This window comes from Arachis hypogaea, chromosome 15 (assembly GCF_003086295.3).
Source record: "Arachis hypogaea cultivar Tifrunner chromosome 15, arahy.Tifrunner.gnm2.J5K5, whole genome shotgun sequence".
NCBI lineage: Eukaryota > Viridiplantae > Streptophyta > Magnoliopsida > Fabales > Fabaceae > Arachis > Arachis hypogaea.
Window position 1 is genome coordinate 2,561,339 of NC_092050.1, and position 120,929 is coordinate 2,682,267.

At 30.9% G+C, this 120,929-nt stretch overlaps 13 protein-coding genes and 2 long non-coding RNA genes across 48 annotated transcripts; 6 read left to right on the forward strand and 9 right to left on the reverse strand.

Annotated features, from left to right (window-relative positions):
- Window positions 1–613: 613 nt before the first annotated feature.
- LOC112747555 (pectin acetylesterase 8-like) lies at window positions 614–7,691 on the reverse strand. 24 transcript variants are annotated; one of them, XM_072217471.1, is made up of 20 exons: window positions 7,354–7,657; window positions 6,292–6,407; window positions 6,094–6,176; window positions 5,542–5,671; window positions 5,368–5,447; window positions 5,154–5,240; window positions 4,943–5,067; window positions 4,784–4,844; window positions 4,577–4,630; window positions 4,417–4,494; window positions 4,040–4,145; window positions 3,776–3,921; window positions 3,343–3,465; window positions 2,753–2,830; window positions 2,033–2,101; window positions 1,855–1,920; window positions 1,544–1,598; window positions 1,218–1,293; window positions 796–1,100; window positions 614–694 (listed from the first exon to the last, which is right to left on the reverse strand). In XM_072217471.1, exons 2-16 carry the CDS (start codon window positions 6,404–6,406, stop codon window positions 1,897–1,899), a joined length of 1,359 nt encoding a protein of 452 aa, XP_072073572.1. In that variant the 5' UTR covers window position 6,407; window positions 7,354–7,657; the 3' UTR covers window positions 614–694; window positions 796–1,100; window positions 1,218–1,293; window positions 1,544–1,598; window positions 1,855–1,896. The 24 variants fall into 24 exon arrangements, with proteins under 24 accessions (XP_072073572.1, XP_072073570.1, XP_072073582.1 ...); XM_072217469.1 differs by having other exon boundaries at window positions 1,218–1,298; XM_072217481.1 differs by having other exon boundaries at window positions 1,218–1,298; window positions 6,092–6,176; window positions 6,292–6,349; window positions 7,354–7,604.
- A 13,588-nt stretch (window positions 7,692–21,279) lies between these two features.
- LOC112747557 (carbon catabolite repressor protein 4 homolog 4-like) lies at window positions 21,280–24,497 on the forward strand. 2 transcript variants are annotated; one of them, XM_025795629.3, is made up of 9 exons: window positions 21,280–21,583; window positions 21,675–21,715; window positions 21,812–21,861; window positions 21,971–22,040; window positions 22,175–22,296; window positions 22,859–22,992; window positions 23,227–23,371; window positions 23,511–23,658; window positions 23,793–24,497. In XM_025795629.3, exons 1-9 carry the CDS (start codon window positions 21,355–21,357, stop codon window positions 24,099–24,101), a joined length of 1,248 nt encoding a protein of 415 aa, XP_025651414.1. In that variant the 5' UTR covers window positions 21,280–21,354; the 3' UTR covers window positions 24,102–24,497. The 2 variants fall into 2 exon arrangements, with proteins under 2 accessions (XP_025651414.1, XP_025651415.1); XM_025795630.3 differs by having other exon boundaries at window positions 21,282–21,583; window positions 22,178–22,296.
- Window positions 24,498–26,270: 1,773 nt separating this feature from the next.
- Window positions 26,271–28,094, reverse strand: LOC112747558 (uncharacterized). The gene is made up of 2 exons (XR_011872688.1): window positions 27,781–28,094; window positions 26,271–27,305 (listed from the first exon to the last, which is right to left on the reverse strand). It is a non-coding gene; the product is annotated as an uncharacterized lncRNA (long non-coding RNA).
- Window positions 28,095–35,621: 7,527 nt separating this feature from the next.
- LOC112747559 (uncharacterized) lies at window positions 35,622–43,210 on the reverse strand. Of its 4 annotated transcripts, none has more exons than XM_072217484.1 (4): window positions 40,082–43,210; window positions 38,898–38,992; window positions 38,249–38,510; window positions 35,622–37,319 (listed from the first exon to the last, which is right to left on the reverse strand). In XM_072217484.1, the coding sequence occupies exon 1, from the start codon at window positions 42,927–42,929 to the stop codon at window positions 40,254–40,256; it is 2,676 nt and encodes an 891-aa protein (XP_072073585.1). In that variant the 5' UTR covers window positions 42,930–43,210; the 3' UTR covers window positions 35,622–37,319; window positions 38,249–38,510; window positions 38,898–38,992; window positions 40,082–40,253. The 4 variants fall into 4 exon arrangements, with proteins under 4 accessions (XP_072073585.1, XP_025651421.1, XP_025651420.1 ...); XM_025795635.3 differs by lacking the exon at window positions 35,622–37,319 and adding an exon at window positions 39,107–39,225 and having other exon boundaries at window positions 38,006–38,510; XM_025795636.3 differs by lacking the exon at window positions 38,249–38,510.
- On the forward strand, window positions 35,850–37,559 carry LOC112747561 (coniferyl alcohol acyltransferase-like). Its single transcript, XM_025795640.3, has one exon. The coding sequence runs from the start codon at window positions 35,850–35,852 to the stop codon at window positions 37,203–37,205; it is 1,356 nt and encodes a 451-aa protein (XP_025651425.1). The 3' UTR covers window positions 37,206–37,559.
- A 10,911-nt stretch (window positions 43,211–54,121) lies between the features above and the next one.
- LOC112747562 (protein NUCLEAR FUSION DEFECTIVE 4-like) lies at window positions 54,122–59,825 on the forward strand. The gene is made up of 3 exons (XM_025795641.3): window positions 54,122–54,950; window positions 57,796–58,724; window positions 58,918–59,825. Exons 1-3 carry the CDS (start codon window positions 54,642–54,644, stop codon window positions 59,396–59,398), a joined length of 1,719 nt encoding a protein of 572 aa, XP_025651426.1. The 5' UTR covers window positions 54,122–54,641; the 3' UTR covers window positions 59,399–59,825.
- A 41-nt stretch (window positions 59,826–59,866) lies between these two features.
- Window positions 59,867–62,019, reverse strand: LOC112747563 (uncharacterized). The gene has a single exon (XM_025795642.3). The coding sequence runs from the start codon at window positions 61,570–61,572 to the stop codon at window positions 60,112–60,114; it is 1,461 nt and encodes a 486-aa protein (XP_025651427.1). The 5' UTR covers window positions 61,573–62,019; the 3' UTR covers window positions 59,867–60,111.
- A 1,367-nt stretch (window positions 62,020–63,386) lies between these two features.
- Window positions 63,387–68,350, reverse strand: LOC112747564 (probable serine/threonine-protein kinase PBL15). Its single transcript, XM_025795643.3, has 5 exons — window positions 67,795–68,350; window positions 64,913–65,048; window positions 64,684–64,817; window positions 64,482–64,605; window positions 63,387–64,039 (listed from the first exon to the last, which is right to left on the reverse strand). The coding sequence occupies exons 1-5, from the start codon at window positions 68,206–68,208 to the stop codon at window positions 63,588–63,590; spliced, it is 1,260 nt and encodes a 419-aa protein (XP_025651428.1). The 5' UTR covers window positions 68,209–68,350; the 3' UTR covers window positions 63,387–63,587.
- A 7,419-nt stretch (window positions 68,351–75,769) lies between these two features.
- On the reverse strand, window positions 75,770–82,117 carry LOC112747565 (SH3 domain-containing protein 1-like). 6 transcript variants are annotated; one of them, XR_011872689.1, is made up of 12 exons: window positions 81,656–82,117; window positions 81,257–81,370; window positions 80,936–81,005; window positions 80,700–80,848; window positions 80,385–80,486; window positions 80,106–80,306; window positions 79,481–79,543; window positions 79,222–79,365; window positions 78,988–79,062; window positions 78,299–78,450; window positions 77,455–77,519; window positions 75,770–76,908 (listed from the first exon to the last, which is right to left on the reverse strand). XR_011872689.1 is itself a non-coding variant. In XM_072217487.1 (11 exons), exons 1-10 carry the CDS (start codon window positions 81,713–81,715, stop codon window positions 78,334–78,336), a joined length of 1,095 nt encoding a protein of 364 aa, XP_072073588.1. In that variant the 5' UTR covers window positions 81,716–82,117; the 3' UTR covers window positions 75,770–76,908; window positions 78,299–78,333. The 6 variants fall into 6 exon arrangements, 5 of the variants coding, with proteins under 5 accessions (XP_072073588.1, XP_072073590.1, XP_025651431.1 ...); XM_072217487.1 differs by lacking the exon at window positions 77,455–77,519; XM_025795646.3 differs by lacking the exons at window positions 75,770–76,908; window positions 77,455–77,519 and having other exon boundaries at window positions 77,995–78,450; window positions 81,656–81,755; window positions 81,870–82,069.
- On the forward strand, window positions 76,095–77,151 carry LOC112747566 (uncharacterized). The gene has a single exon (XM_025795647.3). It carries the CDS (start codon window positions 76,095–76,097, stop codon window positions 76,959–76,961), a length of 867 nt encoding a protein of 288 aa, XP_025651432.1. The 3' UTR covers window positions 76,962–77,151.
- A 1,967-nt stretch (window positions 82,118–84,084) lies between the features above and the next one.
- Window positions 84,085–85,299, reverse strand: LOC112746962 (putative F-box protein At5g55150). The gene has a single exon (XM_025795063.1). It carries the CDS (start codon window positions 85,297–85,299, stop codon window positions 84,085–84,087), a length of 1,215 nt encoding a protein of 404 aa, XP_025650848.1.
- Window positions 85,300–85,987: 688 nt separating this feature from the next.
- LOC112746842 (uncharacterized) lies at window positions 85,988–86,554 on the forward strand. Its single transcript, XR_003174645.3, has 3 exons — window positions 85,988–86,092; window positions 86,304–86,372; window positions 86,489–86,554. It is a non-coding gene; the product is annotated as an uncharacterized lncRNA (long non-coding RNA).
- A 6,201-nt stretch (window positions 86,555–92,755) lies between these two features.
- Window positions 92,756–93,976, reverse strand: LOC112746965 (putative F-box protein At4g17565). The gene has a single exon (XM_025795065.1). The coding sequence runs from the start codon at window positions 93,974–93,976 to the stop codon at window positions 92,756–92,758; it is 1,221 nt and encodes a 406-aa protein (XP_025650850.1).
- A 2,462-nt stretch (window positions 93,977–96,438) lies between these two features.
- On the reverse strand, window positions 96,439–98,579 carry LOC112747567 (6,7,8-trihydroxycoumarin synthase-like). The gene is made up of 2 exons (XM_025795649.3): window positions 97,306–98,579; window positions 96,439–97,114 (listed from the first exon to the last, which is right to left on the reverse strand). Exons 1-2 carry the CDS (start codon window positions 98,200–98,202, stop codon window positions 96,509–96,511), a joined length of 1,503 nt encoding a protein of 500 aa, XP_025651434.1. The 5' UTR covers window positions 98,203–98,579; the 3' UTR covers window positions 96,439–96,508.
- Window positions 98,580–113,791: 15,212 nt separating this feature from the next.
- On the forward strand, window positions 113,792–118,702 carry LOC112747568 (uncharacterized). 2 transcript variants are annotated; one of them, XM_025795651.3, is made up of 6 exons: window positions 113,792–114,371; window positions 115,321–116,322; window positions 116,622–116,816; window positions 116,901–117,052; window positions 117,204–117,314; window positions 117,728–118,702. In XM_025795651.3, exons 1-6 carry the CDS (start codon window positions 114,213–114,215, stop codon window positions 117,786–117,788), a joined length of 1,680 nt encoding a protein of 559 aa, XP_025651436.1. In that variant the 5' UTR covers window positions 113,792–114,212; the 3' UTR covers window positions 117,789–118,702. The 2 variants fall into 2 exon arrangements, with proteins under 2 accessions (XP_025651436.1, XP_025651437.1); XM_025795652.3 differs by having other exon boundaries at window positions 113,816–114,371; window positions 116,922–117,052.
- The last annotated feature ends 2,227 nt before the right edge of the window (window positions 118,703–120,929 follow it).

The following is a 120,929-nucleotide window of genomic DNA, read 5'->3' on the forward strand; positions in this document are numbered from 1 at the left end:
CTTTATAACTATTAAACTCTTTCTAACATTGACGGTTGACTACTTTTGACTCCAATTATTAAATTTTTTTTCTGACTTTGACTCTTGAGATATTTTTTATTGTGATCGTGGAGATCTTTTGAACTCCGGCGATTAACACAATAATAATTTTTTAATAATCACCAAATAAAAAAAATAAGAAAAAAAAAATTCATACATAACTTAGATATCTTAATCTTTGATATTATAGAATCTTCCTTTATAGTGAAAACATATATATTTAGTAAAATCGAACATCAATAAACATATGATTAAAGAATTTCTATTACTATTATTATTTTTAAAATTTAAACACAAAATCATTTATTAAGAGATAAAAACTTAACTAAATTGATATTTATTATTAGGATTTAATTAACATGTACTCTTATGATTAAGTTATAAATTAAAAAAGTTTTTATAAAAAATAATATAAAATTTAAATTCTCAATGTATTTGGTGAGTATTTATTAAAATAAAGTATTTCAAACCTTTTATCACTAATAACCTTAATTTATATCTTAAGAGATAGGCTAGTTAAATCCTTATTATTATTACACGCATTTAATAATAATAATAATAATAATAATAATAATAATAATAATAATAATAATAATAATAATAAAAATAGTAGATTAAAAGTTACAGATTTGCATCTTCTAAAGTTTAAATTTCACTTTAAAGAATAAAGTGTGATCTTCTACTATTGAATAGTTTCTCTTTCATATTTATTGTTGGTCCCACCTATAAAATTAATGGTGAGATATCACACTTTACTCTTTAAAATAAAATTCAAACTTTAGAGGATTCAAATTTAAAAATTACATTAATATCTATTACTCCACTAGTAAATCATAAATGCTATATGTAGACCCTTCTCAAATAGTCATATTTGTGTCCTAATTAACTAACTAATGAAAAAATCTAGGGGCTAATGTACTTACTCACTAAAAGAAAAATGAGTAATTCTTTATTGTTAAATAAAATCTCACAGCATTAAAAGAGAAGACACAGAGAGGAAGTTGCATAGATAGCCTTCCATGGTTGTTATTAGTACCAAGTAGTTAGTAGTATCAATATCCCTGCATAAATAAATAAATAACAATAAGAATCTGTTTAAAATTTTATTTCTTTTGAACAAAATAAAATAAAATGAGAAATTAACATTCTGAAATTAAAATTTAGACTCATGTACTTACAGGCTAACAAGATACATTCTGGCTTCTGCCTATCAAGTGCTCCAGCAACAGGTTTTATGCACCATGCACTAAGCCACTTCTCTTTAATTGACATAATTATTTCAATTAATAAATCAAGAATTACAATGCAAAAAGACAGGACTAATGTCACATATGATGTACACTTAAAAAAATAATTTAATATAGTTCCTTTATCATCTTAAACCAGAGTTAGTTGGTGGTATACAGTTATTAAAGTTCTTAAATACACCAATACAAGATGTACTTTAAAATTAAGCAATTTCAAGTGGAAAAACAATTTGTATGAAGAGATAATTCAAACTTACATTAATTATTGTAGTATCCAACTATAAAGTTTTTTGTCAGTCATTTATTTACAATCTGTATATGAAATCAACAAGATAGTCAGCATCCAATTCATTATAAATGAATCCATTAGTTCTGAAAAAAAAAAATACAGTAACAATTTTTAATATCAGAGTAATACTAATGTACAAGTCTTTTTATGAATTAAAGTTCAACTAAATTAAATAATCGATAACTGATATTCATTATGTTAGACCAATTTAATTAGATTTAGTTAAAAAAAACTTGAATGTGTAGCATTATTCAAGTGGTAAATTATAATTCCTCTTACATGGTGGACAGAAAGACGGTCCAGCTAAGTCATAATTAATCATCAAAGCAGCTTTTGAAAAATAGCCTAGAAGATGCAAGAACCATATGAATTAATTAATGAATAATCTGTATTATGAATCAATTATTTCAATAAAATAAAATAGATTAACAGCTTTAAACAAATTAAGCTCACTCACCAGAATAAACAAGGTTGGAAGAAGGCCACTTATCCATTGTTTGATGCACAAAAGCTCCATCCATTTTCCCTGGCAAGTAATATACAGTAACATATCAACACATTTATGTTTAATTTCATTGCAATTTATACGCGACAAAAACACAGATCAAAATCGTAGTTGATGATGATATGGAGAATATTGTAATTATATTAGAACAGAACAGGAAATCGTTTTTGGTTTCTGTTCTTTATTGGAAATTTCGCTGTTAATCGCGATCATCAAAGAAATAAAATTACGGTAAGTGGAGATCGAGGACAATCGCTGCAGCGGCGGCGCGTGACGACGGAAAATCGGAGAATCAACAGATCACTAATTGAATTCCACACAGGAGAAAGATAAAGTGCAGAGTGTGTGAAGGCGCGTATTTAGAAGTAGATCTGATTCGCATTCACACAACACGTGTTCCGTTTTTGGAACACCTAATCAAAATGCTTTTGAAATTTGTATCTTATTTCAATTTTAATGATAAGTTAAACATTAAAATTATTATTATCATTATCAATTTATCATTTTATTAATTTAGCAGTGATGCGACTCGGCTTTTCTCATTGTTCTACTGGATGGATGGTCCCAAAATCATGCATGAAATGTAAGTTTGAAGTTAAAGCATTTTTATTTGATTTGCTTTGCTTGTTATCATTACCTTTAATTTGCAGAATATTGCAACATAAGTCTCACCTTGTTTGATAACTTTGGGAACCATGAATTTGGATTTCTTGATGATGCATCTGAAGTTCCTTTGGTGGTGACATTTTTCTAACATTGCACACAACATATAAATAAATCTCTTAACCAAATACCTTTCTTACAATGAAGATTATATATATAGATACATATCATAGTACTAATATGATGACTCAAATTTTCTATTGTACTCATTAACCCATCCAGATGGTGTGTGAGAATCACACCAAGTTACAGTTTCATTTTTCATGTGGATGAAGCGAGTACAAGAAAAAATGACTTAAGAACAAAGATTTTTTCTTATCATAACTTCAAGTAACATTAGAAACACAAGAGAATATATACTATTTCTTTTAAAGAATATTAGTAGATGCCTGTGGCATTCAAAACAATGATGAAGGGGACGGCCAGGACACAAGTTGAGTGCAGTGGCTGCATTTTCCTTATTGTCATACCTTGATAAAATCATATCCATTTTTTTTTCTCCTCCTTAATCAATGACTAGCTAGTGAAACAATGAATGTGGTTTATAAGAATGATAACTATAATCTATATATGAATTTTTTATGAAAATGAATCTATACTTCTGGTTGGTCTTGTGGTTCGAAGACACGGTTGTGGCAGCTGGGATTGCAAGGGTAAGCACAATCGATCTGCCGGAAAGACTTTCGTTCAAAGAACCAATCTGCTACAGCCTTTGCAATTGTCTGCACATTGTTATGTACACAAGTTAGCCATTGAATCAGCTGGATAGAGAAAGATTGAGGGCAAATTACATTGATCTCTCTTGAATTTGAAGAAATTCATTGCAATTCGATTTGTCAAGTGATATTGAGTATTGAGTATGTCATTATCTAAATCTCATAGGAGATCAATTTATACTTTCAGAAATAGATAGGAGTCAGGTTGAATTTTACAAAATCTCAAGGGAGATGAGTGTAATTTTCCTATAATAAAACCAGAAGATATGAGAAAGCTGATTATATAATGTTTATAATTATGCATTCAGCTTCTTACTGTCTTGTTCAACAGGGGAGAGTCAGTTCTGAACCATGTTTCCTGCATTTCAGTTTGGCAATGGGCATAGCATGAATCTATGAACATTCCTTTGGATGGAGAGTTGCCTAACACAGTCAGTGCCCTTAGGAACTGTGTCCTAAACCCTGAAAAATCATGAATTTAAATGTGATGTCATAAAATGTTAGATGATCTTATGTCAAATTATTAAGGGTTTCAGCAGATTTCCAAGAGACACAATTTATTGAAGATCAGGATATTCACCTTGCATCAATTCAAGTTGATCAGGTGAACAGTTATTTATATCAAGTTTGCAGCTATGCCAATGGCCTTCAGGATCGGCAACTCCTGGTGCCAGAATGTTCTTAATCTGAATCAAAGCAATAAGGATCAGGAAGAAAGACTAGAAGGATCTCATCAGGCGATGAGAGCTAGTAGCAATACCATTAAATGACAAGTTCATGGCAGAGGTGAGTTATCAAAGATCCATATATTGATACTGACATAAAAAGACTAAAGAGTGTGTGGAATAATCTTGAGCCAATTCTGATAGTATCACAGTTTTTCAGGTTAAAATCTTAAGTCAAGCATGATCAACATATTAAGGAAAACTAATATGCAACTAAACTGTTGTTTCTGACCTGCCATGAGTCATATGCTGCATTCACAAAGAAGATTGGTGTTTTGATTTGGGATACCAAATACTGTGGGAAGAAGCACTACAACATTTTCCAAAATAAAGTATTAGTAACTTCAGAGATTTACAAATGTAGAATATAAAACTAATATGATCAAGCTTACCAGCCCAGGACTAAGTCTTGAAGTGCAGGACGGAGGCAAATTCTTCGCAGAGCCCTGCAAAAGAAAAAGAGGAAACAAACCACACCTGAATATTTTAGAACTTATACCTCCCTTAGATGAAAGCTTCAGAAAGTATCTTTCAAATGAAAACTGGGACTTTTCTGTAAAACCTCCTGGTGCATTTTTAAGTTGGAAAATAGTACATACATGTGTTGCAACAATTTGACTGAAGAATTGTTCAATGTGTTGTGTTCCAGAGACATCCCGTCTGTTGTACCACATTAACATATTCTATCACAAAATGATCTAAGGAAAAGTAAAAACAATCAAGAGAGGCTAAGTGGAAAGAAAAGTAAAGGATCTTACGTGTTAATAAAGTAACCGGCATCTGAAAGGCATTTAGCTTTAGCTCCTGCTGGCAATAGAGCTCGGAAGCGATCACAATGCAATATCGAGGTCAATCCTCCAGCTGAACATCCAGATATGATAGCCTGCAGTTATAGTGATAAGTTTCGGTGACTAAAAAAAATTAATAGAGGAAGAAGAAAAGTAGTCGCAAATCATCGATGTCTCTTACATTTCGAGCATTTTTCATTCCTTTTGTAAGTAAATCCTGCATGACAGCAGCAAAAACCCTTGCCCCTCTGAAGTGCAATTGAGTTGTCTGATTTATACACCATGATATTTTATAGTCTCATCAGAACCAAAAATAGGAAATACAATTTGCAAGTGTTTAATGCTTCTCTTGATAATTCAACTAAGAGATTCCTTTTGAGTATTGCAGAACTCACTGGATTAACTTCTTCCTTATCACCAGTAAATGAAGAACCATCACAGTACCTAACCTTGACTCTGTTCCAATTGTAGAAATCTGGAATCAACAACTTTCATTATTAGAAACCTAAGCAAATGTGAATTAATGAAGGGAAAAAATAAAACATGATCTATTGACTAGTAGAAAATACCTGGATTAAAAATTCTTCTGTTATTTAAAATCCCTGAAAAGGCAATTTGCTTGGCCATTTTCTTAGATGAACCTAAACGACCGTTCTTTCGACCAAGGCAAGTAGTAACATTGTTGCACCATCCCCCACCCTAAAATAAACCAAATGAAGTTCATTGGACGGAATAGACATTTAAGAATCACTTTACATATGAATCCAAACTTGAGAATTAAAAATTTGTTTTGGCAATCTCCATAGACCATGGTAAATGAAAATCATAATCACAGTTAAGAATTTGCAGGTTCAACAACAGAAAAGTCACTTAGAAAGCTTCCAGTTCTTGTGGAATTGAAATTAAGATTGGGTTTTATCTTTCCAAAACAGTTCTTTCACCCCTCTACCATTTTGCCAAAGCAATTAGTTTAATCATAGTGATACAAGCAAAAGAAATAAATATTTTTTGTTATTTTAAATCAGAAAGAAAAACAAAATAATGAAAGCAATGTTTTCTTGAGTTGGTAATTGGTGAAGACTTATTATTGATGCCAGTTTGCAGAAAGGGACAGGACACACCTCAAACTGAACTAACCAATTGTTTATCCCTTCTCCGAATCCCCTATCAAGATGGTAAGCTGGTGCACTCCCATCCAAACAAACTGCAGAGTAATTTTTAGGGGGGAAAAGTTACCAAATATGATAATAAACTAACTAAAATAGAACAGCTCAACAAGGAAAATTAACTTCTATCAGACGTAGCGAAAAATTCCTCACCGGCTCCTTTTGTGACCGCATTCTGGACAAAAGTGATTGGAACATAAGAAGCTTCTGCCTTCAGCAATAGAAGTACAAAAAATAGAAGGCATAACCATTTTGTGCAATCTATCATTCTGCTACAAATCCAACAAATAGAATAAGGAATGCAAAGTAACTTATGTAGAAGTATCAAATGAGGGCATATACTAATTTTTCCATAAAGCCACGTTTTATTTTTGGCCAAAATGGAAAGACAAAAGCCACAAGCATCCTCATGAATTGGCAATAAGAATAATAAGAACACATGTTAAAAGGGAAATTTTTCATTTGCCAAAATTGGATGAATTAATTTATGCCATCTTGCCAACCAATTTAACTTTTTCACCTCAACTTCAACCTACCACTTACCAAAAGAGCAAAACATTTTATTCCTAGTTATTGTTGTTTAAGAAACCAATGAACCGACCAGTTAGATTTATACACAAGCAAAAACATCACATATGAACAAGCAAATGCCAACTCTGGTATTCCTTTTCTTTCTGATTCAGACTTAGATCTTTTGGAGAGACTTTTTTTCCAAGTTACCAATTTAGAAGAAAGATATGCAGATATAATAAAAAAATAAAACCTAAATTAGTTGACAAAGTTATCCTAATCTACCTAAATTTAAAGGAAAGATCTTAGTACTTCTTTTAAAATTTAACTCATGAACTCAGAAGCATAGAATTGCTTCACCAATTCATGATAGAAAACTTAATGCGATCAATGAATAGAGTTAAATTGTATAAAAAAAAAACTCAGAGCCCAGAAAACCAAGTATTAAAGCAAACGCAGAGCGAAGTTAATGGCAATGCCCCCATCGGTTTAATACTTTAATTCACACACAAACTAGAAACTTCCAGAAACAAACAAGTATGAGAGAATTCACAAGACAGCAAAAGCTATGAACAATTCAATGAATCAAACAATCTTCTCCAGTGCACAGTATCACAAAACTTATCAATGATCCAATGGTATTAATGAACAAAAAAAGCGTGATGTGCAGAAAGGATGAGTAAGAATGATAAGTGCACTGTGTACCTGAAACAAAGAATGAGGTGGAAAATGCTCAACGGGTTGAATCGAAGGTGCTGCTAAATTTTGCTACATACAATGAAGGAATCTGAATATGAATGTGGATGAAGAGAGGGTAGTAGCGGTGGTTGAGGGTGGTGGCTTATAAAAAAAAATGGTCCAGTGTTAATGTTTATGTGAGAGATGAATCAATGAATGAATGAATGAACACTGGTTTTAAAAAAATGGATTTTTTTTAATTTATTATTTGTGAATGGAGGGAAAATTGGTGGGTTAGTTCCTGAATTTATCGTTGTGGAATTGTGTTGTTGCTGTGAAAGCGAAAGTGTACCAGTTAATATCAGAATTTTTTATTTATTATTATTATTATTATTATTATTATTTTAGATTTTGCTAGACAATAATTTTTGTAAATAATGTGAATAATAGGTTCTAGAAAAAATAAAAAAATATTTCACCAAAAATTACCTTCTAAACCTTAATATTAGGATAATCATTTGCATCTGCATATTTCTTGAATTGAATATCCAGTCATTGTTAACTATGCATGAGTAAATCCAATCAAAAAAATAACCATCTAATTAAAAATAATAAACATAATAATTTGTATAACTATTTAATTAAATATTCAACATATTTATTATTCATATTATTTAATATTTTTATTGTCTACCTGTATTTTTTAACTTTTTTGTTTTTGGCTAAGATTTAGGCACAGAAGCAAAAGAGCCGACACTCATTCGCTGAGAAAAGAAAATAGGCGCACCAAAAAAATGTGTATTGTTTTAAACTTTCAATGCTTTTGTCTCTTCTTTTTTAATATTTCCACCGTTTTATTCTCTGTCATCATAATTTTAATCACGGCCACCAACACAGCGTCACCACTCCCAATTTATTTGGGCAAATCAGGGCTTTTTCTTCTTAATTAAACATTAATTTTAATTGAATTTAATTCACATGTGTCTTAAAGACATAAATTAAAATTATTATTAGCAAAAAGTTTTAAATTTTTATTTTTATAAATGTACAATAATTATGTTAAAAACTAAATTTTTAATATTTTTAATTAATAATTTTAACTTATGTTTTTAAAAGAAATTAACTAAATTTATTTTAATTTGTATGTACCATTAGTATAAAAAAATTAATTTTAGATATTCTAAAATAATAATGTAATAATTCTTATTATATGTACATTTTTCATCTTAAATTTAAGAATAATTAATTTTTTTATATTAAAAGAGCTTGATCTAAAAGAAATTTTATATAAATAATTAATTATATTATTATATTAACAAAAATAATTAATAAATTTATTTCTTAAAATGCTATCTAAGTATATAAATCTAATTAATAATTATGTAAAATTTTATAAATTATCACTACGCATTTAATTTTTATATCCTGCCCATGTAAAACTTTTACACAGCTATCTAATGTTGTATTGTCGCATCATCAAATTCAAAGCAACTAATTTTAATAAAATTTTGTAATTTTCCGTCGTTCTTCTCTTCAAATACCCCTAAAGTAATTCTTAATTGCAATGATAACGTATCAACGCATATTTTTTTTTTGGTAGAGAATAAGAAGAAAAAGGTATATTGATATTATTTTTGGGGCATTAGAACTTTATATGGAATAAACTTTTAAAATAATCCAGTGATGACTTTTTGACTTATGCTCCTTAATTTTCTATGAATAAAACCATATAAAATACAGTACCATGAACCTGAAATTAAAATACGAAAGAGGAATGAGGCATCGTCATTGGTCGTGGTACTCGTACAGTTCAAGACTCGATAAATGATTAATTATTTGTTTACAGAGAACAATATTGATACCGTCGTTAGTTTTGTTTTATTGGAGTTAGATCCGACCCGAATGTTCTCCCCACCAATTAATGGTTTCAATGTGCAATCCTATTTTTTTTTTCCCACGGTATTTTCTGACTCGACAGGTTAAGGACTAATCCACTGCGATACTGAGCTCCATTTAAGGGTTTGTCACTGGCCAATAGATTACTGCATACACAAGGTGAGATTCGAACCCCCACACTTGCTTAAGCGGACTAGTGAAACTAACCACTAGATCAATCCAACTTGGTTTGTGCAATCCTATTCTTTGGCGCCGACTATATTAATGTTTTGCAAGAATTGTAAATGTACCAGCTATATTAATATTTTAATAATTTTAATGGCTAATTTTAATTATAAAAATTATATATAATATATATTAATTAAAATTATTAGAACACTAATATTTTGGATAAATTTAATTTTTTTTTCAAAATTTAAAGCCCACTTTTGGAGCCATGTTCCCATAATCCCATGCACCCAACCCTATTCTTGCTATCCCACCTCACCTATGCTTCCCTTTCATTTTTTTATTTCTTTATTTTTTGTGAGACACTCTTGAAATAATCTCATTCTAAGAATTTAAATCGTTAGGTAAAAATATATAAGTAATTATATATCTAACATATTTTTTAAGAATTTGTTTTGGATTTAAAATGTAATTATATATTTTTTATAAATAGTTATATATTTAATAAAGAGCAATAATTGAATTATTTTTGTAAATCTCAAGCTCATAAGTTTAAACGATAAAAATAATCACTGATGTAATAATTGAATTAAATTATGTACATTACATTTTTTAGATGTAGCTTTTTTTAAAATTTTGTGTTAATACATAATATTTATGTATTGAATTATTTTTTTATGTTTAAATGATCTAATATTATATTTAGTTATATAAAAATTTTAAATTATAAAAATATATAAATAATTATATATCTAATAAAGAATAAACTCTTAATTGATAAGTTGCTAATCATCAAGAGGCAACTATATTTAACAAATTAGTGTTTTGGGCCTTTGGCTCCTCATCCAATAAAAAAAAAACTTTTAGCATAACATATTAGAGAAAGATCAATGAATCACACATTTTTTATCTTACTTGAATATTAGAATGTAATTTATTTAATTGGAAAGCAAATTAGTTATTAAAAATGGTTAGAGATGGATTTATATTTTGTCAGTGGGATATATATTTCAAAAAGAGCCTTATCTCAAAAATATTTGAACTAGTCGTTGTGTTAGGTATTTTTTTTTAATACGTAACTTTAGTCAAGAATTTAGGAGTTTAGGTAATGATCATGATTGTGGCCTAACATCATGTATTGTATGTTGTTTTTCAAAACTAGCACCCAATTTTCAGGTCGCGGATGAATTATAGCATCACAATAATTATATTAGTATGCCCGCCTTAAATTTTATCCTGCAGAAACATTAATCAACTTTAAATTTGATGTAATCCAATAATCCATTGAACTGATGATACATACACAAGGAAAATTAAATGAAACAAAATTGCTCGGTAATTAGTTACAACCATGGAATAATTGTTTTAAAAAATCACATGACTATAATTATATAATATATTCAACAATAATATCCAAATAATTGATACACTTCAATTTAACTTATAGTGCATAAAAATATTTTTATATAAAAAAATAATTAAAATATTAACGTATATATACTATTATATACTAATTTAATTAATTAATAAATTTTAACTATTATGATGATAATATTTTTGGATAAGTAATCACCTATTATTATTGGTGCTGGTTTGTTGTATGATTGAGGATTGTGAACCCCATGATTGAATGGAGAGATGACGTGGCAGCTGCTTATTTCTTAAAAGTTAAAACTCGACGGTGGTGCACTGGCACGGCATTGACGGTGATTTCTTAAATGCTTACATTTCTATTTATTTTTAGCATTATTCCTTCCTATGATTTAATTATTAGTACGTACCTTTCTAGTTATGTTAGTATCACTGTATAACATAGCATGATAGAACGTTTGCCTAAATAACTTGGTAGAAACTAGATAAAATAGGTAAGCATATATACATTGTTAAATTTAATATTAATATATTCCATTTAAGTAAATTTAACATTTTAGATAAATCTTTTAAAAATGAGTATAAAAGATAGTTATTTCTATTCATTTTGAATGAATAATTTTTATACTGAAAAGTATGTCTCGTAGAAAATAATTAACTTTTTTATTTAATAATTAAAAAAATTATTTTTGAAAAGAATTTATAACAATATATTAGTAAAAAATTCAATTATAATTAATTTTATATAAAATTAATAGTTAAATTTTATTAAATAATTTAATAAATTTAACTAAATTATTATATAACGATTTTTAATTATTAATTTCACGCCCATTTAAATGTCCACCTATTATGATATATATTACTCATTACAAATACGTATAATGTTGAGATAATAGTAGATCAGTCCACTTAATATAATTTCTTTTGTAGAAAGTTTAATATATACCAAAAACATTAGAATAATGGGATGTGAAGCGACATAGTTACATTAAAAATAATACTAGATATAGGTTGTTCCAATTGCACTTCCTTAGGTTCCTATTGTCTGAATTTTTCAGAGCTGTCAAGCAACAAGAAAAAGGTCATGGTTATGGGGCTTCAAAGGTTAACATGGCGCCAGCCAAATTTTTTTCTCCCTTTATGCCAAAAGTGTTTTTCTTAGTTTTCTATGTCCACTTTAATTTTTAGATCAACCGAACAACGAACCTTCCCCACATAGATGCTAGTGTTTATATTTGAAAACTAAATAATGAGAAATGTTGTGTACATTACATATATCCTACCACTTATTTAGTACATATCTATTTATTTATTGGCTGGTTGAATATAAAATTATTAGTGACTAATACATATAAAAGATGTGGTAATATCGTATTATCGTGATAGATAGAATATATATAGGCATTATGTTAAATAATTTAGTTAAATATATTAAATTATTCAATAATTTTAAATTATTATTATTTTTTTATATAATATTAAATTTATTTTATGTTTTATTAAAAATAAATAAAAAATATATGAAAAATTAATTTTAATTAGTTAAGATTAATTAAATTTTTAGAATTTAAATTTATTATTTAAAATTTAGATTTAAAATAAATAAAATAATTTAAAAAATATTTATTGACATTAATTAAAATAATTAGTTATCTATTATTACTCAAACGAAAAATATATATGTACTAAATATACAAACTAGAATTAATAAGTAAGACCGCGTTTGTTCATGAAAATAGGACAATTACAAGATATTGATAACAAGACATAAAAGATAGAGACACAAAATTCTGTGTTCTTATATTTTGTTTGGTGATAGATTAAAACAAATTATAAAAATTTAATTTATTTTTATTTTTTCATTCAAAAAATTTGAGAAGTAAAATATAATAATAATAAAATATAATTATAAAAATTGACCAAAATAACAAAAGAAAAAAAATGTTGTATTTTTTGTTAGTGTCTCTGTATCCTTCCTATCAAGATGGACACAAAATACATTAATTCAGTTTCTCTAAACACCATATCCTTATCCATGTCTCGTTTATTAAGCACGCACGATTTAATATTTCTATATTCCTGTCTCAGTGTCCAGTCTCTAAAAACAAACGCACTCTAAGGTAGCGTTTGTTTTGAGGTACTGAGATAGAGATTGAGAGAATGAGACTCAATATTATGTTTGTTGGTTCAGATACTAAACTTTCTGTTCTGTCCCTAAAATTTCAATATTTTAGTACTTCCAAAAAATAGGGACATAGAGAACTAAAATTTTTAGAGATTGAGACTAAAATTTTAATAACATTTTATAATTAAAATATCCTTATTTCTATTTATTTAATTTTAATTTTATTTTTTATGCAAACTAAATTAAAATTCATTCTTTGTTTCAATTTCTGTCTCCTCCAAATGTACCTAGTTAATTATTTTCATAATTGTACATTATTATAGTCGAAGAATGCATCCATATCCATTATCTAATCTTCATCGCCTACAATTATATACTTGTGTGTCTACACTCCCTTTGACTTAAGAGTCATCCATGTGTGTATATATATAAATTAATGGAAATTATTATATGATGGAATCCTCTCCCTACCTTGCCATGCACCTTCTGAGCAGTGCAAAACTTATGCAGTCAACAAACGTGAAAGCAACAGAAGACACTGTGAGTGTTGACTATTGTTTTTGGATTATTGCAACATTATTTAGTCATATATACATGAAATATGGATTTCCCATCATCACAAAATAATATGTTATAGATCACGTTAATATATATAATGTGAAGAAATTGCTTAATTATTACTTAATAGTTATTAATTCATGAGAATCTTTTCGTTACAACAACTAATAATTTCAATGATTTGATTTGCCTAAATAAAACAGGCCAATTAGTTAAGGATAAACAAAGACATCCCACGATGCACACAACTGGAAGTTCGGATAGAAAGTGACAAAATGTGAAAGGGACTTGATTAATTAGGTTCCATTTGCAATGGATAAAAATAATAAAAATGAAAAAGATTAAATTTATTTATCATGACCATTGACCAAACGGCATTCCATCATTGACAAATTAATTGAGGATGATAAGCCTAACTGTATAGAAAGCGTTACTATTGTCATTCACTTGATTTGTTTTTTAGTTTGGTTTAACTAACAGCAGTGTGCTGGTGATTTTAGTTTCCAAGTCAACAACGTAACTGCGCACCTGACATGTTTTTTGCTTTGCTAGCTTGCAACTAAATCATCTTACTCCAAAAGCAAACAATTTAATATATATATATATATATATATATATATATATAGGTAAATACTAAATCGATATTCGAAAAATTCTAGCGCTGATCAAATGGTACTTGACTTTTGTTATTAACAAAATAGCCGCTGAGCTGCATTTGTTTTTTAGAACAGGATAAGACAAGACACTGATGGATAGAGACACAAAATTTTGTGTTCTTGTATTCTATTTGATGATAAATTAGAACAAATTATGAAAATCTAATTTATTCTCATTTTTTTCATTCAAACAATTTTAGATGAAAAATATAATAATAAAAAATATAATTATGAAAAATTAACAAGAATAATGAAATAAAAAATAAAAAATAAGTTGTGTCTCTTGTTAGTGTTTCTGTGTCCTTCCTGTCAGGGTGGACATAAAATACACTAATTTAGTGTCTCTGGACACATTGTCTTTGTCCATGTCTCATCTTCCAAACACGATTTTGTGTCTCAGTGTCCCTGTCTCAGTGTCCTATCTCTATAAACAAACGCAGCCTAAAGGATTTTAAAATTTGACAAGCGTATCCCCGAACTCGCTGAAAGAAATCTCCGACAAGTATAATGCTGACATGGCCACCGTATTCTGGTGACCTGGCAAACCATCCGCCAAACCCTAATCTCTTCCTTCCAACACAGACTTCCCCTCCATCTTCCTCCTTATCACAACCCTCCCCCTACCCAATGCAACCCCTCCCTCTTCCTCCCCATCGTAGCCCCTCCTTTAGTTTCCCTCCCATCCCAACCCCCCTCCAAACGCACATTTCCCGCTCCTTCTCCCTCCCCAACACACACTCTCCTTCCTCCCTCAACACACAACTCGCATCAACAATCGCCTCAACATTAACAGCAACAGCAAGCAACAACAATAACAACCCCAACACACACTTCCCTCTCTCTCTCCATCACAACAACAACCTCAACGACAATAGCAACAGCAACCTCAACTGCAAGAGCACCATCAAGGACCACCGCCACTACCATCGGAGCTACAACAAGGCCTGAAATAGTCGCATTCCCTCAACTCCTCAGCTTTTCTCTCTTTTTCTTTTTATATTTATATATGTATGTTATGTGTTTGTGTAAATATCTGTGTGTGTGAATGGATATTGTTATTATTATTGTTATGGTCCTCCGAGAAGAGAAAGAAGGAATGAAAAAAAGAGAGAAGGAGGAACAAACAAAGTTAATATGTTCTGAATGTACATGTTTTTCTGTTAGTTCTGTTTGAAATTCTAATGATATTGGTTTTGGTGTTATTGTTGCTTTTGCTGCTGTAATTAAGGAGGCAGAAGGAAAGGTAAGTGTGTGTTAGGGAGGGGGCTACGATAGGGAGGGAGTGTGCATTGGGTAGGGGAAGGGTTGCAATGGAGAGGAAGAAGGAGGGGGAGTGTGCATTGGGGAGGGAGAGGGCTGCGATGGGTAGGGGGAGGAGGCTGCGATGGGGAGAAAGATGGAGGGGGAGTCTGCATTGGGAGGAAGGGATTAGGGTTTGGGAGATGGTTTGCCAAGTCACCAGAATATAGTGGCCATGTCAGCATTGTGCTTGCTGGGGATTTGCTCCGGCGAGCTCGGGGACATGCTTGTCAAATTTTAAAATCTTTTAGGGACTATTTTTTCAACAGCAAAAGTCAAGTACCATTTTGTCAGCGCCAAAATCTTTCGGATATCGATTTGGTATTTACCTCTATATATATATCAAGTACCATTTTGTCAGCGCCTGAATCTTTCGGGTGCCGATTTAGTATTTACCTCTATATATATATATATATATATATATATATATATATATATACCGTATTTAAAATTATTTGTTTAACTTATTAAAAAAAGTAAAAATTAATATTGAATTTTTAAAAAATAATTATCAAATATTAAAATTTATTATAAAAAATAAATTTGACAAAAATTAGATACCAAATTATATATATATATATATATATATATATATTTAAAAAATTGTTGTGTTCACTAACTTTTTTTTTGTTTTCAACGTTATTTTCAATTTAGTAGACTAAAAACTAATTTGTCTCATGCATAATATAAAATTTAAACTCTTAATACTTATTTAAGCGGATTAGTAAGTTAATTATTAAATTAATTCAAGTTAATTTGTGTTCACTAACTTATTATTAGCCTTTAATTAAAAGTATTTAATTTATAATATAATTTATTGCCTTTTATAATCTAACTAAAAGCATTAATTAGCCACAATATATATTACTTATGTTGGAAGTTTTGGAACTGCTATCTAGAAGCCCGAGGGTGTAGATCAACCTTACAAAAAAGATTTAGGTGTTCGAATAATAAATGATAATTTTTATTCTATTTTATTTCAGTTGATTGTAGAATATTTTTATTTTTTAAAATTTAGAAAATTATCTTCTTTGAACTAATTTTTTTCCTTTCCAAAATTATTGATGATATATCGTAATATGAACAAAAATTGAACAAAAATTCTCCCACTTTACTATGGGTTAATGTTTAAATTCGTCCCTGAAAGATTACGCGATCTTCATTTTCGTCTCCGAATAATTTTTTTAATCAAATTAGTTCCTGAAAGATAAACTGTTAGTCAAATTAGTCCTTCCGTCAATTGGATGATGACGTGTCACGTTATGTGCCACGTGACATGATGACGTGGTACGCCACGTGACAGGTCAGTAATACGTGGGCACGCCACGTAACAGGTCAATAACACGTGGCATGCCACGTGTTACTTGACATATAAAAAAGTTTTCTATTAGTCAAAATAGTCCTTGAAAGTCCAGACGTAAGTCATTTTCATCCCTCAAATTTTAAAAATTAGTCAAAATAGTCCTTATATGTCAAGTGACACGTGGCATGCCACATGTCACTGACCTGTCACGAGGCGTGCCACGTCATCATACCACGTGGCACTTAACGTGGCACATCATCATCTAATTGACGGAAGGACTAATTTGACTAACAATTTATCTTTGAGAGACTAATTTGATTAAAAAAATTATTCGGGGATAAAAATAAAAATCGCATAATCTTTTAGAGACGAATTTAAACATTAACCATGTTAAAAATTGCAAAGTTGGGAATTTTCAATATTTAAAAAGCTCGATTTCCCCTACTTTTACCTTCATTCATAACCCATTTAATTGTTTAATATTTTGATATGGCGTTCAATTTTATATAAATAGCGAAAAAGAAACACCCTAAAATAGACATAGGTAGAGGACCATATATCTACACTTCTCCAAAATTATTGCCCAAAAAAAAAATTAGAATTGTTATATATGTTAAGTATTTTTTTTATTTAAATTTATTCAAGTAGCTAGGTTTAACATTAACAAAAACCATTTTCATTAAAAGAGCGTTATTACACACGTTTTTTCTTTTCCTTCTCCTCCACGTTTCTTCTTTTTTGCGCTTCTTCTTTTTCTTCTTTTAAATATACGCATACATCATCTTCTTCTTCTTTCAAATTCACGCATACCTCCTCCTCCTCCCCCTTCTTCTTCGTGCACACATATTCTTCTTCTGTTTCTCCTCTTTCTCCTCCTCTTCTTCTCCTCTTTCGTTATCGTTATCACCAACAACACTAATATTTTGCTAATGGATTATTTTTTCAGTCGAATTGAATGGAATGCAATTGCTAAACTGAATTGAATTGAATGGACACAGTTGATCTGAATTGAATTGATAATCTCTAAATTGTAAACACAGGTGTTTTGAATTTGATTTTATATAATGGATAATGTTCCATTCATTTAGTACTTTACAATTGCTTCACCTTAATAACGTGTTCGGTTCATTATGCAGAAAGCTATTTTAAACTTGATTTTATATAATGAATAATGTTTCGTTTATTTAGTACTATACAATTATTTCACCTTAATAACGTGTTCGGTTCATTATGCAAAAAGCTGTTTTGAATTTGATTTTATATAATGGATAATGTTCGGTTCATTTAGTACTATACAATTGTTTCACCTTAATAATATATTCGGTGCACTATGAATTGAATTGAATTGTTTTGAATTGAATGGATGCAAGTGTTCTGAATTGAATTAAATTGATAATCTCTACGAGGAGGAGAAGAAAGAGGGGAAAAAGAAGAAAAACATGCATGTGCACATTTTGAAGAAGAAGAAGAAGAATGAAAAGCAGCACATGATTTAAAAAATTATTACAATAACTTAGATAAATTTAGATAAGAATTTTGTTTAAATGTAAAATTTTATGTAAAAATAATATTTGCAATCAATTTAGAGTGGCCAATTCATTTGTCTTTTCAATTCCACTTTATGCAAGCAACAACTTATTGACCGTCATAAACTCTTAAATAAAATTTAGATTCACAATAAATTAATCATTAGTCTATCAAATTAAAAAATATTATAAATAACTAAAAAACAAAAATAATATATGCAATTTATAATAAGCATTATACTATTATATATGTATCTTTTAGCAACTGTCATATTGGACACCTTTATGTACCTATGTGCTGGTGAATATAACATTAAAGGAAAAAAATAGAAAGAGAGTACGGTGATACGAATAACCGAAAAAAAAATATTATACGGTCAGGGTTAGGGGTGGTAATATATACCCTACTTGCGAGTACTTAACTCGATCTTACTTGATCGGTTAGGGTTGTTAATTCGATTCGTAGTGGGTAGAGTAGGTTTCTTGTGTGGATTAGGTAAGGTACGGGTTGAGCCTCAACCCTACTCGATCAACTCGCATTCTATATATGTTTATATTATATACTTATATAAAAATATGTTTTAAGTGGATGTTGAATCAAAAACCTCTCGCTAAATGTAAAAAATCTTTAACCACTAAAAGAAAATCATTAATAGATAATTTAATATTTTTTTTACATAAAAATCAGTTCTATTTTAAATTATCATCAAGTTATATAATAATATTGTATATCTTTTGTAACTCGCGGGTAGGGTCGGATACCCGCAAATTAAGAGCGGATAGGGTTATGATTAGGATATTCTCAACCCACGAGTACGGTAAGATTGAGTTTATATAAAAATCTAAACATGCGGGTAAGGTTAAGGTTAGATCCAAACCCTACTCTACCCTACCCGTTGCCACCTCTAATCATGGTCCGTAAATATTAATATTTTATTATCAATAATTTCTATTCATATTTTTAAAAATTTTGTTTATAAAAATATAATTTACACATATATTTATTAAAATTTTGTAAATATAAATCAATATAATTTATATTTATATTTTTTAAAATTTGAACACATAAATTAGTATAATTTATTTATTAAAAATAATTTAATATTTATATATGCTAATCAAATGATGACCAAATACTAAAAATTACTAAGTCAAAGAGTTTCTCTAACTGAAAATTCATCAGCATACATATTATATATATATTATACTTGAATCAGAATTAAGGTACTTAGTTACTCACTGTTCCAACAAACATATTGGAAGGTAGGAACCGCCCAGCATATCATGTGAATATATACAGCAAGCAAAGCATCGAAAGCTCAGTAGTACCATGTCCCCCGAACTTGACCAATCCCTGTTCAGATTAATGTTTACATACATTAATTACATTAATTACGAATTTATAAGTTCTTTCATACGTTGCTTGGCCTTCATATTTATTGAATTTACAGCTAACTTCCAAAGGAAATTTCATTGCACCCATCAAATAATTGGTACTTAATTAAACTACTACTTGAAAACGTTTCGTGAATATCATTAAACAATTCACAGACATAGTAACTGTTAATTTATACTCATAGTTTTCTCTTATCAGTATTAGGATTTTGCTACAGTAGTATTTCTAAGTTAATCGCAACCACCAGTTCTAATGTTAAATGTGATGCATTTAATTGTTTGGGGTCGGGGATTAAATTTAAGAAAAGAGCTTAGCAAAAGTGGACCATCATGGAGCAGCCATCACTAGCCAGTGCAATCTTGTCGCCATGATATTAATGTTCATATTAATGTGCCTATTAATTAAGTATAGATGTATATGCAACGCAACATTATGGATAATGTTATTAGTGGTGATGGGACTCAAATTAATTTGATGCAAATTGTTTGAAACACTAACATATTCTAATCAGATCCAACCCCTTTAATTGAAAAATAATAATTAAAAATCACTAATCAAAACTCAACTCCAAGAATCAACACTATCTTTATAGAAACTTCTTAACTCGTTGATTGCATAATTATCCTAAACAATGGTTGAGACTTAAAATTGAATGATTAGGTCCACCAAAGAGTAATTTAAATATTTTGCGTCTCTTTAATTTGTGGACGAACTAGAATCTTGTTTGATACGCAAGTGGAACCTTATGGATTAAGAATTGACGAGATTCTTGCGGCTTTATCTCCACTAATGCGAAGTTGCTCGGTTAAATTGGTCCAAATAAAAATGGTCCCATCTGCTTACGAGGTTGTGGTGTCATAGCCATTTACATCCATGGAAATGGCATAATTCACGATTCTCACTTATCATTATCCATCAATCATTGAATTTTAGCTCTTCATTTAGCCAAGTTCACATTAGGCGGCTGCAAACACAACTATAGTTTTTGTTTCTCAAATAAATTAATAAAAATAAAATGTTAAATAAACGTTACATACATTGTGTGTGTGTGTGTTTTTTTACACCAAAAAAATACATTGTTTTTTTTAATAGTATTTCAATGGCAGACAATGAAAAAAATAAATAAAAAAAACTACTTCACGCTTTGCTTGTTTGAGAATAAGTGAGCCTCTTTTTTTCTTGGTCTGGAATGAGCTTTTTTCTTTTCTTTTTTTTTTCCAGTTGTCCGCAGTATTTTTTAGTCCGACAAGTCAAAAACTAATCAATCACGAATTTGAATTTTATTTAAGAGTCTGTCGCTGAATAATAGGTTGTTATATGTACAAGGCGGGATTTAAACTCCCAAAACTTATTTAAGTGAACAAGTAAGTTGACCACTTGACCGGTTTAAGTTGGTTTGAAATTAACCTTTTTTTTTGGTAAAATGAAATGAGCCTCTTTGATTGGAGTGTGGTAAAAACAGGTCGACGCCCATATTTGGGGCAGCCCATTAAAGTAGTGAGATAGGAACAAAATAAAGTAGTTGGGTTACTTATTGCCCAAAAATAAAGTTGTTGGGTTACTGTAACCCAAAACTATTGTTGGGCTACCGATACAAAAACGAAGTTGGGCCTAGGCCTGTATAATGTTAACAGTAAATCTGTAACACAACAGTGCACAACTGCAGTGCAGACAAACGCAGCGGCAGTTGAGAACAGATACAGAAGACGAGAATTGAAGAGATAGAAATGCTAAAAGCAGGAGTAGCTGCTCTTTCGCGCTCACCACCTCCTTCTTCTTCTTTCACGAGCTACGCTACCATTCACGATTCCGCAAACTTTCACCGCGTTTCGATCAGAGTAGCAACATTCACGAAAATGGCCTCCTCCGCCTCCTCCTCACCACTCCCCTCACTCAACATTCCAAATTTCGTTTCCGTCGAAGGCGCCGACGTACATTCGCGAACTAAACCTGATGGTAACGCCGTCGTATTCAAACCTTGTTCGTTTCACTTCTTCTCTTTCACGTCAAATCTAATTTTTCCTTTTGCTTTTATAATTAAATTCAGGCTTCAGATTCACCTTAGTCTCGTATAACATATTAGCTCAGGTTTGTTCAGTTTAGGGTAAATCTAAATTTTGATGCACAACCGTTGACTTTGACTTTTTTTTGTTTAATTTTAATTTAAAAAAATTTCTTATGTAGGCTTATGTGAAGAGCTCTCTGTTCCCACACTCTCCTTCCCCGTCACTCAAGTAAATTTCTTTGCTTCCCAAGTTTCATTTTTAAATATTGAATCAGTAAATAAATGTGAACTACGAATTTTACTGTAGTTGTTCTTGATTATGATTTTGCTTTCTGCAGGTGGAAATTTCGTTCAAGTTCCATTTTAGAAGTTCTCAAGAACTTGGGAGCTGATTTTTTCTGCCTACAGGTTTATTTTCCTCCTCTTTTTGATTTTGCTGCTTTTTTTTTTATTATGCCAACCTGGATATGAATTGCTTGGGACATTTGTCTTGCATTGTTTTTCTTTGGATGAGTTCTTATTCCTATATGGAATAATGTCAGGAGGTTGATGAATTTGATAGCTTTTACAATGGAAGCATGCGGAACTTGGGATATTCGTCTATCTATATGAAGAGAAGTGGACAGAAGCGTGATGGGTGTGGCTTGTTTTACAAGCATGACCGGTATGTCGAACTATTGTACAATGCTGAAGCAACTTGTACTTTAGAAGATTATGGAACATAGATACATGACCTATATCCAATGAGTAGCAAGGATTTTGCACCTGGATAGAGGTTTCTTAAATGGACAAGAGAGAACTAGAACAACCTTGCTTTACTGATTTAAAAAATTGAAAACCCCTCAACATGCTTTTTGTTTTGACTAGATTTTGGTCTTGGAAGGATTCCACATTCTTACTTGCAATTCCGTCACCACTTACACAACATCCTTCTGTTGTAAATGTTGGTCAATAGATATGCTGATAAATGCAAATTCCCTAAAATCTGAATGGAATTATGAAGCATTTACACAACAGGGTAGTATGCTAGTTATGTGTAATTGGTATTCAGATCATTGTGGTTCTTTTTATCTGTCTCTCATTCTCGTCCTGTCTTTTGGGATTAATTTTCATTCGAATTTGGTTTTATAGTAAAACAATGGGACTGATCATTGATCAAAACTTCAATTAGTCTTAATGATTTCAGCATTCTTAGTTTATATTTATTCTTACTTTCTGGCATTTAGTGCAGAGTTGGTTTTGGAGGAGAAAATTGAATACAACGATCTAGTAAAGTCAATTAAAGATGGAAACTCTCCAAATGATGACAAAGAAAGCAAAGGCCAGCCAAATAAACAAGAGGATGCTGCATCCAATGATGGTTAGTGCATCAAGCCCATGTATTTTCTTATTGATATTAGAGACTGCTCCATCTTGTGTATAATACTGCCTTGACATTGATATTGTTATTGAGTATTAACCTACTGATAGACTACTTGCGGAATCTATGCATTTGTCCTGCTTTTTCATGTTTGTTGCTGCTGTACTCCTTTGATTGTTTCTGCACCAAACGCATGTATGCAATATTTGTTCGTTAACTGATCTTTTGATTTAGGACCTAAATCGAATAAAGAAGATCGTGGAGACCCCAAAGATCCTCGTGTGAGACTAAAGCGTGACTGTGTAGGAATTTTGGCTGCGTTTAGGGTCAAAGATCCCTCTCGTCATGTTGTTATTGTGGCCAACACACATCTTTATTGGTATGAACTGGCATGCTTTGCTTTTATTTTTCATGTCTTGTTCTTTTACTTTTCAATGTTTTTCATGTAGATCTAGTTATATCAACACATGGTTGCTCTAGTGGTGGAATTCATTAATGATACTGAGTTATTGTCCCAGGGATCCTGAATGGGCTGATGTCAAGCTTGCACAAGCTAAATATCTTCTTTCTCGATTATCACAATTCAAAACTCTGGTATCAGATCAATATGAATGCACGCCTGAAGTCATTTTGGCTGGTGACTTTAATTCTACACCAGGAGATATGGTATGGTAACTAGATACTTCTAAAACTTCACACTTCCTATTTCTTATTTTTATCTAGATTCTGTGTCCCCTGCGCCTGTATTGCATGAAATTTATGTGTTGAGTCAGGCTATTCTTATTTTCGGATTGTTTCAGGTTTATCAGTACCTCATATCAGGCAATTCTTCTTCACAAATTATGCCTGAATGTTTGGAGGAGCAACCAATTCCCTTATGTAGTGTCTACGCTTCTACGAGAGGAGAGCCACCATTTACAAACTACACACCTGGTTTCACCGGAACTCTCGATTATATATTATTCTGCCCCTCTGACCACATGAAACCAATCAGCTTTCTTGAGCTTCCAGACTCCGATGCAGTCGACATTGTCGGTGGACTGCCAAACTATAGTCATCCAAGTGATCATCTACCAATTGGTGCTGAATTTGAGATCATCAAGGAGTAAATGGTCTTGTACGGCTAAGTGGTATTTGATTTCTCAAGCATTCATGTTGATGAGGCAAAGAATTGGGGCGAGTATACTATGGATTAGGCAGTGAAATCAACCGAGTGACTTGACAAGGTGATGGTCACTTAACCTCCAATTATCAAATGAACATTACTTGTTTTAGAAAATTTTGTAGGATTGAATTCTCTTTCCAGTTGCACAATCCTTGTAGAATCTTTTGCTTGTCTTCCATCATGTGATATTTTTCAAGATTTTTTTTCCGTCCGATTTTGATGTGCACATTTTTATTATAAAAACGTAGTTTGTTATGTGTAACCAGCGGCTTGGCAAGCCACTTTCCTATTGTTGTTAAGTGACATTATTTTATAATAAAAGGAAAATATTAGAGGCTAATACTTTTATTGGAAAGAAAAATGGAAGGTTGACTAGTATGCAAGATAAATACAAAAAAAAAAAAATATTAGTCTTCTAATATTTCTCAAAATGAAAATTTATAAATAAGATAATCCTTCTGTTTTGTTTTATAAATTAGAAAAATGAATAGCCGCTAGTATTTTTGTGCCTGGTGCGAAGTTCTAAAACTGATCTTTTAAGTAGTTATGCAAAAAATGAATGATGATGATAACGGTATTGATGTTAATGTATATAGCTTATGGCCCTATGATGGCGTGACTAGTAGTTTGATCATGGCCTTGACATTCGTTTTCAGTCTATGGAGTATGTAGTGATAACATTATGATTCTTCCTCAGCTTAATTTGCTCTGTGCTGCATTATTATGGTTATTGTTATTGCTTTGCTCTCACAAATATGAAAATGTTTTGGACGGCTCTGATATGTCAATTCAAGTGATTCTTGGGTCATTATAGTGTCACAATCATTCACACTAGACTGCAGCATGGCCATCACGACTTCATACACAGTTATGAATTATAATGGGAGTGTTTTCTTGTTCAAGTTGGGGGTCTTAGGGGACCACCAATTGCAAGTTGCAATGTGAGTTTGTGAGGAGTTAGATTTGGGTGGCTACTTTGGCTTTCTATACCCATCAATAGGTAGCGTTTGTTTTGAGGTACTGAGATAGAGACTGGAAAACTGAGATTCAGTATCATGTTTGTTGGTTCAGAGACTAGTATTGAAATTTCTGTCTCTGTCCCCAAAATTTTAGTATTTCAGTATCTCCAAAGATTAGGGATACAAGGAACTAAAATTTTTAGAGATGGAGATTGAAATTTCAATAACATTTTATATCTAAAATACTATCATTTCAATTAATTAATTCCAATTTTATCTTTTGTACAAATTAAATTAGAATTCATTCTTATTTCAATTTCTGTTTTCTACTTTACACCAAACAGAATACTAAAATTTATTTCAATCTCTGTCTCTTAAGTCTCTGTCTCTCAGTCTCAATCTTTTTGTGTCTGTTAAGCATTTCTATCTTTTTTTCTCAATGAATCAATTGATATTTCAACCTTTATTATTATAGATTCAATTTGAATGTCAAAGTATCTCCCACTTTTTTTACCCATTGGCTGAGAAATATAATTGAGTCTAAGCAGGGAATTAATTTTTAGGAGTAAATTTGTAGCTATTTTTTTTAGTTTAATTTTTTACTCTTATATTTACAATAACTCATAATTTTGAGAATCGGTTAATTCAGCCGAGTTAACTGAAAGTTGGCTACCAAATTAATTCAGCTCAGCGGAAAAATTAATTATTAGTAAATCGGTAATAAATAAAAAAAATTAAAAAATATAAAACGATTAAATCGGTCTAATTTTTAACAGCTAATTTAAAATAATAAAACATATTTTTTTAAAATATATCATATTTAAATAAGCTTAAAATCTCTCAACCTCTAGTTGTAGCCTTTCAATTTTCAGAACCTTCCAATCACCTTTTACTTCTTTGTTCTTCTTCCTCTGAACAAAACACTTAACGCCCCCACAACTTTACCTCTCACACTATTAACCGGTCGTTATTGTTGTCGACCAGCCTACATCTTAAACTATAAACCCAAACACTCCAAAAGAGAAGGGTTAAAAAGATAATTTTGACAATTAAAAACGTTATTAGTTCATCCGGGAGTTTTCTGAGAACTTTGAATAGTTAAAATAAGTTCTCTGAATTACTAAACCAAGGTCTAAATCAAGTGGAGCTTGAGCTAAGGAGAAATGGATCCTCTCCATTATTTTTGTCATTAGAGAGAATAAAGTGTAATTTCCTACCTTTAATTCTACAAGTGGGACCAAAAATAAATGAGAGAGAGAATACAATAAAGGATGAGATCTTTCACTGGATACCATCCAATTTTTATCCGTTGGAGAGGATCCACTCCCTGAGCTAAGGTACATATGGTGGGGTTGATTGAACTTTATGGTTCTGAGTGTATAGTAAATATCATTTTTCCCCAAGGCTTGGGCAACATTATAGGGAACCTTATCCCCACGGTCAGTATCATAAACTTTAATAGCCCTATATATAAAGTACATTATTATTCAGCATTTCAACTATTTTTTTTAATCCATGACGCAGAACCATACAAATCCATGTAGCAGAGTTGTCACACATTCGCGATTCTTCCTTCATCGGGTACTAGTTTGGCACTTTTCTTGATTTGAGTGCTCAATTTTTGTTTTAGGATCATATTTTGACACAAGGGAAAAAAAAATAAGTCACATATTCAAAATGTAATTAATTATTTATATTTATTTCAGTTGGAGCTCTGTGTGTGTGTGTGTAAATGGTCATTAATACCCTTTGCATGTTTACACATAGACCAAAGGGAAAAAATTTAATATTGAGAGGTTGGGTTTATGCTTGTGAGTTTGAGATAAGGGTTTGCACGTCCTTTTATTCAATAAATAATATACTTCTTCTATTTTTCTTTCAAGAAAAAACTCTAAGTATCACATTCATTTTAATAGAAATAAAAATAAAAATTTCAACTAAAAACGAAGAGTATATATAAAATATCTCATGCAACCTATCTACATGTATATATACACAAAGTTGAAAGCTTTCAATTTATTATTTTTGAGTATTGTATCAATTAGGCTTAATTTATTAGCTAGTTGCACGTATAATATACTATTATTAATTTCAATTTTCTTAACATTTAATTCATTATTATGTGAATGTTAATCGATTATAATTTTGTTATTTCCTTTTAAAAATATTGAGAACTTGTCAGCAAAAACCTGCAGATGAAAATACAACACTAATTAGCAAAATAACAAATAAGTACAACGAATTAACTCAGTATACAGCACAATGATATACACCTTGAAATGCAGGACCTTTGGCTTTTACACTCAGATTAATTAATTAATTAATGCTTCATGACATACATAAACACATGCCGCTCCTTCTAATTAATAATATATACATTAATGTGAGTACTCACGTGCGAATTGATAGTTGAGAATTGTTATATTACGATTTAAAATCATTTAATTAACAATTCTTAGATATCCACTTCACATCAAAATAACTGCCACCGTACATTAATTGTAAGGAAGAACTGGAAATGAGAAATATGGCTCGGTGAGTTGTGCCTCCATGGCGGTTATTGCATTTGGTTGATTGGAAACATCTCCGAGAAAACCATTATAGAAGGCCTTAACCTTTGTGACAACGTAAATAAAAGATGATGCAAGGTACGAGAATCCCAACCTGTGAAGCTTTTGTGCTAGCTGCTGCTTTGCACCTTTCTTCTTGTTCAAATCTTGTTCTTGTTGGGTGCTTGCATTGCCACTGCCTTCGTCGTTGTCGCTGCCGTGGTTGGTTATTCGACGATACCGATGAGAGAGTTTACAACCGCCACGACGGCGGCTGCCGCTCCCTCTTTCGCCGTAGGAGGCTGTGCAGTGCATTAATGTTTGGCATCTTGTATTGCTGGCAAGTTGTGATGCCATGTTTATGGCTGAGGAATGAAGAGTGTATCCTCTTTCACTCACTGCTCTATCCTTTTCTATTTATTTGCAATTGAGATTTGAATGGATCATGGCCTTTATATAGAGTAGTAGCCTAACTTGTACCAAACATATATATTATTCTTTTTAAAATATGAATTTAATTTTGATATATTAAGAGGTTAAAGTTTTAAAATATAATTTATAATCACATTTTTTTATAATTATTCATGCCACCAATATAAAAAATAATTATTTTTATTGATATGATATTATATAATTAGATGTATGTGCAAATTTATTTTATACTAATAATATATAAAATTAAAATTTTAAAATATATGTCAATTTAAAGAGTTTAATTTTGATGAAGTATAAAGGGTTTAGTGTTTTACACCGTTATTTAATTAAATTTATAAATTTAAATTTATTTAATTATATTTTACGATGTGACATACAAGATTATTGGATGTTGTTGTAAAATTATTTTACATTAATTAGATTTGAGTAATATATTAAGGAATTTAAATTTAATTTTAATGTACTAATAAATTAACAATTTTTACATAATTATTTAATTAAATTTATATACTTAGATAATATTTTTAGTCGTAAATTTAAAAATTAACTAATTTTGCTGATTAAGCAATACAGATTAGATGTTTGTGTAAATTATTTATATAAATCAATTTTATGTATTTAAATAATTTTTTAAATAGTAAAATTTTAAAATTAATTATTTTTGTTGATTAAGTAATACACGATTAGATGCATGTGCAAATCACTTACATGCAAATTAAATCAAACTTGCATTGCTAATACATTTTGGTAATAAATTTCTTTATATATTTTTATTTATTATTTATTATTTTATTTCTGTTAAAAAATAATTTAAAATAAAAAGAATATATAATATCTCATCGCATTTTTTGAGGTCTATATATGGGTTGTATTTAATTAATAATAATAGATTTTGATTTGCAGACTACTTCAAATAATTATAATTTTAAGTCAACACAAAATTCTAACACCTGCATACAGAATTTTAGTTTCTAACCACATATATAATTTGCGCAAAGAATTGCTTTCTAAATTGAAAGAGCCTGGGTCACAATTTTAATTTGTAATTAAATAATGGATCCCGCTAGGGAGACAATGGACTATTTGTAAATGAACATCTTCTATACTATTTAGAATAACCATCTAAGTACAAGGGATAATAAACAAGGATCGAACTCTTGACCTTTTGGATCTAAAGCTTTAATACCATGTCATGATACTACTCATTCCAAAAGCTTCAGCTGATGAAAAAATATAACACTAATAATTATATCTCTAATACTCCATAAACCTCCATTATACACATTGTATAAATATTTCATTGGCTCCTCATACTTTCCCTTAAATAATATGCAAACACAGCCTTTCTTAGCAAGATTTCATAATGTTTGCTAGTTAGTTGCTTCTACAAAAAATCATGAAGATGGGGTCCGTTGTTAAATTACTGAAAGGTACACGGCACGTGAAGAGTAGGGCCTATTAGGACAAGCAGGGTAGCATTGTCATTTTCATTTTCATTAAGACATGTAATGTAAGTGAGGTTGGATCACGTAATTGCATTTGCATGGTAATTAAGGTGCTTAGCTCTCTATCTCTCTCTCTCACACACACAACTATCTAACTATCTAATTCTTGATACCTGATTTGGTTAGGCAATTGGTATCATTTGGCCTTTAATTAATTAAAAAAAATAATGTATGTATTTTTTTTCCCGTGTATATTTCTTTTATCATATATAAAAATGCTATATATAACGTAACGTTCTTTTTATATCTATCTATCTATATAAATAATCAATTTAGTTGTTCAGTGGTCAATTTATTCGTCCGCAAACAAATTTTTTAATATAGTTCAAATGCACAATAAATTAATTTTTAGTCTACCAAATTAAAAAATATTTTGAAAAAAAGAAATCTATATACGTTTGTGTTTGATCAATTTTATATTTTCAGTAACAGTTACAACTTACATGTGTGTTAAAACCAAAATTATTTCATTCACCTATGGGAATAATAACTTTAACTCTTTACGTATATCAGCTAACTTTAACAGTAAATATAATTATAATTAAGGCTACACATGAATCAGATAGCATCCGTGATAATTATTCGCATTCGATCCGAATTTTACGGATATTATTCAATCTGCAGAGTTATCGAATCGAATTGGATCCGATCCGCACTATAGTAGAATCGAATTGCAGATTTGACAGTGATATCTGTGGATCCGATTTGCAGATTCGCATATCCGCACGTTTCATATAAATAACATAGTTTAAGAAAATAAACCCTAATGTGATATGAATTTTATTGTGTTGTTTTATGAATTTTATGATATCATGTTTTTAACTTTTTATGTTGTACTTTAACTTAGAATAATTAAACTTAAATCTTGTGTTATTATTTTTCTTTTGTTATCCAAGAAAACTTTTATTGATAATATTTTATGAGTAAATAGGTTTAAACAAGTGAAAAAAAATAGATTTTCTAGAACCAAAATGAATCTTAAAACAATTTTTTTGAATTATACGGATATACCCGATATTCAACTTAAAAAATTGTGGATATCGTATCCGATCCGATCTTATGACTGCAGTGCAGATCAGATAAAATTATAAACTATATGCGATTTGATCCGATTCGTGTGTAGCTCTAAAATATATTATGAAATATGTGTTACAAGACCCGCATATTCAAACTTAGTTTGTAAGCTCAAGTTAGAAACGAAAATCTCTAGCCAGCGAGCAATTTATACAATAATAATAATAATCTTATATATGTTGGATTGTTACCTATATTGGTCTCGCATATATTTATAATAAAATGTTTTGAGCTATAACCAGGAACCACTATGTCCATGAAAAGAAAAAACACTGATAATTAGATAATTTTACATAATTTAATTGGAACTATGGTTCCTTTTTGTGCAATTAAAACTCAAATTTGAGATTATTGAAAAAAAAATAGACATATGTACATATATAGCTATCACTTAATTAATGATAATAAAATTTAAATCACCAAATATACATTACTAATAAGATTGTTGTTTCTCATTATGTGCGTGTCTTAACTGTTAACTAAACAGAAAACAAAAGTACATATGCGTGATCATGGAGATTGGAGAAGTTAACACAAAAACATACATAAAGAAAAATATAGTCGCACAGAGTCTAAAATTGGTTATTGATAATGACGTTGACTTCAAATTATGGGGGTTTGACGGTGTTACTGGTTGTGGCGGTTTTGCTTGTCTTTACGCCATTCCCTAATTTGCAAGAGCTTCAATTAATACTCTTTAATTTACCAATATTTTTGCTTTCTTGTCTGTTTGTGGCTGCAGCATGCAATGTTGATTCTCACGTTGTGTTTTGCCTTAATTGATGGAACATCACTTCACGTGAAATTGAGCTGGCGCTTCTTCTCTTAGTTATCTGTGATGATGAGGCCATTCCACATTTAACTTGAAATTCTTTATGATTAATTGTTTCAATCACATTTTTTATTTGTATTAAATATACTACCATTCTCAAAGCATTTTAACTATAAGGTTTATTTTCTAGTTCTACATATTTTCAGTTGTTATAAAAGGACACGTATGGTATATATCTTGACATTAATATAGAATTTGGAAGAAAGTTGTATATATATCATTAAATCGTTCATCTCAATTATAAAAAATATATATAATATATATTTATTAAAATTAACAAATAAAATAATTAAAATACCAATGTTTTAGGTATACTTAAAATTTTTCTTATGTTGCAACTACATATAGTACTATATGCTGAGTTTTAAGTATTAGGATAATAAAACAAAGAAAAAATATAGATAATTAATAATATTTTTGAACAATGTGAATTATTAAGATTAAAAGAATAAATTTAATAAATAATATTAAATTAAGATATAATGTACTTATATTTGATTAGTGATTGTTCATGTTGTTTAAGATAATCATTGTTTACCTAGCACTTCTCTAAAAAAACAAAATATTGAATCCGTTCCTGACTAATTAATCAGTTGTCTAAAAGTGGAGTGGAGCAGTAATAATATTAGATAATTGATGAATTTCTCGGCCAATAAAAAAAGTTTGAGAGCATCACATATAAAACCATCCATTCCGTTACGTAATCAATAATAATTCTATCAATTTCTACCAATTTTTATTTATTATTGTATTTAATAAAAATATTTTTATGAAGATGTCCAATAAAAATATCTCTTTTTATGGTTGTATCTAATAGAAACATTTTTGTATATATATCTCTTAAATTTGTTTTTTTATACATATATCTTCTAATGAAAGTGTCTTTAATATTAATTATTGTTGGCAATAAATTAGCATATAATATATTGGTACTCTATATTTTTTCTAAAACTATTATAAATGTGAGTCACTCAGATAAAAAACGACTAAAATATTTTTTTTAAATATTTTTTAATAATTAAAATTTAACATATATAATCAATTAAACCGTATTATTTTTGTCAAAATTAGGCCAAACAAATTAATTTAACTGAAAAAATAGTAAATTAAATTTTAAACTGATCTGAATTAATATTATTTTTTATAAAAAATAACTATAATATTTTTATTATAAAAAATGACTAAAATATTCTTATTATATATATTAATTTTAAAAATTCTAAATTCTAGCATTTTACTTCTCTTTTATCATAGAATTATAATTTAAAATTTTCAAAATTAATATATATATAATAAAAATATTATAATTACTTTTTTATAAAATATATTTAATTTAGACTAATTTAAAATTTAATTTATTGATTTTTTAACTAAATTAATTTATCCAGTCTAATTTTAATAAAAAATATAATTTAATCGATTATATATATTAAATTTTAATTATAAAAAAATATTTTTGATATATTTATCTTAGTAATTTTCATTATAAATTGCAAAGTGGGGTCAAATCATATCAAATAGGAATGTTAATACGGGCGTCACAATGATTTGAAAGGGTACATAGAAACAACTTGTTTTCCCCGGAAAAAAACAGTAGTGGGTATGTACCGTGTTAGTTTTCTTGAATCTTCTTTGTACCAAACTCACTTTAGAGAATTAGTGGTGAATGATTGATCTACATTATTCTACTAGCACTCTAGCATCTTAGTGAACCTTCATAGTTAATTCATTCACATGATCGAAATCGTTTCAGTGTTCAATTTTTTCCTGTACAAACAATTGTACTCTTTTACACAGTGTTTGGTTCAAACGAAAATAAGAGGAAGGAAAATACAGGGAAAGAAAACGGGTGGAAAATCAAGTTTTCTATTGTTTGGTTTATCAAAGAAAACGAAGAGAAAAAGAAAAAAGTGGAGTGGGGTCCACGAAAAAATTTTCTCTTCGGCTGGGAGATGAAAACTAATAAGAAAGAGAAAATAATGATATAATTACAAATTTACCCTCTATTTAATAAAAAGATCAAAATATTTTATTTCATTTTTTTTACATTTGAAAATCATCTCTTGTACTCTTCTTAATTTTACAGCACTATCAAATTTCATTTTTTTTTAAATATAATTTAAGAGATTAATAATATAATTTATGAATAATTATTTACTTGTAAAATTATTTACTTGTAAAATTAATATATTATAATTTATATATAATATAAGTAAGGATATTAATGTAATTTTATTCTAACATAATTTTCTTTCTTCTCACTTTTCTTTCAATCCAAACAAAAGAAAATTTTCTCTCTATTTTCTTTCCATCTATTTTCTTTTAATCCAAATAACATACAAATAACTCTACTTTTCTTTCAATTTTCTTTCCTTTCATTTTCTTTCCTCTTATTTTTTTTCCTTCTATTTTCCTTCTTATATCCAAACAAAGCCTTAATTAATTAGAAAAAGAATATATTCGGACATTTTCCCAACGAAACATGCAATGCTTTTAATATTATAAAGTACTACTATTCCATCAAATCCGACATGAATTATCATTATTTTTTAGGAAAGTTTTTCCCAATAGAGAGCTAATAATTGGAACCGTGAACTCTTTCATACTCTTTGAAAACAAAGAATAATGGAATCTAATATAATTCTTCACCGTTATTGGTGTGTTTACTGTTGAACATTATATAAGAAAAATCAAAGGCCAATGAATGAGTAAAGAATAAAATATCACCTGAAAATTTCCAAGCCCTCTTCAGCAGCAGCTTCAATAGGCGGACACGTCTGAAATCCAATACCACAATACTTTTAAAAAGTGATTTATTTAAATTTGAGATCTGCATTGGAGTTGATTTATGAAATAAAACTAATATCACCTTAGAGATACAGTATTATTTTGATGAAAAACTAATAAAACTTTGCTATTTATATAATTATGTTGGTAAAATAATTTAAAATAATATACAATTCTAATTGAACTAATACTAAATAGGAAGAACAAATTTTATTTTTAATTTCAAATTACTATTTATGACATATAGTCCCACAAATATTCTTGTAGAACCCAAAATGAAATAAAATTAGAATAAGCATTGGAGATACTCTTATTACTACCAAAAACCGACATGGTTCCTTCTACTCTTCTCTCAATTGGGATCTTAAGCTGATTGAAATGGCAACAAAACCACTCATAATAAATGACAATGCTACTTGTGAAGCTTTGAAGGTGCGGAATTTGGATTATTAGATAAAAAAACGCATTAACTTTGACAAGATAATGGTGCGGATATTGGGGTATTGCTGGCAGAGAAATTCTTTATACTTACAGTTAATAATAAAAATATAAAATGATACATGTAGAGAGAAATGACAATTCCCTTAGTGCTCCATATTCCATAAACATCAAGATTTTTTGTTGCCTACCCCAGTGGCCAAACCATGTTAGCTCTGAAATGACCAGCACTAGACCATAACAAGAAAGTGGCTCAAGACCTAGCATCTGACACGACATTAACTAATAAACTTTTGGAGCAGCGAATGACTCGATAGAATCCATTGTTTTCCACATATCCTTCTCATTATTGGTGCTGGTGGATGACTTTTTTCCTCTAAAATGCATGCCCATTCAATGGCCTGAATACCTCAGTTCTGTTTCGATGTTTTTCCAACAATAGTGTTTCCAGCAACGATCTACTTTTGCTGGACCCTCTAACTGCAGGTTCAGTCATGGTCCATGGCTCTTATCATCTCTAATTAGTTACAAAATTTATTTACTTTTTCCTGAATAAATACCCAAAAACGAAAAAACAAAAAATCAAATAATGACTTGAAAACTGAAAAGATTGTCATGGCTAAACTGTGTATGTAGAATGCTTCATATATTTGTCACATGACTTTCAAACTGCAACATAATTTTGGAAAAAGCTTACTTGATCTGTTGCAAGGACGATTTTGTGTTTCTGTATGAACCAAAAGTACCAGAATAGTTCTATTGCACAATATTTGATTATCTGGATTCCACAATTATGTTGCCTACCAAAATTGACGGTAGGCTTTGTCTTGTTGCATTTTTATGATTGAACCATCAATGGAAATTGGTGGAAATAAAGCACAAAGATACCAACCAAAAGTAGCATTTGTGAGATCAGCTTAAATCATGACAACATGCTTAGTAGATTCATGATGTCTGACGAAAAAATATCTACAGTTATGACTGAATTATTTGTGCCAATTTCCAGCACACTATATAAGCATTATATACCATGTTCAAATTAGTTCAGTAAAATTTTAAACCTAAGACTCAAGACAGAAAATACCAAAGAGGAATACGATCCTCCCTGAAAAAATGTCGGATATTACCAAGCACGGTGAGAATGGGAATTTTGAAGTGATATTCAGCAGGAAGACTGTTGTAAAAGCTGCCAATCCATTACCAAAGCCTTTTTCAATCAGACTCTCAAATCTTGACCTCCTTTCAGGCCGTTTTCCAGTTACATACTTGTATTTCTACCACAGGCCACAAGTAGATGACTTCAGAGCTGTCGTTGAGGCTCTCAAGACCTCTCTAGCACAAGTACTTAATTACTACTACCCTTTTGCTGGCCAAATTGCTGAAAATCCCAAAACCAGTGAGCCGGAAATCATTTGTGACAACAATGGTGCTCTATTCATTGAGGAACACATCAATATTCCATTGAAGAGTGTAGATTTCTATAATCTCAACAAAACTATTGGAGGAAAAATAGTCTCCATTCAACCAGACTTCCCCTTGCAAGTTCAGGTAACAGACTACACTTGTGGAGGTATTTCCATAGCATTTAATTTTGACCATGCATTAGGGGATGCAAGTTCCTTTGGTAAATTTATTGCCTCCTGGTGTGAAATATCCCAAAATAAACCACTAACCTGCCTGCCAGACCACACTAGATCCCTTCATGCGCGTACTCCTCCAAGATATCACCCATCCTTGGACCAAACTTTTATCAAATGCACCAAAGAGGATATACAAAACATATCAATGAACCACATCTCACTTAAACGACTATACCACATCAATGCATCAAGTATTAACATGCTGCAGAGACTTGCATCTGTTAATGGTGCAAAGAGAACAAGGATTGAGGCTTTCTCTGCCTATGTATGGAAGAAAATGATCGGTACCATTGATCAAAGCCATAAAAAGTATAAGATGGGTTGGTTGGTCGATGGCAGAGAGAGAATGAGTAGGGGTAGGAATTCCATGTCAAATTACATTGGCAATGTCCTATCTTTGGCTTTAGGGGAAGCAAGTATTCAAGAATTGAAGGAAGCCTCTATATCAGACATAGCTAACATGGTAAATGAGGCAATTTCAAAGGTGAACAATGAGGTTCATTTCTCGGACTTGATTGATTGGATCGAGTGTCATAGGCCTGGTTTGATGATAGCAAAGGCAGTCTTGGGTCAAGAAGGGCCAACCTTGGTCGTGTCCTCAGGAAGGAGGTTTCCTATCACTGAAATTGACTTTGGATTTGGGACTCCCCTGATAGGGACAGTATACACTTCCATTGAAAAGATTGGAGTTGGTTACATGAATCAAAGGCAAAGTGCCAAGGGTGATGGCTCTTGGACTGTGTCTGCTATCTTGTGGCCTGAACTTGCAGCTGCACTGGAGAGTGACCCAATTTTCCAGCCAATGTCTACTTCTCATCTTCAACTTTAGTGCCGTACCTTGCCTTTGCATCTGGGGCGGGTGGGAGTCGTGGGAAGGAGATTAAGGTTACTTTCCAGGTTCTACAATAATGGTGATGAATCTGAATCCTTAACATAGTAAGTTCTGCATATTGAAGCTCGTGAAATAAAGTTATAAACATTGAGTGCATCAATGTAATGTATATTTAGTGGATCAAACCATGCTTATGATACTATATGAGAATTATAACCAAAGGCAATATAGCACGCAGAATTTTAGCAGAATACCATTACTATGTATACAACAAAGAGTAGTACACTGAACAGGTCTAAACTAGTTGCACAGTCCTGAAACCACCAAAATGCATAAAGTCATGTTTGATGACATTCATTCTTTTCTTCTCTCCTTTTTTTTTCTTTTTTTGGATAGAAGAATATATAAATAAGATAAAGAAAGGAAGTCTACCAAAGAGAATAAAAAAAAAGAAGATAAAGAAAGGAAGAATACAGAGCCATACAAGGATAAAATTATTATCCTCTTATAAAGCTTTTCAATGTCTTAACAATCAACATACATAAGAGAGAAATTCCTATAAAAAAATTTGAAATTCAAAACTTTAAACCAAGTAGAGGTTAAACACCAAAGCTTTTTCCGCAAGTCTTGCTTATTCCATATTCTATCATTGAAAACATGGAAATTATGCTACAGCCAAATTCACCCAAAAGTGGCATAGACTGGACACTGTGTCACTGTCCCAAGGATATAGCTTCCTTTTCCCAAAGCTATCAAAACTAGTCAACAGAAACTAATTCAAAGTAGAGTTTAATTCCTTTCTAAGGAAAATAAGTAATTGTATAATTCTTATTGGCCTTTCCCTTAATGAATACAACAATCCATACACAAATTACTGTACAGTTCTGGTTAGAAATTGTAATTCTTTTCTTTTGTATACCACAATTAGTTCCACTAAATAGACACCATAAGGTGAAGCAAATTTGAAAAAATACAATCATGATGATGGCTTCACTATCTCCATCTGGAAAATTTGTTAAAAGAAATTAATAAATGTTTACCCTTCATCCCTCTTGACTTGTAGACTTTCTTCTCTACCCCAAATCCTTCCAATGTCAAGGGCAAAGATGGTGACAACAAACACTGGTTATTGGTCAGCAATCAGCATGCATAATAAATTCAAAAACGTCTTTCATCTGAACTGTATCCAAGCCTATATTCTCTTCCAAGTTTTAACCAGAAATTACTATAAGCAGATTCTCCTTAGATATAGAGCATCCTAGAAGCATGCAAAGCTATTATGTTCTGGCCATCAATGTGAACCTGGAGAAAGTAATGTGAACTGATAACTATGTGGCCTGATAGGTCAAATCGGAAAAATAAAACAACCAAGCCTGTACTCATTAAGTGAAAATAGGCTTATATGGACCAAATGAAACCATTGCATCCCATCATATCAAAGTAGCAAAATTATCAAAGGGACATACATGGTAGGAAAAGCAATCGCGGCCTCATAGTTCACATATTCAAACCAGAATGCATGTCCATTTGCACTGTACATAGTTTAAGTCTCGGCCCTAAGGGCTTCTTATGGAAATATAGTCCAATCGTTTAAATTCTCATACTTATCCACTTTGAGAATTCCTAGGATGGTTAGGGTTATAGCTACAATAAAATCTTTATACTGTAGGTACAAGAAAAGAATCTTACCAATTTGATTGAACGGAGGACCAACAAGGGACAACAACCTTGCACATAGTTAAAAAGCTACAAAATGTTTGCTCCAATGGCAATCCTCCTACACCCTGAAACATAAGTTGCCTTATTTTAGAGGGAGAGAAAAAGAAAAGAAAAGAAACCCCGATGCATCACTATCAAATGGTACGTCAAACACACCAAACAATTGAAGAAAAACTAACCTAATAATCACAGGAAACTGCTTCAAAAAGTAGATCACACTGAATGCTAACAAAAATCCAGAAATACATTTGCATAAGTAGAACAAAGGCCAAATGTTTCTAAGCTTGCAATAAGTCATCTGCATTTATTCCATTAGGTAGCATTGTCAAGACGAAAAACTTGTATTTACAAGAGCTTGACTTCCAAACAGATTTTATCAAAGAAGGAATCCTATGACTCTAGGAATCTAAAGTCCAAATCTCTCCATATATTGGCTGAACTAAGAAACATGTACAACCTGAACCGACTATGTTAAACAATATTCCAATATATACATATATTTTAGAGTTAAATTAGTGTGCTCTAACAATGTAAAACTACTTTATATTGTCAACCAACCAAATTCAAGTAGTGGGTGAGAGAGCTGATTATAACAGATGATGTGATAGTATATGAATGGATGACAATATAAATTCTTTTTTACATTGTCAATGTATTTAAATTAAATTCCATATATAAGATGTCTTTACAAACATTTATACCTTACAAATGAAATTTTGCAACATTGGATATGGAGATAAAACCAGCTTCCTAGAAGCAGAAATTGACCAAATCTGTTTAACTAATTCCGAAGTCAACTAATTTGGCTTAACATTCACACATCTTCCTTTTTAGAGACAAATTTTTCCTTCCTGAACAAAGTTTAGAAAAAATATTTCCATGTTACTACTATAATCATAGCAGTACTAATTATCAGATCAGAATACCAAATTGCTATTTTTATTATCAAAGCAATATCAGGTCTTAAAAGAAGAAAGGAATAAAAATAAAAAAAAAATAATAAAAAAGGTACACGAAAAATGTCAAAACATGGAAATGAAAACATTAATAGAACAGTCATCATCCCAAAACAATACCTCCATCCATCAATAACAATAACAATAACCAAAATGATGTGAAGCAATCAACCATTTTAATGTGAATCGTTTACTAACCTCTGAAGTTCCATGAGCATTTTCAGGTAAGAATAGCAGCTGATCATCCTATCACGAAAACAAGCATATGATGCCCTTATCTTCCTGACAAGAGGTTCCAGCAACAATATGGCACTATCGTCCAGAAGAGTCATGATACCAACTAAGATACAAGCTTTCAATAGTTTCCTCTTTATTTCTGATTGCTAATTGCTGTAGGAGAATGTAAACCCTGAACCAATGTCGAATATGTAATTTCATCTAAGGGTTCTCCTCTACTAGACAAATGATCACGCAATTGCAAGGCTCCGTGCAGCTTCCTTTCCTTGCAATTCCCATTTTTCAATACCTTACGAGTGACATCATCTGGAGTTATTCCATTTGCTATCATCTCGTTTAAAAGCTTATTTGCTTCTTTCATATTTCCCAATTTACAATACCCATCTATCAGAATAGTGTAGGTAATCCTATTAGGTTGTATGTCATTCAAAGACATTTCAAGTAAGATATTCCCAGCTTTATCCATCTTTCCTAACTTACAGTAACCACCAATTAGAGCAGTATAGCAAAAAACATTTGGCAGCAACCCTTCATTTCTGATTTCTTCAAAAATCTCTTTTGCTTTTTCAACAAGGCCAAGTTTGCACCTACCATATATTAGCGAAGAATATGTGGAGCAGGTGCGTAGGATACCCCTACTTTTCATGGCATCACGAAGTTTGAAGGCTTCCTCGACATTCCCAACTCTACAGTAGGCTGCAATAAGAATGTTATAAAGAACAGGGCTTAGCTCTACTTTCTTGACTAGCTCATCAAATAAGTTTATGGCATGTCCAATCTGGTCAGCCTTACAGTATCCTTCTAATATAAGTGCATATGTATAGACATTTGGAACCAAGCCACACCCTTCAGCTTCATCCAAAACCTTATTAACCTCATCCATTTTTCCCATATCAGCCAATCCCTTCATTAAGAAATTGTAGGTATACATATCAGATTGAAATCCTTGCTCATTCATCTCTTCCTTTAGCACAAAAGCTTCATCGATATGACCCGCTTTGCAAAAGCCAAATATAAGTGTGTTGAAAGAGATCCTATCTGGTACCAAGCCCCACTGAATCATCTCTCTGAATAATGTGATGGCCTCCTCTGTGTTCCCTTGTTCACAAAATCCATGAAGAAGAGCATTTGAGGTAGCCGTATTTGCTGAAAGGCCTCTCTTTGCAAGGCCAAACCAAAGTTCAGTTGCCTCTGCATGTTTTCCACATCTACAAAGTCCACAGACCAAAGGGGTCAGCAAGCTATCACTGGTCTTGACATTCCTCAACAGCAGCTGTCTTACAATTTTGAGAGCTGCATCAAATCTGGATTTACCAAATAACCAATGAATAACATAAGAACACGCATCCTGGTTAACAGCTAACCCATGCGATAAAATGTGCTCTACTTGTTTCTCAGCTTGCTCCATTTGATTACTCCTACAATATCCTTGTAACAGAGTATTAAGAGTAACATCATTGGGAATTATCCCATTGGATAACATCTCATCCCTGATCCTTAGTGCCTCGCTCATATTCTTGTTCCTGCAGTACCCATCAATCATTGTATTATAAACAAACTCATTAGGGGCAATTCCCCTGCTGCGCATTTCTAAAAAAACACAATGTGCCTCATCAAACTTCTCCAACTTCACCAAACCATTAATAAGGGCACAGTAAGTTACGACAGATGGTCTTACTTTGCTTTCTAACATTCTCTCCTTAAATCTCAAGGCCTCTTCGATCCTTCCACTCTTGCACAACCCATCAATCACGTTATTATAAGTCACCACATTAGGCGAAACACCTAACTCCTTCATTCTTAGAAACAACCCAACGGCATCATCAACCCTCCCTCCCTTACAAAAACCATTAACAGCAGTACTTATCGTGTAAACATCTGGCGAACCGCATCGACAAACAGCCTCGAAAACCTCAAAGCTCTTCTCAAGCTCATTATTCTTCACTAAAGAGCTAAGCAAGAAATTGCAGGACTTAGTAGAAGGAAGAATACCTTCCTTCTCGAACAACCAGAATGCATCAAAAGCAACACCAACACCTAAATTCTTAAACTGAGAACAGAGAGTATGAATCAACAAGTCCAATTCACCATATCTCATACCAGTAGCTGCATTAAGCTCCAACATAGAAGCTGCAATCTCGATTGGTCCGTTGCGGCGGTTTTCGAACAGAGCAGGTGCTCTCCCATCGATCAAACTTCCGAGAATCGATCTCGCACGAGGCAAGAAATTCGAAGCGAGAAGCATACGGAGCAAGACGCAGTAAGACCGAACGGTGAAAGCGAAACCGAAGCATTTGGACGCGAAGTTGAAGAAACGAAAAGTGGTGAGGACGTCGAGGTTGTGGTGGTGGTGGTGATTATTTCGGGCGGTGGTGGCGATGTGAGTAGAGAAGAAGAAGCGATCGAAGTCGTGAGGGGACAAACGGGGAATGAGGGACTTGCATTTGGAAGAATCGAGAAGCTTGGAGGAGAGGATGGAAGGGAGGGAGGTGAGGGGAGAAGAAGAATCAGAAGCGTGAAGCGGAGGGTTTTTGTGATGACGTGGCGGGAGAGAAGGAGAAGAGGAAGGAGGAGTAGTGAGGCGGCGGCGCGTGAAGAGAGGGGAAGGTTGAGCGAGTGGGAGAGTGGTCCTCCTGGTGAGGGTGGTGGTTGTGGAACGCATGGGATGGGGTTTGAGCAATGCGATGCGTTTTAGGGAGGAGGAGGAGGAGGCGGCGGCGCTGGTGAATAAGCCATTGAAAGGAAGGAAGGTGGCTACGAAGCTTGCCTGCGATTTGGTGAAGATGGGCAAGCTTTCCGCGGGCGACATAACCTCGCAGGAGAGGAGACGTGGGACGGAGGAGCTGAAACAAACCAATCAACAAAAGTTTTTGGGTTTTGTTTGGGCTGGGTCGGGTCAATCATGATGGATTTTGTTTTACGGCCTACTTTTTGGGTGTCATTTGGGCTATGGCCTATTTAAAGTTGGCCAATTGTGGGCTCCATCATACTACTTTTTCAACTCTTATTGGGCTGTACATTCAAAAAACAACCCTAGAAGTTCCTCAGTATTTCTGACTTTAGCCCACACATTTATGAATTATGATATGATTTATGAGTTAGTTTGTGCTTGGAATTGGAATTTATTTCATTTGTAAATTAATTTTTAGTTTGAAATAAATAATAAATAGAAAGTCATTAGGCTTGTAAATTCAAAAGATTTATTTTATGAGTAATATCAAATTCTCTCTTTTTTTTAGAGGATTTCAACAAAATAAAACTAATTTTGTATTCTAAAAGTTAAAAAGTCAATTTTATTATAAAGAGAATATTAGCGGTGGAGGATTATATAATATTATTAGAGAATAAAATATAAATTCATTCCAAACACAATATTTAATTTACAATTTAATTAATTTCCAATGCATTCATTCTATATAATGGGTAAGAGATTATGGTAATTTTATTTTTTCCATCAAGTAGTTTTTTTTTTTTTAATGGAAGTAGGAATCAAACATGAGACTTCAATTAAGCTCCAAGATATGATGAGGATTGAGGATAACTATTAGAATTCAGCTCAATTGCTATCATGCTAATTTATTTATAATCCATAATTGAAAAATTAAAATTTAATAGAAATCACATTTGATTTGATGGTTTTTGATGCATCACATGTAAAATAAGTACAACAAGCATTTCTCCAATGTCATTAAGCTCTAACTCTCTATATATTGCGGAAAATACTCTAATTTTGAACAAAATAAAAGAGAGTATTAGTATTGTTTGCAATTTGGTAGAAAATATGATCAACAAATAACTCTATTTACCACACACGTACCATCCCAAATCAATACAAATTTGTATACTGGTCCCAAATCTGGCCAGTTTGCACATCCAATGAAATTAGAAGAGAATAATGTGATAGATGATGGTGATGTCTGATGTATTATATTTTCAAATAACGAGAATGTGAAAAAAATATTTTAATACACGAAATTCCATTGATATTGTAAAGTATGAGTTTAATCGGATAATAATAATGGGATAAATTTCCTCATGACTTTAAGTTAATTTCTCAAATAATCGTACTTACAAATAATCTTATAATTAATATATATCATTATAACTTGCCGTTACACATTTATTTTCTTTTTGAAAAGAACAGTAGTCCTCTCGATTTCAATAACAACATATATATAATAATAAATTAAACCGACATGGCAATATGGACAGGTAGTGATGATGCTTCTGATCCTAATTGGGATGATCAGTTGTGTCCTATGTTGGATTTTTGTGATATGTTATTGTTGTCTTTTAATTAATTTGTTGTGTGTTGATGTATGTTTGGCTACTCTTATAGGCAGTGGTATGTCTTTGCTTGCGTGCTTGCTTCCATGTGTTTCTAGTTTTGGTATTTTCTCTCTCACTGATGATGATGATGATGATGATGATGATGATGATGATGATGGCCACTCTTAAGGCATTGCTGTGGTTCCATAATCCATACACAATATCTTGTGTTTTAGGCGATATTTTGTTGTGATATGGGATATCATGATTTTTTTGATATCATGATTGGATATTCTTAATTATTATATTAGCTTGTACTAAATAATAACGTTATTTGCAATAAATATACTACTTGTCTTGCTGCACCGGTGCTTCTATCAATTGCTTCTTGATATTTTGCTACTTTTCTTGTTTTTTCTTTCCCTTGCTGTCCTTGTTAAGGAAGTTGCTCCACCGTTTGCTACTTTTCCATTGCTCTTAAGTATATAATATAAGTATATAAATAAGGTAAATAATATTATCATTTTTTATAATACTATTTTACATTATTATACATAATTATAGATATAATTTTTTTGCATTATGTATATATTATCTGAATTTTTATAAAAAAAATATTTTGAAAATAAAAATAGAGAAATTCTAAGATTTATTAATTTTTAGTATTTTTTGTCATTATTTGATCAACACAAATATTAAATTATCTGTAATAAATAAATTATAATTTATAAATTTATGTGTATAAATTCTAAAAAATAAAAATACAAATTATATATGTTAATTCATGGGTATAAATTCTAAAAGTATATAAATATAAATTATATATTTTTTATGTACAAAATTTTTATAAATATAAATATAAATTATTATTAATTAAATAGTAATAAAAATAATAATATTTACTAATCATATAATGCTCATAAAAACAACAATATTTATCTTTTATAATATAGTGTTGCCTAGTAATATCTAATAAGTAGTAGTTGATATCGGTGCAGCCACTGATTTTCAAGCATGAACTAAATTAAAAGAACTGAAAATTGGAAAATACAATAAAATTAAGAGTTTAATCACATTGATAAAAATATTTTACAAAATCGTTAAATTATATTTGTTAGTTGTTTTGTATAATCATTTATATAATTAAAGATAAAATACAATAAAACTAGATATATATTAAAATCAAAACCAAAATCAACCAATAATATAAATATATTTTAAAATAAAAATATATTAAAAATAAGTTAAATTATATATAATTTATAGGCTAAAAAATTTAAATATAGAAGTGATATAAGTGATATATCTTAATATAGTAATTTTTTATGTTTTTTAAATTTGTGTGAGGTACACAAATCTGACGGTCCGATCTTTGTATCTATACCCACTTTATGAATACTAGCGGCTCAACAGGCACTGCCGTGCCTGTTCAGCCGCTTTTTTATTGGATTAAAAAAATATTTTATATTTTTATTTTTAAAATTATAAATTTAATACTAATAATTAAAAAATAAATTATGAACAAATAAAATATTTTAAATTATTTAATATATGTAAAAAGTATAAAATAAATAAATTTAAATTAAAAATAAAAAAAAGAATTATGTTACTATTATATATACAAAATCAAGATAAAAATTTATTAATATTATTTATAAATTAGTTATTTATATATTAAATTTACTTATTTTTTCAATCCTATTTAATTTGGAATAAATTTAAAAATTTATATTCATATTCGAACACTCTTTTAGAAGATACATAATTTTAATAGATAAAAAATTATTTTTTTAATCTTATATTGGACATCTTTAATTATCTTAAATTTTATTATTATTTTAAAATTATTAATTTTTATTTTGATTATATCATCTCATCATACTATATACTATTATTTTTTCTTATTATTTTTTTACATGTATAATTATTATTATCTTACCGTCACTATTATGTTGTCTTGTTTTATTGTCCTTTCTTATTTTCTTGTTTGATTTTTTTTTTGGTGACTAAATAGAAAAGAAAGAAAAAAGAGACAAAACCAAATTAATTGGCTAGGGTCATATCTAAATCTATTAGATGTTGAAGCTCACTCCATGGTTGGCTCCAATTCGAGTGAATGTCCGCGACAGAAGCAGCTGCTTTAGCCATACAATCTGCAACACTATTTGCAGTCCTCTGAATTAAAAGAATAGAGACTCTCCAATTCCAATTCATAACCTCCTGAATATGCTTTGCCAAATCCCATTCCGGAATATCCTTACTAAGCATTCTTTGGTTTACCAAGAAAAGAGCTTCTAAACAGTCTGTTTCACAAATAACCTCACGAAATCCACTCTCCCAAGCAAGAAGTAAACCTCTCCAAATTGCATACAATTCAGCAAAAAGAACACTGCACACTTCGACTTTTCCAGTGCAACATTTCAACCAACATCCATCAGGATTGCGAATAATACAACCAAAACCAGCATAGCCAGAAGGAGCAAACCAACTAGCATCACAATTCAATTTAACAGAATGAACTGGAGGTGGAACCCAATGCAAACAAAGTGAAAGAGGAGACAGAGATTGATGCATAGCAAAAATAGTGTGAAACTCCCTTACTGAACTACGAATCAAACTCACCACTTTACTAGCACTCCATGAATCATCTATATTAAATAAGTCATGATTTCTGCTTCTCCAAATCCACCAGATAGTCGAAAAGAAAAGAAAAGCATCTCCACTCCTTGCACCTCTGTAGAGCCAATCATGTAAATTCGAGTTATCTGAATACAAGCCTAAAAGGGTCCAGACCTCCTTGGCACTAGGGCACTCCCGAAGACAATGAAGAGTGGATTCAGAACCATTCTGACACCGATGACAGGTGCTAGATAAAGCTAAACCACGACCCAAACGAAACTCTGCTGTAAGAATAGCATTATGGAGACTGAGCCAAATCAAGAACTTATACTTCTCAGGAATATGCAGACGCCATACCCACAACCAATTATCATGCTCATTCAAGTCAAACTTTCTTTTGGCTAGCCAACTGTACCCACTCCTAGCTGAGTAGAGTCTAGAAGATGCCACACCCCACGACCAACCCGAACTCTCTCCAGCATTCAAATCCGGATTATAAGCATTCAGACGCTGTTTGACATCTTCTGGAATGATAGAGAAAATATCATGGAGATTCCATTGACCATCTTTCCAAACGTCTCTAATAGTTAAATCAGAGTCAGATATATGTACAAAAGGGACATCTTGAGCAATTGGGCCCTCAATACTCCAATTGTCAAACCAAAAAGATTGATCAAGTGACCCAACGCACCAAGAGAAGGCATCCTTAAGAGCACCAAAAGCCTTTGAGATACTCTTCCAAACATGAGAAGCATTGCAAGGGACAGGGCCATCTAAAACTCCCTCATTCCTCAGATACTTCGCCCTCAATAGAGCAACCCAAGGCTTGTCTTGACAATGAAAAAGTTGCCACACCAATTTACCAAGTAAAGATATATTAACACACGCAGGGTCTCTAACACCCAGGCCACCAAATTTTTTTGGAGTGATCACGGTCCTCCAATTAACAAGAGAAAGACCTCTTCCATCAACTTGACCCTTCCAAAGGAACTGTCTCATCATAGAAGATAATTTATCGCAAACCCAATTTGGAAAAAAGGATACCTGCATATGATAGACAGGAATGGATGCTGCAACAGAATTGATCAGGCAAAGTCTCCCTGCTTTATTTAGAAGCCTTCCTTTCCAATTAGCTAATCTTCCCCTCACATTTTCAATCACCGAATGAAAAGAAGCCCTACTGGTACGGGAATGATTAAGGTTAACTCCAAGATATCTTCCTAAGTCCAAAGCAAAACGTATTGAAGAAACACTAGTAAAAATATCTCTTCTACGAGCAGTCACATTTTTAGAACAAAAAGCTTTAGACTTTTCAAGATTCACTTTCATGCCAGATGCCTTGCAAAAAATATTAAGAGAATGCATGACCATTTGGACCTGACTTTTTGTAGCCTGGCAGAAGAGTAAGAGATCATCTGCAAACATCAAATGAGAAAATTTTGGGCCACCCCTAGTGACAGAAACTGGTTTCCACACACCCTCGACCACCTTATGAGATATATAGCAGGCAAGTCTTTCCATACAAAGCACAAATAAGTAAGGAGACATTGGATCGCCCTGTCTAAGCCCCCTTCTAGGAGCAAAACTATCCAATCTATTCTCATTCCACATAATAGAAAGAGAGGATGCACGGACACAAGTCATAATCAAATTAACAGTGATGATAGGAAAACCAAAAGCAATGAGAGTACTCTCCAAAAACCTCCAATCCACCCTATCATAAGCTTTTTCAAGATCAATTTTAAAAGCAAGAGTACCTTTCTTGGATTTTGTGTGCTTCATGAAATTCAAAATTTCTTGGGCCACAATAATATTATCAGGAGCACCACGACCCGGAATAAAACCTCCTTGTAAAGGACTAACAATATCTGGAAGAAAAGGCCGAAGTCGGTTAGTCAATACTTTGGTAATAATTTTATAAACAACATTACACAAGCTAATAGGCCTGAAATCCTTCATAAAGGTAGGATTATCAATTTTAGGAATAAGCACAATCAGAGTTTCCATGATGCTAGGATTTAAGAACTCTCCCAAAAAAGCGCTCCGGACAATATTCCAAATCTCAGTGCCTACTATCTCCCAATATTCTTTAAAAAAATAAGCTTGAAAGCCATCTGGACCAGGAGCCTTAAAAGGGCTCATACTGAATACTGCTGACTTGACTTCCGCAAAAGAGACAGGGTCAATTAACCTAGCACAAGCCTCAATGCTTAGAGTGGGCATCGGAACATCCCCTAAACAATCAACCTCAACCTCTTCCGTTGTACCAAAGAGATTCTTGTAAAAAGAGAGGGCTTCTTCCTGGAGAATATCTGGATCAGTAGACCAAGACCCATCTCTAACATATAATCCATGTACTATATTATGGTTTCTACGCACCAAAGTCTGAAGATGAAAGAATTTAGTGTTTCTATCCCCATACTTGACCCACTGCTCTCTAGATTTCTGGTACCAAAAAAGTTCCTCTTGCAATAAAAGCCTATTATAATCTTCCCTCAGTTCAGCTTCTTTAATTCTCAGAGATAACACATCGGTAACCTCCAAACGCCGTTGAATCTGATCAATCTGATATTCCAGCTTATTTTTTCGCACAAAAATATTTCCAAAAATCTTTGAGTTGAAGTCCAAAGAAGCCTGTTGAACCATCTTAAACCTTTCAGTAACGCCTCCAAACTCTTGATTCCAAGCCTTACTAATAACATGTTTATAAGAAGGATGTGTTGCCCACGCAGCTTGGAACCTAAAAGGACGAGAACCTTTCACTTTGGGGCTACCATGACAACGAACTAAAATAGGACAATGATCAGAATGAAGCCTGCTAAGAATTTCAGAATAACCCTCAGGAAACATTGACATCCACGCCTCATTAACTAGAGCTCTATCCAACCTTTTAGCCAAGTCCCTGCTAGCCTGAACTGCTCTATACCAAGTATATCTCCTACCAGTCACTTTAAGATCAAAGAGCTCACAGTCATCTAGAGTAGTAGCTAATAGACTAGCTCTGTGAGAAGAAAAATAAGCACCTGTACTCTCATCTGGTGCCACAATCTCATTAAAATCACCAATGGCCATCCATGGTCTATTATGGCCTGAATTAATAGAACGCAAATGATCCCAAAGCATACATCTTTTTTCGAATTGAGGACTCCCATATACTGCACTACAAAGCCAAACTAAGTTACCCACACTCACTTTCACTGTGATACATTGGTCAATTTGATCAATAACCACACAAGACGAATTAGCAATAGAAGATAGAAACCAAATGCCACCCCTGTGTCCTACTGCTTCCTCAATACCAACACAATGAAAACCCAACTTATCCCAAATTTTTTTTAAATTATTAAACATGGTATGAGTCTCAAAGAGAAAGAATAAAGATGGTTTATATATTCTCACCAAATTTTTGCAATGCACACGGGCCATCTTGTTAGACGCACCCCTCACATTCCAGGCTATGATATTGAAACTATCCATAAAAAACAGCAAAAAGGGAGCTCCAATAACAAACCCGAGACTCAACATGTTGTCCCTGTCTTCGACAATCCTGCCTTTAATGGACTCTCAAGTGGCAGCCCAATTTTCTCCGTCGAAACTTGCACCATACCTGCCGTCGATGCTCCATCCTTATCTACTGGTGAATTCTGCAAAGAGTTTGGGCGAGGACGCTTTCGCACAGTGCCATTTGTTGTCTCACATTGCTGCTGATAATGAACATTGTGCCGAGTCCCCGAAGAAGCCACACTAACCGATTTTCCAATATTGATGCCCCTGCTTAATTTTACTTTGGATCCAGTAGCATGTGTTGTACGTTGGTGGTTAGGCCTTGTCCAAGTACTGGTAGCCTTGTTAGGAGTCTTCTTTGCTTTTGGTTGGACCTGATGGGTACTAGGAGAAGGCTTTTGACCCATTTTATACTTTCCTTTCCTAATCACTTGAGTCCAACCTTCCAAATCCTCATGTTGTGCATGGTCTACATGAACAGCATGCAAATCACTCTCCACCAAATTCGGGACAGTAACATTTACAGTCTCATCTCCAAGATTCTTGCCAAAATGAAAACTTGTCTTTTCTTGTTTGATTTAGATATCTAGATGTATAACTATTATATAAATACTTATTTTTCATACTTACTTGTTAAGTCATATTTTATCAATTTAAAAAAATTTTAAGATATCAAGCATTCAAAAGTTTTGTATAAAATAATAAAATAAAAAATAAAAAAATTTATAAGTTATATAATTTTTTTAATATATAGAATTATTGAATTTAAATTAATTTAGATATAATACTAATATCATTACGTTGTTACTATGTATAACAATGAAGATATAAATTTATAAATATTTGTAAATTTATTTATTTCCCAATTATAAATTTATAAAAATTTATATTTAAATAACTTTTTCTCTCGCATAATTTTAATAGCTAAAAAAAATTATTTCTTATAATTTTATATTCTAACATTTTAAATTATCTTTAGTTTTATTATTCTTTTAGAATTTTTAATTTTTAGTTTCGTTATTCTTTTTTCTTACCATTATATATCTATCTACATATGTCTCACTACCATTCTTATATTAGCTTGTTTTCTCTTTCTTCTTCCATTTTTCATTCATCTTCTATTCAATCGCAGTTAGTTACTATCATATATTAGTTCATAATTATTACACTCAAAAGTGAATACTAATTTAAAAATAAAATTAAAAAAAATCTCATAACTCTTATGTGAATCATCTACACTCCTATAAATATAACGAATGAGTAAATTTAACTTTTTTTTATTATGAGTATTTTTTTTATTATCTAATGCATACAAAGTCATATATTTTTATTTATGATAAAAGTTAAAAATTAAAGTTAAATGATATTAGTATTTTTTGATTTAATAAAATTAAAATAAAATAAAAACATAAGGATAAAAACTAAAAAAATAGATAGCTCTAGAGAAGGATAATGTTAAATTTTATGTCATTACGTATGAAAACAGTGATTTATTTTATTATATTTATTTTTGTACCAAATAATAAAAAAGTTAAATTTTATATCCATTTTTTATTACTTATCTATAGTTGTTTAGATTAGACTTTATAGTTATTGAGTCATGTTTTGGTCTAACAGAAAAAGATAGTTATAAAATCATTTTCATTTTTTTTATTGGACTACATCTATTATATCATGATTTTAATAATTGATGTAAAATTTAAAAAAATTAAATAAACAATTTAAGAGTGAATTATATATATTTCTATAGTCAAGAAATAGACTTAAGTTTTTTTATAATAAATACTTTTTCAATCATCTTATTTATAAAAAAAAAAGTCACATCTTTTTATTTATCCTAAAGGTTAAATATTAAAACTAATGTTAATATTTTTTTATTAATGAAACTAAAATAAAACATAAAAATAAACCTCGAACAAAAATAAAAATACAAAATTTTGAATTCAAAAATATAAAATGATTATAAGATAAAAAAAATTATTTCACCTCTTTCAGGCAAATTATATTAGGTTTTATGGTATATTTAAATGAATTGAAAAGGATGTAAGAGAAGCTGGATAAGAAAAAAAAAGTTTTTTTACTATGCAGTAACGGTAATCTGAAATGATAGATGGTAAAGGAGGTAGAGATAATGATAGAAGTTCGTGAATGCGAATTAATGAAATAAGAGAGAACGTAAATGCATGTGATAAAAGAGAAGATGAAGTAGTGGAAGTTTTTTTAAAGTAGAATAACTGACATATAGTGGGATAGATTATTAAAAAAAAAAGAAAAAATTGAAAAGAAATTTTGGACACCAAAACAGATTTTGCCATTATATATTGTTATAGATATTTTAATATAAATTATTTAATATTATCAGAGCTAAAAAAATAAAAAAATAAAATTAATATTTCTTCTAAGAATAATTATTTTTAAAATAATAAATACACAATAAAAAATTAGAGTACATTAAAATGGTACCATAATAAAAAATAATTCAAGAGATAAAATTAACAAACTAATAGAATATATATACACAACTAACAAATGTTATCATCATTCAGTATATTATTTAGACCAATTCTATACTTGAATATTTAAAAAATAGATTATTAACATATAAATAATATTTTTTAAATTATCTAAATCTTTTAATATAAATAATTTAATATTGTCTGGACAAAAAAAATTAGAAAATAAGATTAATATTTTTTCTAAGAATGATTTTCATGAAAATTATAAATACATAATAAAAATCTAGAGTACATTAAAATAGTACCATAATAAAAAAATTCAAATATTAAATTAATAGTATAAATTTTTTAAATGAACAATTATCAATCATAATACACTGTGTGTATTATAGATATATGTAACATATTATATTAGAAATAATTGAAAGTTTACTAATTATGAATTAAAGTTTTTGAAAAAAAGATAATTTATATCCACTTATTTTTACTGTTCCATCTATTACTTGAATTTGGTCCAATTCTACTACTATTTTGAGTATGTGAATATTTAAAAAGCAAATATAATACTAATATAAGATTAATGTATTTTTAAGTTTTACCAAAAATGGAGTAATTTCTTATATAAATCATAGCTACTAAGAGTAAAAACAAAAGTATAATAGTAATAATCAACGAAAAAATTATTATTTATAATTTATAATAATTAATTTAGATAGAGTACTTTAAGTAAAATATTGAAGGTTAATAATTCTGGGCATGTGTCTATTTGATATATCTTTAAAAAAATAAATTGGATTAAAAGCAAATAAAATAAAAAATTTTCTATCTGTATTCAATAATTATATTACAGATGAGATGAGAAGAGAGAAACGGATAAAAGGTGAAAGATAACGGGTGAAAGTTATGTCAATGTGGCTAAGTAGTGGAGAAGTTAATAAGAAGAGTAATATTGGAAAGAAATCTTGGACACCAAACTCATGTATTGCCATTATGTCAATGTGGCTAAGTAGTGGAGAAGTTAATAAGAAGAGTAATATTGGAAAGAAATCTTGGACACCAAACTCATGTATTGCCATTATATATTGTTATAGAAGTAATTTCTAACTCATCACTTACCAACTATAAATATTCTAACACGTATTTTTTTAATTTTAATCTACTTAAAGTATTAAAATATTTTTCAGATATTTCCATCATCTTCATTCTAAAAAGAGACAGAGGAGCATCTCATGTAAAAAGGAGTAATATTTTTATTAAGGCGGAACTATATAATTAAATACATATATAACTGTGTTAAAATTTAAAATTAATTGGGAAAAAACGATGAGGTATACATGATTTGGATGTTCCGTCATGCAATTATGTAATTAATCCTATTATGTGGGAATGGGTTGAGGAAAAAAAAGGGACAAAGGGGGGTGGAAGATGAATATTTTTCAAAAAAGAACAAATTCTTAATTTTGTTGTTCAAAAATGATCAAATTCTTAATTTGTTTGTTAAAAAATGTTCAAATATATATATATGTGACTATGTGAGAGGAATGGAGAGAGAAAAAGATAGGAGGGTGAAAAAGACGTGATTGAATTGCGGCAGCTGGGCCTTCAACCTTCACATATAAAAAGAAGCCACGTAGAGACTCTCCCATTCGTACATTAACAGAAAATAAAGATTCATGGCGGGGCAGTCGAGGAAATGGATGATACTGGTGGCCACGATCTGGATTCAGGCCTTCACCGGAACCAACTTCGACTTCTCCGAGTACTCCAGCGCCATGAAATCCGCACTCAACATATCACAGGTGCAGCTCAACTACCTGGCAACCGCCAATGACATGGGGAAACTCTTTGGCTGGTCATCGGGCCTTGCTCTCATGTACCTTCCTCTCTCCCTCGTCATGTTCATCGCCGCCTTCATCGGCTTCGTCGGTTACGGCCTCCAGTGGCTTCTTCTCAACAATTTCATCACTCTCCCTTATTTTCTGGTACATTTCTTATCAACAACTTCATCGGCTTTTTTACGCTCTCACAAGTAATTTTGTCCACACGAAATTCGCATTTATTTTTTATTTTTTCTCCAAAATTAGTAGTGAGATTGAGATTTGAGCTCGGGATCCTTAGGTGAGTATAGAGAGATTATATTATATCATTTAAGTTATAATTTATTAGTAAAATTTGCATTTAGTTGTTGATATTTAAAAATTGATAAATAATTTGATAAAGGTTAAATTTTTAAAAAAATTAAGACCAATCTAATAATAATGTATAAAAATTATGATTGATTTATTTGTGTTGAAAATTATTCTTATGAAATTATTGCTGAATTAGTCTTAAATTTTTTGAAAAATTAGTTGTTAGAGGAGACAAAACTATAACAAAATAAAATTTAGAAATATTTTTAAAATTTTTGTCAAACTTCAAAGACAAAAAATATACTTTACCCTTTAATAAATTTAGCTAAATTATTATTCATGGATTCTTAATTATTAGCATTTGCCACAATACAGTATCTATAATTTTAATTTAATTTTTAAAATTTTTCGTATTACAATTTTAAATAAATTTATAATTTATAATTTAAATTTTATTATTATTTTATGTTTTCATTTATTTTTTGTTTTATATAAAATATTAATTTTTCTACTTTATTTGTGGACGTCTTTAGCAACATAAGGGGTTTTTAATAGATTTTCTCAAAATTTTTTATTAGTTATTATAAAATTTGATATTTAATTATGTAATATTTTATGGGTTTCATTTTAATATACAGACTATTATTAATATAAAATATGATTATTTTTGTTAACGTGAGATTATATAATTTGATCTGTTAAAAAATACATTGAAATTAAATTTTATTTTTATTTATATATTTTTTATTTTACTAAAAAATTATACTTTACAGTATAAATAAAAATTGGGAGGGTTGGGAAGTGGGAGGACTGTAGGATGGCGCATGCTGTGATAACTACGTCACTGCCATGTAAATTAATTGATCACATAAAGAAAATTGCATTTGTTTTATTAGTAGAGTTTTGCTTGTAAATATTTTAATTAGTGTCTCTAAACACTTGTTTATGAGATTTTTATTATTATTATTATTATTATTATTATTATTATTATTATTATTATTATTATTATATGTATGTATGAGAAATATTATTTATTATATTATATATCTTTGGTCAGCTGTGTTATTTTTACTCATTATTGTAAATAACATTTTTTATTTGAAAAAATATAGGAACCAAATGTATAACTAATCAAGAATTGAACTCAATTAATTATAATTATTAATAATTAATTTTAAATTTTTTAAATTTTAAAAATATATTAAAAAATTTCATAATACTTAATAAAAGAAACATCTATATATATCAACTTATATTTACTAAGACAAATTTTAAAATCCAATCTATTAAAAAATTGGCAGAAATTGGCTAACCTTAGTTGTTCCCTCGCGGTATATTTGTTTTTGAAAGAAGTAAAAGTGTTAGTTATTCACAATATTCTGAATTCAAATTTTGTCACAATGTTTTGGAGAAACTACATTCAATTTACGACTTCTGCACCTAAACTTCATTAATAAAAAAGTTGACCTTTTATTCTGAAATTTTCTTTTTCTTCCAATCTTCCAATTCTTTTCTTCTCTCTTTTTTTGGGAGTCAGCCAATTTTCCATTTTTGCCACCATTCAATTTACATGCGTGTCATGTCAGACATATATGGGCCAGTGGACCAATAATATCTGAAAAGAAAATAATATGGGCCACGAGAGATTGAGAGGAAAAGGAAGTGTCCCCCGTTCTTACGTATTCATTGTTGACCACACCCCCAAGAGATGGAAGTCGTTTTTCTTGCTAGTTTAATTTAAGTTTTTAACTATGACTTTCATTGTGAGGTGATTACTCTCTTAATTTGCTCTTATGATGTTATATTGTATATCTTCATATCTTCGGTTATGTGGTCTAGTTTTTGGTGTAAATCACTAAATCCCTTCCAAGTGTAACCAACCATTTCAACTGTCATACTCATTTTTGTACTTTCCGGTGGTTACACCGTTAGTTACACGTCTCAACTACCACTGATGCTTCCTGAACCGAGCTAAGGTGTCCCTTTCCTAGAACCTGCTAGATCCCCACATCACCATATTTATTTAGAGAAGACTATTGACTATTCACATGACATAACGTTTCATTTGTTTACTATATGTGAGACACAAATATAAATATACAGTTTATTAGTTACTAACATACTAACAAGGAGACATAAATATATTTATCATTGAATTATAATAAAAATCTGTGCTTTTGTATTTCAATTTTCTGGCTAAAGACTAAATATATATATTTTTTTGTGTATATATATAGCAACCAGCAAATAATGGACATATGATTATAGCAACCAGCAAGCACAATCTAACTGATAGCAACGTTGGCCTAAGCTAAAATATCATGTGTATTACCTCATTCAATTTAATAAGAAAACTCTAATTTAGATTTGGAGATAAAGTATATTTTGTTTTTAATATTTGAAAATGTTAAAAATAAAATTGAATGAGATTAAAGATATCTTTAAAAAAATTTGCAAATATTAGAGAGAAAAAAGTATATTTTACCCTAAATTTGGCCATTAGAATATCTAGTATGTGATCCTTGAACATAACACAACTCATGCCAATATGACTGTTAAGTTTAATTTGAGATTGCAATGTTATGATTATCTCTAAGATGCAAATATGCAATGCAATATTGATAAAGAATTGCTTATAGGTTTGCTTGAAGTAGTAAACTAGCTCTTAAGACTTAACTCTTGCTTTTGCATGTGGTAGGTGTTTTTCCTGAGCTTCTTAGGTGGGTGCAGCATATGCTGGTTCAACACAGTTTGCTTTGTCCTATGCATAAGGAACTTCCAAATCAACAGGCCCCTTGCACTTTCCTTAACTGTCAGCTACAATGGTGTGAGTGCAGCACTCTACACTCTTGCTGCAACCTCAATAAACCCTTCATCAGATTCAATATACCTTCTTCTCAATGCCATTGTTCCCCTCCTCATTTCCTTTGCAGCACTTGTCCCAATCCTTCGCCAACCCATTGTTGATCCTCTTCCCCCAGATGGGGTCAGAAGAAACTCAGTCATATTCTTCATACTCAACATCTTAGCAATCTTCACTGGCATCTACCTTCTCCTCTTTGGTTCATCAACTTCTGATGTAACCACTGCAAGGTTTTACCTTGGTGGAGCCCTTATACTTCTTGTATCTCCACTATGCATCCCCGGAATCATATATGCCAGGGACTGGTTTCACCGTACCATTCATTCCACCATTAGAATTGATGGTTCTGGCTTCATTCTTGTCCATGTTAATGATCTTGAGCTCCATAAAGAACTCCTTGCTCGCCAAAACAGCACTCTCAGCAATGGAGATGGTTATACCTTGATGAATGAGAATGGATCCATGTATAGAACTCAAAGTGCTAAAAGTAGTGATGTGTGTTGTGAGCGAGTGTTTGGGCAGGATCAGTTGGCAATGCTGGGTGAAGAGCACCCAGCTGGAGTTCTTGTTAGAAGGTTGGATTTTTGGCTTTACTATGTTGCATACTTCTGTGGAGGTACAATTGGTCTTGTCTACAGCAACAATCTTGGACAGATAGCACAATCTTTAGGCATGAGCTCAACTACTTCAACACTTGTTACACTATACTCATCTTTCTCCTTTTTTGGCCGTTTGCTTTCAGCAGCACCAGACTATATTAGAAAGTAAGTACTTCCTCATCCTTTTATACTCTATACTATATCAGTGCTTTTGGGGAATAATGTAGGGGAAGGGAATTTGTTCTTGAAGTCTATACTGTGTGTATGAATTTTTCAGGAACCATTGCACTTCTGAGTCTTTCTTTTAAAACTGAATCTTGTAACATGTTATGATGGTACTATCGTTTATGTGTGGCAGTAAGTTCTACTTTGCAAGGACTGGATGGCTAACCATTGCGCTTATGCCAACCCCAATCGCGTTCATCTTGCTTGCTTCATCAGACAGTGCTGCAGCACTTCATGCAGGCACTGCAATAATTGGCTTGAGCTCTGGATTCATATTTGCAGCCGCGGTGTCAGTTACATCAGAACTCTTTGGACCTAACAGTGTGAGCGTTAATCACAACATCCTCATAACAAACATCCCAATTGGGTCACTTCTCTATGGTTTTCTTGCTGCTCTGGTGTATGATTCCAATGCTTACTCAATACCAGGGAACTCATTGTCTGAAACATTGGTATGCATGGGAAGGAAATGCTATTTCTGGACATTTGTATTGTGGGGATGCTTATCTGTTGTGGGACTAGTTTCTAGTCTGCTCTTGTTCTTGAGAACCAAACATGCTTATGATCATTTTGAGAGACACCGAATTTCAACACAAACACCAATTGTTTCTTAACTCTTAGCATTGTATTGAAATGATCACCATAGGATTGTATATAGCAATCATAGCAGAAACTTGACATATCTTATATAGGCTATGATATGAGATTTTTAGATCTATATACAAAGCCAGATGATAAGTAGAAACCAATTTTGTAATTTTTAGGGCCTATTGTTTCTTGGTAAGAGCAAAAAGACAAGCTTCATTGATTTTATGACTTTAACCAAGACCTTTTGGCTTTTACTATTTCAAGTCCTTTTGCTATTACCTCAAATTCTGGTTAATCACCTGTTGTTAGTTGCTAAGGTCGCAGCAGAAACCAGAATCATCATGACTGTCTTAGAATCCTTAGAAGCCTAATGAAGAAGTACCTCTGGCATGCGTCTTTCGCAGCAAATATGAAAAAAGAAAGAAAATAAAAGTTTCATTGTTTTATGTATCAGTGAAGGTGCCAATGTTAATGTGTATGAACTGCCAGTTCTCTTTTTGATTGCTGAAACTATTGTTGCTTCTTTTTTATTGGCTGCAAAATAATTATCATACAGAAGTTATGTATTCCAAGATGGAAGCCATAGTGTGATACAAGATGTTACAGTTATGAGAACTATATATGAATTGATACATTTTTGAATTTGTACTATGATCATGTAATACTGAATGAAAGAAGCATTAAGAAAAAAACAACAAAAGTAAACAAAAAAGAATAGTATCTATCTAATCTAAGTTGGTCAAGGATAAGAACAAAATGCATCCTTTTTAATGCATAGGAATAGCCTCTCATATGCTAATGCCATCTTTCTAGCTGTGAACATAGAATTTGCATATTCACGGCATGCCTTTCCCCTTCTTGCAAGCCTTTCTTTCCCTTCAATCACCACTGCCTCAAGTGCCTCTAATAGGGACTCAACATTGGGAGAAAACATAAAGCCAAATTCATCATCAACCACAATAGTACCTTTGATGCTTGGAAACCTTGATGCCAAAAGTGGCTTCCCACTCATCATTGCCTCCATTAGAGTAAGATCAAGCCCTTGTGGCCTCAATGTAGGATTAACAAATATGTCAATAGCATTGTAAAATGCTCTTAACATGGATGGATCCATAGATCCTAGAACAAGAACTTGCCTCCCTAAATCCTTGTAGCGATTCGCCCACGGTCCAGAGCCGGCGACTATCAAGTACACATTAGGGTGCTTATGAATTAGCCTTGAGTATGCTTCATAAAGCAGAGGATGCCCTTTGTCCTTAACCAATCTTCCAGCCACACCAAGAACCAAGCTTGCATTGTTTGGAATCCCAATTTGGGTTCTAAACTGTTTTCCCAGTTCCAAATCTTCTCTGAAATCATCCTCATCTACACCATTGACAATCACATGCACTCTTCTGCTTGGAATCTGGTAAACATCCCTTAGCATCTCGCCGCAACTGTCACTAATAGCAACATGATGAGCATAGTTTCTGAAGAATCTTATCTCATTCAAAACCTTAGGGATAACCCCTTGAACACTGTAGTTGAAATCAGGGGACATAGGCTCATTATGCCTAAGAGCCAAATCTTGGAATATGCTTGATTGCAAGCTCTCCAATGCTATGCCATGCCAAGACACGGCAAGGTTCTGAAGGTTTCTTGCTATCCAATGAGGAAGCGCCACGCTTTCTGAGTGGACAACATCAAATGGTTCGCGCTGATTCTCTTCAAGAAACTGCTCCCATGCTTTGTTGTAACGCCACCTACCCGGCTCCCCTTCATGGCAATGAATGTGAGGTGAGGAAGGTGCATCTGCTTGGTGACTATTATCATCAGATGTGACTGGAGTTCCTTCAGGAGAGGTGAACACATGAACTTGGTGGCCGCGGCGCGCTAGAGCTGTGTGAAGTGTGTGAGCATGGCGCTCCATGCCACCTGGGGTGGTGCTAATAGGCCATTTTCTAGAGAACACAGCAATCTTGAGAGATATAGGAGGTTGCTTGTGGTTGAAGAAATCCAGCTTGTTCCACGAAAACTCGGCCAAGCGAAGATCGCCGGACCAGGCCTTAGATTTAGAAAAGGTGGTGCATATGGAGGTGTTTGTTGGGGTGTGGAGGAGGAAAAGTGCTGGCAAAGTGAAGAGAACAACAAAGAAAAGGGTGATACAGAGGTTGAAGTTAAAAGGGGAATTGGGTTTTCTTTGTTTGTTGTTTAAGGCCATGTTTAAACACAAGATGGGTTCTGATGATATGTTTTGTTAGGAACTTGAATGTTTTGTGAAGTGATAAAGAATCTATGGAGATTGGAAAGTATAGCTAGGAAGGTAAGGGTGCACTGAAACGTGTGTTGGGTAGGAATTTTCTTCTTTTCAGTGCGTTTCTCACGCCCCTTTGATGGGAAAGAAAAAGTGGAGTCATGTGCCATAGCTTTCGTAAGGTTTTGAGTTTGATATTGTTTCTATTATTTATCATGCCATTATGGACTATTATTTTATTGTCCTGAATTCATGCCTAACTTGTCTTTTTTCATGCTATACACAAACTTTTTAACTTCTTCTTCTTCATCTAGAGTCAAAAGTGGCTAGCCTAAGTTATTTGCTACATAAGCATATTAGCATTAAAATATGGGATCACAAGTATTCTGCTCTTCTATAAAATTTCAGTGTATATTATTGGTATTGTTATGCTGTATATGGATGAAAATTTGTCATTTTTATTTTTAAAATTAAAAAATAAACCCTAAACCATTAATTATACATCTCAAAAGTATACATATCTTTTATATAAAGAAGGATGAATTTAACTTTGATACTATAAGTTTTACTAATGCATCTATGTCACATAAAAATATCTATTTTTATATCTATTATTGAATAATTATCTAAAAAAATGGTATTAATAGATAATTATATTGAATATTATATTTTCAGTGTATTAAAATTAAATTTATATATAAATTATCTTTTGAAATTGGGACTGTTATTTATTATATTCACTAATATAAAAACTATATGAAAAAGGTAAGATAAGGAATTTTTCCCCCTAACATGGCCCAAATTTAATATCCATCTACTTTGTTACATTAAAATTTAATAAACCACCTTTTTTATTATAATAGAAGTCAACGGTTTGACTCGGAGAACGGGTATTGCAATTTGCGTACATGGTTTGAAAGCCTAAAGATTTGGTATCTCACCACTTTTGGAGTATATATAAACCATAGTCAAAACCATATGACATTGTATAAAACTGAGTACATAGCGTTTGCATGAGAATACAATTGCTCTTATAATTTGCCAATCACATGGAAAAGGTTTCAACTTGAAGCAATGAGCGTCACCAACTCCCATATTAATTGGTATTTTTCCTCCCTATGGAGATCTCTTGCCTACTAAAAGCGACGACTAAAACTAATTATCAATATTAAATATATATATTAAAATATAAAATATACATTAAAAATAAATTAAATTATATATAATTATATTTAAATAATAATAATTAATTTTTATGTACATTTAACATTTTTGTTTTTCAAAATATATCTATATTTTATTTTATTGTATAATTACTACAAATTTAAATAATCATTTTTGTTATAATTATGCTACGTATACACTAAAATCAGTCATAAAAATCAGTCACAGTATAAAATATATATTAAAATATAAATATACATTAAAAATAAATTAAATCACACATGTATTTATACAAAAATATATTGATGACTGATTTTATTAACTGGTTTTAATGTACGAATAATATTTTTATTTTTGTTATTAACATAGTCTACATAAGATTGAAATTAAATAAAACCATAATACTTGATAATTATAAAAAGTTACTTAAGTAAAAATATTATATTCTAGTAAATAAATGTGATTTTTAAATTAATAATAAATACTCGATCGAATAATAAAAAAAGATACTATATATTCTTGTGTAGATTAAGAGAGATGCAAATTTTTAATACAATAAATATATATGTATATATTGCTCTTGATATACACAAAAATAATGTATATAACATAACTAATTTAATACATAAACCAAGAAAAAATCTTTTTTGTAAAGCAAGATTTATTATACACTCAATAGTTTATCTATATTGCATACACATATTTTATACATTTACACACATATGTATAGGGTGGCCAACAATCATAATGTAGCCATACCACATGTGGTACCTTACACTTTACCTTAAAAACCACTCTTCTAATTGATAGTGTACAAATCAAGTCTTTTTGGTTGGGACTATAGGAGAGGGTTTCTTTTGGTTAGCACCACCTCTGCCCTTCACATTCTTGGAAGCTCCATTATTACTATTTCTAGTGGACTTACTCGCCGCCGGCCAGTGTCCGCTAGTAACCGCCATGTCCTTGAACTGTTGTAGGCCCTCAAGAGTGTCAACAACCGTTGCCATTCTTGGCCTGTCTTTAGGATTCATGCTTACACAATGCAATGCCAAAACAGCCATTTCCTTTGCACCCTTCACAGAGTATTGCCCTAAAAGCCTTGGATCCATTATGTACCTCAACCTCCTACTGCTCCTTAAGTACGGCTTTGACCAATCCACAAGGTTTTGCTCTGTCTTTGGTCTTGTCTTCTCCATTGCTCTCCTTCCTGTAAGGAGTTCTAGCAGGACTACTCCGAAACTGTATACATCACTTTTTGTGGTCAAATGCCCTGCAAGAAATAAGATATTTTATTTTTTTATAGATTTTTTCGTGTGAAAATTTTATATAATGATAAAACTACAAAAGAATAAAAAAAAAGAAAGATGAAAAATATTGTATTTTATATTTTTTGATTGAATTGAATTGAGAAAATAAAACAAGCAAATAAAGATAAGGTAAGATAAAGAAAAAATAAGATAATAAAAACTAAAATTGTAATTGAATTTATGTATTCTATTGAGTTGAATTTGTAGATCATGAAACTTCTTTATTGTTGTCATGAGCTAAGGTGGAATAGTAGTTTAATATATAATATACAACAACAACAACAAAATTTTATCCTACTAGATAAATCAATTATATGAATCAAACGATCTCATTAAACTTTATCATGTATCATCTGAGGCAGATAATTTGTATTGATGACAAAGAAAGGACAATAACGTAATTACCTGTTGAGATGTATTCCGGGGCAGCATATCCATAGGTACCCATAACTCTGGTGGAAACATGAGTGTTTGATCCCTCTGGTCCCATTTTTGCTAATCCAAAGTCTGAGAGTTTTGCTGTGAAATCCTATTATGATTCATAATATATCAATGAAAATAGTAATGAAATAATTAAGAAGACATAATGAATTAGTTAAACACGCACGGAATCAAGCAAGACATTGGAAGTCTTAAAATCCCTGTAAATGACAGGTTTGTCAGCTCCATGCAAGAAAGAAAGACCTTTAGCAGCACCTATAGCAATTTTTAATCTTGTTCCCCATGGAAGTGATGTTAGCCCTGAATGAAATCACATTATATAAGTATAATTAAGTAGGTTCTAAATATGAGAAATTCTTATATAATGTGATGCATATATAATTATATATATATACTTCTGAACAAGTGATTCTCCAAGCTTCCACGTGGCATGAATTCATAGACGAGTAAACGGTCTTCATCCTCGCAACAGTAACCAATCAACTTAACCAAATTGGGGTGCCTTAGCTGCCCAAGGAATATCACTTCTGCCTGCAAACCCACAATTATATTTTTTATTAACACTCATATTGGATCAAGAATCAGAACTTTGACTTTGACCAACAAATATGAAGTCATTTTCTATTATTGCATGTATCATAAATATTTTTTATCAAAATAAGTTATGAACATTCTCAATTGAAATTTTAAATTATTTACGCAAATTGTTAATCACAAATTTTCCAATACGTATGACATTTTTTATTGATTGTATAAATTAATATTTGTCTTAAGTAGACATTTGATACTAATATTTAAGAAAAAAATATATTAAATTTTTTATTTGAATCAAGTTAATTTTTAAATGAGATAGCTTATTATTTTTATGTTAACCTATATTTATTATAAATGTATCACATATTCATACATAATATATTTATACTCTTTATTATTATTATTATTATTATTATTATTTTAAACACTACTTTCTATTAATATATTGTAATACACATTATACATATTGAATTGTTTATATGTAATTTTTTATTTCTAATATATTAACATATAATTAATCAATAATATAATATTAGATATATTAATAGTACTAATAAATTTTTTGAAAAAAGTTGGGGAGACTATGGCCACCTTAAACCTCCTTGAATCTGCCACTGCCTTCTATTTTAAGATATAAAAGTAAAAATTTAGTTAAAGGGTGTCTTAAAGACATTAGTTGAAAGAATAAAAGTGGAAGATTTTGGTTTTTAAATGATTTAATGTAGAAAAATTAAAAATATTACATTTAACTTATTTTTTTATATAAATTTTAAATTATAATATTTTTAAAGAGTGTCTTTAAAATAGTTGTTTTCAAGATCCTAAAATTAAATATAATGAAAAGAATTAAAAACATATACTTTAAGATATATTAAAAAATAGTAAGATGTCATTTTTTATTATTAAACATCTTCTAACTTTTTATACATGGACCAACACATGTGTCTTTTTTGTATATAAAAGTGTACCAATATTATTAAAGTCTCATAAGATACTCAATTCCTTGACCTTTTTTTTTTTTTTTTCTCTAAGACAATGCCAATTGCCGGAGGATGATTGGGGCTTGGGGCTCTAATTAGGCACTGAATGTGAATGTGCATGTGAAGACTGAAGACTCATCTCTTCCTTTCAACATCTTGAATTCTTGATCATCATAGTATTATAAAATTGTGATTTGCGAATGTACAACCCTAACTACTACATACTTTAGGGCCGGGCCCTAAAGGGAAAAACAATGGTGAAGACTTTATAATTGGAGATCACTTTAATAAACATATTTAAAATATTTTTTTAAAAACGTTTATATGTGTTATTTTATTGTTAGATATTTTTATTAAATCAGTTAATAATTTATTTTTTAATAAATTAGAATAAAATCGATTTATTATAGTAACAATAATAAATCAAATAGTCTGTATTATAATTATTAGATTCGATTCGATCCGGTCGAATTACACAATTTAAATTGAATATTTTTAATTTTTTTGATAAAAAGATATATATTCTAAATTTTTAGTTTTGTGAACATTTAAATTTCTAAAAATTTAAATATATAATTAAATTTCTAAAAAAATTGAATTTATTATTATTATAATAAAAAATTAATTTTAAAAATAATCTGTTCATTAATACTATTAATAATAATATAACACATACATATTTTTACAAAAAAATATTTTACAGGTCTTTATAGAGCATCTCCCTTCACAATTATATATGACAAAAGTAATGTGAGTTTGACTAATGAATTCAAAACCTACTTCGGTACACGATGAACTCGTTAGTGGTGGATGCCTTTTCTAATCAAGAAGAATGGTACGGCAATTAAAATTTATTATTTTTTGTTATTAGGATAGTTATTAATGTTTAAAATTAAAATATATGATTAGATTACTAAATTAAAAAAAATTAAATTAAAAAAATTGAATTAATTACTAAATAATAATAAAAAATAATAAATTTTAACTGTTTTTTAGTTGTTTATGTTATGTACCGATAAACCAAAAAATCGTAAATCTGAGCTACAGATTGAGCTGACCATTGATCAACCAAAATTTGTTATATACTTATATTAAGTTACTAACTCATCACTGAATGTATTACATATATAATTCATTTTTTTTCATGTTCATTTATTTGACTCGTATTTATTGATAAAATTAATTTTTATTAATAATAGAAACATATTTTACACTAGCAGTTAATAAAAAATTATTTTTTAAAAAATAGAAAAACAATGGTGTGTACGTAGTTATTTTCAATAATACCTATAGCCAGTCATCTATATTAATATTGGCTAATATTAATTCCCTTCAACCTTATACCAAGCATCAGAAAATGAGTGATATAATAATTATGTTGTCTAGTCCAATTTATAATTTTCATCAAAATTTTAAATTTTGTTCTTATAATTAAAACTACAACTATATAAATATCAAGGTGTTAAAAAAAAGGAGTATATATATATATATATATATATATATATATATATATATATATACTTAATTATTACTACTGATAAAAGACAAATATTACTTGTTATTTAAATTTTCAGTTTTTAGTCTATTTTTTTAAAATAATATTATTTAATTAATTTAATTATTATTTTTATAGAAAATTATTTATTTTTTTATGAAAAATTATTTATTTTTTAGTTTTTTCTCTTTTAAAAATTGAATAATGGATAATTTTTAAAGAATACTTAATTACACTGCTAGTAAAAAATGATTTAGGTAACACTTACAAGCCATTCACGGTGTCCTTGTAATCCTTCAATGTCAAGAAGCTTAACAGCAACAGGTTGAGCCTTCAAACCCTGCCTCAAATTATCATCAACATACCCTTTATGCACGGTTCCGAATCCACCCTCACCAAGCAAGAAATTGCTCGAGAAATTTTGAGTTATGGCTCGCAATTCACTCAGCTCAAAATCATACAAATCCGGCCCAAACGAAAGCGAAAGCTCCTCATTGATCCTTATGGACGATGAACGGCTAAGCTCCGAGAATGATAACCTCCTAAAAGACGGTAACGGCGCCACGTCCTTCGATAAATCGGAGCGTGACGGCTTGCATTTGCTGAACCCTGTGAATATGGTTTGGTCCTCTGTTGAGCAACAATTTGTTGTGAATGGCCTCCATGATGATGGTTGCTTCATGTTTTTGGAAAATGTGTTATGTGTGAGATGCTACCATAGATCATATAATATAAGATTGCATAAGGTTTCTTTCTTATTTTCATGTTTGATGGAGACATACCAAAAGTGGAGGTGGCATGAGATTCTTTCTTCAACTGCTCTAACCACTCCTAGTCATGTATATTGTCTTCTTTATTTTAAGGATTTATTAAATCCTATGTTAATTATTAACGTGAAAATTTAGATACAGTCGACTTGACGACGCGAAGTTAAAAACTGAAAGTTATTAGATAAAAATTTAGTCAATTCAATCAAATCATGTAACGACTTTCAACTATTAACTTCATGTGAAGTCCTGCATACATAATTATATATTTGGTATTTTATTAATTTTTTGTGTTATTATTTTGATTATATTATTTTGACATATTTAATTATTTTCGTGACTAATTATTTAAGTAAAAAAATTATGTAAATACATAATGATAAATATAGTGGCTAATTTTTTATACCCTCAATATTTTGTTTTAAATAATACTGCTTAACAATATACATTGTATATAATTGAATTTCATAATTTCTCATGCATTTTTCTGAATTTGTATGGACTAATAGTGCATGTATGTAAAACTATTTTACATTATTGGTGCATAAAAAATACTTTCTTATTTCAACACTTTAATCACATACTATATATTTTTGGTTCTTGATTAAAATAGTGCCTTCATGCGGAAGAGAAGAACACACTATATTTATATTTTACTTTAAGTGTTGACTATCCGATCCATTGCAAGTGGAGAGAGTAATTAAACATAAACAAATTCTATGATGCCTAATATATAAATGCTTAATTTATCTAAAAATTCAGAGGAGCAAAGGTGAATCCTACTTTTATTTTTGTATCAAATAGTTAAAAAACTAGGTATCATATAATACATCTTAAACATATATAAGAGAATTATCTAGAAAATGATGAATGAACTATATACTTGATATAGTTTCCATTTCTAATTTGTATGATTAATTATTTGTACTTTAATAAAAATTAAATAAAATTTTTTGTTCTTATAAAATATTTGTATTTTAGTTTTATTTTCTATAATTTTTTTTTTTTAAAAACCAACAATCTATACTTCAAATGGTATAATCTTTCCATACTCATTTAAATATCGCGGATTCAAATCTCATTCTTAACTTTAGGAAAAAAAAATTTCTTAAAAAATTTTAGTTCAATACAATTTAAGGAAATGAGCATTCTAGAAATAACATTACAAAATTATGTATATAAACAAACTTTGATGAGAAGCTATCTACTAGTTCCAATTGCTTGGAAGATAATTACAATATTGTCTAGATATATAGTAGTATATCTTATTTATGCCAGCTCGCCTAATGATACGATTAATTAATTTAAATTTTTAAACTATTAGCTTTGTGGTTGATTAAAAGTTAGAACCTTATTATCTGATCCATGATACGAATGTTGCCAATTATATATTTTTTTAAACTTAACTTCCACTCATATTGTATAATTGATTACATATATGCCAATAAGAAAACTTAATTAATCTTATCTCTCTCACATTTCACAATGAATATTAAGTATAAAAAGAAAAAATTGTCTGCTAATATATACTTTAATTCAGTACCTAATTAAGTACCGTATAAGCCACAGGTTGTGACGAAGGGAATGAGTGCATCAATTTCTGTCTCTATTCAGAAACACAAATACTGACGAGCAACAAATGGTCCCAACCAAAAGAGGAGCAGTTACAAACTTGGAGTGCTTCATGAGGTTATATTTGTAATTGGCTCAACTTTGTGAAAATTAGAATTAAGTTAAAAAGAATAAATATTAAAAATCAAATTTTAATTAGTTAATATTAGTTATTTTTTATTCTCATTTTTTGGAGATTCAGAGTCTAGAGTTAAGTTTTAGATTTTAGGGATTAAAATTTAAAATAAAAATAATTTAAAAAATTTGAGTAATATTAAATAAAAAAAATTAACGTTGAACTCTAAAAAAAAATACTTTTAAAAATTGAATAATATTTTATGTAAGTTTATATTCTTTACCAAAAGTAGTTTAGAGACGGAGCAAGTGAAAATGAGTTTGATCATTAGTAATTTAATAAATTAAACAATGTTAACTTGTTAGAATTATTTTGTCGAACTTTTATTGATTGTTTGCTTTTTTTTTTAAGGAAAATGATTGAATGTTTAAATCGGAAATTTTTCTCTAACACCATAAAGTGATTGAATGATTCACTTTTAGTTTTTGGTGTCCTATGTATTATTGGGCCTTGAAGACTTAATAATTCGTGCACTTAATAAAAAAATAAACCAAGTTGAGTTGGTCTAATGGTTAGTTTACTAGTCCGCTTAAGCAAGTGTCAGGCGTTCGAATCCCGCCTTGTGCATGCAGCGTTTATTTTTTATTTGTTATTCTAACTCCTGGTATAAATTGAACAAAATCTAACATAATTGCTCCATCTTTTTTATTTTATTCTCCATTTAATAGAGTTATTTTACTAAGCGCCAAAATGTAAGGCAAACAAACACAATTAACTGCAGAGAAAACGAAGAACACGGTGCTAGAAGTAAGAAAGAAGTGTAAGCAACAAATGTGTAAATTAAACTACTTTTCTGGCTCCAATTTCAACTACCAAATAGAAAGCATCCATCAATTTGCTTAGAAAATGCTGATCATGTGACTATATCATTTTTGTTAGTCAACCCTAGTGTAATGTTGTTCATTCGACCTTTGACTAATTTTCTTCCAAAATCTCAACCATGTGATCTTTGACGACATTTAATTTCTACTTTTGTGAAAAGAGCTAGCACTATATATATAATCAAATGGAAATTTAATTACTTTCATGTAAAATCTTCAACATCAAAAGTCAAAAGTCAAAAGTCAAAAACAAAATACTCTGGACCAATAGTGTATATAGGACAAAAAATGTATGTAAATAATTTATCTTCAATCAAACCTGCTACGTATATATAAAAGGGGAGTAGTAGTGGGTTTGTTAGTATTACTTATCATACTACTAATAAAATTTGGTAATAAGCTAGAACCATTTGCTTTTGCTTGTAAATGCAGTACTGTTGTATTAAATTGGGTAATTAAAGTTCTTTTTATATTTAGATTTGAATTAAAATTAATAAACTCTTTACTTTTTTTAATTAAAAGTATTAGTTTCTTAGTATTCTCCTAATTATCTACTTAATTACTGGTACTTTTTTAGCAACTATATGTTTTTCTCTTATTTTAATTGAAACAAAACCATTATTTACATTTTTCATCTATAAACATATTTAGATTAATTTATATTTTTAGCATATATCCTCTGCTATGCAATGAAATGTATAATTAGTAAATCACTTGATTAAGAATTTATGCAGCAAAAAAGTTACTCTACGTAAATAGGTGCATTATAATAATATCAACGGTGCTATATATGTATAAATATATTTTTTTTGAAAAACTCTTTTGGCAATTTTTAATATTTTTGGTCTTTATTTAATTAGTATAAATATTAAATTATATTTAATAAATAAATTTTACTAATTAATATGTGTAAATTTTAAAAAATTGTGAATGCAAATTGTATTGATTTATTTGTGTAAAATTCTGGTAAATATAAGTGTAAATTATATATTTTTTGTGTGTAAAAAATTTAAATTATTACTGCCTAAATGCTAATAAAAAATAATAATATTTATTATCTATATAATATTATTCTTTTTTCACGGTATTTTTTAATCTGACACGCTAAATACTAATCTGTCGCAGATTAAAATTTTATTTCAAAATTTGTTATTAACCAATAAATTACTAATAGAATTCGAGTTTCAAATACTTGTTTAAGGTGCATTATAGATATATGACTCCGCTTATAATAGGTTTATTTTAAGAGATATTTTTTGTTTTTAATTATTTATTTATACAAGTAGAGTATAAATTAGGTGGGAATGATCTAATAATACATCATCTAGTCTTTTAAGAAAAAAACTCGAGCTACACTTTTATTTTTTAACATAAAAAATATTCTATAACAAATCATCATTTATTTCTAAATGAATAGTTAGAATTTAGAAATAAAGAAATTAATTATTGTATCTGATAATAATAAATATTCTGAGTAAAAAAATGCTCAAACTCACCGACTCAAATAGTCAAACTACTACCACCTGAACTCAATTTTATCTTTTTTATTGTGGTTGAATTTCTGGATTTTTATTTGTAATGAAGTAGTTGATTGTTTACTCATAATAACTTTTACTTTTGTTTCTATAATTCTAAGATTTTCACAGGATTTACCCTTCTTCTCTATCAATAAATACATTAATTAATAATTAAAAGCAAGGCATGTTAAAAGAGTTTCAGTTCTTTCATTTTTTTTCCCGAAAGAAGTTGCTGTAATCCTTCTCATTGTACAATCTTTTTCTAATTTCTTAATCCACTGTGATTTTGTGGCAAGCAAAGAAGTGTTGAAAGAGATACAAAACTTGAATAGCCTTTATAGCAATCAGATTAACTAGTTGTTTATTACACACAGGTACACACATGAGATAATTATGTTATATGTAAACTAAAATTAGTCATTAAAATTAGTTATTAGTATAAAATATTTATTAAATTTTAAATACACATTAAAAATAAAATTATTACTTACTCTCTAAGTTGTATTTCTTAATGTAGCCTTATACTCAATACGAAAAATGTATATTTTTGTGTATTTTACTAAGAATTGAACTAAATATTGAAGACTTTTTTTCATGAATAGTATACACTAAACTGTTAATTAATGAAAATTAATATGTCTAACAAATAGAAGACCAATACTGATTTAATGATTAAAATTAAAAAAATTTATGAGTAAATGGTTAAACTTATCTCTAAAAAATTATTTATTCTTTACATTAGAATTTGAAAGATTTTTTTAAATTAAGTTCATCCTACAAAGATTTTAATTTAGTCATATTAATTCTTTTATTATTTTCGTTGTTGATAGTGTCAAAATTTGTTGATTTGGCACGTTAAATGACATTATATTACATAACTAACAATTTTTAATTGATTATTGATAAGTTTATAAAATTAAATTAAATTAACTTCAAATTGAAAGATTTTTAAGTCAAACTCAATCCTAAAGAGAAAGACTAATGTGATTAATTTATAATTTTCAAAGAAACTAATTTAAGAAATCAGTAATCTTTTATAGGACACTCTACTATACAGATTAAAATTGTATAGAGAGAGTATAAATTCTTTTTATATTATTTTTTATTATTTTATTATTATTTAAAATGTGGATCCTAACTTTCTCAATTTCTTTTTGGGAAAGTATAGGGAGCCAATAGCTTAAGCATACAATACGTACAATGGAGGTTTAGGAAATATTAGAGATATAATCATTAGTGTTACATTGTTCTATCAGGTTACGCTTTTGGGATGAGTGATTTCATGATATGACATTAGAGTTCTAGATCCGAAAGGTCAGGGGTTTGATCTTTAGTGAACCCCAAAATCAGCTTAAGTTTTTGGGATGAGTGATTTTATGATATGAGATGTTTATTTATCCTGGTATCCGGATGGTTATTCTGGATAGTATGTGTGATGTTTATTCTATTTATGGATCAAAGATTTAGCCTATTGTACACATTGTACACTTAAGTCATTGGTTCCCTAGCACTACTCTTTCTTTTTATCTCATGAAAAAAAAAAATCTATAAATTTACATCTTTACTATATAATTTACCATCTTTTATATATGAATTTGACCATTTATTATTTTTTGATTATATATATATTTTTTTCTCTTCCCATGTACATGTCATAGGTGAGTCATTTATTGGTGAAGGCGAAGAAGAACACATTTGGTGATTGAAAAAGAGGAATTTTATGTGAAGAAACGGAATGGAGCAAAAGTCCAACACAACTTCCTCTATGGACATGGTCAACTAAATTATCTTTCTTCCTTTCTACCACAATTTCATCCTACCTAACTTGAATCCAAAGCTATCCAAATTTGTTTCAATGATCCTAGCTAGATTGCTAATTACATTCTTAACCTCATTTTATCTTTAATCAAATATATCAAAATTTTCTAAGAGATGCTTCTACACAGCATTAATTATTTCTGAATTTCATAGATACACATACAACTCTACAAAAGATGAAGAAAAGGGCAGAAAATCAATGAAGTAAATTAAATTACAATTTGTATTCCTTAATTAATTAATTAATTTTAGCAGATTGATGCTTCACCCAAAGAACAACTCTGTCTGCTTCTATGCTAACCTTCTCTTCATCTTGCAACGCTTTCTTGAGCCTCTTTTCTTGCTCTTTCACAGAGAAGGTGCTCATGTCAGACAGCATTCCATCCTTCTCTCCCCACAATTTGACCTGCTCTGAAATCGACTCAACTCCACCATTTTTGTCATTCTTCCTTGTTGCCACCGGAACAGCGGTGCTCTTCTTGCCGGTGACGGAGAAGCAAAAGCAACAACCTGATCCTCCTGCTGAGTATTCTGCATCCATCATGCATGCAAACAAATTTTATTTCCTCTGATCTAAGTGCGAAAATCAATGACACAATGTATATGGAGTTGTTGAGATGAGGTCTTTATAATAATGTATTGGATCATGATATAATAATAGAATATATTGCAAGAAATAATTTAGATTTTTTTTAAAGTTAGGATTTAATTTAGTCTCCTAGTTTTTCACCTCATGGCCAAGGTTAAAAATTTTTGATATAGAAACAAAATGAACGATATATTTTAACATGATAATTTTTGGTATTTTTTAAAATTATGGGAGTATATACATAAATCAGATCTTCTGATTTGTGTTTAAAAAGTTAAAAAAATTCAGAGTCCACAAATTAGAGGGTCCAATTTATGTTAAAAAAAATTGAAAAAACTCAAAGTACACAAATTGGACTATGCGAGCTTTTTAATTTTAAAATTTTGCTTAAGAAATCGTATGATCTGACTTGTGGTTGGGCAAATATGAATTTCGGAAGTTAGAAAACGGACCCTCCAAGTTATTTGTTGTTTTCAATTTTTTTTCTGATGGAAAACTCGCATAATCCAATTCTGTTCCACTAATACCACATGGCTATAAAACACCTGTATTCCCATATCTAATTCCAACATCATTTTTGTTTCCATATTCAAATTAAAAAGTAGTTAATATAGTTATAAATTTTAATCATATTCAGTTTAATCATAGCATTACCAATTTAGTTAACAGAATATTCATGTTTATATATCTAGTAATTAAATTGCCAATTAACTAAATATCCAATATTATATTAATTAAATTAATTCATTATTATAAAAATTCAAAAATCTTAGTCCAGTGATAATGATCTATGTCTTTTAATAGATGTATCTAGATTCAAAATTTGGCTAGAATTCTAAACTCTAAATCTGACCGTGTAAGTGTAGAGTATATGCGAATATTGTAATTTTGTAAGACCTAAAGTTGGGTGAACATTTATATGTTAAATAATAAAAAATTATTTAATAATAATTTAATTAAATATATCAAATTAATAAAATTATATAAAAATAAAAGTTTAATTTTAATATATTAATAATATAAAATATTTTATATAATCATATAATTACATCTATTTTTTAAATAATTATTTACAAAATTAATACCTATCCTCCTAAAGGTTCATGCGAATAGGATTCCAGAAGTTGTGGGTCCTTGAGAATGCGAGATTGGATCTCATCCGTTGGATTGAAAAGCTGAGAGTTAGCCGTTGCAGGCATCAGAGTTGACAGTTGACACCCACTGACTCCACCGCCCCCAAAATCAGGCTCCCACTTTCACCCACAAAATCACTGACGATTCTCACTTCACTCTTCACTCCCAAACAAAAATGGTGGGCTTCTTCTCTGACCTCTCTGACACAGACGATTCCGCCATCGACGACATCATATCACAAGCAAACGACGCATGCCTTCTCGACCAAATTTCCGCCATCAACTGTTCTTCCTTCACTGACTCTTCCATTCTCCCCTCCCACCTCGAATCTCGCTTCCGCAAGCTCAAGTCTTTTCCGGCCACCACCCACCGCGCTGCTGCCGGAAAACCAACAACCCCACTGCCCGACCATTCCAAAGATGAAAACTTTCCCATATCCGATTCTTCTAGAAGCTTCCATCAATCCGCCAAGGCTCCCGTTTCTTCGCCTTCAGGAAAGAACAAGCCAAATGGGAAAATGGCGTTGGACCCCAAATTGCAACAGGGGTGTGTCTCTTCACCTTCCGATTCGGTGGATTCTTCGTATGGGAGAAATGGGTTGAAGTCAAAATCCAAACTTGGCTCCATTTCATCTGGTTCTGGTTCTTCCGATGGGTCTGAAGAGAGTTCATTGTCTTCAATGTTCAAACCAGCGGAAAAGGGTAACAAGAACAAAGTGAAAGTGAAGAATTCTGGTTCGGCGTCTTCACCTTCTCCTTCGCCACCTCGAAGAGCGGGGTGTTTCTGGTGCTCTCCGAAGAAGGATTCGAGGAAGAAGAGTAAGGAGGTTGATTGGAGTGTTCTTGGTTGGGACAAGGATGATGAGTTGCTTTCGGATTTGAGAAGCTTCTCGAGCAAGAGGCAGCAGAAGATTCTTAAGAAGGCATTGAAGGAGGAACAGAAGATTAGCCGCGAGGCTGAGAAGATTGTGGAGTGGGCTAAACAGGAATCTGCAAGGATGAATGTTAATGTCATTGATCATGAACTCAGTGATACAGATTAGGAGACAATGCAAAGGATATCACTGCATTTGGCATTTATGTCAAGAATTTTCCTTACCAATAGAGTAGTTGTTATTAATTACTATAAGAATGTTAGTTTCTTGGATTCGAGGGTCATAATGACTACTTGTTCTTATATGAAGGCTATAGTTGCTGCATCTATACAAATTTATACATATTAGACATTGTCTATATTACAGCTATTTTATTTTCGTTGGGATGATTTTCAAGGTCTTTTCATATTGTTGCAGTAAATTGAGAAATTACCTTGGATAACATCTATTATGACCAGACAAGTCTTGGGCATCTAAATCTTTTGTTCAGAGCATCACTTGTTGATATGCTTAAAATTTTAAGAGTTATCAAGTGACTTTATAATTAATGATGTAACATTAAGAAATCATTTTATCTATATATGGCCAAACTAGTAGTAATTGTTGTTTCAAGTCACCTTTGCATGACTATGTAATTCTAATTGCAGTGTAGATTTTGTACCGGGAGAAAGGTTATGTGAATTGGCCAAGAACACCTCAATATAGTGGCAAAATGAATCTCCCTACCTACACAGAATATTTCAAAGGATAATTTGGTATTTTCACAATGACTTATTCATTTTCTGATTTTGTTATATATGCAACAACTCAGCTTAGGACAACAAAAGCTTAATGCAAGTTCAGGTGACAAATCCTAAGCTATAACAAAGTAGTAGCGTGGGCCTGGGAGGAATTATGATGCCTTTCCTTTTTCTTAAGATACAACATAATGAAATGATTAATAAAGCAATGGAAGGAATTTGTAGCAAACAGGCTGCGAGGCTGGCATGCAACTTTGTATGGCTGTACACATCTGATGCAATGGAATCCAATCCAGTTTATTCAATTCAATTTATGATCTGAGAGTCCTTTTTAAGCATTCATTTATGCTTTCATATGATCTACCGAATACCAACATTTCAAATTATTGGGACCCAGTAACAAAAACAGAAACAATAGCTATAGTGTGTTTTTGCTAAGTCCACCATCAAGCAACTAACAATTTAAAAAATACAAATTACTTCTTTTCATATTGATACATTTGAAGATTCTTAATACAACCATATTTTCATCCTATAGAAAAAGGTCAAGGTGATTTAAAATTTATCCACCCCTAAGAAAATACCAAAGATACATCAATATACATATTAAAATTGCTATTTCCTATCATAATTTATATGCCCACTTATACATCATACTGCACAAATTACAAAATCACCCAAAAATACTTGCAAACACATGCTATATGGCTTTCCAAATAGACCTATTCCGTGATTAAAAAAAAAAATATACAATTTTTGCCTCACCTAATCAAAAGACCAAAGGTTGCACTGACTTGATGTTATTCTACTTCCGCTATCTTGCTGGCTGGTATTATGTCTTGTCTCTGTACATAGGCAGAGGGAAACCATCCAGCATTGCCCTTGCATTCTCCTTCAGACCATCCATTCCGATCAACCTAGAAATGCAGCGGACGGTGAGTAAGAATACAAGTCAAACCAGTAACAAGCTGATTTCGTTGGGAATAAAGAATATAGCTTATATCTCTATTAATAAATCAAACAGTGGTAGTAGTTGCAAAATGCAAATTAACTAAGTGATAATACAAAAGAAGCATAATATGTTAAGGTGTAAAGATGTGGCCAATAACATGCTATCAAGATGGCAACATCAAAATTATCTGTTTTCGATGTACAAAAAACAGTGAAAAGCTATGAGAGTAGGGGAAGGTATGGGAACCAAATCACAAGAAACAACCTGTGAAAGATGATTCATTTTGTTGCCATTCAAGATAGAGTTCAAGCCAAATGTTATGTTTGGATGAATTTTTTATACAAGTGAAATATGATTTAATTTGAATTTCACTACTACTTCCTCCCTTGGATTCTAAATTGCAAGAAGAAATACAAATGGCTTTTAGGACCCAGCCAAGGACACATAATTATGAACGAAGAGAAGTCCATGATAAATAGCTGAAAAGTTCTTAAGGAAGTACCTGACGAACTACAACATAATCATCAACTGATAGGCTCAATTCTCCCTCGGCTTGAGCATCAAAAGGATGTATGACCTACAAAGTAATAGAGAAATTATTTACTTTTAAGCTATGAACAAAAATTAAAAATTACACATCAGTTCTTGCAAATTTGAAATTATATCAGATAACAGGACTTTAATTTTATGTAAATCAAAAGATTCCAGATCTGTTCGTTTGTTTTACACAACATACCTTAGCAAAAAAGAATGTTCCTGTTTGATTGTTGTGTTTATGATCAACGCCATTTGAATTAGCATTCTCAGTCGTAGGTTGACTATGCCCAACTCTTGGTGGTGGAAATGAAGAAGACTCTTTTGGATGTCTCTCATCAATCATCTGAGTAGCACCCGATACAATGAATTTGATAAGTAAAACTAAAATTGTTTGCAATATCATTCCAGAGGCAAACATGTAGAATAGATACAGGAAGAGTCAGGCTACAAGGGATAACCTCAGTATATAGTTTCTCTAGAATAACAAGGGCATTTCGATGATAGGCTCTCTCAGCATCAACCTACCAAATGGGAAACCAAATGAGAAAGGAAACACAAGGCTTAGGATAGGAAAATACATGAAAATAATTTTTCTCAACTATAAAATAGTGTAACCAATCTACATCATATAAGAAAAACTAATTATATGATGAGAAATTTTACCATTATGAATTTAGATTCTCATAAAGGTTTTAACCCACGGCGGGATAGAAACCACAATTGATCACTAATTCACTATCATGTCAAGTATACACACTAAGGGAAGAATGGACCATGGATAGTTTGCAGTCTTTACCTTCACTCACACACAGAGAGACAGAAGTATGGGAAGGAAATTGGTCAATAATTAAGGGGGAATTTATAACATGATCAACGACTTAGTAAACGTACTAACGTAAACATCCTCTTGTGTAACCAAGAATCTGATATTCTAAAGTTTCTTTATGTTCAAATCCCATTCAGCTGATACCAGCAATACGTTTTTACTATAATAGGCCATGATGATCAGCATAACTCAGGCACATAAAAGTCAAATCAACAATCAGATAGCAAGAAACGCCTTGCACATAGAATTTAGCTTACCATTGTACAAAGGCTCTGGAGGGTTACTTGTTGCTGTTGTTCTTCAACTGACAACATAGCAGTGGTTGCTTCCCTGCCAAGTGCCGTCAAGGCGGATTTAAGCTCTTTCAGCCTTGTTTCTGCAGTTTGAAGCCTCATGGAATTTTCTGCAGACACAGAAGTATCCCTCAACTTTGATCGACGCCTCAAAACTTCAGCAGCCTGATGAGAAGACAACTGTGATAAATACCTTGCATTGAACACCATCATATACATGCCACTGTGGCAGTAAATTATTACCTGGGCTTCTACTTCTTGACGAAGTTTGTCATAGCGATGCGTGAGGTGGCGTGCATCCTCCAAAGGAGCGCCAGTTATTTGTGCTCGCAGTGGCTCAGAGATCTACAAAATAAACCTGAGGCAGGATTAGGAGCATAAAATTTGAGAGCAAGGTGGGATAAGGGAAAGCAATTGTTGGATATCTCCATTTTCTTCTTATTCTTCTTTGTTTTTGCATAAAATTGAGGAATCAATATGAGTATATGAGATATAATTGAAGAAAAAAGACAAAAACTTGCAACAATGATAATTTAGTAATAGTTCCCAAAAGATTACCTGATCACCTAGGATCCCAAGCAAAGTCTCTCTCTCATTTTCCAATGTTTCGTATGAGTTACCGAATTGAAGAGAAGGCCCTGCCAGAGGGTAATCACCCCCTTGATTCTCAGTGCCATACTTACAGCAGTCCTTAGCCAACTTCCTCACTGAAGTATACATAGAACACAATGTCAATTATCATCCCTGAGGCAGAAACTAACTAAACAGAGACAAACAAAAAAATGCAAACTCACCTATCTCCATTTGCTTGGAACTAACAGAGATCAAACCTTCAATACCACGAACAATATGCCGCTGAAAATGCTGCAAGCATCACACAGACAAATAAGCATTCTTAAATCATTAAATTCCAGCCATTAGATGAATGAAAAGGAGGAATTAATGTAAAGTAAGTATACAATATCAACGAATGAAATTGCAAGAAAGTGCCAAATCAGTATAAACAACTATACATTACCATAACTACCCACCATGATTTCTCACTTTCCTGTAATTTGATTGGTTGACATATTAAACCACAAGTGCATAGAAATTAATCTTAAATGAAAATACACCTTAGCAGTCTTTGTTGAATTGTATAACTTTCTAAGTTTTTCATGACATTCAAGTTCGGATTCATCTGTCATGAGCGGTTCATTGCTGATTTGGCCTAGTTGTCTAAGTATAGCCTGCAAAAGTTAAAAAAAAAAAAAATCATGATCTCGAACAAGGACAGAAACAAAATTCAACAGTGACAACCAGCGAGTCTAGTCATTCTACGCTTTCCAGTTTCCATTATTAAAAAAAAAATGAACTTTTGCACAAAACCTAACTTGAAAATTTTCAAGGTAAACTCGTAATCACATGCTACAGTAGAAATTAACCTAAAACAGTGAACACAGCCAGTAAGCAGAACCCGAATTGGCAACTACACCAAAAGAAGTTCCACGAGAAAGAGAACAAGGAAGCATCACCTGTTGCTGCCTTGCAACTTGTTCCCTTAATTTGCTAGCTTGCTTCCTTATAGCGTCCATCTTTCTCCTTTCTTTAATAACAGAAACAGTTACCTTTGTCCTGAAGTCCAATCACAAAATGATCAATAAAAAGAAAAGCTTTGCCTTTTGAATTGCAACAGTTCTTGAAGAAATAGAGAGGGGAAAAACAACGCATGGATCGAAAGGGAGTTGCCTAGAGAGAAGTTAGAACTTAGAAGAGAAGCGAAAGGAAGAGAAGAAGGTTTAGACTTTAGACAGTGGAAACGGGTGAAAAAGTGCAATGAAGATTGAAGAGAGAATCTTGGTCTTCGCGGAGAAAAGTGTCTTTTCATAAAAGAATTTCCGAAACCGGGACACGCACATGTGAAATTTTCACCGTATTCAGAATTTCTTAGGTGCCCTTTCAAGGAAAGGCCAATTCTTAAACGAGGAGGTTTTGTCGCTCATTTTTTATTATTGGCCAAATTTTAATGTAATATTTAATAATTATTGAATTTTATGATATTTTTTTAAAAATAATTTTAATAAATTATTTTAAAAAATAAAAATTTTACTAAACCAAACCTAACTACTCGAAATAATTTTAATTTTAAGTTCCTTCAGTTATTTCTTGATTAATAAATTAGATACTTTGAGGTATGACGGTTTATTATCCAGCTTTAAGTTAGGTTTCTCGGTACTTTTCTATCTATATGGTAGTAGACTAGTAGTATTTGACTATTTATCAATTTTAACTTTTAAGGCCCAAATTTTATATACGAGTGGTTACTAATTTGCTGGGTGATGGTGATGACCGTGGATAAACTGATATTTTATTATATAAAAAAATATTTATAGAAAACCAAATGATAGTTAAAAATTTAAAAAATAAACTAGGTATCCTCTATGATGCAAAGAAGCATTGTATTCTATTATAAAAAAATTTAAAGAATAAAAACCAAAAAATTCTAATTTTCTTTTTTAAATCTACACGAAAATACACACTTTAAGAAATCCAAATAAATTATACAAACTTTTTAAGTTTTCAATACATTAAAAAATCCTAAATTTTCTATTTTAACTACTTTTAGCTAAATCCTATAAAGAAGAAGACTAAGAAATAACTTTTATAAAGCGCAAGAAAAATCACTAAAAAACTGTGATAGATAGTAAGTAAATAAATAAAGGAGTCCTCTAAAGTTTTGGATATTAATAAATAGTGGAGTAATAGATATTAATGTAATTTTTGGATTTGAATCCTCTAAAGTTTGAATTTTATTTTAAAGAGTAAAGTGTGATCTCTCGCCATTAATTTTATAGGTGGGACCAACAATAAATATGAAAGAGAAATTATTCAATAGTAGAAGATCACACTTTATTCTTTAAAGTGAAATTTAAACTTTAGAAGATGTAAATCTGTAACTTTTAATCTACTATTATTATTATTATTATTATTATTATTATTAAATGCGTGTAATAATAATAAGGATTTAACTGGCCTATCTCTTAAGATATAAAATAAGGTTATTAGTGATAAAAGGTTTGAAATACTTTATTTTAATAAATACTCACCAAATACATTGAGAATTTAAATTTTATATTATTTTTTATAAAAACTTTTTTAATTTATAACTTAATCATAAGAGTACATGTTAATTAAATCCTAATAATAAATATCAAATTAGTTAAGTTTTTATCTCTTAATAAATGATTTTGTGTTTAAATTTTAAAAATAATAATAGTAATAGAAATTCTTTAATCATATGTTTATTGATGTTTGATTTTACTAAATATATATGTTTTCACTATAAAGAAAGATTCTATAATATCAAAGATTAAGATATCTAAGTTATGTATGAATTTTTTTTTTCTTATTTTTTTTATTTGGTGATTATTAAAAAATTATTATTGTGTTAATCGCCGGAGTTCAAAAGATCTCCACGATCACAATAAAAAATATCTCAAGAGTCAAAGTCAGAAAAAAAATTTAATAATTGGAGTCAAAAGTAGTCAACCGTCAATGTTGGAAAGAGTTTAATAGTTATAAAGCAAATCATGGTTGAAAAAAATAAGAATGAGTTAGACATATTTGAGTTTTAAGTTTATTTAAACTCTAAATCTCTAAGTTTGCTTCAGCTTAAGACTATCTAAAATCCAATTTTTTTTCAGGTTCAAAACTATTTAAAGTTTGAGATTACTTTATACCAAATAATTTAAGATAATTCAATCATAGTTTAACTGAAATAATTGAATTATAATAAAATAATACATAAATTTATAAATAAACACACAAATATAAACTTTTTATTTTAACTACTTTTAACTAACTCCTGTAAAGTAGAAGACTAAGAAATAACTTTTACAAAGCGCAAGAAAAACCACTAAAAAACTGTGGTAAATAGTAAGTAAATAAATAAAGGAGTCCTCCATTAGGGTAACAACCAAGTTGGAGGACACACCCATTCCACATTTGGTAGTATTTCGTTGGTGTTTGTATCTTCTAAGTTTAAGATGCCCATATCTTGCAGGCTGGGTTTGCCTAGAGTGTGCAACACCACTTGGTTGTCTGTGTAGTATATATGATTTCTCTTGCAATATGGGGATTTGCCAGGAAACATCTGAACAGACGAATTATATCCAATCATTACTGCATAATCTTCTAAACTATGCATTCTTGACCATTCTTTTGAATTCTTGTTCAACTTGAACACATCAAATTTATTGCAGACGTGTAGCATTTCCATAGTCCAATCATTATGTTTAACTATCATTAACAAACTGCCATCAACACAACCAATCACATACTTGTTCATGCTGCAAGTATAGTACATGGTCAATTTGGCAGGAGGCGGGGCTTCACACATTCCTCCAATGGAGGTCAGTAGCGGTACTAGTTGAGGCCGGGGCTTCTTCCCTAGTTCGTCCATAATGACCTTCTTATCAAACTCATACAGACTTGTATCATCGTCTAAGGCGTATATCTTGTCTTGGAAAAATATGACATCTTGAAAAAATGTCGACATCTGTTCAGTTGGAATATGTGTCCATCTCTTGTCATTCAGTTTACAAACGGCCAACTTGCCGCACTCTTTATATATAGCCACTGCCATGAAGTCGTCATTGTCAGGAGGGGAGGATATCACAATCTTCTGAATCTCATACTTATGAAAACTAATGGCGTCAAGATTATAGATCACATCGTTATAAAGATCCACCAGAACATATTCATCTCCGTGCCAGTCAGGGTGATAACGAACCACATCTGGAAAAGTTGAAACTGGAGGAAGATCGATGTGAGTCTTAGTAAAAGGATTCAACATTCGTATTGCTCCCTCGGATATCACAACAGTAATTAACCATCCATGACAAGAACCACGAATTAGGTTGTCATTAATATCAAAATCGGGGAACATAACATGGTAGATCTGCTCCTTTTCAAGAATATGGCTCAAAGAAGAGTCGTGAGTAGTGCCAGGTAACAACAGCCATGGGTTTCTTTTATGATTTGGAATGCTCGAAAGTTTAGAGTTCCATTCCTTACAAACCAATCGAAGCCGAATGTAATCATGGTAGGAATACAGATGCTCTGTGATTTGATACAGAAGATCAGGATGAAGGTTCGACCATCGATCAATTTCGGCCATATAAGTCACAAGGGAAAATTCAAACAACAAAAAGAAAAGAATGAGGCTAACCCTCAACTTCGAGCTGATTATATATGATATTTAAATATCTTTCATTGATTCTTAACTTTTTTTTTTGTTTGGTAAATATATCTTTGCTCGGTTTAAAATGATTTTGTGTTTCGAAGTGTTTAAATTCAAATCAATTTAAAAAAATTGGGATCCAATCTTTTCCAATTCAAACTAGAACTAATCAAAACTAAAACTAATCAAAATCTTAATTATTTATAATTTTATATTGAATTGGATTCTATTTCTAACTAACATCAGGCATTATATCAAATCTAGAGTAGAGAAATTATTGGCGAAAAAAAATGAGTTAAATTTTCAGCAAAACCGTTTCATGCAAAGCAAATCAAATCAAAATGCTTTAACTTCAAACTTACATTTCATGCATGATTTTGGGACCATCCATCCAGTAGAACAATGACAAATGCCGAGTCGCATCACTTGCTAAATTAATAAAATGATAAATTGATAATAATAATAATAATAATTTTAATGTTTAACTTATCATTAAAATTGAAATAAGATAAGAATAAGATACAAATTTCAAAAGCATTTTGATTAGGTGTTCCAAAAATGGAACACATGTTGTGTGAATGCGAATCAGATCTACTTCTAAATACGCGCCTTCACACACTCTGCACTTTATCTTTCTCCTGTGTGGAATTCAATTAGTGATTTGTTGATTCTCCGATTTTCCGTCGTCACGCGCCGCCGCTGCAGCGATTGTCCTCGATCTCAACTTACCGTAATTTTATTTCTTTGATGATCGCGATTAACAGCGAAATTTCCAATAAAGAACAGAAACCAAAAACGATTTCCTGTTCTGTTCTAATATAATTACAATATTCTCCATATCATCATCAACTACGATTTTTGATCTGTGTTTTTGTCGCGTATAAATTGTAATGAAATTTAAACATAAATGTGTTGATATGTTACTGTATATTACTTGCCAGGGAAAATGGATGGAGCTTTTGTGCATCAAACAATGGATAAGTGGCCTTCTTCCAATCTTGTTTATTCTGGTGAGTGAGCTTAAATTGTTTAAAGCTGTTAATCTGTTTTATTTTATTGAAATAATTGATTCATAATACAGATTATTCATTAATTAATTAATTTATATGGTTCTTGCATCTTTTAGGCTATTCTTTAAAAGCTGCTTTGATGGTTAATTATGATTCAGCTGGATCGTCTCTTTGTCTACCATGTAAGAGGAATTATAATCTATCATCTGAATAATACTATACATTTAAATCTTTTTGTTAATTAAATTTGAACTAAATTGATATAACATAACAAAAATCAGTTATCACTAACATTATTTTAAATTTTATTGTTTAACTTAGTTAAACTTAAAAGTATAAAATAACTTTTGTGTGTAGTATTACTCTTATATTAAAAATTATTACTGTATTTTTTTTTTCTCCAGAAATAATGGATTGATTTATAATGAATTGGATGCTGACCACCTTGTTGATTTCATTTACAGACTGTAAATAAACGAGACAGAAAACTTCATAGTTGGATACATACAATAATTAATGTAAGCTTAAATTATCTCTTTATACAAATTTTTATTTTTTCACTTGAAATTGCTTAAAGTACATCTTGCGTTAGTGTGTTTAAGAAATTTGATAACCGTATATGACCAACTAATTCTGATTTAAGATGATAAAAGAACCATATTGAATTATTCTTTTAAGTGTCATCATGTGACACTAGTCCTATTTTTGTGCATTGTAATTCTTGATTTATTAATTGAAATAATTATGTCGATTAAAGAAAAATGGCTTAATGCATGGTGCATAAAATCTGCTGGTGGAGGATTTGTTAAGCAGGAGCCAGAATGTATTTTATTAGTCTGTAAGTGCATGAGTCTAAATTTTAATTTCAGAATGTTAATTTTTCATTTTATTTTATTTTATTCAAAAGAAATAGAATTTTAAACAGATTCTTATTGTTATTTATTTATTTATGCAGGGATATTGATACTACAATCTGCTTGGTACTAATAACCACCATGGAAGGCTAGCTATGCAATTTCCTCGCTTTGGTTTCTCTTTGCTTAACTCACGCTATGTGACACGTAACACGTTTGAAGGTTCCACTGGCACGGAATTTTTACTGAATGTTGATCAGTTTCATTAGTTAGTTAGTTAGGACACAAATTTGACTATTTGAGAAGGGTCCACATGAAGATCTTTATATAGCATTTACGATTTACTAGTGTTGTAATAGATATTAATGTAACGTTTAATCTACTATTTTATTATTACTTTATTATTATTACTAAATGTGTATAATAATAATAAAAGACTAAAAGTTTAGCTAACCTTTGCTTAAGGATACAAATTAAAGTTATTAGTAATAAAAAGTTTAAATATTTTATTTTTATAAATGTACAATAAATATATTTAAAATTTAAATTTTATATTATTTTTAAAAAAAAAATTTAATTTATAACTTTATCATGAGGTCACATGTTAGTTAAATTCTAATAATAAATATAAAATTAGTTAAGTTTTTATCTCTTAATAAATGATTTTGTGTTAATTTCCAGAGAGAAAAAATCTCAATGAAAGATCGTGGGAGAGAGGAATGGATGGGAAAATACAAGATGGTTTAGAGTTAGGCAAACATATCATGTAAGAGATTCGTAGATTTGAATCCTCTAAAATTTGAATTTTACTTTAGAGAGTAAAATATGATCTTCTATCCTTTAATAGTTTCTCTTTCATATTTATTCTTGGTCCCACCTATAAAATAAATGGTGAGAGATCACACTTTGAAACTCAAATTTTAGAGAATCCAAATCCGAGATCCGTGGATTTGGAATCGGGAAGAATATCGACAATTGAAAAAGACTCTTTTACAATTTTTGTGGATAACCTACCTGATGATGCGTCGAAAATAGAATTATTTCATCTGTTAAAGTGGACATGCCAGATAAAGGACATATACCTGTCACGTAAGGAGAGATATGAAAGAATTCACTTTTTTTGGTTTTATAAGGTACACAACAAAAAGAGGGACTTTGAAAGCAACAAAAGAGATTAACCGAATGCGATTGCGGAAAAAAAAGAGATATTTGTGGGAGAGGCTAAGTACAGAAGGCACATTGACGTTAAGGCGAAAAAGGATAAGGAGGATGAAGATAGTAACAATCCATTGGAGAAAGAGTACATCGACCGTGGAAAAAGTCGGTGTAGGCGAGGTGAATATTTTGCAGAAGATAGGACCGGTAACAAAAGGAGGAGTTGCCTTTGAAGAAGGATACAACAAAGTTGATGAAGGAAGGGAGGAATCTTCGAAACTAGGTTGGGACATGGCGGTAGAGATGTTGACACAGGTGCCACAAGAAGAAGATCATGATAAGGGTAGAAAGGTCTTTTCAATCAAGGAGTTGGATGAATGGCAGCATGGGAATTCAAACAAAAAAACAACAAATCTTATGATTAGGAAGGCAGGTATGGTATCTACGAATTTTTTGGGATCCCCATTAAGTAACAATGAAGCCACGTCTGAAAAAACGGTATCCTGGGACTATGGGGGAGTATGATTTGGGGAGGCTACTTTAGTAAAATTGAACTCTAATATGGGTTGTTTAAAATACAAGGGACCCAATAAAAGTGCTCAGCATGATAAAGATAAATGGTATGATATGGGCCAATACCAAACAAGCTCATATGATGGAATAGGCCTGGAGCCCTAGCAGGTCAGGTACTCACAACCAGAAGCAATCCAGCGGCGCTTTACACGGATAGAAGAGGCCAGCAACTTCTTGTTGGGGATGGCCATGGCTTCAGTTGCACCGTAGGAAAGTTTGAGGTGGGGTGCGATGGTGCGTACATTGTTCTGCGTATTCCTAAGTCTGCTTTGGCGGAGGTCGCGGGCGCCGGTGAAGGGGACTGCGCGATCTTGGAAGAGAAGAGGGTGGAAGGTTCTGTCCTTCACGCAGCGGCTGTAGAGTTTGTGAGGCCCAACAGCGACAAGGAGAATGGTGGGGGAACGGGAGGGCAGGAAGCAGGACGGCTGGTTGTTGGTGGTGGCGGCTGTGATGACCGTCGGGCAGAGGAATATGACATGGATAGTAGAAAACCGCGAGGAGCTTGTCGAGCCACTACTGAGCTGACCAGCGCCGGGAAGGAGTTGATCAGTGGTGCAGAGCAAAAGGCGAGTCTGGTGGAGAACTGCTTAGCCAACAAAGTAAATGGTGTTGGGTTGATGGCATATTCTGATGAGGAACTGACAAAGAAAAGATATGAGGCTGGTGCAGTGGATGACGCTGTAAGCGCAGGAGAGGTAGGGCAAACAGTAGCTAGGAATGAGCTGGGGGTTGAATGGATCTTGCGCCAGAGCAAATAGGGTGAATGTGACTGACAAAAGGAACATTGGAGCTAGCTTGATGAGGGATGGTGAAGCGGAGGAATTAGATTCAAGGGGTGAAACTGTTTTGTTGGAGGAAATTTGTGTCCAAGAGGAAGGGGCTATAAGGGACTTGGAGAAGTCGGGACGTTCGGATAATGACGTTGACAGTGAGCCGTACCAGGTAGAGCAAGGTGGTAGTTGCGTTGCAGATTTGGAGGATAATAGAGTAACTTGGGATTTGGCGATGGAATCAGTAGTTGTTCCTTATGATGAAGAAGATGACATTATGGCTGCTCTTCAAACTCAGAATGAACTCAAGCAAAACAAAAAGAGAAAGCAAGAAGGAGTCGTCCTAAAAATTGGAATAAGGTGTGTAATACAATTTTTAAATGATTTTAGTTTTTGAATGTGAGGGACTTAGGGGGTGTTGGAAGCTTGGGTATGGTGAAAAATTTAAGACAAAATATAGTTTGAACATGTTAGGATTAATAGAGACGAAAAAGCAGGTGGATACAAAGTTGATGCAGTGTAATTTTGGAAAAATGATGCAGTGGGTTGGGTTCTTGTGAGTTCCGGACGGTGCTTTTAGAGGTTTTTTGTTGTTGTGGGACATACTGATATTTGACTTGCGTAACTGCTATAAAGGGGAGAGATGGTTGTGTGTGGAAGGGGTGTTGACGAACAAGAATTTTAATTCTGCTTTCTGCTAGTTGAGTTTTATCTATGTTTTGTGTCAAGTCCCTATTTGTTACATGGGTGACTTTAATCAGGTTGTGCAAGTGGAAGAAAAGAAATGAGCTAGTATGTTTATATTATCAGCAGTAGTTTTTAAAACATGGATACAAGTGATACGGAACGTAACCCAGGATAAGATGGAAGATCAAAGAAAGGGACTCCTTTACCTCAATTTGATTTTCTGATGCAACAGCTAAGGGAATCACTCTACCTCACCTGTTTACACCTAAGTTTCTCAAAGAAACTCAAAGAAAATTTCATTCATAAATTAAGTGAAAAAATGGTTACCAGGTTTTAGAGGATTTTTATACCTCTTAAATTTAAATCCCTAACTCATAAGTTCACTAGAATAAAATATGGGCCAAATCATAATTTGGCCTAAAACAAACAAATAACAAAAAAATAAAATAAAATAAAATAAAATAAACATAGAATAAATTCTAAGAAAGTGATGTCTCTTTTAATTCATCTTGACTAATGAGAGTATTCAATGCATCTTGTAAAATAGTAAGACGTGTAACTTTTGATAATCGTTAATCATTGTCTTGCCCAATTCTTGATGCATCTCCTGCACGCATGATTTAGCCATGTTTGCAAAACCTTCTTTTATTCTCTTAGTTGTTGCTCTTGTAATTGGACCAATTGGCATATGACAGTTCTCAATTTGTCCCATAGGGCTCGTATCAACAAGATATGGAGCTGGTGGTTCTAGAGTTGAATGATCGAAAATTTACGTGGTTTCGGGATCAATCGTGCAGTCGCCTTGATCGAGTATTGGTTAGCGTGAAATGGATTGAAGAGTTTTTTGAGACGATGCAGAAAGACGGGTAAAAAGGTTTATCTGATCATTGTCCTTTGATTGTGGAGAATAGTAGATTTCTAGGGAATCCGAAACTGTTCTAGAGTTTAAATTCTTGGATCACTCATAAGGGTTTCTCAAAATGATAAAAAAGGACTGGTGGCCTGAGGGCTAGGGAATTTCTGAGGTGTTACGAAATTTTTTAACAAATCAATTAGGAGCTATAAGAGTGGATTGAGTTTAATCTTTTAATTGTTGACAATATTGTTAGATATGATTATAAAAGGATGTCTGTTTGTTTAATGAGCATTTATTTTTGTTTATTTGTTTTGTTTAATTGCTCCACCTTATTATTGTGTTGAGCTCTTTCCTTCAAAACAAAAAAATGATTTTGTGTTTAAATTTTAGAAACAATAATAATAGTAATATAATAAAAATTCTTTAATCATATGTTTTATTGATGTTCGATTTTACTAAATTTGTTATACATGCTTTTCACTATAGAGGGAGATTCTATAATATCAAAAGATTACGATATCTAACTTATGTATGAATTTTTTTTTTATTTGGTGATTATTAAAATATTATTATTGTGTAAAAAATTTGGTATAAATAGCTGGAGTTGAAGACAACAAAAAATATCTTAAGAGTTGAAGGTAAGAAAAAAAACTTAATAATCGGAGTTAAAAGTAGTCAATGGTCAACGTTGAAAAGAATTTAATCGATAAGGTCAATAATAATGTGCATATAAAATAAATCATGGTTGAGAAAATAAAAATGAGTTAGACTTGTACTTAATTTAAGTAAATAATTTAATTAAGTTTCTTTTAAAAAAATAGCTTAAACAATAAATGATTATGTTAAAAGTAGCTTATGAATAAGTTATTTTGTGTTTGGATTTTTAAGTTTAAAAGTGTTTATTTTATAGAAATATGACAAAAAATAGTACTATTATGAGAGGAGTCATTTTTTTTTAATTTCTCTATAAGCTTCTAAATAACTTCTTAGGAGGCTACAATTTGGTTTTGAAAATTACATCAGACATTAATACTACTACTTTTTATAACTCAAAAGCTCAAAAAAGCTACTTTTAAAACTTCCAAAATAAACTCTTAGTGGTTACCAAGTTACCTTATATTTGATGTCTAAGTTTACTTGAGTTTTAAGTCTATTGAAATGTCGAATTTATTTTAGTCTAAGACTATCTAAAGTTTAAATTCTTTTCAAATTTAAAACTATTTAAGATTTGAGACTACTTAAAGTGCAAGAGTTTACTCGAGGATTAAGATTATACCAAATTATTCAATCATAGTTTACTTGAAATAATTGAATTATAATAAAATAATATATAAATTTATAAACAAACACACAAATATAAACTTTCTATTTTAACTAGTTTTAGCTAAATCCTATAAAGTAGAAGACTAAGAAATTTCTTCATAAATGCAAGAAAAAACACTGAAAAACTCTGGTAGATAGTAAGTAAATAAATAAAGGAGTCCTCAATTAGAGTAACAACCAAGTTGGAGGACACGCCCATTCCACATTTGATAGTATTTTGTTGGTGGTCTTTATATCTTGCAAGTTTAAGATGCCCATATCTTGCAGGCTGGGTTCGCCAGGAGTGTGCAACTCTACTTGGTTGTCTGTGTAGTATATATGATTTGCCTTACAATATGAAAAATTGCCAGAAAATATTTGAACAGAGGAATTATATCCAATCATTACTGCAAAATCTTTTAAACTATGGATTCTTGACCATTCTTTTGAATTCTTGTTCAACTTGAACACATCAAATTTATTGCAGATGTGTAGCATTTTCATAGCCCAATCATCATGTTTAACTATCATTAACAAACTGCCGTCAACACAACCAATCACATACTTGTTCATGCTGCAATTATAGTGCGTGGCCAGTTTTGCCGGAGGTGGGGGTTCACATATTCCTCCAATGGAGGTTAGTAGTGGCACTAGTTGAGGCCGAGGCTTCTTCCCTAATTCGTCCATAATGACCTTCTTATCAAACTCATACAGATTTGTATCAAAGTCTACAGCGTATATCTTGTCTTGGAAAAATATGACATCTTGAAACAATGGCGATATCTCTTCCATTGGAATATCTGTCCATCTCTTGTCATTCAGCTTACAAACGGCCAAGTTGCCGCACTCTCCATATATAGCCACTGCCATGAAATCCTCATTGTCAGGAGGGGAGGATATCACAATCTTCCAAATCTCATACTTATGAAAACTAAGGGCGTCAATAGTATAGATCGAACCGTCACTAAGTTCCACCAGAACATATTCACCCCCGTGCCACCAGTCACGGTGATAACGAACCACATCTGGAAAAGTTGAAATTGGAGGAAGATCAAGATGAGATTTAGTAAAAGGATTCAACATTCGTATTGCTCCATTGGATATTACAACAGTAATCAACCATCCATAGCCAGAACCATAAATTAAGTTGTCATTAATATCAAAATCGGGAAACATAACATGATAGATCTGCTCCTTGTCAAGAATATGGCTCAAAGAAGAGTCGTGAGTAGTGCCAGGTAACAACAGCCACGGATTTCTTTTATGATGTGGAATGCTTGAAAGTTTAGAGTTCCATTCCTTACAAACCAATCGAAGTCGAATGTAATCATCGTAGAAATACAGATGCTCCGTGATTTGATACAGAAGATCAGGATGAAGGTTCCACCATCGATCAATTTCGGCCATGTAAATGACAAGGGGAAATTCAAACATCAAAAAGAAAAGAATGAGGTTAATCCTCAACTTCAAACTGGTAATTAAATATCTTTGATCGATTTTTAACTTTTTATTTTGGTAGATATATCATATATCTTTGCTCAGTTTAAAATAGTTTTATGTATGGGAGTGTTTAAATTCAAATCAATTTAATGAAAATTGTGATCCAATCTTATCCAATTCAAACTAGAATTATTCAAAATCTTAATTATTTATAATTTTATAGTGAATTAAATTCCATTTCTAACTAACATCAGGCATTATATCAAATCTAGAATAGAGAAATTATTGGTGGAAAAAAATGAGTTAAATTTTCAGCAAAACCGTTTCTTTGAACAGATTTTTTTTTTTTAGAGCAAAAATTATCAATTTAAAAGTAAAAATAAATAACTATTAAGTAAATTATATCTTTACGAAAATATCTTTACAAAAATATCTTTAATTTCTTTAAGCAAATGGTAAACAACATAGGCATGTTAATGTTAGGCATTTGAAACAAAAACATGATAGCGTTCAAAAATTTTTAAATTTCTTAACCTAAGAACATTTATGTTAAATCATTAAAGAAGAGGGATGAGACCGTAACAGTATACTTAAATTTATGAGCATAATTAAGAGATCAAGAGAGTCTGATTTTGTAATTTTTTTTTTATATTCCTCAATTAAGATATATCAAATCCTTATTTTAAGCTAAATAGTATACCTCTAGTGAGACAAAAGTTGTAAAATAATTTTAGCATATTGAGTTGTGTATGTTTATAACGCGAATAATACGGAGACACAAAATTATATTGACAGATCAGAGATAAACAAAAATATTATATTAAAAAATACTGAATTAATATATTTTATATTATTCTTGACAAAAATACTAAGACAATAACAAATAATACAACTTATTTTTTTTTATTATTCTTATCAATTTTTTATAATTATATTTTTTATTATTATATTTATTTTCTCAAATTTTTTATATAAAAAAATAAAAATAAATTAGATTTTTATAATTTGTTTAAATTTATCATCAAACAAAAAATAAGAACACTAATATTTATGTGATTATGTCCCTATTGTTTGTGTCTTATTCTTAATATTTTTTGTCATGTCATATTCTCATAACTAAATATAATTTTAGAGTCCAAAATTCGGAAATTCTATTTATATTTGACTATTGGTTTCATTAAATTCTGAGAACTTAAATAAAATAAAATATTTGATTTTATTCTGGTTTAAATCCAAATCAAACGTAATGACGTATGCTATTTAGCATTTATAATAATATTTTCTATACATTAAATTTTATTTTTTATTCGACTTTTTAGAATTTGTAATTGTAATTATTATATTTTAAAAAATATTCTATAATTTTTTTAGTATTATCAGTATTTTGTAATTTAATATTATTTTAAACTATAAATTTTTATTATTTATAATTCTATTATTATTTATAATTAGTTTTTATTTATTTTATACTTTTTGATAGGATCATAATTTATATTATGCAAAATTTTGATAATAAACGTATTATATAATAAGTATAATTACAAATTTTACAAACTCGAATAATTTTTTTTATACAAAACGAAAATAGAATACATTAAAGAATAGAAAAAAATTCATATAGATAAAAAAAAATAAAAATTTCATAAAATCAATCACATATATCATATGAACAAAAAAAAATATAAAAATTAAAATATGAAAAAGAGTACTACAAATAATAAAAAAAATCAAAATATTCACCTTGCTAGTGATTGAAATAAATTTAAAAAATTTTGATGAAAAAAATTGGAACAAAGAAAATTTATCAAGTAGCATGCCGTTGATAATTAGGATCTCTCGGAATACACGTTGGGTCTCTCTCTTCATGAACCGTTATAGGGTGTAGCGGTTTATGTGTTTTTACTTTTGAACGTCTTAGGGTGTCACGAATTATATATAATTATTGCATTTGCGTTTAGTTTTTTCAATTGTTGTATTTACATAACATTTTTCTGGTTCATTTTATTTATGTAAATTACCTAATAATAACTTATGTTATTTAATATTTATAATAATAAATAAGATTACTTTTATATATATATATATATATATATATATATATATATATATATATATATATATATATATAAAAGTAAGTCACATAATATAAAATAACTAATGTGATTATAATTTATAATCAATTATATATAATGTGCATAAATAAATCAAATAATTATAATTTCATAAAAGATAGAACTTATCTCTTTTATATATATATATATATATATATATATATATATTAAAGAAACTAGTAAGTTTTGTGATTTATAGTTATCAATTAGTTATTATTGATGTTTTTAATAATGTGAAATTTTATTAAATAGTATAAAATTATTCACTTTTTCTTTTTGCCATATTTTAATAAAAGTACTGTCCATAGACTTTCGCTATATATAAGTGGTAGTGTAACTTTTATTTAAAATGAACATTTACAACAAGAACATGTGACATTAGCATTATTCAGATATGGTTCTTGGCAAGCAAGCAAAGATGATTTTTCTTGTGCCTAGCAAGTCCGGGAAGTCCTTCAGAATCTATGTCTTCTCTCTTCATCCCTTGAGGCATTTCCCAATCAAATGAATTAAGGAGGTTCGCCGTTATAAGCTCTACGGATGCAGATCCCAGCGGTATCCCTGGGCAGATTCTTCGTCCGGCACCAAATGGAATCAGCTCGAAATCTTGTCCAGTGAAATTGATATTGCTGTCTATGAATCTCTCGGGATCAAATACTTCTGGATCCTTCCAAGTTTCAGGGTCTCTATGGATGGCAAACACATTTACGTATACTATAGTCTTGGCTTCAATTTCATACCCTGCTATTCTGCTCTTTTTGTTGAATTCTCTTGGTACCAACGGTGCAGGTGCATAATATCTTAATGTTTCTTTGATCACTGCTTTCAGATAAACAAGCTTTTCAATATCTTCATCTTCTATGAATGGTTTCTTGCCGTACAAACTTCGAATTTCTTCTTGAGCTTTCTTCATCACTCTTGGATTCTTCATCAATGCTGTCATTATCCAAGTTGTTGTGGCTGCGGTTGTATCTGATGCTGCTACAAGCATGTTCTGCAATTATCATTGAGTGCCAATTAATTGCATTATTACAAAAAATGCTATTCGTAAACTAAAATCAACCACCAATGTATTTGTATATAAAATATGTATGGTTTAATTTTTTTTAATGTGTATTTATATTCTAATATGTATTTTATACTGGAAGCTGATTTTGTCGATAGTATTAACAATGAGTGACTGACCATGGTAATAGCTTTGATATGATCATTGGTGATATCTATGGACAAGTTACCCTGCTTTTTAAGCTCAAACAAGACGTCAACTATGTCCTCCCCTTTCTTTCCATTATTATGATCTTCTTCGTGCTCTTCAATTACTCCTTGAAGAAACTCATCCAACTCCTTAAAAGTCTTTTCAACACGATCAAGCAAGCCACTTACCCTATCAACCCAACCCATGAAAGGAATATAATCCGAAACAAAGAAAGCAAGAAATATAGCTTGGATCTCATTCAGCAACCCATGGAACCTACTCCTCTCCGCTCCTTCGCCGTCGTATCTTCTTCCGAACGCAATCCTGCACACTATAGAACTCGAAACGGACATCAATATCTCACTCAGATTCGTGGTTTTCGAAGAACTCACGTGCTCTGATATCCTGCCTAACATTCTTTCCACTTCAGATTTTCTGATGTGGTAGAATCCAGAGATTCGCTTGGAGCTGAAGAAATGAACGACGCAGATCTTCCTGATTTCTCTCCAGTACTCGCTGTATGGAGAGAAAATCAAATCGAAACCGTTGTAAGAGAGTCTGGTGGTTCCGAGCGAGGGAGGTCTGCTTGAAACGTCAAGATCGTGGTCTTTGAGAACCTCCTTTGCGAGTTTCGGTGAGGAGATGACTATGGCTGGTTTGAAACCTATTTGAAGGGAGAATATGGAGCCGTAGATCTTTGAGAGGTTCCAAAGTTGGACATTGAGGTTGGAACTGTCGAGTTGGTGGAGGTTTCCGATTATGGGAAGTGGTTTAGGACCTGGTGGTAGAGTGGTTCTTCTGTGTTGTTGTTTCTTGAAGTGATGAAATATCATTACTGCCATTAGAGGAACTGCAAGAAGAAGCAGATAATACAGAAATGAAAACATTCTGTGGAAGAAATTAAAGAAGCCAATGCAAGCTAAGGGTGACTAATTAGTTATAGAGAATGATCAGATACACTTTGTTGCTAAGAAAATTAAATATCTTACGATATATATAGAGTTGAATCTCGTAAAATTGATATTATTTTTTTTTAGGTATGATATTTGATATGATGTGAAGCAGCCGAAGAAAATTCATAGTCCAAACGGAAGTGTGCTATATATTTTTTATGTTGTATATTCTGGTAAATCAGCAGAGAATTAAAACTTTATATTAAATTAATGTACTAGCAAGAGATGATATAAGACCAAATGCTTTGAATAAGAAGACAATTCCAAGTCCAAAGAGTTGTTACAATTTATATGTGTAGCAATTGAAGAGTATGCAACTTTTGTGTGACTCTACTCTTACATTCGACAAGTGGATTCATATTCATTTTGACTAGTTACGTTTTGTTGAATCTATCTATACTAGATCCACAACAATACATAACTGTTGGAATTTATTATTAATCTATTATCTATTATCTCAGCCTGTACAATGTACCAAAAAATACGCACGCTTTCTTGTCTCCTCAGATCACAGGTGCCGCTTCATGAATTTTTTTTATAAAAAAAAATATAGGTACACAATGAAAATACTAAATAATATGAATAATAGATATATTAGATGTTCAATTCAATATGTATGCAAATAATTATTTTTATTATTTTTTATTAAATGATTATTTCTTTTGATTCGATTTACTCATACACAATTAACAATGGTTGGATGTTTAATTTACTAGATGTGTGGATGATTATTATGTTAAGATTTAAAAAGTAATTTTGAGGTAGAGTATTTTTTTATTTTATTGGGTGAATTCTAAAACTCATTATTATATTATTTATACAAGTCATTATTTATCTAACAAATCTGGTTTTATAATATATATTTGTAGTTATTAGTGCTTAGTTATCAAGAGTAAAGGATTTAAAAAAATTTAATAGTGAAACTATATATATATATATATATATATATATATATATATTATTCTTCTTGCATATACATTTTTTTATGCTGGTCTTTTTTGTGTCTTGATATACAACACCACTTAGAAAAGTATGAGTAGTAAATAGTAATTGACTAATTGCTGCTCCGAATTAAGACCAAAATGCAACTTTACATTGTCGTATTTTATTTTTCGTTGTCAATTTGGTTACTTAATTAGTTTTGGAGATATTTTGACGTTGATTATTTGTTGAAAAAAATATTGTCTAGGAATAATTTACTACACTGTAGTACACATTACGTGTCTTATTCATATTTTCCTTCTCTTATTTTTATAACGAAGTAAGTAGTAATGCTTGACTTCTAAAACGGAAGAGCTATATTGCCTTGTACAATAAAAAGTTAAAAAAAAATACTAAAAAAAAGATTATAAAGACCAAAAAGTATAAGTAAACTCTCCCAAAATTATTTAACAAAACAAAATCTGTTTTGTATAAGTTGTGACTTGCAACTTCATTTAAAAAAATTATTAATAAAATCCTGTGAAAAAATAATTAATAATGGAAAAAGATATGTGTGTGTGCCTCTATATATATATATAAGGATGGTTTTGTTAGAGATATACAATAAAAAATACCAAAAATATAAAGATTAATCTAATAAAAATACTGGTTGAATTGAATTTCAATTGCAGTTTTAAACTTGTGCTTTTTTTAATACAATGTCCAATTCGATTTTAGCCACCTTAATTTGTCTGTGGATTCGATCCATTATGCTTCTTTTTGTCAAACAAATATTATTAAGATATGAGTAATTTTCAAGCCTTTGGTCTATATTATTCTTTCTAGTATTTGATATAGTAGGTCTCCTCGTACCCATAGGGAAAATAGTTTTCAGCTTGCTATATTTCTTTTTCTGTTTTAGTAAGTCAAAAGAAGCTTGGATGGATCTAAATTGATAGATACTACTTAACATGTATTGTCAGCGTGTTAGAACTGGCCAAGAAGAGAAGGGGAAAAGAGGGGGAAAAAAAGAAAAGAAAAGAAGAATGATTTGAAAGTCAATTGTAATAGTGTACATTTTTATTTTTGTCTTCTATATTTTATAGTAACTTATCTTTATTGTTGATTCTTGAAGAAAAAAAAAGGTGGAAAAAAGGCTAAAAAATTTATATACAAAATTTAGGAAGGTGTATTAGGGATGGTAATGGTTAGAGTAAGGTAGGATTTGGATCTAATCTTAATTTTATTTGCAGGTTAAAATTTTTATATAAATTTAATTTTATTCTATTTGCGGGTTGAGAATATCCCAATCTAATTTCATTTGTTTTTAACCTGCGGATACTTAATCCTACCTACAAATTACCAAAAAGATGTAACATTATTATATAACTTGATGATAATTTAAAATAGAATTTATTTTTATGTTAAAAAATATTAAATTATCAATTAATGATATTTTTTTAGTGACTAAGGATCTTTTGTATTTAGTGAGAGGTCTTTACTTTAATATCTATTTGAAATATATTTTTATATAAGTATATAACATATACATATGTATGATGCAGATTGATCGGGTAGGATTGAGACTTAACCTGCACCCTATTCGATCCGCACGAGAATCCTACCCGTGACAGATCGAATTGGTAACTCTATCCGATCTGATTGAATTCCTACAGATAGGATATATGTAATCACTCCTAAATGTATATGTTTAAGAGTAGTTTTTTTAGAGAAAATGACAAATCGATCCGTGACGTTTTGGTCTGTGGACATTTAAGTCCTTGAAGATTAAAAATACATTTAAGTCTCTGACCTCTTCAAAATCTGAACATATCGATCCCTGAGTTTAATTTGTCCAATTTTAAAAACTCTTTCATGTGTACTTTCGAATCAATCAGGACAGATTTTTCTATTAAGTTTGACAGACCCAAGTGAATATGAGGGATCGATAAGTCCAGATTTTAAAAAGGTCAAGGACTTAAATGAACATAAAAGATCGATAAGTCCAGCTTTTAAAAAGGTCAAAAATTTAAATGTATTTTTAAATTTTCGATGATTTAAATATCCGCTGATCAAAAAGATAAAGATGTATTTGTCCTTTTCTTTTCTTTTATTATTTTTGTTTGGACGGGAGTAATCTATTTGTTCGAAATTGTACAAACATGGCAATAAAACATTTCAGTGGTATATAAGTGCACAAATTTTTATTTTTGGACAGTGAAGTGAACCAATTTTTTTATCCCTAATCTGTTCTAATTCGACAGATTAAATAATTCATCACAAAAAAAATACACTATTTTATTGGAGGTGAAAAGTCTACTTTAGTGGGAGCAAAGGCCCATTTTGTTTGGAGCAAAAAGATTTTGACTTTTTAGTTTTTATAAAATTTCCTGGGGTTCAAAGAGCTTAGAATAAAGTATCGTTTTTATCCCTAACGTTTGGGGTAAGTCTTATTTGTGTTCTTAACATTTAAATTGTTATTCCTAACGTTTATAAAAGTGATTCAATATTATCGTGCCGTCAATTATAATAGATCAGATTGTATTTTTCAATTATTCTCATTTGGATATATTCCTTCTCAATTAAGTCTTACTTAGATGTATTCAATTTTAATATTGTACCCAAAATTTGTGTTTAGATTTAATTATATCTCTAAAAAGGTGAATTATATAAATGTTGCACGGATTAATTTTAACTTTTAATGAGTTATTATTCGGAGTGGATCATCGGTTTTTATCTAGACATTTGTATTTTACCTTTAGGAAGAGATTTTCAAAACTCCAGCTAAAGCTCATGATGTATAATTGATGGCAGGATAACATGAAATCACTTTTACAAACGTTAGGGATATAATAGAACAATTTAAACGTTAGGAACACAAATAGAACTTACTCCAAACATTGGAGACAAAAACAATATTTTAATCAAAATTTTAATTAGAGAAAAATATACCTGATTAAAAAAAAGAAAAATAAAGAAGAATATTAACAAAGTATTCAAAGAACAAGGAGTTTAAGGAAGAAAAAAATATTTTTCACATAAATTTTAAACATTATAAATTAAAATAAGTAATTATGATTATGTATATGTTGTTAATATATAATTCACATTATTCGTACTTTTTTTGTGTAATCAAGTATTATATTCAAACCATGCATGAGGAATAAGATACTAATTAAAATTCATACAAAATTTTAACCATAACCAAATACATTCTAATACTACATCGATTACCACATCTAATGAGCATAAAAAAAGATCCCTTTAACGTTGCAGCGTTGTCATCAAGAGCAAATAAATAAGGTAAAAATCATTTACACATCTCTTTACATTTTTACTTCACTTTGTTAAAATGGACAAAAAATATGAACTCTACAACTCTACATAAATTTTCATTTGTGTTAAGTCTCTATACTCTTTTTCTTTGCAAATACAAATAAAAAACTAAGAAATAAAAAAAGATAAAAATAATACATAAAAAATAAAAAAAAAGACAAATAGGTACTTAGCCTTTTAATATATAGATATTTAAGTATCAAAAAATTTAAAAATACATTTAAGTTTCTGACCTTCTCAAAATCTAAATACATTGATTCTTCTATAGACTTGGGTTTATCAGACCCAATAAAAAAAAATCAAATGTGACTACTGTTGTCCTAATTTGGCTGATATACGAATACATATGTGTGAAAGTTTTTAAAAATGAGACAAATTATATCCATGAATTAATATGTTCGGATTTTGAGAAAGTCAATGATTTAAATATATTTTTAAATTATCAGAAATTTAAATATTTGCGGACTAAAAGGTCAAGAATTTATTTTCCTTTTTTTCTTTAAAGTAAAATTTTAATAAAAAGTAACGATTATTTTTTTAGAGCTCGTCACGTAATCTGTGATATTTATTAGATTTTTGACTCATTAAGACCGAAAAAAAAAAACTTGTTTTCAAATTGACCACCTCTTCTTAAAACCAAAATTGTTTATACATCGATAATTATTTATCTAATACCATCATTCTCCATATACACATTACACATACTAATCAGTAATTACTAAGCAAATAGTGACTCGATCAATTATATCATCAAACACATGTAGAATAAACAACTAAATTCTTTTATGCAATGTCTACTATAGAAAGACATTAGACATGAAATCCTTTTAAAAATTGCTTCTTGCTTTTTCTTTTCAGCAATGTTCATTGTAATTGCTAGGTTCTTTGGCAACAACAGACAACCTAAAAGTTTTGTAGCATATCAAATCGGATACACTTGCTTGTTCTTTAACCTAATCACAAACTTATTAGCACCACCCTTGTTGGCCAAAAAGATCATTTAATTTTTTCTAAAGAAAACAGAAAGACTTTCGTAATCTTTTCTGGTAGTTATTTTATTTAATTAATCAATCCTATATTATATATATCATTTGCACATTTTCAATACTAACTCTGAACCAGAGCAGGTGCATGTTTTCAGTATTAACTTGAAGAGATTATTTTGGGCCCTACGGATCATGTAGCCAACATTAACATTTATGGTCACAGAAAAGCTTTAATTTGAAGCAAAATGTAGTGTTTATGAATAAATTAGTTCAACTCTTACAAAAGGTATCTCTTCTTTAATTTTCTTTGGCAGGAAAAAGAAATTTTAAATTCCTTTAGCTTATTGACTACCACGTGAATCTGATCTTTATCCACTGTTTGAGGCTAACAAAAAGGATTAACAATACTAAATTAGTAGCTTACAAATAAGTTCTAATAAGATTTATCGTAATTAATTTGGATTGTCCGAATGATCAGTTTACTTATTTATTAAAGTATTAAAAATTTAAATTTTATTATGTGCATATAACAATTTATTTATCAACAATAATTCTTAAATGAAATTTAAATTTATAATAAATTAGTCATTAATCTGTGACTGAAAAATGATATATATATATATATATATATATATATATATATAAAAAGGTGTATGGTAATGGTATGGATAGACCGAATTTAATACCAACATTAATTTGACACTTTTCCTTATTCAATTATGAATTATTAGTTGAGAAAAGCTTAGTATACAAGCGATTAGGGCTTGTAACTATTACAAGTTCATTAACGTCTAATCCACTAAAACGCGCTGCAACTCCTACGTCACTTACACGCGCTATACAAAGATTCTGCGTTTGTATAACTAACAAATTTAAAAGATTTGTTTCCTTCTTTGTTTTCTTTCTTTTCAAATTTCATCGTTCTTCTTCTCGCGCGTCTTCCCCTGGTTTTTCGATCGTTCTTTTCCTCTCCTTTCTCATTGGTTTGTTCTTCGTCATTGACGTTAGTTTTTCTCTCTGTAACTCCAGCTTCGTTTTGACATGGTGTATTTATAGTTTTTGACATGGTGTATTCTGCAACCTCTCTGTTGTTGATGACCAGTTTGTTCCGAAGGTTGGAATGACCTTTACCACCCTTGAAGATGCTGGAAAATTTTACAGGAACTATACCAAGGTTGCAGGTTTTTCTACAAGAGTTCGGAGCACAAATAGAAAGGAAAACGAGATTAAGAATCAATTGATTACATGTAGCAGAGAGGGAAAATGAAACTCTCATAGCAAAGACTCATTTGATAGGAATTGGAATGATTTTCTGCTAAACTTTGGTCTTGTGGACAACAAGTGGCTTTCATGTAGTGTTGGGTTAAAATCTGCAGCAGAGGTGTAAATTTAATTTTTTATCAGGTGTATTTATAGTCTGTGTTTGGGTGTATTATGCAGATCTCTATGCAGACCGTCATATATGGGTTTCAATCTATCCGATCACCACATCATATTATAGTACCTGTAAATCAGACATTTTGAATACACCAGAGAGAGTTTAATTAATTTTGGTCTTGTGGACAACAAGTGGCTTTCAGGTAGTGTTGGGTTAAAATCTGCAGCAGGGGTGTAAATTTAATTTTTTATCGGGTGTATTTATAGTCTGTGTTTGAGTGTATTATGCAGATCTCTATGCAGACCGTCATATATGGGTTCCAATCTATCTGGATCACCACTTCATATCATAGTACCTGTAAATCAGACATTTTGAATACACCAGAGAGAGTTTAATTAATTTTGGTCTTGTGGACAACAAGTGACTTTCAGGTAGTGTTGGGTTAAAATCTGCAGCAGAGGTGTAAATTTAATTTTTTATCGGGTGTATTTATAGTCTGTATTTGGGTGTATTATGCAGATCTCTATGCAGACCGTCATATATGGGTTCCAATCTATCTGGATCACCACTTCATATCATAGTACCTGTAAATCAGACATTTTGAATACACCAGAGAGAGTTTAATTAATTTTGGTCTTGTGGACAACAAGTGACTTTCAGGTAGTGTTGGGTTAAAATCTGCAGCAGAGGTGTAAATTTAATTTTTTATCGGGTGTATTTATAGTCTGTATTTGGGTGTATTATGCAGATCTCTATGCAGACCGTCATATATGGGTTCCAATCTATCTGGATCACTACTTCATATTATAGTACCTGTAAATCAGACATTTTGAATACACTAGAGATAGTTTAATTAATTTTGATCTTGTGGACAACAAGTGGCTTTCAGGTAGTGTTGGGTTAAAATCTGCAGCAGAGGTGTAAATTTAATTTTTTATCGGGTGTATTTATAGTCTGTGTTTGGGTGTATTATGCAGATCTCCATGCAGACCGTCATATATGGGTTCCAATCTATCTGGATCACCACTTCATATTATAGTACCTGTAAATCAAACATTTTGAATACACTAGAGAGAGTTTAATTAATTTTGGACTTGTGGACAACAAGTAGCTTTCAGGTAGTGTTGGGTTAAAATCTGCAGCAGAGGTGTAAATTTAATTTTTTATCGGGTGTATTTATAGTCTGTGTTTGGGTGTATTATGCAGATCTCTATGCAGACCGTCATATATGGGTTCCAATCTATCTGTATCACCACTTCATATTATAGTACCTGTAAATCAGACATTTTGAATACACTAGAGAGAGTTTAATTAATTTTGATCTTGTGGACAACAAGTGGCTTTCAGGTAGTGTTGGGTTAAAATCTGCAGCAGAGGTGTAAATTTAATTTTTTATCGGGTGTATTTATAGTCTGTGTTTGGGTGTATTATGCAGATCTCTATGCAGACCGTCATATATGGGTTCCAATCTATCTGGATCACCACTTCATATTATAGTACCTGTAAATCAGACATTTTGAATACAACAGAGAGAGTTTAATTAATTTTGGACTTGTGGACAACAAGTAGCTTTCAGGTAGTGTTGGGTTAAAATCTGCAGCAGAGGTGTAAATTTAATTTTTTATCGGGTGTATTTATAGTCTGTGTTTGGGTGTATTATGCAGATCTCTATGCAGACCGTCATATATGGGTTCCAATCTATCTGGATCACCACTTCATATTATAGTACCTGTAAATCAGACATTTTGAATACACCAGAGAGAGTTTAATTAATTTTGGTCTTGTGGACAACAAGTGGCTTTCAGATAGTGTTGGGTTAAAATCTGCAGCAAGGGTGTAAATTTAATTTTTTATCGGGTGTATTTATAGTCTGTGTTTGGGTGTATTATGCAGATCTCTATGCAGACCGTCATATATGGGTTCCAATCTATCTGGATCACCACTTCATATTATAGTACCTGTAAATCAGACATTTTGAATACACGAGAGAGAGTTTAATTAATTTTGGTCTTGTGGACAACAAGTGACTTTCAGGTAGTGTTGGGTTAAAATCTGCAGCAGAGGTGTAAATTTAATTTTTTATCGGGTGCATTTATAGTATGTGTTTGTGTGTATTATGCAGATCTCTATGCAGACCGTCATATATGGGTTCCAATCTATCTGGATCACCACTTCATATTATAGTACCTGTAAATCAGACATTTTGAATACACTAGAGAGAGTTTAATTAATTTTGATCTTGTGGACAACAAGTGGCTTTCAGGTAGTGTTGGGTTAAAATCTGCAGCAGAGGTATAAATTTAATTTTTTATCGGGTGTATTTATAGTCTGTGTTTGGGTGTATTATGCAGATCTCTATGCAGACCGTCATATATGGGTTCCAATCTATCTGGATCACCACTTCATATTATAGTACCTGTAAATCAGACATTTTGAATACACCAGAGAGAGTTTAATTAATTTTGGTCTTGTGGACAACAAGTGACTTTCAGGTAGTGTTGGGTTAAAATCTGCAGCAGAGGTGTAAATTTAATTTTTTATCGGGTGTATTTATAGTATGTGTTTGTGTGTATTATGCAGATCTCTATGCAGACCGTCATATATGGGTTCCAATCTATCTGGATCACCACTTCATATCATAGTACCTGTAAATCAGACATTTTGAATACACGAGAGAGAGTTTAATTAATTTTGGTCTTGTGGACAACAAGTGACTTTCAGGTAGTGTTGGGTTAAAATCTGCAGCAGAGGTGTAAATTTAAATTTTTATCGGGTGTATTTATAGTCTGTATTTGGGTGTATTATGCAGATCTCTATGCAGACCGTCATATATGGGTTCCAATCTATCTGGATCACTACTTCATATTATAGTACCTGTAAATCAGACATTTTGAATACGCTAGAGAGAGTTTAATTAATTTTGATCTTGTGGACAACAAGTGGCTTTCAGGTAGTGTTGGGTTAAAATCTGCAGCAGAGGTGTAAATTTAATTTTTTATCGGGTGTATTTATAGTCTGTGTTTGGGTGTATTATGCAGATCTCTATGCAGACCGTCATATATGGGTTCCAATCTATCTGGATCACCACTTCATATTATAGTACCTGTAAATCAGACATTTTGAATACGCTAGAGAGAGTTTAATTAATTTTGGACTTGTGGACAACAAGTAGCTTTCAGGTAGTGTTGGGTTAAAATCTGCAGTAGAGGTGTAAATTTAATTTTTTATCGGGTGTATTTATAGTCTGTGTTTGGGTGTATTATGCAGATATCTATGCAGACCGTCATATATGGGTTCCAATCTATCTGGATCACCACTTCATATTATAGTACCTGTAAATCAGACATTTTGAATACACCAGAGAGAGTTTAATTAATTTTGGTCTTGTGGACAACAAGTGGCTTTCAGATAGTGTTGGGTTAAAATCTGCAGCAGGGGTGTAAATTTAATTTTTTATCGGGTGTATTTATAGTCTGTGTTTGGGTGTATTATGCAGATCTCTATGCAGACCGTCATATATGGGTTCCAATCTATCTGGATCACCACTTCATATTATAGTACCTGTAAATCAGACATTTTGAATACACGAGAGAGAGTTTAATTAATTTTGGTCTTGTGGACAACAAGTGACTTTCAGGTAGTGTTGGGTTAAAATCTGCAGTAGAGGTGTAAATTTAATTTTTTATCGGGTGCATTTATAGTATGTGTTTGTGTGTATTATGCAGATCTCTATGCAGACCGTCATATATGGGTTCCAATCTATCTGGATCACCACTTCATATTATAGTACCTGTAAATCAGACATTTTGAATACACTAGAGAGAGTTTAATTAATTTTGATCTTGTGGACAACAAGTGGCTTTCAGGTAGTGTTGGGTTAAAATCTGCAGCAGAGGTGTAAATTTAATTTTTTATCGGGTGTATTTATAGTCTGTGTTTGGGTGTATTATGCAGATCTCTATGCAGACCGTCATATATGGGTTCCAATCTATCTGGATCACCACTTCATATTATAGTACCTGTAAATCAGACATTTTGAATACACCAGAGAGAGTTTAATTAATTTTGGACTTGTGGACAACAAGTAGCTTTCAGGTAGTGTTGGGTTAAAATCTGCAGTAGAGGTATAAATTTAATTTTTTATCGGGTGTATTTATAGTCTGTGTTTGGGTGTATTATGCAGATCTCTATACAGACCGTCATATATGGGTTCTAATCTATCTGGATCACCACTTCATATTATAGTACCTGTAAATCAGACATTTTGAATACACCAGAGAGAGTTTAATTATGGAAAAAAATTTACTTATAATTGGATCAAATATATTTACACCATGTGTTCAATTTCTTAGAATATGAAGATCAATAAAACCTAGAAGAACATAGAAGAACAGTAAAACATAGTTCTTCGATTTCGAAATCAGAAACAGAAATGTGAAAAATGTACAAGATGAGTAAAACAATAACGTACCTTGAATAATATTTTGTTGATGGTTTCTGCTATTATTCGCGACGAGTTCAAATGTCTCTTCAGTTTGGAATGTTGCTCGAAACTTGAGGATTTGTGTTATCTTTGAAGGAGAAGAGGAAGAGTGAGCCATAACGAGCGGTTTTTTCGAAGCGTAATCGTTCGAGTGACGCGCGTGAAATTGACGCTCCATTTAAAGTGAGGGAGTGCGTGTGGATTAAACCTGAGTTGGGCCAACTTGTAAGGATTATATGCGTTATTTGCTTGTATGTGTAGCGGGGCTCTTATTAGTTGCCTTCAAAATTCTAAATATTCGCAAAACAAACCATAATATAATCTTGGGAAGAATAATATTTTTTTTTTACAAAAAAATTATGCCAAAATAATTTTAAACTCTAATTTTTCTTCTTGGTTTATGATGCTATCATTGTTATTATTAATTATGTTGTGTTTTACTTTCTCTCGAGTCTTGAGCAATAATACGTCCTAATACAAATCCAACTTCCACATAACCTTTTGTGTCCTTTTTACCAAAAGAAGTAAGTAAAAAAAGTAAAATAAAAACTGTGAAAGAAAGTGATGTATATAATACAGGATGCATTTCAGGTGAGGCATTGTACTATATTGGAGGTTCAGTGTGCCATGCCTGTGAACCATTAAGATATAATATAAAATATATAAAGGGATGAGATTATGGGAGAGAGGAATGTTGTGAAAATGAGATAAATGAGTGCATGGTGGACCGTTAACCTGTTTTCTCATTGTCAAGTTCATAGGTATGGAAGAAGTCCATAATGTCCACTACGGTGTGATGATGTGGACTAGCTTATGACTTATGTCATGTGCCCTGTAGTTAGCTTACAATGAAATGATGAGCCAAAATTTATTTGATTGTAATTAAATTGTTAAATAAAAATATTTTTTAATAATTTTTTAATATATTTGATAAAATTTTAACAATAAAAATTAAAAAAACTTTTAAAATATTTTTAAAATTTTTAAAAATGACTTAAAAAAATATTTTAACTTTAATATTATAAATAAATAAAAATATTTTTATATTATCATATCAAACAGAGAATAAAATATTTTTGCACAAAATATTTAAATATAAAATTATTTTTAACTTTTAAAAAAATCACTAGCAAGAATTTTTTTTCTAAAAACACAAAAAAAAAACTATAATTTTGTCCATTTAAGCCAATTTTTTATCACGTATATCACAAATTTTATATTCATCTGATTCCCATTAATCTTGCATCCTTATTCAATTTATTATACACATATTAATAATTTATCAACTAATAATAACAATTTCAATTGATAAAATATTCAAAATTTACATATTACAATAAGAAAACAACATTAGCTTATATTAGAAAATATTAATTTTAAGACTTTAATTTGTTCATTATTTTTTAGTAATACTTCAATTGGTTTTTAATAATTTTTTTTTGGACAAACTAGTTTTTAATAAAAAAAGTTTAGTTTTTAATCTTTTAGAATATCAAACATATTAGGAGTTTTTTATTTAAAGAAAAAATATTTTTTAAATAGTGTTAAAAAGAAAAAATTTACTATTATACATATTATTTGTTAATTTTGTGGGTAGTTTTATTTCACAACTAGTCTTATTTTGTTGAGATATATTGATAAATTAAAAAAATACTATTTCATAAGTATTTTTTGCAAAATTAAAAACCAAAACAAAAAATTCATCTCTATTTCACAGACTATACATGTAAAATCACATAAAAGAAATTTTAATTATATTAAAATATTATTTTAAATTAATCATTTATTTTTCATAACTTTTAAAATATAAATATCAATAAAAAAATATATATACTTCTATTTGAATTCAAATAAAATATAAAAATAAAATATAATAAAAATCTAAATTTTGTGTTTCAATTCAAATTCATTAAAAATAATATTTTTTATAAGTTTATCAATTTAAAACAAATCCATAATGATTTCTTAAGTTTTATTATAAATCATCATTTAATTTATCATCGTCCAGCCATGGAACCATTACCAAAATTTTTTATTTTGAATAGATACACCTAACATATAGTCCTACATATGATATATGAATTTAAAGTTAACATTTTTAGAGTTTAAACTAACATATAATAATATCTAAACATTTGTTATACTATATTTATTTTACAAATTAAATAGTAATTTAACTAATGTTATGCTTTAATTATTTTCAAAATCATAATTGCATAAATTTAGTTAGTATTCTTACTTTATTTTTATTATAATTATTTGTTATTCTAAATTCTTAAGTTTAAATTTCCGTGCCACTTTAAAAAATTATATATTAGATAAATTGTTTTAAAATAAAAATGTGTAGTTTAAAGTTATAAATTTATAAAAAACACAATTTTATAAATAAATTTGATTTTAAAAAAATTAGATTTCAATTTGTATTAGGTTTTACTTTTTATTTTATTTAAATACAAATGAAAATATTTTTTATTAAAATTTATGATTAGAATATCTTTCACTATATGATTTCACTTACATAACATGCAAAAGTAAAAATAATTTTCTTTGCTGTTTTATAATTTTGTAGTTTGTGTTTTTGAAATACTCATTTCTTTCTTAATTTTTTAGTTTGTACATTAAAATTAATAAGTAATATAGATAAATATAAATTACCTGTTTATAATACAAATTTAAAATTAAGATTTTTATTTTAAAAAATAATCTATTGTAAAATTTTATAAAGTATAAACTAATTCTCATTTTTAAAAAAAATAATATTATTGAGGAATTAAATTATTTATAATTTTAAAAACAAAAAAGATTTTATTTTATTAGAAATAGTTTGCTATTTTTCTAATAGAAAATTTTTTTTATGATAATTTTAATGAAGTGTTATTCTTAATTTAGATATTTTAGCACACAAAGACTTATAGAATTTAACTATTTCAACTATGTTCATCAATCTTAATATTTAAAGAAAAAAATATGATATTTAAATTATACTACTTGATATTTCATATATAAAATTATTTCGGCACTTCTATGTTAATCTTGCTATTTTTATAAAAATATTAATATTAACATAGAAGTTGGATTTCTTTTAATTTATTTTTTCTTTTACAAGTAAACAATAAATTTTTGTTAGCAGAACTTTTTTAAAATTTCTTTTCTATTTACTTAGTCATCATTTTTAATAATAGAGTCTTTTTTTTTGGTTGTTTCCTCTTATAACTAATTATTCAGTGAAAAAATATATATATAAACCTATATATAAATATACATAAATATAAAATAACTAATTTAATAGCTAATTTTTAGTAAATGCAATAATATTTTTACCTAAATAATGCATAAAAAAATAAATAATAATGGTTCTTCTATTTTTGATAATGTCATTTCATACATAATTTTTTATATTGTATATTTGTATTTTTTTAAATGACATTATTAAAATAAAAATGTTCATATTCATTTTTTTTATAAAAAATATAGTTATATATATGAATACTTAAATTTAATATTCAATAAATCTGATAAAAAATAAGGTTCTCAAATTTTTTTTATTTCAATTTAATTAAAATTTGCAAATTTTATTTTTTTAAAAAAATTAAAGAAAAAATATTTTCTTTTCCTATTCGTAATAGATTTGATGTTAAAATAGATATTTTTTTCTTTTAAAAAAATGTGGTGATAGAGATAGATTGATTTGAAATTTTTCTCTCTCTGCATCTCTCATAGCAGCTGCCCCTTGTCCTTTTCATTTACTTTTCAAGGATAAATTGGTCCTTTCCTGCATCACTCTAGGACAAAATAAAATTTGCAACCTAACCGTACTTGGCATACTGATCTTTAAAAAAATACCCTGGAGCACTTGAAACGTTTCCTATAATACAAATCCTTCAATTCAACTGTTCATAAAAAACAGAGAAGACAGGGTCCAGCTCCACCTGCCCCATCTCCATGACAAATTGAATGTGATTTGACCGTACGACCAAACCCAAATTTTGAATCCCAAAAACGTGGCACGCTAATAACTAATATGCCCACTAAACAGTTTTAAAAATATTAAACTTTGTCATATTTACTAGCAAACATTTTTTTATACTTGATTTACTTTATAAAAAAATCATATACTTTTAGAATAATATTAATATTATAAATAAAATTGTATTTTGCTATATTATTAATAAAAAATAATTTTATATATTTTTATATCAATTATAAAATTAATTATCTAAAAAATTAGATATGACTATACAAAATATTTAAACTCTTATAAATAAAAAAGATAAAAATTTAGATAAGTTGACTTCATGTGAAATTGATACCTAAAAACTGTTAAATAAAAATTTAGTCAAATCAATTAAATTATTCACCTGAATTTGACTCCACCGGAGTTCTCACCGATAAAAAAATGTTCCAATTTCAAAAACAGAAACAATTGTATCTGTTATGATTCTCAGCGTTCCACGCACAAAAAAATAAATAAATATTTTCTTAAAAAAATGGCTTCCTTCCCCGTTTTCTCTGCAAGATGCTTTGTCTCATTGGCACAGCTAACTCACTTCATCGCCACCTAAATCGAAACCCATTCCGTTCTCTCTCTTTCTCATCTTCCTTCACTCACTCACTAACTCACTCTTCAATTCTAAGAAACTATTATTGTTCACACTACTCTGCAATGCAACAAAAACACAACACTCTAACCAAAATGCAGGTTTAGCTTGCAATCTGTGTAGATCTGAAACCAATTTGGATCTCAAAAAAATAACAGATTTTGAGTTCTGGGTTTTGTTATTTGGTTCATTGGGTAATTGAAAAAGCATTTTTTTTGGAGGCATTGTTTGGAAGAAGATAGATGGGGTCTAGTGGCAGCAAAGCCAATTCTTCTGCTTGCAGTTCATCGTCTTCTTCTTCGGGTAGTTTCAGGAAAGGTCGATCTAAGAGGCATAGAGGCTTCCCATCTTATTGTTTGGGAACAACTTCTGGATCTCATGACAGTGATCATGAAGACCAGGTAAGCTATCTCTGTTACTCTGCAATTTTCACAATGCCATTGCTCTTTTTCTTCATTTTCTTCTGTTTTTACTTTTTTTCAATTCTTTTGTAATGCGTTTTTATCTTGTTAGTTTTCTTTTCTCTTAGTTTTGTGATAAGTTTGAGTTTTTGTTTTGTTAATTAAAATAGAGGTTGTTTCTGGGATCACAATGGTTAAGAATTATCTTTTTAGCCTTCTTTTCTCTTAGTTCTAATCACTGAATTCATCTGGTTGCAACGTATGGTCATTTTCAAGATTTTTCATTCGGATAATTTAATTTATTTGAGTCAAGTACACTACATGCATGAGGAAATGGTGACTTGTTACTTGGTTAAATTTCTGGTCATTGCTCATAAAAATTAGAGTTTTTTTTAGTCAAAATATAAAATGGTGCTCCATGCTCTTATTTGATTTGAAACAAAGAAAAGTCAATTTTACTACTTCTTCCCACTATACTTGGTTGCTTACTAGTTACTAGTATGAATTTATTGCACTGTTTATTCATTTATGATAAAAAGTGGCATGTGTAGAGTGTAGATTGTGCCTACCTAAATTTTCCTTGTTGTTTGAGTTCATCAATGACACTAACAGTTTTTGTGGGTATTTATTGCCTTTTAATTAGTACAGCTGAAAGTCATGTAACAAGTCAATCAGATGATACATAATTAAAGAAAGAAAGAAAACAAAAGCAACATTTTTTATACAAGGGAGCAAGTATAATACATTGATTTCCCTGTGTGTTCTGTTGCCAGCTTCAATATCCTATTAGGCTTAAAATTAAAAACCTTAATGATTTGGTATTAAATGGAACAAATTTCACAGACTCTCGATTTCCGATATAACCATTATGTATCAGTTATAGGATTGGTTGATTGGTGAGAGTCCTGTGGTACTAACTGTTGTTTGCATTTTACAACTCATGCTTTAGGTTTGTGATCAGAACAAAGTAAATGGAAATGGAGTTGAAATAGTTTCGGATGAAGTGAAATCAAAATCCTTTAGAAAAGCCAAGTATGATGAGGAAATGCCTCCTAACATCGACCTTGGCGAGTGGGATCACACGGCATCCAGAACCGGTAGCAGCTCTAATCATGTTTCTTCAACTCAGTCTTTGAATCCTTCAAGTAGATTCCTTTCTCGCTTTAGCTTCATTCCTGGTAACATAAGCTTCAGACTTAGCAGAACCACCAGTCTTGGTTCATCAAGGCCTTGTCCTGTTTCTTCTGGAAGTCTCACCATATTTAACAGTGAAGATGAGCTTAATCCTCATCCAAGCCACCCTGGAAGCTTGATTAATAGAAATGAAACTCAACAACGTAGAGAATTGCTTAATGCATCTTTTGATGATCGAGTGCCTATTCAGTATCATGGAGGTGCTTCTACTGATTTTAGATCTAATGCACCAGCATTGGATTCCTTTGGCAACTTAGCAAGAAGTCCCACAATTTCTCCTGTCGCGGATGTGATTAGAGATGGGGATGGTACAAGAGAAGTGGTGGATATGAACTTGTTTTCTCCAAGAATTCATACAGAGGCAGAAAATGTTGAGACAAGACATACTGATAGACGAAATGGGGCTCGAGAACCTGTCGATCGAAATGTACGCTTCAGCCGAACTTTAAGTGTTGGAAGACTTAGAGATAGAGTACTCCGACGATCAACATTATCTGAGTTCACGTTTGGCCCTCTGCAACAGGAGAGGGAAGCAAGAGATGCTAGTTGGGACAGAGGAAGAGAAGTGGGGGAGAGAGATACGAGAGTGCCACGGACTAGTCAAAATGCTGTGAATTCTCCAACTACAATTTCTAGCTCCTCATTTAGTGTTCATGACTTTGATGTTGAGACTTCACGATCTAGAGAAACAAGGTATCAAGATCTGCTGGAACACAGATCTAATTTCCTTGAACGGAGAAGAAGAATACGGTCCCAGGTATGTGGAGTTTTCTGAATTTCATATAACATCTGATGGTTTGATTATATATTAATACTGCCAAGCTAAAAACATATACTTAACATTGTGGATGTGTACACAGCCAATGTTATGCTTGAAACCCGGTAATGATGTTGATATTATATTATTATCATGATAATTTTGTTACAAAAACTCTGAGGGGAAAGAAAAAGGACCACTAAGACTTGGATTGCTTCAATTTAAATATCTTTTTAATGAGCTCTTCCTCAACACCCTGATTTTTCTCATTGTTAATGATCAATATTTACAATTGTTAGGTTCGTGCTCTTCAGCGGTTGGGAAGCCGGTTTGAAAATCTGTCTGGACATGACAGATCATGCGTCTTGTCTGGTCAGCACAGAAATGGTCGTTGTACATGCCGAAACGGTAGCCGTGATACGAACTCAACTGATGATACCAATGCTAGAGCTAGCATATCAAGAATTGTGATGCTAGCTGAAGCCTTATTTGAGGTAATTTTTTGCGCGGTGTTAGTTATTCTAGTGGCAATTTATTATAAATTATACAAGTTGAATATTTGTACACATTTTAATTAGGTTCTGGATGAAATTCACCAGCAATCGGTTGTTCTATCTTCCCGCCCTTCTGTGTCTTCTATTGGATCTGTTCCTGCACCTAATGAAGTCGTGGAATCTTTGCCTGTGAAATTATACACAAAGTGCCACAAACATCAAGAAGATGCTGTGCAGTAAGTATTTCCTTTTGTATGTTGTATTAATCGTTTTGGTCACATTTAACTTTGATTTTCATGATTTGTGTATGATTTACATATATGAATCTCATGATTCTATTGGATTATTCTAATGGTTTCTCTTCTCCCCTTGCTTATCCCTTCATAGATGCTATATATGCCTTGTGGAGTATGAGGATGGAGACAGCATGCGAGTACTTCCTTGTCACCATGAATTCCATAAAACTTGTATAGACAAGTGGTTGAAGGAGATTCACAGGTATGTGAAAAAGGATTTTAGTCTTCTGGTTAATAATATGATTAACAACTTTGAAATTTCAAAAAGTTGCCTATTTATTACATTTAGTGTAATTCGTGGTACAAAATAGACGAGTGAGTTTTGCATTTGTTTTTCAGGGGGACTTTGATGGTAAACTCTAATGCTTAATTTGTGTAGTAAACACTTGGTAAAAATTGGATATGGGTGATTGATAAAAAAATGTTTAATTGCATTCTGACAAACTTGTTATGGATTTCCTCTGTGATTAAAACTTACTAATTTCTATAAAATAACAATCTTACCAGTTCATATGAATAAAAATCTCTACTTGTTCTAGAGATGCTTGGAAATATGTGTCTCTAACTTTTCTTTTCTTTTCTTTTTTTCCTTTTTTTCTTTTCATTATGCAACAGGGTATGCCCACTATGTAGAGGGGACATTTGTGTATCAGATACACTGCCAATGGAGAACTAAAAATAGCAAATTTGTTAATCAGTATCACTCAGAGCTCATGGGAGTAGTAAATTATTGCACATACCCTTATGTGACCAAAAAGAAAGTTCAGTCCTCTTTTCATCAAAGTATTGTCACTGAGCCACTGTTTTTCAATGATTATTTACTCCAATTTCTGAATAAACATCAATCCAAACCCATGGTAGAAATAGACTGAACTACTGCCTGCCACTCCTTGCCGAGAAATGATTGTGCGCCTCACTTTTCGCGTTCTTACTCGGGACTCATTGTCGACATAGGATGGAGTGTCGCTCCGTTTTAAACTACAGTGACGCTCCATCCTATACTGGTTAGGTGATTAATCAAAAAAGAAGAGATGGGGTATTTATGGACATGTTTCAGAAAAGGTCCTCATGGTGTAGCATCCATTTTTTTCTGTATCATACCGAAGATGATGATTATGCTGAGTTTGAGGAGTCTTGTCTGTGAGACATACCTTTACTTTGGCTCACTTTTGTTGTTGTTAGATATGCAAAATTCAGCAAAATGAGGATGAAAAAAGGGGAAAGAGTAGCATTCAAATGAGCACTTTTCATCATTGATGAAATTGCATAGTAGCAACGGCATCTTTGACCAGTAAAGCCAAGCAAGTGCATGAAAACAATAAAAATTTGTGCATGCGTGAAGTATCCTTTTCACTTTTCAGAGGGAAAGATAAAAGGAGAAAAAGAGGAAAAGAAACATGTATTAATAGGTGTATGTGTGTGTGAGAGAGAGAGAGTGAGAATATATATGTAGTTTTCAAAGTCCAATGAGGAAAATATTCAGACATGTACGAGTAATTTTTTCTGATTGTCTCTTACCCAACTTTATAGACAAAACGAATGTTGGGAATCACCTATTTTAAGATATAATTAATTTAATTTTGTTTTCAACAGTTGTTTTAAGGAACTTATTAGAAACTAGAGTTCTTTTTAATGGATCTATGGTCTGTTTTCCTTTTGAGTTTTTTCTTTTCCCCGATATATCAATTTTCTTTGAGCATTTTTTTTTGGGGGTGCATTGTTCAGTTTTGAGAATGGAGAAAGTCTTTGCTGGAAGACATCTACCCCATTTACTAAGACTTTAGTTAAGTTGGATTGGATTAGTCAAATTCCTATTAATAAGATCCAGAAGTACATGCTTGTAGGATTAAGGTTTCAAGTATTTGGAAGTTATGGGGGATTAAGTTTTCAAGATGTGGAAAGCCATCCAATTTCACTGACTGTTCCATAATTTTCACTTTATGAGTTTATCCCATTGCAACTCAACGGCTAAAGAATTTGGTTATGGTTTTATTAGCTAAAAATGGGTGCAGTGCGTGAACTACAAATTGGTAAAGTTGTCAGATGAAAGATTCAACACGTCCCTGCGTGTTGAATGCAGCGCGTGGAGGGGGGAGGGGGGAGGGTGATTGTCATGTGACAAAGTCTGGTTGTATGGAGCTGCAGCACATGGGGGGGGGGGGGGGGGGGGCGTGCTGAATGCTCCCCTATATATAACGCGAAGTTCGGTACCATTTTCATTGCGAGGAAGAGTGTTCTTTGAGTGTGTTGCTAGTATAATGGATGGTACCACAAACTTGGTAGTGTATTGCAACGGTGAGATTATACGGAATACTCATAAAGGAGTGAGGTTTGTGTGTCAGAATCTATTTTCGTTTGTGATTCCATGCAGTCATGCACTATGATGTTAATAGAGCTTCAAAACGGTCTCTGTCAAAGTATGGAGAACGGTATGTTGACGAGAGTAAGCAGTATTTTGTACTGGAATCCGGTTATAGTTTTTGGTGGTCTAATACAGTTTGATATTATGTCGATCATTGATGAAGCGAGTATGCAGAATATGTTCCAAATTCACCGGCAGACTCGAATGTGACAGCTACAGATTGAGCTGCATGTTGAGTTTGAAAACGGAGAGGCAAATGTGATTAAAAATGATTTAGATAGAGGATGATAGAGCTGCAGTGTACGAAGGAATGAACAGTGGCAACAAAGAGGACTTCGAAGCCACTTATGAAGCCTGCGACGAAGACGGGGATGGTGATGTGTGAGTCGAGACAGCAGTGGAGAATGAAGTGGTTTATTCCGCAGTTAGTTAACCAATGAACGTCCCACCTTTTATGCGTAACTTGGATCTTGACGCCATGAATGCACCGGAATTTCCAGAATATGCAAACATAGGTACGTGATGAGTAAATAATACGTTTTTGTGTTTTTATATTTTGGATGGATCAATGAATGATGATATCTGGTTTCTGTAGGTGTTGCTGACCCTGAGGACGAAGAGTTCAGGATCGGAATGAAGTGTAGTTCTAAAAAATCTGTCATCATAGCAATTAGAAGTTACATTATCTTTAGAGGAGTTGACTACAATGTTTACGAGTCCAAACCACAAACGTTCTATGCAAAATGCAAGACGTATGTGTGTGGGTGCGACTACATAAGATTAACTACGAATTACATTAACGTAATTCTTAAAATTAAACCTAAACAACATAAACCCAAGCTTACTTCTTTCAACCAACCAGTTCAATCCCTTGCCCATTATGCCCTAAGGTGCTGGTGGCTGTGGTGCTAGTGACTGTGGGGCTGGTGGCTGATATGGATGATGAGGAATGTACTCTGACAATCTCAGCAGATATTCGTACGAATCCACGTACCAATCCCGGTACTCTGCCGACGGTGTAAAGTCCTAAGTTGGAAGGGTGCAGATCCGGCAACCGAGTGTTTCGACGGTTGCCCATTCCTCAATCCATCCCCATGCAAAACTGTCCAGTCATAAAGCTGTACTCCACGAAGAGTGATGTAATGCTCTCTCGATGGAATGTCTCTTGCTACCGGCAGAGGGGGTTGTGCATACCCAAAATGACGCATCACTTGGTTCGCAGGGTGCCATTCAACACACTCGAACGACACTAACAGAACAACGATGTCACACACCTCAAAGTGTCCATGTAACTCATCGGGTACGATCAACCCTTCATACGGTCACCACACAAACTGACACATATTATTAGAACATTAGAACCCTAGTATTTGGATACGGGAATCATACGAACCCTAAATATTTATCTCGTCCATGTAGTCTATTTCTTGCCTAAATATCGCTACGGTCTTCGAT

What these genes read in the sequence shown, in the direction of transcription:
- LOC112747566 (XM_025795647.3), top strand. Translation starts at nt 76,095, where the DNA reads ATGGTGGGCTTCTTCTCTGACCTCTCTGACACAGACGATTCCGCCATC.
- LOC112747564 (XM_025795643.3), bottom strand. Translation starts at nt 68,208, where the DNA reads ATGAAGCAACCATCATCATGGAGGCCATTCACAACAAATTGTTGCTCA. An exon ending in CCAATGTCTTGCTTGATTCC is followed by an intron (nt 64,606 to 64,683) that starts GTGCGTGTTTAA and finishes GAATCATAATAG; the next exon opens with GATTTCACAGCAAAACTCTC. An exon ending in CCCGGAATACATCTCAACAG is followed by an intron (nt 64,040 to 64,481) that starts GTAATTACGTTA and finishes TATTTCTTGCAG; the next exon opens with GGCATTTGACCACAAAAAGT.
- LOC112747557 (XM_025795629.3), top strand. Translation starts at nt 21,355, where the DNA reads ATGCTAAAAGCAGGAGTAGCTGCTCTTTCGCGCTCACCACCTCCTTCT. An exon ending in TCTCCTTCCCCGTCACTCAA is followed by an intron (nt 21,862 to 21,970) that starts GTAAATTTCTTT and finishes TGCTTTCTGCAG; the next exon opens with GTGGAAATTTCGTTCAAGTT. An exon ending in GCCAACACACATCTTTATTG is followed by an intron (nt 23,372 to 23,510) that starts GTATGAACTGGC and finishes TTATTGTCCCAG; the next exon opens with GGATCCTGAATGGGCTGATG.
- LOC112746965 (XM_025795065.1), bottom strand. Translation starts at nt 93,976, where the DNA reads ATGGCCGAAATTGATCGATGGTGGAACCTTCATCCTGATCTTCTGTAT.
- LOC112747567 (XM_025795649.3), bottom strand. Translation starts at nt 98,202, where the DNA reads ATGTTTTCATTTCTGTATTATCTGCTTCTTCTTGCAGTTCCTCTAATG. An exon ending in ATATCAAAGCTATTACCATG is followed by an intron (nt 97,115 to 97,305) that starts GTCAGTCACTCA and finishes TGATAATTGCAG; the next exon opens with AACATGCTTGTAGCAGCATC.
- LOC112747563 (XM_025795642.3), bottom strand. Translation starts at nt 61,572, where the DNA reads ATGGCCTTAAACAACAAACAAAGAAAACCCAATTCCCCTTTTAACTTC.
- LOC112747561 (XM_025795640.3), top strand. Translation starts at nt 35,850, where the DNA reads ATGTCGGATATTACCAAGCACGGTGAGAATGGGAATTTTGAAGTGATA.
- LOC112746962 (XM_025795063.1), bottom strand. Translation starts at nt 85,299, where the DNA reads ATGGCCGAAATTGATCGATGGTCGAACCTTCATCCTGATCTTCTGTAT.
- LOC112747568 (XM_025795651.3), top strand. Translation starts at nt 114,213, where the DNA reads ATGGGGTCTAGTGGCAGCAAAGCCAATTCTTCTGCTTGCAGTTCATCG. An exon ending in ACAGTGATCATGAAGACCAG is followed by an intron (nt 114,372 to 115,320) that starts GTAAGCTATCTC and finishes CTCATGCTTTAG; the next exon opens with GTTTGTGATCAGAACAAAGT. An exon ending in TAGCTGAAGCCTTATTTGAG is followed by an intron (nt 116,817 to 116,900) that starts GTAATTTTTTGC and finishes CATTTTAATTAG; the next exon opens with GTTCTGGATGAAATTCACCA.
- LOC112747562 (XM_025795641.3), top strand. Translation starts at nt 54,642, where the DNA reads ATGGCGGGGCAGTCGAGGAAATGGATGATACTGGTGGCCACGATCTGG. An exon ending in TCACTCTCCCTTATTTTCTG is followed by an intron (nt 54,951 to 57,795) that starts GTACATTTCTTA and finishes TGCATGTGGTAG; the next exon opens with GTGTTTTTCCTGAGCTTCTT. An exon ending in GCACCAGACTATATTAGAAA is followed by an intron (nt 58,725 to 58,917) that starts GTAAGTACTTCC and finishes TATGTGTGGCAG; the next exon opens with TAAGTTCTACTTTGCAAGGA.
- LOC112747559 (XM_025795636.3), bottom strand. Translation starts at nt 42,929, where the DNA reads ATGTCGCCCGCGGAAAGCTTGCCCATCTTCACCAAATCGCAGGCAAGC.
- LOC112747555 (XM_025795619.2), bottom strand. Translation starts at nt 6,406, where the DNA reads ATGATAGATTGCACAAAATGGTTATGCCTTCTATTTTTTGTACTTCTA. An exon ending in ATAAGGAAGAAGTTAATCCA is followed by an intron (nt 5,241 to 5,367) that starts GTGAGTTCTGCA and finishes TGTATAAATCAG; the next exon opens with ACAACTCAATTGCACTTCAG. An exon ending in CTCCCCTGTTGAACAAGACA is followed by an intron (nt 3,466 to 3,775) that starts GTAAGAAGCTGA and finishes AACAATGTGCAG; the next exon opens with ACAATTGCAAAGGCTGTAGC.
- LOC112747565 (XM_072217487.1), bottom strand. Translation starts at nt 81,715, where the DNA reads ATGGACGCTATAAGGAAGCAAGCTAGCAAATTAAGGGAACAAGTTGCA. An exon ending in TTGGGATCCTAGGTGATCAG is followed by an intron (nt 80,487 to 80,699) that starts GTAATCTTTTGG and finishes TTTATTTTGTAG; the next exon opens with ATCTCTGAGCCACTGCGAGC. An exon ending in TCCAGAGCCTTTGTACAATG is followed by an intron (nt 79,544 to 80,105) that starts GTAAGCTAAATT and finishes CCCATTTGGTAG; the next exon opens with GTTGATGCTGAGAGAGCCTA.